This window comes from Theropithecus gelada, chromosome 15, assembly GCF_003255815.1.
Source record: "Theropithecus gelada isolate Dixy chromosome 15, Tgel_1.0, whole genome shotgun sequence".
Classification (NCBI taxonomy): domain Eukaryota; kingdom Metazoa; phylum Chordata; class Mammalia; order Primates; family Cercopithecidae; genus Theropithecus; species Theropithecus gelada.
The window spans coordinates 19,653,346-19,786,245 of NC_037683.1; the positions used below are offsets into that span (position 1 = coordinate 19,653,346).

The 132,900-nt window shown below is 38.7% G+C and overlaps 2 protein-coding genes and 2 pseudogenes across 4 annotated transcripts; 2 read left to right on the forward strand and 2 right to left on the reverse strand.

Annotated features, from left to right (window-relative positions):
* Positions 1–555: 555 nt before the first annotated feature.
* RAB14 (RAB14, member RAS oncogene family) lies at positions 556–23,896 on the forward strand. 2 transcript variants are annotated; one of them, XM_025358959.1, is made up of 8 exons: positions 556–1,011; positions 9,285–9,343; positions 10,446–10,499; positions 11,954–12,131; positions 15,708–15,774; positions 19,461–19,548; positions 20,206–20,236; positions 21,617–23,896. In XM_025358959.1, the coding sequence occupies exons 2-8, from the start codon at positions 9,292–9,294 to the stop codon at positions 21,792–21,794; spliced, it is 648 nt and encodes a 215-aa protein (XP_025214744.1). In that variant the 5' UTR covers positions 556–1,011; positions 9,285–9,291; the 3' UTR covers positions 21,795–23,896. The 2 variants fall into 2 exon arrangements, with proteins under 2 accessions (XP_025214744.1, XP_025214745.1); XM_025358960.1 differs by having other exon boundaries at positions 722–1,011; positions 15,711–15,774.
* A 1,639-nt stretch (positions 23,897–25,535) lies between these two features.
* Positions 25,536–121,561, reverse strand: CNTRL (centriolin). Its single transcript, XM_025358788.1, has 44 exons — positions 121,458–121,561; positions 116,015–116,187; positions 108,617–108,864; positions 106,877–107,007; positions 104,566–104,696; positions 103,024–103,165; positions 101,002–101,188; positions 95,950–96,143; positions 91,326–91,445; positions 90,194–90,416; positions 88,080–88,189; positions 85,043–85,237; positions 79,600–79,753; positions 77,361–77,581; positions 67,233–67,409; positions 64,218–64,352; positions 62,132–62,277; positions 61,337–61,544; positions 60,656–60,835; positions 58,833–59,012; positions 57,952–58,068; positions 57,529–57,670; positions 56,654–56,802; positions 54,067–54,256; positions 52,459–52,772; positions 50,248–50,456; positions 48,031–48,223; positions 45,069–45,199; positions 44,789–44,929; positions 44,560–44,686; positions 43,652–43,816; positions 42,434–42,593; positions 40,783–40,898; positions 40,483–40,700; positions 37,739–37,896; positions 36,669–36,742; positions 35,124–35,312; positions 34,483–34,708; positions 33,000–33,205; positions 31,267–31,407; positions 29,325–29,591; positions 29,098–29,160; positions 27,615–27,821; positions 25,536–25,984 (listed from the first exon to the last, which is right to left on the reverse strand). The coding sequence occupies exons 3-44, from the start codon at positions 108,831–108,833 to the stop codon at positions 25,961–25,963; spliced, it is 6,978 nt and encodes a 2,325-aa protein (XP_025214573.1). The 5' UTR covers positions 108,834–108,864; positions 116,015–116,187; positions 121,458–121,561; the 3' UTR covers positions 25,536–25,960.
* On the forward strand, positions 26,297–26,459 carry LOC112608825 (annotated as a pseudogene).
* On the reverse strand, positions 98,499–99,321 carry LOC112607646 (annotated as a pseudogene). Its single transcript, XR_003115892.1, has one exon. The product of XR_003115892.1 is annotated as an actin-related protein 2/3 complex subunit 3 pseudogene (transcript).
* Positions 121,562–132,900: the final 11,339 nt, after the last annotated feature.

Sequence of the window (132,900 nt, forward strand, 5' to 3'; positions counted from 1 at the left end):
AACGTGACCCTGCACCCGAAAAGCACGAAACCTTTTGGGGCAGTGATAACGGCAGATCAAGTTGGAAGATGGCAGATGGTAGACAAATTGTGAAAAATATCACATTTCTTTCTCCCTGTCAAAGGCACCCCCAAAGTGAAGTCAAAATAGAGATGAAATGCAGGGTCACTTCCTAACTGCATGATCTTGGACAAGCGAGTTGACCAACCCAAGCCTCAGTTTCGCCATGGATACAATGGGGATGCCTGCTTCCGAGGTTTGTTTGACAGGGACCTAGCCTGGCTTGTTCACCGCTATATACCTTGCATATAGCAGTATATATAGTAAACGCCCCCATAAATACACGTTGAATGAATACAGTAAATGCATGCTTAGCACGGTGGCCAGTATACGGTAAGCGTCCAATAAGTGGTAAATGTTGGTTTTAAAAATAGTTTAAAAGTCTCCAAGAGCGACAGCCCTAGTTCGCCAAGACGCAGGCGCGCCCCACCAGATTCCACGCAGACCTGCGCAGTAGCTCCCCCAAGAGACGAGGACACGCGACTGCGCTTGCGCATACGCGCTTTCCACCTTCCCTCCGGGCGTGAGCGCCCGCGGGGCGGGCCTCAGCGGCGGCGCGACGAGTCCAGAGGTGAGGGCTGAGGAAGGGGCGTGGCTAACGGGTTGGCCTCGGCCACCCTCTTCCGGGCTCCGCCAGCTGCGCGCGCATCTTCTCCCCCTTCTTTTGTGGTCCGGCCCATTGCGAGGGTGACAGGAAACCCTGTGCAGGGAGCGCCGCCATCTTGGACCAGCCCGAGGAAGATCCTGAGGGAGCCACAGAAGCAGTCACCGCTGCCACCGCTACTGCCGCTACTGCCGCCGGCGCGTCTGCACCTCTCGGCCTGCCCGCGTACTTGCCGGGGCCTCGGCCGACCGCCCCCGCCCCCTCTCCCGCTGCGTCCGCACTCCTGTTCCTCGTCCTGACGCCCCCCTCCCGCCCGGAAAGCTGCCCAGCCACCAGCAACCCCCCAGGTAACCCGGGCCTTCCGCAGTGTCCGGCCGGCTGATGCCTCCTCGCGCCGGGCTTTTCAGAGGGGCGGGTGTGGCGACGGCGGAGACGGGGCTGCAGGCGGGCGGCGTCCCAGGGGCCAGGCCCCGTCAGGCCGCGGCGATCCCGGGGGTCGGCGGTGAGCGCCGCGGCGCCGGCCTGACAGGACTCCCGGGCGGGGGCGGAGGTGTCCCCTGCGTGGCTCCTGCCTGAGCCTCCTGTCCACCCCACCCCGCGGGGCGCTCCGAGGCGTGCAGGGAAGGGTGTGTTCCGGCCTCGCCTTCCGCGCGTTCTCGGCTCGGCTGGGCAGGACCGCATCTCTCGCAGGCCCCCCTCTCGCCGCTGTTCTCCGCGGCCGCAGCCCGCCCCCGCAGGGTGTACCCACGCGTGCCGCGCCGCCCTGCAGCCCGCGAGCCCAGACGTGGCGGTCCCGTCCCGTAGGCCGCGTCTGGCTCTGAGTACAAAGGCAGCTCTTCGCAGCCTCTTCGGCATCTCGGGGCAACTCCGGTGCCCTTGTCGATGTGGGGAGTCCGGCCCTGCAGCCGGGCCAGGGACGGGGTCTGTGCGCCTGTGCTTGCGATGTCCTGGTTTTGGTGCGTTCCTATGAGACGCGTGGACAGCCTCTATGGCCCTGAAGCTACAGAGCATCTAGAAACAATGAAGAGAAAGTTGTGGCATTTCTAGAATCTAAGAGAAGACGACAGAACTGGAGTGTTTTAAGCGTTTTAACTGTGGGCCAGGTACATTCTTAGGTGTCTTTGTACGTGTTTATCTTGTCCCGCGTAGCCCTCGGAGGTAAGTTGTCTCCACTTTATAAGTGAGGAAACTGAGGCCTACAGTTGTGATGTGTGTCTGGCTGATGATGGTATATTACAAACTGGCTTCGGCTCACACTGTGGCTGGTGGTTTTTGTACTACACTCAAAAATTAGGCTACGGTTACAGGCATGACCATTTATAATGTAGTTACAACTTAATTCCTTTTTCACTGTGTTCGCATTGGATGACAGCTGATTACCCCTTTATGACCTAAAGTCCATAAAGTCAGCCACTACACTGGCAAATCTTCATGCTCACAAACCCCAAAGGAGAGATGCCAGGATTTCAATTTCGTGTATGAAGAAACGGGTTCCGAGAGGACAGGTGCCTTCCTGGTGACCCCACAGCAAGTGTCAGAGCCCAGATTTGAACTCTTGCAAAGTTTACTGCTCATTTCGTTACTATCCCAACTGCCTTTAAAAAATTCGTATATTTTTCTAAGGTAAATATTGTAGAGGAACCAGCTGTCTTTTATTTAGATTTGATTGTTGAGGATAAATTTGACCTTGCAGTAATCCAGCTCCCACCTCTTTATTCCCCACAAGCCTTTCCAAATTTTTTCTTGCAAGTTCTGTTTAGGCAGTTTTACTTGATCATGCCTAGAGGTATGTCGTGGTTAAGAGTTTTGGAGTCATACTGTCAAGGGTTCCCCCTCCATTACTGCCACTTCCTAGTTAAGTGATCTTAAGCAAGTTACTTAACCTTTCGGACTCAGTGTCCTTATCTATAAAGGGGATAATTGAACCTGCATCTTAGAGTTGTTGCTAGGATTAAATGGGGTTTAAAGAAAGCCCTTAGCACGTTGCTTGGCATATAGTAAATCAGTGCCTGTAACAGTGCTAGGCACATAGTGGGTGTTTAATCTTTTGAATGAATGAGAGAGGAGCATAGCTTTGGAGAGCTACATGTAGAGTTAAACCTGGACCTTAATTCTAGCTCTCCATTTAGTAGTACTATGACCACGGGTAGATCACTTTGGTTTCCTTATTTGTAAAATGAGTTTTTAGGATTAGAGTTTGTTTATAAAGTAGCTGGCATGTGTTAGGCCCTCGATAAATGGCAGTTATTGTAAAGACGTAAAACCTTAGATTATAATAGCTATTTAAAAATTCCTTGAAATTAAAGCTACATTTGAAAAACTTGTTGCTTTTTTGTATTACAGTTAAACTTTATCATTGTTGCATACTTCAACTTTGCAACAGAATTTGGAGTGTTCATTTTTATCAATGTCAAATATCTTTGCATAGTCACAGTAAGATACTGTGCTAGTGGAGGAAACTTGATTAAGGTAAATAAAATGTTAAAACTCGGGCTATTGAGAGATGTTTCATGTTTTTTTAAAAAAGGCTTGAAACATTTTTATGTGGTTAAAAATGCCAGGCATGGCTAAAGACAGCAGTTTACAAATAGAAGCATTAGAGGTACTGTACTTTTAAGAAGCTTCATCTAGACATTTTAAATATATACAAAATAAAGTAGCATACTGAGCATTCATATACCTATCAGCCAGTGTCAACAGTGATCAGTCTTGCTTCATCTATATACACTTGCCTCCTTCCTGCCAAATTATTTTGAAGCAAATCTCAGGCACAGTATCATTAGTAAAATTTTCACTATTAATCCTTTTAACTTTAGCAATAAGTGCAGGGGTTTTTTTTTGGCTTTTTGGGTGTTAAGTGCTTTCTTTCTGTGAACAGAGGTCCAGTATTAGAATACTTTATTTTCTGTATATAGAAGATCATCAAAGTTACTTCTCTTGCCACATTAAGCAATCCAGCTTTTTAAAATCATTATTTATATAAAAGTGACATTAAGTATATTGTCAAAAGTTAGATTTTTTTTTTTTTAAGTGGGTGGGCTGTTTGTACTACTGTTGAGGAAACTGACCACTCGTTTTTATTAGATTAGATTATTAGATTAACTACAGAAGTTTTATCCACCTGACTGACAAATCAGGTAGTAGTAGTCCATTTTAGTGGGCCTTTAGAGCAAGTCAGAATGCTTCTGTGCTTGAGTTCCACGAAGGCAGAGACAGTGTTGTCTTTTTTGATCATTGCTATCTTGCCAAACCCTGGCACAGTGCTTTGTGCTTAGTAGATACTTAACAGATACGTTCATGTTGGAATCACAGAAGCAGTCCATCTCAGCTCTGGTATTTTTAACAAAACATCATGCATGTTAAACAAACAAATAAACAAAACTTATCAATGGAAATAAGGATAAGAATTAAATCACCTGGAATATTTAGTGGGTTGCTTTTCCCTTGTTATGTCTTGGATCAACTATGTAAAAATTATACAGTAACATCGTCGGTTCTAAGGAGTAGAATAGCTATATAACAGGTTTTAAAATCAGAGCAAACAGTAAGTAGTTCAGCTATTTAAAAAAAAAAAAACAAAAATATGCCCTCTACTATTGAGTGTTGGTTTTTTTTGTTTTGAGGCCAATCGTATTATTGGCTTCATAAGTTCCCCTTATTATCAGTAAATGTGGAAATAATGTTGGGAATGTTATGAGTGGGATTTTTGTTTGTTTTTGTTTGGGTATTCTTTAACCTGTATTAAAATTACATAGAAAGTGCTTTTCACGTATTTATTGGTAGAGAAAATTTTATTTTTAATTCATTGTAATAAGTCAGTGCAGGGATCTATAAAGAAAAGTTAATACTTTCTCTCTTCCCTTTTTCTCCTGTCCGTGTATTTTTCACAATTTGATTTGTATTTCATAGTATGTGAATATAGGGTTGAGTGTGTGTGTGTGTGTTTGAAAGTGGGGTATACTATCGCATAAAACTCTGCAACGTGTTTTTTCACTTAGCAAAATCATGGAGGTATTTCCAGGTTAATGTATATCGATCAAAATGGTTTCTAAACTAGATGGATATTATTTTGTAGTACAGATGTACTTTATTCAGTCATTTCCTTGCTGATAGATTATTTCCAGTTTTTTGCTGTAAAAATGGTACATTAAATGCGCTAATACCTGTAGCCTTATGGACTGAAGCTTTTGTATATGTAGGATACTTCTAAGTGGATATCTGAGCCAAAGGATGATTTGGATTATTGTTAAGATTTTTAAGTATACTGATTACTTTCCAAAATGTTGGCACATTTCCACAAGCAGTATGTTTGGTAGTGTATACCTTCACATCTGTACCTACACGTTTCAAAACTAGTCGTTTATATGTCTGTGTAATCTTAGAAAGGTGTTGATTCAGTAAATAGAAACCATGCATTCTATTTTTGTCACAACAATAATTAGTGTTTAATATGTGTTCAGTAACCATTTAGATCTAAATGTACTGACATGAAAATGTGTCTGATTTTGTTGAGTGAAAAAAATATGCAGAATTTTACAAGATGGCATACCCCATTTTAAAATACATTTTTCACCTTAACAGTGGTGAAAATGGTGGTAAAAAATGGTATGTTTTCACATGGTGAAATGATATGTTTCCACAATGGCGAAAACTGGTAGTTGCATGTTCAGGAGATGAGGTTGAGAAATCCTTTATTAAAACAATATTAAGCATATTAATATCTTTAAGGAGTCAGTTGAATACATGGCACAATTGTTAAGTGTTTACTGTGCATTTAGTAAATATTTCTCTTGGCAGCAAGGGTAGTTTATAGCTAAATTTTACATGCATTAATATCCTTCCTCTTTCTCTGATTTTTATTTTATCAGTCTACCTGTACATGCCTGAAATAAGCTAATAATAACTTAGGGAAAATCATGGTCTTTGGAATCAGGCCTGGGTTCAATTTCTAGGTCTACCATTTACAAACTTTGTAACACTGGCCAAATGAGTGAATTTTTCCAAACCTCAGTTTCTTTAATTTTTTGCATAAACATAATGATAATGACTCTGCAGAGTTGTGAGAATTAAGTAAGAATTATATAAGACAGTATAGGAAAAAGTAGTGTAGATCATTACATGGTTTACTATCAAGTGTTCTCAAGAAACTTTTTGTAAGTAGATGAATTATAGTATTATAGATTAGTATTACTAGTATTACCATTCATTTATATCTATAAATTCTGACTGCAGTGCATCTTCTGAATGTAATTCATGTATCTTATTCAGAATATTAAATTATAATTACGCGAGTGAATACTGCAGAGCAACATGGTACATCTCATAACCATGTGGAGGAGGCACGACGGTGGAGAGGGCAGGATGGTGTGGTGGTTAAGAGGGGATCTTTGCAGTCAAAACAGTCGTAGGTTCAGTACAGACTTGGCTGTGTGACCTGGACGTGTTACCTGCAGAGTCTGTTTCCTCATCTGTAAAATGAGGATAATAATTAACTATGTTATAGAATAGTAGTAAGGATTAAATGAAATTGTATGTAAAATATTTGGCACATTGCCTGTCATATGTCAAGTACCCGATAAGTAGTAACTAACAATTGTATTTGTTATTAGTTTGGAAATTGTTGATTATGTATTAAATGCCTGTTGTGTAAATATGTAGTACTTTTTTCCTTTAAAGGCAATACAGATCTTTTATTTACATATGAACTTGATTCAAATACTTTTTGTAAAATGTGGAATAAAGTGAATTTTAATTGTCCCGGTAGTTGTATACAAGTTATAGAATATTACCGAGATTTTAAAAAAAATTTATGGGGATTGTAATGTTAAGTGGGCTCATGTTTTCAGAGTTTGAACTAGATCAGCCTTTCATGTCCTTTTTTTTAGACTTAAGAGTTCTCTAAGTAAAGCAAAAGCACTGTTAAATAATAGAGGAAGAACTTTTTTCCCGTCCAAAGTTAGGTAAAAATGTATTCCTCACCTTAACAATGGTATGTTTCATGTTCAAGAAATGAGACTGAGAAATCTTTTGTTAAAGCAACATTAAGCGTATTTAGTATTTGAATATAATTCTACTGCAAATACTTTTGACTGAAGTGTATTAATATCAGTCAACAATGGAAATATATGTAAACCTAGACAGTATCTTCTTAGAATAAGAAAGGGAAGACCTGTTGTGAGTGTTGATGGCTACAGTGTTAGATGTTTTCTGCCTTTGTTTACTGAAATTAGTAAGTTTGAGTAGTTTTAATTCTGCTTTTATGGTTTTTATTTGTAATTTTTAAAGAAACAAGCAAGAAAAATGTGTGGTGAGGTGAGACAGAGCCCTGGTATTCAATCTGAAATAGTGATCATTTCTTTTATTTGGAAATAGTTTCCACTATATGAATGTTTGTAATTTTAAGATACATTTTCAAAATTAGTTATCTCACATTTAATGAAAGTGTGATAATTAGCAAGTATACAAATTAGTACAACTAAAATTGGGTCATAATTTTATGATTAGTCTTTAAAGCATTTGAAGTAGAAATTTGGGATTGTTAGAAGTCATAGCTTTAACATAAAATAGAAGGAGCAAAGTATGTACAGCTACAACCTTCAGTTCGAAGAGGGAAAGAAATTAGGAAAAATCAAGGAGAAGAGCACAGGAGAGACAATAATTTAAAGGTGACTAAGTGATTACTTTTACCCAGGTTTGAATGGGGAAAGAATTTAGAAGAATTAAAAATTGATTAGAAAGAAAGAGTCTGGGAAGAATTCAGGTTAAGAAGTTAATAATCTTTAAATATTTTTAATGTAAGAGATTATTTTTTCCCCTTATGTTTGGCATCTAGTTCAGAGATCAGGTAAATAATCCAGGCCAATTTTAGTCCCAGGACCAAGTTCATTCTTAAAAGTTTTGAGTCCCTAGTGCCTGGAAAAGGGAATAAAGTTGTTGTGATGTTCAGAATCAGAGTTAATCTAACTAGAAAAACTCTCTCTGCTGAAAGAACTGGTTATGGGAGTTTTCTGTGATGCAGGAGACTGATTATAAATGTGTTAGAACATGCCAAACTGGAATGGGTAGCAGGGCTTCTACTTTCACTAAATGTAATACAGATAGCTAAGTGAGAAGACTGTAGTGTGTGGAAGTGATTAATACTTTACTGTAATTAACAACTTACTCTTTCCTTATAATAATACACTTGTTTTAAATATATATTCTTTCTACAGGTTAAATGTTATTAATTACATAGAACTTTTGCTTGCAATATGGTATATAGTAAGGTGATAATTTCAGTAAATAAAATTTTCCAGTCATATTAAATGTCTGGCTTGTGTAATGTGACATTGACAGAAACACTAAAAGCCAGGCTTAAAAATACTGTAAGTCAGACTTTTTTAAATGGGGTGAAATCTTAATTTGTATAAGTAATTTTTGTCTTAAGCTGAAAGCTGGTTTGAGAATAAACTTTATTGAAAGTTATTCCCAATTTTATAATTCACCCCCTTGTTTCTCTCTAGGACCTAGCACAATGTCTTACACATTCAGAGCATTCATTTAAATAAATTGGAAAGTTTTTTGTTTTCTTTTCAAGTAGGAGAGAAATTAGAATTCTTTAGGTTAAGTCTATTTGAGGGCAAGAAATGGGCTGTGATCTTTTGAAATATCTTCTAATACACAAGCTTTCAAATTTCGCAACCTTAAGTACAATTTTATGACATTATTTCTCTCAGTCCCTAGAATAGTAGATGGGAAGCACTTACTATGTTGTTAATCTGGCCGGGTGCAGTGGCTCATGCCTGTACTCCTAGCACTTTGGGAGACTGAGATGGGAGGATCGCTTAAGGCCAGGAGTTCAAGACCCAAGACCAGCCTGGTCAACATAGTGAGATGCTGTGTCTTCAAAAAGTGTGTGTGTGTGTGTGTGTGTGTGTGTGTGTGAGAGAGAGAGAGAGAGAGAGAGATAATCTGCAAGTCCTATATTAGGTTGAGCCATATGAAAATGCCAATAAAATTGACTTGAAAAATCTAGGAAGAACAGTTTCATGTGATTCAGTCTAGTTCCAACATTGATTTGGAAATCATACCATTGCTCTTTGGATGCTCTGCTGTTGATTTAAAGTAGAGTAAAAAGTTGTTTTGTGTTTATAAATTAAGTGGTTCCTTTGTATACCATTCTGTTTAAAATCAGAGTTCTGAACAAGTAGATCATTAGTAACTTACTTGATCAGTTAACAGGGAAGGGGACTTTAAAGGGAGCGGAGGCTATTTATAGTAATGTTTAACTTAAATTTATAAAGATTTTTTTTGTTTGAAAGTTTTCAGAGTAATACTTCTTACTGGATATTTTCTTCTTTTTTTAATTATACTTTAAGTTCTAGTGGATATTTTCTTAAATGAAATATTGGTATAACTGGTTTCTCATATTTCTGTGGATAACACATGAGAATGTGTAAGCATCATTCATCCAAGAGAATTTGTGTATTTGATCAATTTGTGAAATGCAGTTTTATTCTGACTTACTGTAACTGACGTTTGTATTCAGTGTCCTTTTCTACCTTTAAAGGATAGCAGTGATCTGTTTGAATTACTCGTATATGCTTTCCTTCTGAAGTAACAGAGATTTCTTTGTTTTTAGTGCCACCATGGCAACTGCACCATACAACTACTCTTACATCTTTAAATATATTATTATTGGTAAGTTTATTTAACTTACACTCTTGTTCCCAAAAGGTTAACTTACAAAATATTTATATGCTAATACTTAAACAATACCGCTTCAGGAGTGACTGATTTTCTTACTGTAAAACTAAAGCTCCTTTTATGAGATTCATTTTTTGCATTAGCAGTGCAGCTTTTGCATTGTGGCCCTGGATATTTCTGTGGTACAGTGCTGGTGGGTACCTTGTGAAGTGATGTTCGTTGTTCTTGAGGGCTGCTTGAAAGCTTGTTGATGCTAGGAAGTATCAGTGTTTCAAGGAGTGCAGAAACATTCCTAAAATACTGTGAAAGCGCTCAGATCCCCCTGGGTTTCCATTATAAGGAAAAAGTGATAGAGAATATTGTTTTAATTGTGTAATATACATAAAAAGTATTTTTCTTAAGTTTCAAGAAGGTTTTGCTCAAATTAAGTCTTAATGCTATTTATCCAAACATAAAACTACATTTGAAAGTACAAGTTTTTCAATGAATTGTTCACATTAGAACAGTTTGCTTTCATGTTGAACTTAATGTGTCCTTTTTAATGTTTCCTTCATCAAGGGTTAACATTGCTATAGTACAGTAAGAGATGACATCTTTTCTCCTGGGGTTTTCATGTAATGCAAATTCTTTTCTTTCATAGAATAATACAAGAAGTATAAGACAGGGACCTAGTGAATCAAGCTTCCAGAACTCAGTTTGTTATTTCTGCTTGTTACATGCTACCCCATTTGTCACTTTTTGAAATCTTTTGCTTCTATGCATGAGTTAAAGGAAACAACAACAATAACAACAAAAACCATAAAATTTTGAAACAGCTCAAAGTAAAAAAATTCCATTAAAAAATAAACACTTCCCAGCTGGTGGCTATTTATTAACAGTAATAATTTACAGCCAAATTCTGTCAGTGCTAAAGATTGGGAATAATATTCCATTTGTGTCTCACAGTGAAAACTTTCGAATCATTGTAAAGTAGGAAAATAAAAATTTGTGAAGTGTCCCAGAAACTTATGATATGTTATATGGTAAGGAATGTAGCAGTCATTGCATAAAATTGAGAAATGTAATTGCCACCTGAAACTTCTTTTTTTTAAAACAGGGGACATGGGAGTAGGAAAATCTTGCTTGCTCCATCAATTTACAGAAAAAAAATGTAAGTTTAATACATGAGGTAAACATTAATAGTTTTCTTTATTGTCATGTTTCTACTTTTTAAAAAGTGTCATTTTCAGTGTACTTCATGCATTTAAATATAACCTTTCACTATATTTGTACTTTTTTTAAAATGGGTACAGATAAAATGAAATATACCAGCATATTTTAGTGTTGATTTTTATACACATTATATATATATAATCTGATTTGCTTGTTTTGATTTCTTGATGTTAAAATAATTTTTAAAAATACATACAATAATGTCAAACTTAATCTTTTTATTCTCTGACTTTCTGTTAAGGAATTGATTATCTTATGAGGAGAAATTTGCTGCTTGTATCATTTGTTAAATAACAGATTTGGAATACTTAAAATGGAATTCTTTCTACGCTTTTTTGGGTGATAGAAGGGACCAATTTGTTGTAACTGATATGCTAAATATAGTTGAAAGTGTTTCTGTATAGTTGAAATTATTTCTTTGACATTTTTGTGCTGCTTACTACAGAAGTTTGATGTAACATTTTATGAAGTGCCCAGCAGTCTATGTCCTTATACTGGAGAATGGTGGGTTTAGGTTTTAAGTGGCCTCATTATAAGGAAAGGACTAATAAATTTGTTCATTGGCTTAGACATATATAACTTGTCATTGTATAAGAAGAAGTATATATTAGCCAGGTGTGGTGGCTCATGCCTGTAATCCCAGTAGTGCTTTGGGAGACTTACGTGGGAGGCTTGCTTGAGCTCAGAAGTTCGAGGTTACAGTGAGCTATGCTTGTGCTACTGTACTCCAACATGAGTGACAGAGCAAGACCCTATCTCTAAAATATATGTGCATATATATATATATATAAAACACACATGCTGATTTTCTTTGAGACACTGATATTTTCTGGGATAAGAATCTGTTTGACTAACAACTCCTAGGGTCCCAAGACCATTGATTGATCTGTTATAGATAATGATTGTAAGAAGGCTAAATGGTATAATGTTGATACTGTGAAGAATTAATTAAAATCCTTATTTTTACTTAACAGATTATTTTAGTCGAGGGGTCAGCAAACTGGCCAGTGGGGCAAATCCAGTCACTGCCTGTTTTTGTGAATAAAATTTATTGGAATACAACCATGCCTGTTTTACCTATTGTCTCTGGCTGCTTTTTTGCCTCGGTGGCAGAGTTGAGTAGTTTATGATAAAGACCTTTTGACCTGCAAAACTTAAAATATTTTCTGCTTGGTCCTTTCTAGAAGTTTGCTGATCCCGATTCTAGTACAGTCACATTTCCCTGACTTCTTACTTCTGGGTATTTGTAAATTTTTTTTCCAGTGGTAGCTTTAGTCTATTTATAGCCTGTAAGTATTAGTAAGCCATTTGTTTATTTAGTGGATTTTCCCCCCTAGGCTTAATTTGAAGTTTTCTGAAAATTGGGCTATTACTTTTTTTCCTCCTTAACAGTTATGGCTGATTGTCCTCACACAATTGGTGTTGAATTTGGTACAAGAATAATCGAAGTTAGTGGCCAAAAAATAAAACTGCAGATTTGGGATACGGCAGGACAGGAGCGATTTAGGGCTGTTACACGGAGCTACTACAGAGGAGCTGCAGGAGCTCTTATGGTCTATGATATCACTAGGTAAGAGATAATTTTTTCAACCTTCATACGGGGAAAATAAATCTTCTTTGGGCATTTAAAAAAAAATTGACTTAGGCATTTTTAAAAATTTGTAATTTTATGACTGTAATTGAACTTACTTGTTTTTTATGGTTTCTTAAGTTGCCATGTAAAATTTGATATAACACATTGATATTTTCTGAAAGTTTTTATGACTAAAGAAAAATTTAGGGAGATATCGGGTGAAGCTAATAGAAGAATACAGTTTTGAAAAGCAACTTCAGTTGAATGATTTGAGGAGAAATAATATTTTATATAAAATGTTGTTTTAAGTAGAAAGCAAACATCTCACTCTTGGGACTTACTCTATTTAGTCTCTAGTGTTAAAGTTTACACCTCTCAAAATAAGGCCAAGCAAAGAGTTTTGCTAATCCAGCATGGGGGATTATAAAAAATTTTATGCTTGCATCTGAAGGTGTTTATTCATTTACTTTTTTTCTCTTAAAATGGATAGAAATGACTTCAAATACTACATGCAGTAGGTTTAAATTTATTTCAACATGACTGTTTCTGGAATTCCAAAGCACGTGATGTAAAGTGATAAAACTACTGTACGTAAAGGTTTGACTTTGGAGAACATGGAAAACTGTACCACTTGATTAGACCCTGCACTGTTTGTCTACTGTAAGTTAGAAAATGAACTGGATCACCTTTCATGTTGATGTAAAGCGCCAGTCAATAGCAATGTGACTCTGTTTCTTGAGGGTAAAGATGGGTGAGTGGGACCAAGTGATAAGTAGATTTTAAAGCATATTTCCTTTTGGAAAATGCTTTATACGGTTTCCTCTTGATGTGTCATAATGCTCATTAGCATGTTAAGACTCCGGAAAGTTCTGCAGTAAGAAATTCTTTGCTGTATGACTTTATTTAATTTGGTGTTTCTTAAGCTTATTTTATTGAGGAGCACACTTTGGGAAATGCTGCCTTAGAATAAAGATATTGACTAGTTATAATTATAACTAGTTATAATTATAGTGCCTAAAGTTTCAGTAAATTCTAGAAATTGGGTGGCCTCAGAGCAAAACAGAGGGAAACAAGCCTTAATGCTTTTCATTATAGCCAGGCAATCAGTGATATGATCAAGAGTATTATGGGAAGGCTATTAATAAACCTGGCCGCCTACACAGAACTGTCTAATTTTATGAGGAGTGCGTTTCTGAAGACTTCACATAATTAAACACTCAATAAAATTTAAATATGGTGATGTGTGCTAAGAATATTGTTTTTGCTTTTAAGCATATCTTTTAAGCATAGTTAATACTTTTGGTAAAATCTGTGTCTATTCAAGTCATCAAAAAAAGTACTTCAACTGGGAACAACCAGAATATGCATCAACTGATGAATGGATAAACACTATGTGGTATATCCATACAATGAAATGTTACTCAGCTATGAGGAAGAAGGAAGGACTGATACATGCCACAACATAGATGAAACTTGAAAACATCATGCTAAGTGGAAGAAACCAGACACTAAGAGATACATATTGTATGATTTCATTTGTGAAATATCCAGAATTTATATTCTGGTAAATTTATAGAGAAAGAAAGTGGATTGCCAGAGGATGGGGAATGAGTGACTTCTAAGTGGGTTCAGAGTTTCTCTTTGGGGTGATGAAAATGTTCTAGAATTAGATAGTGGTGATCAGTGCGCAACTTTGTAACTACCCTTAAAACAACTAAATTACGTACTTTAAAAGGATAAGCTTTATGATATGTTCATTATATTGTAATAAAAACTGTTACTGGAAAAGAGTACCCCAGGCTTTAGTCAGGTGCTAAAGTGATACTTTATAGTGACTTCGATGTTGCAGTCATGACACCAATTTTTTTCTATTATTCTTTGACATTTCACAAACATAAAAGTTCCTTTTTATTTTTGTCATTAACTCTTGTTGTTACAGGGTGCTTTTCTAAATTGACAGCGTAGCTTATTGTGACAGTTGTTTTGCCATAACATTTTGACATATCTATCATTTTAGCACTGTTTTAGCACTAGTACCACCAATTAATATTTGAATAATATTTATTTATGGATTTAAAATTATAATGATAGTGAATTTTAAATTAATAACAATTACCAGAATCCTTGGCAGAAGTTATGGTACATGTAAGTAATATGGTTTATATGATCTTGGTACTAAGCTTTTCTGTGTACCTCACTCTGCCTGCCAGCTTTGAAATTTTAAAATTCATCAAAATCAGTAGAAATGTTCGGACTTGTTTTAAGGTTTATGCATGAAGTAGTAAAACGTACCTGTTGTGTAAAGTCAAGGTATGCCAATAATACAAATATCAAACACAGATAAGGCTTGTGCTTTTTAAAAATGACATTTTATCATTGTTTACTTAGAAAATTCTAAAACATTGGGGGGAAAGGAGCTATTTTGATATATATGACTTTTTTGTCATCTAAGTGATGATTCATGAGTAATATGATTAGCACAATAAAAATCTGAGTAAGGAGTTCTTCTCAGTTCTCATTGGGAAAGAACTATATACTTTGAATAACAAATTATCTGTGAAAACTGGCAGCTAGAGATCATGGAATATATTCACAGGACTAAACTAGAAACACTTGAAGGACGTGTGGTATTTGTAAAAGAGTTCTAGGCCTGGTGTTGACACCAGTTAAGTCTTTATGGGCTTCCGTTTCCTCACATGTTAAACGAGTAAGATAGACTTATATTCTGTGAGTCTATAAATCAGAAACATTTTTAATCTCAAAAATTTTATTATCTTTGACCCCTTTGGTAGGTTCTACTGTGTATAATATTACAAATATTTGGGTTTGTTTACCATCTTAGAGCTTACTTGGCTAGTGCAAATGAACCTATGAGTTTTTAAACTCTTGCTTGGAGAAAGTAGAAAAATAGGACAGTTAAAGAATTCCAGAATGATTTAGCTACCTGGTAAGAGTACAAAGTTAGGATGAACTTTTTCACTGATATCTGGGGACCTGAATTCTTGTCAATGTATAAATGTCTTCAAAGTCAATTTTATGCTGTTATGGTTAGCTTGCTCTTTAAATTATTAAGGAAAGGTGAATTGTATGCCAGCTTATAATAGTGTGACTTGGTTTTTAATGAAACTAAAATTTAAAGACAAGCAAAAGTGTCTTCCATTAAATGTGTCATGGTTAGGCATTTTGATACAACTTTGTCTCTGCTTTGTGATTGAAAATCTGTATGATTTCAAAGTAATTTGAGTTTTGACTCCACATTGGCATTTCCATCAGTTTACTGTGTTGTTCCTTGCTTGCTTATTGGTCTGTTTACAGTCTGCATTTAGGAGTAAATAATTGACTCCTGACCTGTAATTATCAAAGTTGTTGGATATTGAGTTATTTATTTAAAAATAATACGTTTGGCTAGATTTTTGAAAAGTATGCAGTTGTATTTCACAACTACTGTTCTGAATAACTGGTCAAAGCAAAATTATTTTAGGATATATTGATTAAAGTATGTATTTTAAGTATTTGTTGAATTTTTTTCTATAATTATGTGGCAGTCACAAATTTAAACTTTTATTTTTGCAGAAGAAGTACATATAACCACTTAAGCAGCTGGTTGACAGATGCAAGGAATCTCACCAATCCAAATACTGTAAGTTAAATGGCATCTTATTACACAGAAAATGTAAGAACTAAGCTAACCCAAAAAGGGAAGCCATTTACTGGTGAGATTTTTGTCTTCAATTAGTCGAAGAAAATGTAACAGTTATTTTTCAGTTCTAATTAAACCTGGTTTTGCATTTTATTATACCTAGGTTTTTTGTTCATGTTTGTCGTTACAATTATGAATGTAGTGGTGATCTCATGTGAAGACTGAAATCTGAAATTATGATGTTAAAAGGGATCTGCATTAATTTCATAAAACTTCAGCATTGGAGGAAACTGGGCAAAATGTAGAAGAGATCTTTCTTTACGACTTCTTACAACTGCATGTGAATCTGCGTTACCTCAATAAAAATTTCAACTAGAGGAGGAGAATTAAGAATGAAAATTTCAGTCAAAAATAAAAAGGATTCTATATATGTTAAGACATTAGCTTCTTAACCAGACTGAGATTATATTTATTGAGATTTTAAAGGTCAGTCACCATGCTAGACTCTACAAAGATAAACATGGATCCTTGGTCCCGAAGAGCTTATAGTCTAGCAGGGAGAGAACTAGCAGGTATGCAGATAACTGTGCTGCAAAGTAGATTGAAGCATGAATTAGAAATAGAGGGACTAGCACAGTTCTGGGGAGCCTAGGATGATCAGTGCTGTCTGGAGAGAAAGCAGCTTTACAGAGGAATGGTGTTTGAGGGGTGAGTAAAGTTTCAGTAGATATTGTTGAGGGTATGCCAGGAACAATGTGAGGAAAGATGCACTGAGCTGTGACTGAGTTTCTCAGGAACAAGGCTCGTGTCTCTCTTGGCTTTCCCCAACACTTGGTAGAGGCCTGCTTCAAGAACTATGTCATCAGTGGTAAGATTAGCATTTATCAGGAAACGGTGGTTTAATCATACTGAGAGTCAGTTAACATTGTTCGCCTATCATGCTAGGGACTGTGCCTGAAACTTTCATTTCCATTATCACACTAAACCCAAGGTTTACATACACACCTATAGAAGGGTGTTCATAGCAGCTTTATTTGCAGTAGCCCAAAACTGGAAACCTAGGTGTTTCCCAACCTGGTCATTGACAGGTGAATGGTTAAACAGTTCAGAACATCTCTATAGTGGAATACTACTAAGCTGTACATAGGAATGAATTCTTTATATATGCAGCAATTGAGCTGGGTCTCAAGGGCATCATGCCCAGTAAAAAAGCCAGTCTCAGAAGTTTATATACTGTATAATTTCATTTAGAAAACATTCTCAAAATGACAACATTGTAGAGATGGAGAATAGATTAGTGATTGCCAGGGGTTAGCAAAGGGAGTGGAGGGTGGTAGTGATGTGACGACATAGAGGGCAGCACAGAAGCAGTTTCTTTGTAGTGATGGAACAGTTCTGTATCCTGATAGTGATGATGGAGATCTGTACCTGAGATAAAATTACATAGAACTACCCGTGCACGAGTGCACATGTGCCTGAGAATCTGTAAAAACTGAAATCTGAATAAGGGCTGGGGATTGTACCAATGTCAGTTTCCTGGTTTTGAGAGTGTATTATAGTTACATAACATCCTACTATTAGGGAAGTTTGGTGAAGTGTACACAGGACCTCACTGTTATTTTTTGTAAGCCTCTGTGAGTCTATAGCTATTTCAAGTAAAATATTAAAAACAAAACTCATTGTAGAAGGCCCATGGAGGAGTATAATAAAATTAACCTTCCCGTCCTGTGTCCTTCCTGCCTCATTTATGTGCTTTGAAATAGAACCAGATCAGGAGAAAAAAAATGTCTTAAGTTTTTCTTAAGTGCTCCATTTTCTATAAAATTGCCCTTGATTTCTGTGTAGAAGTTGTGTTCTCTACCATTTTGTTGTGGGCATGTTTTGTATCTCTGTAATTAGCATGCCACTTTACGTCTTCCCTTTCAGGGAGATAAGAAGCCTTATTTGGAGATTCAGAGAGAATCAGGAGCGGGGCAGTATTTCTTGTTTTGAGTACCTGTCTTATAATGAGTACCCTGTGCTCGTCATTGTGGCTTTACTGGACTTGATTTTTTTATAAATTGATTTCCTTTTTAAGTATCATTATTTTATTCTTTTAAAAGACTAATGGATAGTGTATGACAGTTTCCTCCCCATCACAGTGGGCACTTTGTCCACACTATTTAAAGAATGCTCACTTTTGTTGTACACTTAACTGTCCTTGCATAAGGTTTACATTCAGATCAAAATGATGATTTGGTTTATGGACACACATTTTTGAAAGTGGAAGAGCCAGGAGCTGTAATTTCACATGAAAAAAAATTAATGGCTGAAGTGCCTTTTAGTTGAAACCATCCATTCCTAAAGTGTTCATATCTAGATTACCATATCTGTTTGGAAGGGGGAAGAAGGGAGGGATTTTACCAACTGGTGTCAAATAAGCTCATAAATGTACAAAGACAGTTTATCCATAACCTGCCCTCGCCACCCCAGATAAAGGCCAAAGCCCTTTGCTATTCCCCAAGGGTACGTATTTTCTTCTTACAACTTTGCAGAGCTGCCTTTAACTTTGGCCTAACTTCATATGAGTGGTTCCAAGGTGGATATAGGTAGGTGGGTGCTATTTTTGCCTTGGATTTGAACTTACTGCATATGTGCCCCAAACCCCTACTCCCAGCTTCCCCTTGTGTATACACATAGACGTCTCTTATCAGTTACTGTTAACTATAAACTCAGTCCTATCTAGGGATAATATGGGGTAGGATAGTATTTGTCTCAAGATCACAGTTTGGGTTTCTACCTGAGATCTAATGTCCTCCTACCACTGACTCACTGAGTGACCTTCAGCAAGTCCTTTTGCCTTGAGCTTTAATTTCCTTACTGGTAGCCTAAAGGATTGTACCTAGTGGCTTTCAAACTTTTTGAGGATCTCAGAACTGTTCGAAAATCTGATGGAAGCCATGAACCTGCTCCTTTAGGACATGCCCACAATTACAGTATTTACGTATTTCAGGGTATTTGCAGATCCCCTGGAGCTTGTCCATGAACCCTTAGTAATCTTACTAGATATATCATAATCTTTGGACTAGATCAGGTGTACCTAGTGGCTTTCAAACTTTTTGAGGATCTCAGAACTGTTTGAAAATCTGATGGAAGCCATGAACCTGCTCCTCTAGGACATGCCCACAATTACAGTATTTACAGTATTTCAGGGTATTTGCAGATCCCCTGGAGCTTGTCCATGAACCCTTAGTAATCTTACTCAGATATATCATAATCTTTGAACTAGACCAGGTGTCACCAAAGTATGTATGGCCTACGGGCCACATTCAGCCCACAGCCTGTTTCTGACTGGCTTGTGAACTAAAGATGGTTTTTAGATTTTTAAAGGGTTGTTAAAAACAACAACAAAAAAATAACCCAGCAAAGAACATGTAACAGAGACCATATGAGGCCCATAAACCTGAAGAATATACTATTTATTCTTTACAGAAAGTTTGTCAACCTCTGGCCTAGATCATTGCTAAGGTCCTTTGTAGTAATGACTTCATGAATCTGTAGCTCTGTCTAGTGGATAATTGCTAGTACTTGGTTTTCTTTTTAGGCCCAGTTATTTTTTCTATCAAGATTTTTGGATTTCAGAATTTACATGGTTGGTTTAAATTACTGCTTTTGTTATAAGTGTCTTTCTTTTGATCACAAATTAGGTAATAATTCTCATAGGAAATAAAGCGGATTTGGAGGCACAGAGAGATGTTACATATGAAGAAGCCAAACAGTTTGCTGAAGAAAACGGTGGGTTTCTTTAAGACTTAATGGTCACAATTGGGAGAATTATTAAGGAAAGGTGGGATTTTGATACTGCAGATTGACAGTTTTTTGTTGTTTTTCAATGCAGACTCAGAAATCTCAAGAATGAGGAAGTAACAAAATGTGTTTCTATTTCTGTGAGATTTATGTTGCAGCAGTACAGTTATTTAGTGACAAATATAAAGATGCTCTCCACCTCAGACTTACATACTTTTTCATAAAATACTATGGGAGGAGTACTAAAAACTGATGGGAAACTTTTTCAGATGTTACTAAAGAAATGCACTTGTGGGTCAAGCACGGTGGCTCTCCTGTAATCCCAGCACTTTGGGAGGCCAAGGCAGGTGGATCATGAGGTCAGGAGATTGAGACCATGCTGGCTAACACAGTGAAACTCCGTCTCTGCTAAAAATACAAAAAAAATTAGCCGGGTGTGGTGGCGGGCACCTGTAGTCCCAGCTACTTGGGAGGCTGAGGCAGGAGAATGGGGTGAACCCAGGAGGTGGAGCTTGCAGTGAGCTGATATCGCGCCACTGCACTCCAGCATGGGCGACAGAGCAAGACTCCGTCTCAAGAAAAAAAGGAAATGCACTTGTGAGTTAGTTTGAAGTGTCCTAATTATAGTCTGAATTTTATTTTTAGGCTTATTGTTCCTCGAAGCGAGTGCAAAAACGTAAGTATGACCAAAATATAGATATTTCAATTATATTCAAGTTTCTCAAAGTAGAATCGTATATATGAAAAGTATATAATGTATATACACATATAAAGTAATATATATAAATGTGTAATGCTTACTGCAGGAAGAACAGCAAACATCTCTCTGCTTTTTTACATTTCAAAATAATATGAATTTTTGTTACCTAAAAGATTGTACTTTGATTATGCCTGTTGGTAACCCAGGTTAATAAAATGGAACTTTGTTTACATTTCAGAAGTGTTTGACTTTTCACAAATGACAGTGTTTGACTTTTCACAAGTGAGGTTGAGTTTGGCATCTCAGACAAAAGCTTGGTCAATTTAATTTTCTGAGCACGTTAAAAAGCATGATTTAAGGGGTAGTGTCTACTTAAGGGGTAGTGTCTACTCAGAAGAGTAGTGAACATTTTCTAATTGTTCTTCCATGTCTGCTTTGAACTGTGTGGCACTCCCATCATTATTCTTCATTTATTAGGTCAAAAATTTCTTGTGGTGAGAGGCTAACCTGTTTTTGTTTAGTCTCAGCTGTGCTGTTAGTCCAAAGAAAACTGAATGGAGGTGTTAACGTGGCTAAGCATGATTATGTCACTATCACCCGATTAAAAACAGCTCAGTTCATGCTTGGCTGAGCAGACCATATTATTCTTGGAATTCTGATTTCAGCATGTTTGGAGAGATTTCATTTCTGTTTGGAGTATCCTCTCTGTTATCACAGAAATGACATATCTCAGTCGTCATGGTGTGTATTAACATACAGTATTTTAATGATTGCATATAACACATGTAGTTATCCAAATACGATTTGTAGAAAGGGCTTTCGGTACATGTATGTATGTATGCTTTCCACAGAAAATAGTTTTCCGGCCGGGCGTGGTGGCTAACACCTGTAATCCCAGCACTTTGGGAAGCCAAGGCAGGCAGATCATGAGGTCAGGCAATCGAGACCATCCTGGCCAACATGGTGAAACCCTGTCTCTACTAAAAATACAAAAATTAGCAGGGCGTGGTGGTGCGCTCCTGTAGTCCCAGCTACTTGGGAGGCTGAAGCAGGAGAATCACTTGAACCCGGCAGGCAGAGGTTGCAGTGAGCTGAAATCACACCACTGCACTCCAGTCTGGTGACACAGACTCTGTCTCAAAAAAAAAAAAAAAGAAAAAGAAAAAAAAGAAAAGGAAAAGAAAATAGTTTTCCATGTTCTCTTAGCTCAGTGTTCTGGTAATCTCTTACTAGATGACAATGGTTAAGTTGAAGACATCATGGCAGTTAACTAAAGATTAACAAAAGGTCAGTATATAATGTCTTGTCTTTTGTAGAAACTGTGGTTCTCCAATAAAGTTATCAATTGCCTCTTAGGGGAGAGAATGTAGAAGATGCCTTCCTTGAGGCTGCCAAGAAAATATATCAGAACATTCAGGATGGAAGCTTGGATCTGAATGCTGCTGAGTCTGGTGTACAACACAAACCTTCAGCCCCGCAGGGAGGCCGGCTAACCAGTGAACCCCAACCCCAGAGAGAAGGCTGTGGCTGCTAGTGACCTCTTTGCCGTGGCCCCTCATTTGACCTTTCACCTCTGTCTGTTGAAAGCAGTACTTTTTACTGCCTCATTGTCTTCTGTACATCTTACTGGGTTTAATTAAAAAAAAAGAAAAAACAAAAATCTGTTGTAAAAACAGTTTAACACAATACTAAACTGCTAAACAACTAGATGTAATCAGGTTATCAAAGGCAAGTAGAGTAATAAATCTCTCCTGCATGGTAAATCTAGACTTTTTTTCCCCCTTGTCCTCGTGATAAGTATGTCACCAATATATGATTTAAACTGAGCACTGATGCTGGACTTCATGATTTTTACCCTCCCTCTTTGGCAAGGCTTTGTCTCACTGTACGGTTTAATTTGATGATATCTTAAGCCTTTCTACCCATCCTTAACTGTTCAAGTATGTCTGTTGTAACCAATAAGTTTATTGCTGTGAAATGACTTCTGATGGTAGAGAAGGGGTTCTATAACTGCTTTTGTTTTGTTTTGGATAAATTTCCTGTTGTGTGGGTGGCATTTTTCTTGACGAGGTTTGCTTTTCTCCTGGCCTCGCACAGGGAAAATATCCATTTATCTTATCTCTCGTGCTTAATTAATAGCTTTATCTTTTTTTATACCATTTTATCCTTTTCTCTTTAACAGAAAGTAAATATGTATAAAATTTGAAGGAATCGAACTAACAATACATTCTGTGTATATTATTTTAATGAAGAAAATAAATTGATTACTGGCATTGGAACAGTATAAAATACCAGTTTGTACAGTATGACCTATATGTGACCATGTTACTCCCTTCCATTTCACACAAAGAAATAGACACACTGCAGTTCACAAGTAGTACTGGCTCCACCCCTTGGTGCTGGCAGTGTTTGGGGACATTATGCTGGAAAAAGCTCCTAGCATCAGAGGATTAACACTAGCAGATTCTGTTCCATCTTTGCACTGTTGCTTACCTGCTGATTTTCTTAACTGTTCTTGTGCAATCGACAATGTGCTAACCTGCTTTTCTCTTTTTGTAAACGTTTTTGCATTACAGGCTGCATTCTTGCCTTACTGTATAGGAAAAGAAAAAAGGCTGGGTTTATTATTGCACATTTTAAGCTTTTATACCTTTATCTTCTTGGAATGGTCAGATTCTGAACTGGACAGTCAGAACCACAGGTCTGCTGTTAAGGGATTTTAAATTGTGCATTTTTAACACTACAGTGAAATAAGATATCCCCGTGTTCATAGTATGAGGGGCTGTTTTATGTCATGTTGGCATAAATTGTTTCATAAAAGGGAAAGTGTTTCTAAAGGTGTTTCAGTGCTTGTGCTGATACAAAGTAAGTTATTACTTTGCACTAGGTGGTTTGGCCACTGAATTAATACTGTATAGCAAGAGAAACAATCTTATTTCTTTGTACAACAAACATGTTTAAGTTCTTCATTTCTGTTGATTTTTCTTACTGTGTTTATGATTCAGTGGCTGGGAATTGAGAGTTTATTTGAAGTAGAATAGGTAACACCTCAGCGCACCATAGAAAATGCACTCAGCTCAACTGCTGTGTTTAAAATACACATTTTAAATCCCTCTTTACAGACACTAACATAAAAGTACATCTTTTTGGGTTGTAAACATGTGGTAGTACCAGAGTATTGTATAGTCAATGTTAAATAAAAGCCAAAACTGGAATGTGCAGAAAATAGGCTTTGGTTAATTTGTGGATTCATTTTTATTTTTGTCTTTAACTTTTTAAAAAATAGGATTTCTGGAGTAGATTGGTATGTTCTGTTAAAGACTTACAGTGATCCATTTTGCTTACACTGTTGCATCACAAGGGATTCACCCAGGGACCATGACCTGCTGGTGTGTGTGTATATTTACAAAAACAAAACAAACAAACCACCCATTGGGATATAAGGTGGCAATCACAAACGAAAGACTGCGGCTTGTTGAGGTGCAATACCCTGACTCCCAAAGTTAGTTACAGTGGGTTTTATTGTTTTTGTGACCGAAGGATTTATTCAGACTGCTGTACTCTTCATTTGATGTAACAAAATGCTATTAATCTAAATATTTGTAAATAAAGTACCTGTATCTAGATTAAATTAAAGTTGGTTGCATTATTTTCTGAACTATAATAGGGTTTATTTTCTTCAGGTGAACAATTTGATGTGTCATCAGTTTTTATTGCAGCACTGTCTGTATTCGTTGTATAAAGAGAGGTCTACATATGTAGCATATAAAACCACATCACTAAGTAATAGAGCCACAGTTTTATTCTTGTGTTTGCATCACCCTTGAAATGTTTTCAGTCAACCATTTTCAGTGTAAGATCAGCACATTTGCTGGCTGATGCTGTTCTCCTTTGACTGTACTAGGAGCCAGATTCTATCATACCCATGTGTAATCCCCTGTAATAAACTTGGGTGCTCACAAATAGAGCAGACTGTCATATTTTAACATGTGTGTGCCAGACACTGGGCAGTACACTTTGGAAAGAATGTGAAATCCTTTTAATTTTTAATCCATAGCTTACTGCTTGTGCAGTCACCTGCTTCTCGAGGTTACTCATTGCCCTTGGACCTGTGAGGAGGTCCTCAGATTAGTAATTGGTGCTTAGTACTATTTACACTTAAATAGATGTTTCAGTACAATGTTCAAGTCTTTTATGGATAATAAAGTGATGGAGTAATTTTTTTTTTTTTTTTGGTTGGTGGTGTACACGTAATAGGTAGTACAATTTCTTTGGAAAGATGTCTTTTGAAGCCAGATGTTAATGTTCATACATTACCTTCCTTCTCAAATTCCGTAAGACAATAGTTTTGGGGAACTTTTTTGCCCATGTGTCTGCTGTTTTAAGTGTGATTTTAAAAACATGAGTGGTTCAGTTCATTCCCTTAAACAGAAGAAAAGACCAAATAATTACCTTCCATTCCTCTTCATGTGGAAGTACAGGGTTCATGTGGCATTTTAGAGAAAAGAAAATTTATCCTCATTCAACACAGGCCCAGAAAATTGTGTCCCAGAAGGATGTCAATAATTGTGACTAGGCCAGGCCTTTTAGCATTTTGCTAAGACTTGAAACAAAAAATGTAAATACAAAAGAAATCAAGTTTTGTTTTGAAAGTAGATGCCTTCTAGAACTTACTGTGTATTAATAAATTGTCACTTTCATTATCTTTATTGTAACTCCATTGATGCCGTATCTTAACAGTCCACTTCTAGCCAAATAACTGTTTTGGAATAAAAACCTTGGTGGTGAGGGATTACTGCACTGTGCTGTTCTGTATTATAGTAACATGGTAATATGCCTGTTGTGACTCAAAAGCTGTCTAGTGATCTAGAAAACAGTTCCCGAGAATATTTTAAAACTTACTACATATTTCCCCCTTGGGAATAATTATGCCAGACTGTGAGAGCAGTTGCTATTCTAGTTTTTAAAGAAATATATACATCATGGAGTTGAGCTGTTAATTTGAATTTATCACTGGGTCATACTCTCCAAGGTACAAAATTTTTCTGATTCTCCACCAAAGAATATGTTGGCTGAGGAAAGGCATCTGAAGCATAATAGTTTTACAATTGATGTATTTCCAAATGATGAAATCTTCATTGATAAGTATAACGTACTTCAGCCTCCAGGTAAAAGAAAACCACCTGAAAGCTTACTTACTTGGAATTAAGGTAAAAACTTGACAGCTTTTCCACAGAATTACCTGTGAAGTGTAACGTCAGCGGACAGACCCAAGTTGATTGTTATCTTTTATTTTTATATGAAAAATAGATTTCAAGCAAAATTCAAAAATAACTCTATAAATAAAGAGGGCCTTAAGTACATTCTTTTTGTTAATAAGATTTACCAGTTTGTAGGTTCAGATATGCAGTTAAAATCACTGGTTTTTATAAAAAAAAAAAAAGTTACGAAGATACAAACAAAAAGGCTTAGCCGCATGGTTTAAATTCCCATATGCAACTATTCCCATATGTACTATGTACAAGTTATTTATAAAAACATTGGCATTAATGGTATAGGCAAAATAAACTACATTGAAGTTTCAGAATCTTAGTTCACTGGATCTTGATTTAAAAAAAAAAACAACTGACATTCCAATGATAAAGTCAGTGAGGTAGTGGAGGTGCTTTCCTTGAATATATTTACACAAGACAGTATTCCTCATCGGGCTGAGGCATTCTTTTCCTACAATAAGACAAAAGGAAGGATAAATCAAATTTTTGAAACAGTAAAAACAGTCTTAACTAAGTGATGGCATGATGGCTTATAGGTAAATTACATATTTTGAGTACCTCTGTAAAAATGTCTTAAGATGAACCAGTGTACAAAATTCTGAGAGAAAAAGTTATTCTTAAAACTGCTAAAATTCAAGATCCTCCAATTAAAAGTTCTAGTTAAAAAAAAAAAATCTGTAACATCTACCCAGTGAGGAGGGATGGCATCAGTGCCAGTAACTGTCTAGTGGTTCTGATGGACCTTGTAGAACTTGTTGGAAGGAGCTCTCAGCCTTTTGGCTAAGATCAAGTGTAGTATCTATTCTTACCAGAAAAGAAGGGAAATAAAGTGTTAGGCTCAGAAGCCAGCCCCCTAACTTTTAACTAGTTCAGGCTTTTATCCCACATAGGCCTGGATTACAACCCCAGACTTCTAAATAATTCTACCAATCTCACCTCTACCCATTGTGCGTTGGTTGCCTTTAAAGCACCTAAATAAATCTGGCTGCCACCTTGAGCTGGTAATTGAACCTGGCTCTTAAGCCCTTGTGTACTCTTCTCCCACGACTCTGGGCTGTCTTATCCCTAAAGCTTCCCTATTCAATGCCCAGTGCCTCTCACACTCCTCGAACCCTGCCCTGAGGCCCATGATGATTTTGGCCTTTACCTGACTGGGTCCCACCACAGACGGTGTTAAGATAATCATATTCAGATGGCCCTGCTGCTATTAATTAGCTGTGTGACCAAGGTGAGTCACTTGCCCACCTTGGGCATATTAAAGAGGCAACAGTTCTTGAAAGCTCCTTGTGGCTCCACCATTAAAATATACTGCTCTGTGGTAAAGAGAGATTAGCCTGTAAGTCCTACTGTTGTCCTTTGCTATGTCCTCGACCAAATCATTTATCATTTTGTACAGATTACTTACCTATATAAAGGGATAATTCCTACCTCCAAGGATGTAAAAATTAGATAATGTATATAAAGTTTTTTATGTGCACACAATAGGCACTCAAAAATGGAAGCTGTTACCGATCTCTGGCAGTTACGTGTGCTACTACTTACCAGTTCCATGAGCATATTTCATGTTCCTCTTAAATGCTTATTAACCTTATCTAAGCTCACACAGAAAACCTTTGTGAAATTCAGGGTTTTTATAGACCCTAGGTTAAGAGGTCTGAATTCCAACTTCTTAAATGTAAGTTACAAAATGCAGGGAGACATACTAAACTAGGACTCATACTGGCCTCATAGGTCTAAGCTCTTTATATTGACAGAGTAGGAAATAAAGAAATCCAGAAGTGGAGGACATGAATAGAATTAACTCTATCCCTGCCAGGTCATCTAATCTGCAGTTGTAGTCTGTTTCCTAAGCCATCAGCTTATCCACCTCTACCAAGTCTTTGCTAAAACAAGTGTGGTGTTGTGTGCCTGTAGTCCCAGCTACATGGGAGGCTGAGGTGGGAGGATCGCTTGAGCCTGGGAGGTCAAGGCTGCAGTGGGCTGTGACAGTACCAAGCAAGACCTTGTCTCAAAAAAACAAACAACAACAAAAAAAACAACCCCAGGCTATTGTTTTGTTTTTAAAAAGAGCTGCTGTTTACCTGATTTTGTCCAAGTTGAGAGTCCTCTGTGAGGGAAGACTCTAGCTGAGACAGACTGGGTGACGATGCTGAATCTGCAGAGGTGCTAGTGACCAGTTCCCCTAAAGCATCTACTTGTCTTCTCAAACTGTGTAAAGTGCCCTCTGTCTGCCGCTTTCCTTTAATTAATACTTCTGCTTGCTTGGACATACAGTGTCGGAGTTGGGCCTGAAAAGTGTTACAAGACTTAGGGTTTGACACAGAAGAAATGCACCAGAACTACAGCTCAGCTTCCTCACATACACTTGACAGGCAAATCTGGCTAACAGGAATGGTTGTCGAAAATGTTCATCTTTAAAAAGAATCGTAGGAGATGCCAGGTAGATACTTAGTGAGCATAAACCTTTACTTTTCTGTGTTGTCATTAACTGGGCCTTTCACTTGGCCCATTTTTTCCATGCTAGCAGTGCTTAGGATTTCTGTATCCCTTGCTTCTCCATTAAATTATTGCCTCATCTCTTTTTTCCTTCTCTGTTATGACTGAGATCAGTTAGTTTATACTTGACACCTGGAGTGTCTCCTGATTATGTATTTTTTTTTCCTAAGCCTTAGTTTCTTGTCTGTAAACTCACTAGGTATTTAATCCTCAACTTCATACTACTTTTTGGCTTTTGCCCCTGCTATAATCAAATTCTCTCAAAGTCTATAGCAGCGCTGTCCAACAGAACTTTCTGCAATGGTGGGAATGTTCTACCTCTGGCTATCAATATAGAAGCCACTAGACACATGAGGCTATTAAGCACTTGAAATGTGGCGAATGAATAACTTAATTTTTAACTTAATTACAATTTATTAAAATTTAAATAACCACACATGGCTGGAGACTATTGTTGGACATCACAGGGCTCCACTCAATACTATAGCACTGCACTCTCTCATCCCATGCTTTCTACATAGCCATTCCCCCCAAATAAATGTAACCTCCCATCTATACTTTTAACTCTCACATCTTTAGGTCAACACTGATCAGTAATCCTAGACTCCTATTTTTGGCTGCCTACAGACAGACATCCTTCCCTGGATATCTCACAAGGCCTTCAAAGTCAACATGTTCGGAGCCAAACAATTCCTTAACTGACATTCAGCCTACTTTTCCAGTATCCCAAATCTTTCCTGCCACCGCTGGCCTGTGATAACCTTATAGTTCATCACTGTGTTTCTACTTCCTGTCCCAAATACTTAGATTCTATCAGTTCTAGCTGAGGTAACGCAGCATTACATAGGTTAAAGAACACTAGAGTCGACACAAGTCATTGCTTTGAACACTGACTGCCATTTACTGTGTGACACCAACTCCTCAGAGCTTCAGACATGCCATCCCTGACACTGCCGGCAGTGCTGCAACAGCATGGATGTGAAAGCATCAGGTAAATGTAACTTTCCCCTCCCCTCCCCAATGTGCCCAGTATCTCATACTGGTTTTTTGTTTGTTTTAAAGGGCAACCTTGAGTCGGTCTTCTCGGTGACGCAGTTTCTCCCGGAGTGCTTCTCCACGCCAGTGCTCATCCTTTCTCAGAGGGAAAATGGAGATATCAGATACCACTGCTGCTACAAGTGGAAGCCAACCAGCCTTTCCCTCCCCTACCCCAGCACCCCCACATCTGTGTTTTAGCTTGGCTGGGGGAGGCGGTCAATCCTATGAACCCAGAGAATAGCAGGATAAATCCTTACCATTATGTGAACTTGTGAAAAGTTCAGTTTTTCTTCAAAAGGTCCCTCATTTATGGTAAATGGAAAGTTCTCTTTCAAGCTTTCCAATTCTCCTTCTAGGTTTTCATTTCTTTCCAAAATAGCTTCTAGATCTGCTGGTAGTTCTGGAAGAAACTGATTGAGATTCTTCAGGCTGGTTCTGATTTCATCCTTCACCTCAGATTTAAGTGTCCTCATTGCGTCACTGATTTCCATTTGTCTTCTCTCCAAATCTTTTTGGTTTGCCATCTAAACAGTGAGTTGGTGTCAAATATCATTGTATAAAATTTCAGACTTACTTGGAATTGAGCTGAATGATGTGCCACGTATTTAAAGATCTATAAATATCAACTACTATAATTACTAGAACTGTAAAAACTGGTGATTTTTCAGATACTCAAGAATCTATAAGCTACTGAATAAATTATTTTATTGGCATTTTCACTGGAACAACTTTCATTTAGAAAAGGCACGTGCATAAAGTTCCTTGAAGACAATCTCTTTGGAGTCAGACAAAGCTAGTTACCAGTCTCATTTCCAGTATTACCAGTATGACTTAGGGCAAGTTGGCTAACATCTGATCCTCCATGACCTCATTTATACAAGGAGATAAATACCTTCTGCTCAGAAATGTGAAAACTAAGTGAGAATTTACATGAAGTACCTCAGTGGCACCCAACTGGCAACTAGAGTAAGCCACAAATGAGAAAAGGGCCATTTATTGAAATAAGTCATAAGTGATCTGGATTATAAATGCTAATGCTGGAATTTTATAAGTGAAGAATCTGGTAGCTTGAGCAATATACATTTTTTTTTTTTTTAAAGACAGGGTCTTGCTCTGTCACCTAGGCTGGAGTGCAGTGGCACAATCTTGGCTCACGGCAGTCTCAACCTCCCAGGCTCAAGCAATCCTCCCACCTCAGCCTCCTGAGTAGCTGGGACTACAGGTATATGCCACCACACCTAGCTACTTTTTGTATTTTTAGTAGAGACGAGGTCTTGGCATGTTGCCCAGGCTGGTCTTGAACTCCTGAGCTCAAGTGATTCACCCACCTTGGCCTCCTAAAGTGTTGGGATTCCAGGAATGCACCACCACACCCAGCCTAGAGGTTTCTTAAAGTGTTACCAATTGCATTTGATGCCTGAGACTACTCTATGTGGCTCTACCCCATATACAGCTTAGTGAAAATGAGATTTATACCTACTGCTAATTGCCTTACCAAATTTGCAAAGGCAAAATCACTAAGGGCTTGTGGTCTTTAAATAATTGTTTTTAGTTATTTTTTCTTGAATCAAATGGTAGGTATATGTGGGGCATCAGGGGATTGGAAGCACAGATGAAACTAGAATGGCCACGTGGGGTCATCCAAAGGACTAAGTATAGCAGGGCCAAATAAGTGGCTACAGCAGCCCCTGCTAGAGTTCAGGGATGGCCCAGATGCTCTAAAGGACACCAGAGACATCAAGGATTAGAGACTCTACCAGTCCAGGCATGAGCTGATTTAATACTCTCTGCCTGGCTACATTATGTGATATCAAAGGTTTCCCCCTGGACCATCTTTTCTTGCTCAAGGGGTAGGGGAGGTTTTGGCTCCTATAGACTTGTTTATGGCATAAAATCTAACATTTCAACGTAGTTCTTTGGGACATGAAATATGATGCTCAAGAATTACCTTTTTTCCTTGAAAAACTAACATTTTAAGAGCTTGTCAAATTTAAGAGAATTTTGAAAGCATATTTTTAACAAATAGTGGAGGTGCATTTCTAAATTTTAAGGCTAAAAAACCAGATTTGACTTAAAGAACATTCTTATAATCAGTTTTTCTATACTACTATAGAAGGGATATTAAAAACAATACAATCTGCCTGAGCCCAGTGAGTCCTCTCCCCCCAGGCTGGCCAGCTGGGCTTCCTGGGCACACACCTGTTTCTTGAGCTCCGTGTACTCATACTGCATCTGGTTGAGCTCCTTCATCAGGCGCCTGGCCCGCTCATGGTTGTCCTGGGCTACCAGTTCAATTGTTGCCATTTCCTTTTGCATGCAGCTGTTCTCCTGTTTTTGCTCCTAGCACAGGAGGAAGAAAATAACTCTGCGATCCAACAAGTGGAGGTGTGGTTTGCTGGCTTACACACTCACTAGCTCTACAACTTCATTCCCCATCTGGGCCTCAGCTTCTCTAGCTGTCAAATAGGGAAAATTCTATCTTCCTTTCATGGGCAGATCAAATACAGCTGGGAGTATATACACGTCAGAGTCTGTTAGCATCATCTTTGATAATAAGCTACTAACCCTTTCTGAGTCTTCATTAATTGTCTGTAAAATGAGAATAATAATAGCCATCATCACAGGGTTACTGGTAGGGTTAAATCTGAGACATCTATATTCCATCTGTATGATGATCTGGCCTATCACTAGTTAGAAGTGTATCCCCTTTGAGAGACACACATGGTTTAAAAGTTCCTTTCATAGAACAGGGCTCCACTAATCCCTCCAGAGGGTACTGGAAAAATCCACACCCTTGACAGTTCCATTGCTGCTCAGCTGCCTCCATCCACCATAAATTATTCTGACCTATCTGAGTGTCACTTCCCAAATTTATTTCAAGGATGAAAGCATGGTAGATTGAGCTTCCTGGTTTTAGGATAATGATTAAAGCTAATGTTGGCCAAAAAGGGCAGGATGAGAAAAATTTGTAAGCACTGACTACAGCAGTGTAATAAAACTGGCTGGGCATGGTGGCTCACGCCTGTAATCCCAGCACTTTGGGAGGCCAAGGCGTATGGATCATAAGGTCAGGAGTGCGAGACCAGCCTGGCCAACATGGTGAACCCCACTCTATTAAAAATACAAAAATTAGCCAGGCGTGGTGGCATGTGCCTATAATTCCAGATACTCAGGAGACAGGATAATTGCTTGAACCTGGGAGGTGGAAGTTGCAGTGAACTGAGATCATGCCACTGCACTCCAGACTGGGTGACAGAGCAAGACTCTGTCTTGAAAATAAAAATAAAAATAAACCGTCTATGGGCCAGGCGCAATAGCTCACTCCTATAATCCCAGCACCTTGGGAGGCTGAGGCAGGTGGATCACCTGAGGTCAGGAGTTCAGGACCAGCCTGGTCAACCTGGTGAAACCCCATCTCTACTAAAAATATAAAAATTAGTTGGGCGTGGTGGCGCACACCTGTAGTTCCAGCTACTCAGGAGGCTGAGGCATGAGAATCGCTTGAACCCGGGAGGCGGAGGCTGCAGTGAGCTGAGATCGTGCCACTGCACTCTAGCCTGGGAGACAGAGCAAGATGCCATCTAAAAAAAAAAAAACCGTCTAGAGAAGGCTTCTTCAACACCCCCTCCACCCGCCAGTGGAGGTGTAAACTGAGGCTCACTGGCAGAACGTGCTCTCTACTTTGTGCTGATAATGGCTGTTCACATGACAGTCTCCCCAGCCAGCCAGAGCTCCTTTGAGGCTGCACCCCGTCCCAGGTAAAACTTACCATCAGCTTCAAGGACAAATGATGCATAAATACACCAATAACAACAGTTGGGTTCAGGACTGTGTTGATAGGTAATTTATTTTCTCTATGTTGAAGTGGTGTTGCAGTTTAAAATTTTAAATGTATCATTTCCTCACAAACTGCCACGGCAGCAGGTACTCACAAGAAGGTTTTTCTCCAGCTGGCTCCGCTGGATCTTAAGTGCTTCCTTCAGGCTGGCCACTTGCTTCTCAGCTTTCTTTCTTTCTGTCAAGAACTGGTTCCGCAGGAGGCTGAAGTCTGCCCTCATAGAGTCTGCCTCTTTCTGGAGGGCCAACAGCTCACCTGACTTCTCCACCAATTGCTGCTCCCTTTCTGAAAGCTGCCGTTCTGAAATGAGCATTTGCAGTCGGTTTAGCTAAAGAGCCCAAGCCAACTGTGGGCAGAGCTCCCCTTCCCTTGTGGCAGATGCATAATGGTGATATGCGACCCATGCAGGTGCTTTCCTCCATTACAAAGTCTTACAAGCCTACCCTGACCCACACTTCAAAGGCCCAGAAAAAGACCCAGATAAGGGTGCCTTTTGAAGTAACTGGTTCCTGGAGAGACTGATCCCAGAGTGACAGACAGCTACTATCTTCTCTTTCAACTCTTTGAGACCAGTGAGAGGAAACCCAGCACCAATCCTGAATTGTGTGGAACAGATGAAATGTTTTTTATAAACACTGATTTTCATAAAGGGAGACACACCAGTACAACATCCTTCTACAGGAGGCAGTGCAGTGGAAAGTGCACACGATTTGGAGCTGCCTCCTACACTGGCATGAGCCCCATTTTATAATGAGGAATACATTTCCTGATGTTCAGTTAGAATCATGTATGCAAACGCTTGGTACATAGTGAGTACTCGACAGAGAATGCTTACAAAATAAAAGTGACATTTAAAGGATATTTTTCTTATCACCCAGATTTTACTTTTCAACAACTCTGGCATGATCAGAACTGGACATATTTTTTTAAAGTTTCATTTTAATAATGAAATGATTGGGTCTGCGTATATCAAGAGTTCCCAGGGAAAAAGGAATAATAACCCTTTTAGATCCCCAAGCCCACAACATTTTCCAAGCATTATTAAACCCTGGAGCCTAAGAAAGAGAAAAACCATTTACTGATGTGAGAACAATCATTTACCCTGGATTCCCATGTCAACTTCATTTATATATGGTTCAAGAGAGAACAAACTGACTTAAAAGCAAACACCTGTATTCCGGTACCATTCACTAGGCCAAATCTGGACAGAAGAACTGTTAATATGATTTTTTTTGACACTTGAGATGAAGGAGATCATTATTCCCAAAGCTCAAAGGTAATATCCTTTAAGAGTATCTTTTGGCAGTTATTCACTTGAATGTTCCACTTTCTTGAGATGGCATTCTCAAAGGAGACGATATAAGCAAGGAAGGACTTTCTGGTCAGTCTCAGGATCACATCTCTTCTCTGAACCTGCTTCCTCATCTTTCACAGGGCTGTCATACCTCCTGCTTTAACTTCTCCTGCTTCCTCTCCTGGCTCTGGCTGGGGTCTGGATATCTTTAAATACTTTTGCAAGACAACCAGCAGAGCCAACCCATACCCCATCTCCCAGTGAGAAGTTCCAGAATACATACTAGTTTGGGAGAGCGTCTTCTCCAGGCTCTCACCCCACCTCTCCTCTTCCTGCAGAATCCTAACACGCTCTTCAGCCGCCAGCACCTTTGAGAGCACTTGGTCCAGTTTGCTTTTCTGGTCTGTTAATTCCTTTTCCAGCTGGTGCTGTTGCTCCTTCAGTGTCACTTTGCTGGTTTCTAATTTGCTTTCTTCACTTTCTCTCTCTTTCTGGAGTCTCTGAAATATCTTAATAAAGAGTAATCTTGATTAGTTATAAAACAACAAATAGTGTCCCAGAGAACCTGCATGGACATGAGACAGATTCCAAGTTCAAAAGAAAGTAGAAGACAGCCCACAGGGACAACTCCATTACAGAGGTGATCAAGAGGGCTTGGGAAGCTGTCTGGCCAGCATGTGAGGAGGGGATTAAAGCAGCAAATGGCACGTGGCCATTAAGTATCTTTACAGGACCAATATTCTATGATCATTAAAGGTCTCTAAGTCACATAGTTGGTGTAAACGCCACCCATGGCTACATAGGGCGGTTAAGCGACACACAGTCCCATGGGGGATATTTCTCAGCAGCTTTCTGCCAGGGGAAAAATAGGCTCACATAAGCCACAAAATGCTTCTTTTATATAAAGTCATAAATGTGTAGTACCATTTCTTGTTGGACTAGTTTGAGCTTGTTTTCTTCAATCTCACTCTGAAGCACTTGAAGTTGTTGTTGTTTTGTCTCCTCTTCTTTCTGACAGTCTTCAAACCTATTTGCCCATTCACTGATGTCCTTTTGGAGTCGGGTCTGCTCACTAAGCAATACATCCTGATGCTTGGTGGTGTGAAGCAGGTCCTTTAGGTGAAAGAGCAAGTGGAAACTACTAATAAAGCCATCTTTACTAGAGGTGGCCAGGTGCCAATCCAGTATCTACTAAGTCTGACAGAATGAGAGGCATAAAAGTTTATTTCCTTTATTATCTTAATAAACTTATAGGTACAAGAGAATTTAGATGTCTAATCCAACTTTTATTTTATTTATTTATTTATTTATTTGACAGTCTTGCTCTGTTGCCAAGGCTGGAGTGCAGTGGCATGATCTTGGCTCACCGTGACCTCCGCCTCCCAGGTTCAAGCAATCTTCCCATCTCAGCCTCTTGAGTAGTTGGGACTACAGGCACATGCCACCATGCCCAGCTAACTTTTTGTCTTTTTAGTAGAAATGGGGTTTCACCATGTTGGCCAGGTTGATCTCGAACTCCTGGCCTCAAGTGATCCACCTGCCTTGGCCTCCCAAAGTGCTGGGATTACAGGCGTGAGCCACCATACCCAGCCTGTGTCTAATGTAACTGTTTTTTTTTTTTTTTCTGAGACAGAGCTTCGCTCTTGTTGCCCAGGCGGGAGTGCAATGATGCAATGCTGGCTCACGGCAACCTCCAGGTCTCAGGTTCCAGTGACTCTCCTGCCTCAGCCTCCCGAGTAGCTGGCATTACAGGCATGCGCCACCACGCCCAGCTAATTTTGTATTTTTAGTAGAGATGGGGTTTCTCCATGTTGGTCAGGCTAGTCTTGAACTCCCGACTTCAGGTGATCTGCCCGCCTCAGCCTCCCAAAGTGCTGGGATTACAGGTGCAAGCCACCGCACCTGGCATAACTCTTAATTTACATAATAGAAACTAAGGTCTAGAACTCGCCTGAAGTGCTCTGAATTACAGCACTAGTCTCACAGGACAACACTGAATTCCCTTTAAGAAAATCATTAGATGTATAAGGGTCAAAAATCTGCTATATTCAGTATCTGACAAGATAGAGGCCCAGATTTGACGGTTACTCTATGGCTCAAGGAGTAATCAAATCTAAGCCCAGCCTTTAAAGTCCTCATCTGTGCCATGGATTAGAGATGACCCATCTGGTCCCTGAAGCCCCAAGAAGGGCTGCTGAGAGACTGCTGCTGGGCTCTGGTCTAGCCACCACCCTACTTACTAGCTTTGAGTAAAACTTTGTTTGTATCAAGAGTTCTAAGGCTAAAATAAATTAGCAAACCACTGCTCTCCACCAAAACTTTTATTTATGTGACGGTTATGTTATATAAATGGCCCTAGAGTATCTGCTGTTGTGAAGAGGAACCAGCCTACTTGATTTCTTTGTTATTTAAACCAATTGTCTGCATACCCTCAGTATTCTACTAGAATATTACATTTGTTAACCTTACCTGTTTTGCTAGGTTCAAATGGTCTTGGACATTAGCTAGTTCCTCCTGCAGTGAGTTTACTGCTTCTTGTTTTTCTACAGAAATGACATTCTCATGAAATAAGAAATACATACATACATACAGATTCCCATTAGCATTCCCAAAAAGTAGAGAAGTTATTTTACGCTTACTTCTGTTACATGTATGACTATGCCATACTATCTCATTAAAGGCCAAAAGAGAGTTATATGCACAATCCACATTTGGGCTTGGAGGTCAGGTTTTTAAAGATTTTCATGTTCAAAATCTCACAACGAAAAAATTACAGATAATGTTAGGTGCATAGTTTCAAAACAGCTACCTTCTGCATTGCTGGTAGAAATAGAAACTTAAACTTTCAGGAAGGCAATTTGGGAATAAATTTTATATCTATACTGGCTTTGTCAATTACTAGCTGTGTGACCTCTAGCAAATCACTTCTCATTTAAGCAGTCACAAGAAAACTAAGCTTCGGTTTCCTTATTTACAAATGAGTAAAATAACTTTTATCTCATAAAAATGTTATGAGGATTAAATGAGAAAATATCAAGGACATAAAAAATGTTCAACAAGTATATTATTAGATAGAATTACTCAGCAATTTCTTTAAAAATTATCATATTTATAAACATTTGATAATTTTAAAATCTTCATTATTTACATCTTTGCTTTTCAAACTAGACACACACCCCTAGGAAAAATCTGGAAGGATATTCACCAAACTGTTACTAGGAATCTATGAGGAGTGAGGTAAACAGCAATTTTTATTTCTTTTTACTATGTTTTAAAATTGTTCTCTAAGGAAGATGAATTAGGTGTTTTTTTTTTTTTTAAACTGACTTTGAGATAAAATGCACATATTATGTCCTATTTAAAGTGTGTAATTCAAAGTCTTTTAGTATTTTTCGAGTTGTGCAACCATTACCACAATCTAATTTTAGAAAGAAACTCCATGCTCCTTAGCAGGAATTACTTCTGCCATAAGAAAAATCAAACAAAGAAACTAACAAAGGGCAAGGAAATCACACTTTCACTGTTCTGCTGCCTTATACCTTGGAGCTGCTGTTGTATTGCTGAAATGTCGTTATGCAGTGACAACTTGTCTCTGTTTAGTTGGTCTAGTTCCTGCTGTAGTTTTCTGACATTCAATTCCAACTTTTCTAAGTTTGATTGCTCCATTTTGCTATTTTCTTCTGCTGCTGCTAAAACCCTACCACAGAGAATAAGTAAGACTGTCAAATATAAAATATTCAAGCACACACAGGAGATGACTGAGAAACAGTGTTATCCTTTCACAACATACAGTTATGGAAAGTATAAAAGATTATAAATCTTCACGAAATTTAAGACAACTCATTTTCAAAATCTTATCAGCTTTCTAAGTGGAGACTTTTTTCAAATGACTCATTAAATTGAAGTTTTATAAAAATCGTAGATTAAAAACATGGATAACATTCAGAATTCCAAAAAACTGATAAAAATGGAGCTGTGACAATAAAAAAAGTAGAAAACGATTGTATGTACAGTAGGATCTGTTCATATAGCAGACATGCATGAGCATGTATTGTAGTATATAAAGGGAGTCATACTGTATGAACTTGCTTTTGGTCTGGCTTCTTTCACACAGCGTAGTTGCTTTGAGATTCATCCATGTTGTGTGTATCAATACTTCATTCCCTTCTTATTGCTGAGTAGTATTCTACAGTGTGGATATACCACAATTTGTTTCTATTTACCAGATGATAGACATTTGGGTCATTTCTAGTCTTTGGCTATTACAAATAAGGCTGTCATGAACATTAGTATATACACTGTGTAGAAATATGCTTTCATTTCTCTTGAATAAATATAATACCTAGGAGTGGAATGGCTAGATCTTCCGGTAGTGTATGTTTGATTTTTAAGTAACTGTTAAACTGTCTTCCAAAGTTAAACAGTTACTTAATACTATTTTACATGCCCCTCAATCATATATGAAAGTTCCGGCCAGATGCGGTGGCTCACGCCTGTAATCCCAGCACTTTGGGAGGCCGAGGCGGGCGGATCACGAGGTCAGGAGATCATCACCATCCTGGCTAACACAGTGAAACCCCATCTCTACTAAAAATACAAAAAATTAGCCGGGCGTGGTAACGGGTGCCTGTAGTCCCACCTACTCTGGAAGTGGAGGCAGGAGAATGGCGTGAACCCGGCAGGCGGAGCTTGCAGTGAGCCACTGCACTCCAGCCTGGGTGACAGAGACTCCCGTCTCAAGAAAAAAAAGAAAGTTCCTGGTTAATATTAACATTTGGTATGGCTGTTGTTCTAATAAGTGTGTAGTGATATCTCGCTGTGGTTTTAATTTGCATTTCCCTAATGATTAATGATCCTGCGTATCTTTTCATGTGCTTATTTGCCATCCATTTATCTTCTGTAATGAAATGTCTGTTCAAATCTTTTGCCCATTTAAATAATTGGGTTATTTTCTTATTGAGTTTTGAGAGTTCTTTATATATGTATTCTGAACACAAGTCCTTTATCAGATACATGGGTTGCAAATATTTTTTCCCAACCTGTGACGTATCTTTTCATTACCTTAACAGTGTCTTTTGAGGAGCAGATGTTTTAAATTTTGAAGTCTAATTGTATCAATTTATTATTTTATGGATCATGCTTTTGGTGTCATACCAAGAATTTGTGCCCACTCTAAGGTCACAAAAGTTTCCTACTATGTTTTATGTTTTCTTCTAGAAGTGTTATATTTAGGTTTTACATATATGATTATGGTCCTATATATAAACATAAAAATAAATATGTGTATATATACATATTTTTTGAGACAGGGTCTCACTCTGTCATCCTGGCTGGAGTGCAGTGGTATCATCATGGCTCACTGTAGCCTCGACTTCCCAGGCTCAAACAATTCTCCCACCTCAGCTTCCCAACCCGGCTATTTTTCTTTTTTTTTTTTTTTCTTTTTTGCAGACACAAGGTCTTTCTAATTGTGTAGGCTGGTCTCAAACTCCTGGGCTCAAGTGAACCTCCTGCCTCAGCCTCCCAAAATGCTGGGATTACTGGCATAAGCCACCGTGCCTGGCCTCATTTTAAATTAGTATTTATATATTATACAGAGTGAGGTATGAATTGAGGTTCTTTTTTTGGTTTTGCATATCCAATTGTTTCAGCAACATTTTTCTAAAAGACCATCTTTTCTCTTCTGAAAAAGATGCCTTTGTATCTTCATCAAAATCAGTTGTTTACATATATGTCAGTTTATTTCTAGACTTTCTATTCTATTCCATTGATCTATGTGTTCATCTTTATACTAATACCACAGTGTTTTGATTACTACAGGTTTATAAAAGTGTTGCAATCAGGTAGTGTTAGTCCTAAATTTTTGTTCTACTTTCTAAAAGTTGTTTTGGTGTCATACCTAAAAAACTGTATAAATTCTATTGTAGGTCTTAGAATAATTCAATTCTAGGTTCATATAATTTCAGAACCAGCTTGTCAATTTCCACAAGAAAAGGCTATTGAGATTTTAATTGTAACTGTTTTGAATCTAGAGATCAATTTGAAGAGAACTAAATCTTTATTTTACTTAAAAAAAGCACAATAGATTTTTTAAAAATGCTTTTGAGGAAAAAAAAAAAGCTAGAAGGAAATTCACCAAACAATGCAACTGGCAAAATGTATTATGATACCAAGTTTGTGGTGTATTTTATCCTTTTCTCTATTTTCCAAATTTTTTATAGCATGTTTATAATGTCTTGGCCTGAAGAAGTGATCCTGCAAGCTTATTTGTTCTTGCTCTCACCTTTTGGTTTGTGCCAACTTTTTTTCCCAAATGTCACATTTCTCTTGGAGATCTTCCTTTTCTTTGCTCAAACACTCAACACACGATTGTAAAGCTCGGGACTCAGCAGTCATTCGTTCTATTTCTCGTTTATTCCTCTCGAGGAGCTGCTTCTGCCACTCTATTTCCCCTTTCTGCTGCTGGGCTATCTGCTGCAAATTCTCTAACTCCAGTTTCTCCTAAATCAGATAAAAGAGGACTCAAACATCCTACATGAGAAAGACCTCAGTTTCTTAAGGGTACAATGGCTTTGTTCATTACCTCTAGCACTGCCACCTGAGTCTTCTCTAATTCAGATACCTTTTGGTCATGTTGTAGCTTCAAACCTTGTAGCTCATTGTTTTCAAGTTGCAACATGTCCAGAATATTCTTTAGTTCTAAAGGATAGAAACAAAGCATGGTCCATGATATTAAATGAACTTGGAAAACATTTACAAAATGAAACAGAAAACAATGCTATTGACTAATACAAGATAATTTTTAAAATTCTGTTGCGCTGAATTAATGGTGCTAATTTTATTCTTAATAAAAAATTCTCTAAAAGTATTGTTACATACTATTTAATTTGTTTAAAACATTTTAACAAGCCAGGTGCAGAAGCACGCGCCTGTAATCCCAGCCATTTGGCAGGCTGAGGTGTAAGGATTGCTTGAGCCCAGGAGTTTGAGACTAGCCTGGTTGACAGAGCAAGATCCCATCTCTATATAAATAAATAAACAGACAAACATTTTAACAAAAACATTTAATTAACAAAGATCTGGTTCCAAAGCATTTGCTTCTACATAAAAGAATCAACTAAAAGCATTTTATATAAAATTGATCAAAATAAGTTAAAAATACTTTGAAATACAGACTGAGATTTACATAACAATTTTTTGGCCTTTGAAATACAGATATTTAAATATTAACTTTTTTTCTGAATATAGAGATACTTGCTTATTGTAGAAAAGTTGGAAAATACAAAAAAAAGCGTAAGAGAAAAAAATAAAAACCCACCATCATTTCACCACCCCAAATCACTATTACAATAGCATTTTGATGTTCCAAGAATGCATGCGCACACACACACACTCTCTCACACATTTTAAAATAAACTGGGACTATATACTCCATATTCATTTTTTACCCACTTTTTTCATTCTTCTCATGGGCATGTTTGTATGTCATTAAATGTTAAAAATATGACTTTTAAATTGGTCATCTGTTTCCAATTTTGCGGGGGGTGTGGTGAAACAGGGTCTTCCTCTGTTTCCCAGGCTGGAGCATAGTGTCATAATCATAGCTCACTGCAGCCTTGACCTCCTAAACTCAAGGGATCCTCCCTGCTTGGCCTTCCGAATAGCTGAGACTACAGGTGCACATCAGTGTGTATTGCTAATTTTTGAGTATTTTTGTAGAGATGGGATCTCACTACATTGCCCAGGTAGTTTTGAATTCCTGGGCTCAAGCAATCCTCTTGCCTCAGCCTCCCAAAGAGCTGGGATTATAGGCATGAACCATCACACCCAGCCTGTTTCCAAATTTTGTCATTATAAATATTGCTGTGATGTACATACTTGCCCTTTCTGGAGGAGTAGAAATGGGCTGACTGGTTCAACAGGTGTGAATTTTAAGAGTCCTGAAACACTGGGAGATTGTTCCAGTTTATATCTCAATTGATAGACTGTGTGTGCTCTTCTTTCAGCACACTCTGATCAGCAATGAGCATGATTATTTTGCTTTTAAATAAAGTTTATCAATTAAAATGGCAGAAAATAACATCATATGCCTTTTATAACCTGCTTTCTTTGCTTATTAGTAGTAAGGTTAAACTTTACAGTTTGTTTGGCCATTTCTTATTTTTTTCTGTGACTTGTAATACACAGACATTCCCAACCTCAAACTTTGTATGATTGTTTTCCTTTAAACTTACCAGTTTTATGTTTAGCCATCTGCCTTAAAACAATCTGAAGATTTTCTTCCTCTTTTTCAATTTCCTGCTTTATAAGTGTAAGCTGAGTTTTTCTTTCACTAATCTGAACGTTCAGTTCTCCTTTCTGAAAACTCAGTTCTTCCAGAAGAGATTTTACTTCCTGTGTTTGAAAAAAAAAAAAGTTACCCCCTCCTGTGACTGTAAATGAAAATTACTTCAAAATAAGTTCTGTTATTTATTGTTTTATTTCATAGAAATTCTAATTTGGAAACAAGCTCATTTTTGCCTTTTATGTCAAGAACAGCATTATATTTTGCAGAAACCTATTTCTATATAATAGAAGAAAGTAACATATTCTCTTCATCTAAATATATTTGCAACATTACTATAAGCAAGGCAATGTGCTATAGAGAGAAAAGCCTGACTGAGACATGGCTCCTGCTCTGGAGGGGCTTAGTACCTTGATGAGTGGTAAGGCAGGGAACATAAACACGATCACAAAAGGCTAAGATGCCCTAGGAAACATGCAGACAGAGTGTTTCTAAACTCAAAAGAAGGAAACTCCTTCTTCCAAGAGAAAGAAAAAAGTCAGAGAAGTTTTCTTTTCTTTTTTTTTTTGAAATTGAGTCTCACTCTGTCACTAGGCCGGGGTGCAGTGGCACGATCTCAGCTCACTGCAACCACTGCCTCCCGAGTTCGAGTAATTCTCCTTTCTCAATCTCCCGAGTAGCTGGGATTACAGGTGCATGCCACCATGCCTGGCTAATTTTTATTTTTAGTAGAGATGGGGTTTCACCAAGTTGGCCAGGGTGGTCTCAATCTCTTAATCTCGTGATCCGCCCGCCTTGGCCTCCCAAAGTGCTGGGATTACAGGTGTGAGCCACTGCACCCGGCCAGAAGTTTTCTTAGAGGAGGTGGCATGAAGCTGCGCCATGAGAAACAGGTGTGATCAGGCTAGTGATAGGGGAGAAAGGGAATTCCTGGAGAAGAAATGGTATGAGAAATGTACAGGGGCAGGAGAACTTTGAGCATATCCAGAAAACAACATGGGGGACTACACATGACAGCCACTGCATGGATACATAACAAATTGATTTTACAGAGGAGGCAAGATTTCAGGAATTTATATTTTCATTTGGGAAGAAGCAATGAAAATACATCAAAGTAAACCTATAGCACTGTCCTAGGACTCTTCAGAAAACCTAATAAAAAACACACCTTAATGTGATTGCACTTCTCAGCTACTTCAGTCTCTCCCAGTCTCAGAGCTTTCTGGAGGTCAGCTTTTGCCTGCACCATGCTTCCTTGGAGTAGATGCAGCTCCTCCTTTTTATACCCTAACTGCCTGTCCAAGACAGCCATCTCCTGCTGCTGACTTGTCACCTGTATTAAAGAAAAGGGAAGAGTAAGTTTGACAAAGGCCATACAGCTCTCTGTGCTAACCTGGAGATAATTTAGTTGTGAGGTAAAATCAGGAGCTAATAGCCTAGCCCCCAGGAGTCAGAAAACCCAGGCAAGGAGTGCAAGAGTGAAATGCCTAATGAAAACCTTGAGCTCACATACTTAAAACCACTCAAATCACAGTGATCACAGTAAGAACAACAATATGACAATCATGATTATCCCTCAGGTTATGGTTTTCCAAGAACTTTTATTTTTATACCCTAATTCCATTTTGACATCCTTGGTGATGGAAGTTAGTCAGAGATTTTTAAAATGTATTCATTTTTAAAATTAAAAACTTGTTACAATTTTAAGGACAATACATATTTGTTTACAAAAAAAAGAAGACCACGCGGATATGCAAAAGGAAGAAAACAGAAAATACTCAAAATCCCCCCTTATCAGATGACCACTTTTGTACTTTGGTATTGACTAAAAATACAACCGCAAGTGTTCATAAAGGCATTTAACAGAAATGATATCATAGAGTATACCATGTTTTGAGACTCACTTTTTTTACTCAAAAATATTGTATTGAGTTGGGATTCAAATTTAGTTCAGACTTTATCATTAACAACTATAATACATAGCCTCATTTATTCTTTTCTACAGTTAAACATGTATTACTTTTATAATCATACAGTGCTGTGTCAGTTGTTTTTTCAAGGCGTCTATTGTCATACCTGGCTTTTCAGCTTTTCCAGCTCAGCTCTCTTGGCTTGAAGGAGCGTCTCAGATTCTTTAAGGACTTGCAGGTGGTGATCCTCACTGCGTTCTGCCATCTCAACGTCTTTTTGCAGTTTCTGAAGCCTACAAAGCACCAGCAACACTAGAGCAGATCCTAAGGGACTCGGAACCCCAGAGCTGTCTTCCAGCACAAACCCCTTGTAGCCCTACAGAGGACTGACTTACTCTTCTGTCAGTTTTTCCTTCTTCTTGCTTAAACATTGGAAGTCTGAGTCTTCTGCTGCTACAATTTTGTTTATTTCTTTCAAGATTTCTTCTTGCTTCATTTTGTGCTGCTCCAAATCCTTTGCATCAGCCTGGAGTAATCTAAAGCACATTGCTTTATTCCCCCCAGGTCCTGTAGACTTATCATGCATTATTTATCATAAACCAATTATTATCCCCTTAGAAGCAAACTTTTCATTCATCTCAATGTGTTCTTCAACGGTTTAGGGAATCCACCTACCTTAGCTCCTGATGAGCTTTGACAAGGTTAATGGCAGTTTCCTGAGCTCTCCTTTCTAATTCCTCAGCATCTGACTCAGTTTGCAATAAACTTCTCTTGGCATCAGTGAACTTTTCGACAGCATTTTTTGTCTAGAAAAGAAACTGTCATTAAAAGCCATTCAGTTACAATACTCACTCACAGCTACTGGCCATGTAAACCAGTACATCTCTTTTGGAAAACAAGATGATACAGAAAGACATAAAAATGTCCATTCACTATAACTCTAATTCTTGGTAAATAATTCAGAAGCAAAGAACTACTACAGAAAAATGCTCATTGTATAATAATATAAGACCTGACAAATAATAGGCTAAGTGATAATGCATTAACAAAGTGGAATACTGTGTAGCCTTTAAAATGATCAGATGACAATGTGGCAACACAGAAGACAATTAATACTATGTTGGCTGAGAAAAATAAAATGATAATAAGCACTGTGAGAGCAACTATGTAAAACTACACGTGTGAGTAAAGACAGAAAGACTATATAAAAGTAGTCACTTGAAAGTAATGGAACTAAAGACGCTTTTTATTTCAAAATAATGTGTAATACTATTATATCATTTAAAATATTAAAACTATCTACCCAACTAAGTGGTAATGAAGTGATTTTACCAAGATTCTCTCCACACAGAAATTCTTGCTGTACTCTATAGTCATTATCAAGTGAAGTAAAAATGCATTGATCTGGTGATAATGTAATTATGGCTGACAAACACAAACATTAAATACTTTGCAAATGTTTAAAATCTTCCTATATAAGAGTTGGTAAAAACACAATTTTTTTTTTTTTTTTTTGAGATGGAGTCTCACTCAGTCACCCAGGCTGGAGTGCAGTGGCGTGATCTCGGTTCACACCATTCTCCTGCCTCGGCCTCCCAAGTAGCTGGGACTACAGGCGCCCGCCGCCACGCTGGCTAATTTTTTGCATTTTTAGTAGAGACGGGGTTTCACCGTGTTAGCCAGGATGGTCTTGATCTCCTGACCTCGTGATCCGCCTGCCTCGGCCTCCCAAAGTGCTGGGATTACAGGTGTGAGCCACTGTGCCCGGCCCACAATTTTTTTTTTAATCAACTTGGTTTCTTTTTCTGCCCAACATAAGATGCTTAAAACAATGACATCAAAAGTTCCAAAAATAGAGTGTGGTTTGCACTTGGTTGAGCAGTGACTCACCTTCAGCCAAAAAAAAAAAAAAAAAAAAAAACTGAAGTCTGCCATTGTACTAAAGCCAGAGGAGTCCGTATGTTAAATTTGTCTATTAAATATCTGCATGCATGCAAAAGGGTTGGCAAGCTCCCAGAGAGCTACATATTTCACCATAGGTCTTTCCATTTCAGATAGCTTGTTTCTGTCAGTTTCATCAGCAAAGCACTGGACAAAACTCGCTAGGCATTCCAGAAAAGCCACCAAATAGTTTTTTGTCTCCTTCTATGTCAGGTTTTAACACGTCTGGCACACTCCTTACAAAACGCCACTACTTTCTTTCTCCTCCTCCTTACCAAGCTGCCTCCCTGAGTCATTTTGGGAGGATGAAGGTAAAAGAACTTATCAGCTTTGGTTCACTTACTACCTCTGCCTACTACCGCTGCCATCAATTTTCTTTTGATGATTTTATATATATATATACCTATATATATTAATATATAACCAAAATATACCAAAATATATAATCAAAATATACCAGTGATATTTTGAAGATACATCATCAAAATAATATATCTTATTATATATTATTATACCAGTGATATTTTTTTCCTCTAGTTCTGCTCACATCTATTTTCTCTCACAGTAATCCAACATATGAAAACAGAAGGAACAGCTCATCTGAAAAGAAAAGGACTTTTTCCATTTTTAATTACTCACAGAATTTCTTTAATAAACAATTTAGTTCCCAGGTAATAGATTGCTTTTAATTTAAATATATTCATGTTGAAATAGCAAAATAAAAATAATAGTTCCTGAGGTGTTTCATGTGGGTAAGGAACTCTTTTCATCCTGGAATTCTCATCCAATTAAAAGAGCCCTTGGCTATGTGACCCTGGGCCAGTAATGAGCCTCTCCGAGCTACCTCAGTAAACCAAGCTAACATCATCCTACAGGGCTGCCAGGAAAGTTAAACGAAACATTTACAAAATGGCCATGCGTAGCCACAGCAGTGGCTCAATAACAGGTAACTCCTTTTTCTCCCCAACTTCCCTCTGTATTGTAGTCTAAAGAATATTATCGGGCCAGGCGCAGTGGCTCACACCTGTAACCCCAGAACTTTGGGAAGCCAAGGCAGGATCACAAGGTCAGGAGTTCAAAACCAGCCTGGCCAACATGGTGAAACCCCGTCTCTACTCAGGAGGCTGAGGCAGGAGAATCGCTTGAACCAGGGAGGTAGAGGTTGCAGTGAGCTGAGATTGCACCACTCCACTCCAGCCTAGGTGAGACACCGTCTCAAAAAATAAAAGAATATTATCTCAGACCAAAAAATATTTTGTATCATTATCAACTTGAAGACCAAAGTAATACTTGTGAGGTCCATTGTAGTTTAATAAGAATATAAAGATTGACCTATTTTAAAAAACACAGCAGAATCCAAATAATTAGATATAAAAGACACACAGGATAAGGAGGTGGGGTGTGCTGGGAACTAAGTAACTTCAGGAATTTTAAATATGCTGTTTTATTTAATCCATGCTGAAAAGCCTACATATTCTTAGCCTGAATTTAAAGATAAGAAAAGCAAAGCCAGGGGACTTACATGACTTGTACAAATTCTCACATCTCCTTAACTAGCAGAGTCCAGCCTGGAACCTGGCTGTCTGACTTGGACAACTGTCCTCTTAGCACACACACTCTCTTTCTAATCCTTCATGCAGATAGTAAGCTGACTCACCCACACTGAGCTCACACCCCAAACCACAACAAGACATACCTTTTCTTTAGTGCACGAAAGTTCACTCTCAGCCTCTGCCAGAAGTCGGTCAGCTTCCCTGAGCTCTGAGCGACGTTTCAGAAGAGTCTTCTCAATGCACTCAATTTCATCTACAATATCTTCATGATGTTTGAGTGATTTTTCTATTTCTAGTTCAGTCATAAGACTCTCAACATTTCCATCAATGAAGTCCCTAAAAAATAATATACACACCCATTAAAAAATTGTAAATGTAGACAATATAGGTACTTGTAGCCTAACTACTAAAAAGATCTACAATGATTTTCTAATTTTATATGAGAATAGATAAGAAAGACTGCTACATTTGATTCTGTTCAAGGTCTATGTTTACCATTTTATTAAACATGGAATTCTTATTGGCAATAAATGCATAATATGTAAAATGCATGACATGGAATTGTTTGCCCTTTTAAATATAACAACAAAGATTATTATGTTGTCATCTCTTGACCAAGAAAATGTTGATACTTCTATTCTCTTGAGGTACAAAAATAAAGCAAACCACTACCACAATATTCATCCATTCCCTCAAAACTATCCTTCAAGGGCAGTTTATAGGCTGCCCTGAAGACTACCTGATTTTGTGATTTATTCCATTCGGCTAAAGTAAAACTCTGGTGACAACATCTGACATATCAAAAACCGTGACACACAATTCAATATCTTAAGGCTAACATGACAAAATTATTTAAAAATTAGATTATCTATCACTGCATGACAGAAAAATATGAAAATAAATTCAACATTTAACAGATTCTTTCTCTTTAAATGAAGGCATACATATGATTTTTACTTTCTTCTTGGAACATTTTTGTGTTATCCAAACTTCCTAGAATAGTATTTATTACACTTTTACAACTATGAAAAGAAGTGGTGATCCTACCACCCTATCACCTCCCTCCAAAATACCTCAGAATAAAAAAATTCCACTCCCCAATGTGTATACCCACAAAAATAACAGATACAACCATCTGCCTAACCTTCAAACGTCTAGCCCCTATCTTTTAGGTGTGGCCCTTGCTTTCACTTGCCAAGACTGTTAGTCACATGTCTGCTGCTAGATGGCAGCAACCACGTCTTTCTTACTTGTGTCCTCTGCAGGCCTCCCTACTACCCTGGGGTCTGGGCCAGTCTGGGTTAAATGACAAAAACTGGGGAACTGTCATAATTCATGGACTTCTGCAACAGATAGGCTTTTGCATAATTAACCCAATCAACAGACGCTGCATTCACTAAGTGATCCTATGACAGGTGATGGGACACAGAGATGGAGGTCCAGCTACTGCCTTCAAGGAGCTCCTGGGCTCCCCACAACATTGTGTGAACAGTGCTATGACCAAGGTTGCTAACCTTGAATTGTGGGCACCTGAGAAGAAATAGGCTTTTAATGAGGAAAAAAAAGAGAGGGGATCTCTGACCTTTATTTTGAAGACAGGTTGGAGTTAGGCAGGGGGGTCAGCAGGGAGAAGACAGTACAAGCAAAGGTGTAGAGGCAGGAGAAAACGTGGTGTTCAGGGAAAGCACAGGACAGTGAGCCAGACCCAACACTGTGATAAAAGAAAAAGACAGGTAGGTTTCAGATGGAGAAGGGCCGTGTATATCGTGATGGGACTGAGAATCACACGGGAAAGTGGAACAGTCAGATTTGCAGTGTGTCAAGATACAGTGTAGACCAAGAGAGAAGACATGGAAGGCCACTGTGGAAACTATTACAATTGCTAGGATGAGAGTAATTAAAAGCTAGAGAAGGGGAGATGACAGAAAGGGACCAGTTTGAGAGCTCTCTGGATGCAGTCAGCAGGATTTAGAGACCAACTGGAAACACAGGAGAGTAACGGAAGAGAAAGAGTTGAGAACCCCTGCCATATTTTTAGTTAGGGTAACTGGAGAGGGGAAATGGTTATACCACTCTTCAAGAGGGACTACAAGAAGAACTGATTTGTATTATTGGCCAAAAGAACTCAGAACTGTATTGCTCAATGTGGTTCTCAATATGTGGCTATTAAATTAATTGAAACTAAATTTTGTTCCTCAGCTCCATCAGCCACATTTCAAGTGCTCAACAGCCACACTGAGCTTGTGGTTACTGTTTTGGACGGAAAATCAAGAACATTCCAAGATTACAGAAAGTTCTATTCGACAGCATTAATGAACTAGTATCGCATTTGTCTGAATTATAAAAAATATATTAATTACTTTTGCTGTTGACGTTTCTGGACAGTTCTATGTAATTCTTCTACTTCACGCTCTAAGCTTTTCTTCTCTTGCAAAAGATCATCAATATTATGATGCAGTTCTTCCATTTCTTTCTCGGACTGCCGCTTGGATGCTCTCATCCACTGTTCTTCCTGCTGCTTTGATTTTAAATGCTGCATTATGTCTTCCAATCTAGAAACTTCATTCTCCTGAATGAAGAAGGGGAAAAATGCAGAGCTGAAACATCACAGGATGTTTCCTCTCTTTCCTGCCAAAAGCTGAAATTAACTGTGGTTAAAGTGGTATCAATGACCCAAAAAATGATGGTAGATTCTAAGGCTTTGGTATAAAAAGTTAAATGTCATGGATGAAATTGATGGACAAATAGAACCTTTAATTTTTCAAACAGTCCAACTATGATTGAGAAACATTTGCCAAGCCTCTTGTGGATAACCTCTGCCTCCAAAGAGTTCGGTGTCTAGCACAGAAGACTTTCTAGACAGAAGTCTCTCCCTCCTCTGGACAAATGGGAGAAACGTTTTCTGAGAAGCCTGCCCAGAGGAAGAGGTGTTTTGCCTGGGTTTTGAAGAATGAATGAAAGAGGAAAGACCTAGGCTGAAGAAGTAACATATGCAAACGTAGGGAAGTATAAAAGTGTACCTGAGAAACTATATAAACGGCTGGGTAAGCTTGGAGAGTAAAAGAACCAGTTTAAGAGATTATCAATAAATGCTGAATAGAAAGAAATTGTTACAAATTACAATGTGCAAGAAAAAACTTTAAGAGAATATGAGTGACTACTATAGTTAAACTTGTAAATGCACACAGACCCTCTAAAACTAGTCTGACTTATTACAATGGTACTGGTGGACTTGATATGTGTCCTAGTTTATCTTCCACTCAATCTGCCAAGAGAGTAAGGAAAAAACAAAGGCTCCAGGTGTTCTGAGTCTGAAGGAGGAGCTTAGATTGTATTTTATTTCTCTAGAACCAAAAAATCAGAAAGTAATCTAATGAGGCTGGGCGCAGTGGCTCATGCCTGTAATCCCAGCACTTTGGGAGGTCGAGGCAGGCGATGACTCAAGGTCAGGAGTTCGAGACCAGCCTGGCCAACATGGTGAAACCCCATCTCTGCTAAAAATATAAAAATTAGCCGGGCATGGTAGTGGGTGCCTCTAATCCCAGTTACTCGGGAGGCTGAGGCAGGAGAATCGCTTGAACCCAGGAGGCGGAAGTTGCAGTGAGCCAAGATTGTGCCGCTGCACTCCAGCCTGGGCAACAGAGAGAAAGTCTGTCTCAAAAAAAAAAAAAGAAAAAAGAAAAAGGAAGTAATCTAGTGATTAGGAAATAATTATTTCTTAGAATCTAGCCTAAGAATAAGAGATACAGTAAGAATTTAGGTCAGCTACAGTACCTACAAATATAGAAATGTTGTACAGTCATTAAAATACTGTTTAAAGACATTTATAAAACCATGGGCAAATGCTTATAACATTAAGTAGGAAAAACATATAATAATACAAAATATTATATACAATAAAATATAAACTATGAAAATAAATAATAAATCCCACCACCTAGAGATAATCCCCACCAAAATATAAACTATGAAAATAAAAAATAAATAAATCCTACTACCTAGAGATAATCCCCACCAAAACCTTATTGTATGCTGTCCATACCTGTGTGCATACACGTGCACGTACATGTATGTGTATACACTCATATTATACATATGTGTATGTGTACAAGTACAGGCACTAGTAAGTGAATATATACATACACATTAATATAACACCTGTCAATAGAAAAATATATAAGCTTTGTAAAAATGGTAAACTTCTGGACTGAAAACATTTATTAAATGGCTAACCCAGGTTTGTAGATTGGCCTGAGACCCTAACTCCTGTACATGGTATTTTTGTTTTTTTGGTTTTTATTTTTTGCTGTTACCGGGGCTGGCCTTGAATTCCTGGGCTCAAGCAAACCTCTTGTCTCAGTCTCCTGAGTAACTCAGACTATAGGCACACGCCATTGCTTTTAGAAGAGAAATTTTAGTAAGAGAATGCTTGCACAGTTCTAAATATCAGCCTTACAAACACACCTTTGCCATATAATCCAGTCATAAACAGGTCAACTCATTAAGTATATACCCTTATCAGTCACCCATGGAAGCAGTGTGGAAAGAGAGTTATATGTCTTTCCACTTACTAAGTTATGGTGTTCAGGGACGTTGCAATGCAGCACACCCATAGGGATGAAGGGGATTGAGAAGTTGCGGGGTGGAGGCCCATACACCATGGGGGCCCCAGCAGGAGGTGGGCCATAAATAACAGTGCCAGGGGTGAGAGGTCGGCTATTGTTTGGCAAGGGAGGAGGTGGTGCATACAGGGCCATGCCCTGGGGCACAGGAGAACCATCAGGAAGCACAGTATACATCATGTATCCAGGAGGAGGCACAAATGGGGGTTCTTCTTGGTCATCCAGCTCACTCTCTTCCTGACTATCTCCTCCACTGCATGCATCTTCAAAGAAACAAACAGAAGAGTTTATTAAACAAAAGAGTGTTTTACCCCCATGGTTTACCAGGTAAACAAATTTAGTAGAAAACAGCAGCATTTAAGCCAAGATACTGGAGATGTGAGAATAAAACTGAAAAAAAGGTCAAAACTACTTTTGAAAAGCAGCTCAAAACATGGATTCAAAGTATTTTCTATGGCTGACACTTGAGTTTTTCTTATGTTTATCTGTTGGTTTGTTTCTGCATTCATTAATTTATTCATTAATTTATTAAGTGACCATCTGGGTATCTAATTCATGCTACATACAAGATCTCACAGCACTCAGTGTTTACCACTGTCATGACATTTAACACTCTCCAATGTGATAGCTTACTAACTTATCTGCCCTAAAACCAGAAAATATGTTTGCTGATCACTGACAACAGAGAACCTAGAACACAGGCACACAATAAACACTCAATAAACACTTCCTGGCCACATGCGTGGCTCATGCCTGTAATCCCAGCACTTTGGGAGGCCGAGGCAGGTGGATCACTTGAGGTCAGGAGTTGGAGACCAGTTTGTCTAATATGGTGAAACCCCCATCTCTACTAAAAATACAAAAATTAGCCAGGCATGGTGGTGCACGCCTGTAATCCCAGCTACTCGGGAGGCTGAAGCAGGAGAGAGAATCACTTGAACCCGGGAGGCAGAGGTTGCAGTGAGCCAAGATGGTGCCACTGCACTCTAGCCCGGTGACAGAGCGCGACTCCATCTCAAAAAAAAAAAGTTTCTGAATGAACAAATTCTCAGAAGGTCATATTCACATTTTACAGATTAACAGTTTCAGAAGCTACATAATTAGCCAAAGACCACACAGCTAATAAGTGAAAAAGATTTAATCAGGTCTGACTCTTCCCCCAGAGCTTTGGAAGACAGATCCATAACACTTCATTTTAGGAAGGTGAGATTAATGCCATGAGGCACAGACACAAGACACCATGCTCCAGTACAGTCAAAGAGGCTGCTTAGTCAGCCTGGGTGAAGCAGGGTGGAAGAAAGCTCCATTTAGGAGCATTGTTTGAGGACCTAGGTCTTGCTGAAGGATAAGTAGGCAGCAGCATGGGAGGGGAAGGAGGAAGGACATTCCAGACAGGGTTTAAAACGACGACAAGAGGTCACTGGCCAAGACCAGATCACAGAAGACCTTATGGAGCTAGCTAAGGAGTCTGGACTGTGACTTAGGGATTTCAGGGAATCAATAAAAGGTTATTAAACGGGCAAGAGAAATGCAACTTTCCTATGTGATTTGACTTACCTCTATTTGGAAACAATTTATGTAACCCACTCCTGATGGGAGAATAAACCCAGTATCCTGAGGCAGGGGGAGGTCCACTGCCTTCCTTCCCATCCTGCTGCCCAGGGCATGGTTTTCTAACAGGAGTTGAGGCTGTGTACTTAAGGCCAACACCAGAGTCCTTGGTGGCCTGGGAACTATGGCTGGAAACCTAAAACAAATGACAGCAAAGCACACTATCTATTACAAACGGAAAGGCTGATTTTAAGAAATGTCAAAGTCTAGAGCAAAGTTGAGATGTAGCAAGGTTGAGAAAGAACTTGGTTTCTTTTCATTATCCTTATTTTTCACAGAAGTGAGGTGATTACACAGTCACATAAACTGCAGTTCCATACACAATTCAGTTTATTAACATCCCTCTGGACTTGATCGACATGGCAGTGTCAGGGAAGCCATGCAGAAAGGAGGGCTGTGTGGGTAATGGCTGGGGTCACATCAGACTGGTCTGTGAAAGTGAAGGGCTCAAAGTGTGGTGAAAGCAACCAAATTAATGTCTATTTATCCTTTCAAAAGCCATTTTAAAACACCCATCTCCTATCCTCTCTTTTGGTACAATTTTCTAGAAATCACAAGTCCTTGGCCATACCAAAATGGAAAAAGCATGTTATCTAGCAGTTTGACTGGGTTAATTTTATGCAGCAACTCCCCAAGAGACAGAAATGAAAGCAAGTTCTCCATAGTGATCAGACTCCCGGGTGTCAGCCTCTGTTCTCTCTGTAGTAATTTTTCCTAGTGGTTTTTTGTTTCGTTTTGTTTTTAACCTCATCCTTAATGGCCCAGCAACTGAGGCAAAGGAAACCCGTGAACTTCGAAGAAATCTGGGGACACCAGTCTTCTGTTGTCCTGGGAGCTTGGCATGGCTTTAAAGCTCTACTCTGCTACCCTCTTTCTCCTTCCCAGTCTGTAGGTACATCCTCTAAACCTTCACCCAGCTCAGGCTTATATGTTTTGCTCTAATTTATACTGCTTCCACCTCCAACTCTGGTTGTACCAAGGAGTTGGCTTCCTTTAGGATTGCTGGGAGAATCTAAGATTCTGCTCTTCAGGGGTCTGGTTAAGTCTACACAGCCCTGGGATCCTACTGTATCTGAGCTGCTTCTCCCTGACTATTGCTCATCGGCTGATTCTAGCAGGATGGCACTAGGCCCCCCTCTGCTTTGGATGAATATAGCCTACAGTCTTCTCCTCACTTCCCACATTCAGGCCCCAGTCTTCTTCTCACTTCCCACATTCAGGTCCCAGGCTCTGACCATTTCTCTTTAACATCTTTTAATCTCATCTCCTCTTTCCCAGATCCACTGATCTAGCTCTGGCTTCTACTCTTTACCTCAATCAGTTCAAAGAGCCCCACAGAAAGCTCACCCTACCACAAGTATAGTCTCTGTACTAGCCAGAATATTATTCCTAAACTACAGCTCTGATCATTTTAGTATACAACCCATTTCCCATGGCCTATATAATTAAGTATAAGAGATTCTAAGGCCCTTTTAAAAAAGCATGACCTCAGGCCGGGCACGGTGATGGCTCATGCCTGTAATCCCAGCACTTTGGGAGGCTGAGGTGGGCAAATCACCTGAGGTCAGGAGTTTGAGACCAGCCTGGCCAACATGGCAAAACCCTGTCTCTACTAAAAATGTAAAAATTAGCCAGGCATGGTGGCGCGTGCCTATAATCCCAGCTATTCAGGAGGCTAACACAGGAGAATTGCTTGAACCCAGGAGGCGGAGGCTGCAGGGAGCCGAGATCACACCACTGCACTCCAGCCTGGGGGACACAGCAAGACTCCACCTCAAAAAAAAAAAAAAAAAAAAAAAAAAGGCATGACCCCAATCTACTTTTCAGCCTCATCTGACACTGCTCCTATAAATCCTCTAGTCCCACAAAGCTACTTGTCTTTGCTAAGCCAATAACTCTCCTCTTCCACACAAGCTGTTTCCTCCCTCCTAAAAGTCCATCGCTCACTGCTTGTTAAGTGCTGACTCTACACCACTGCTTGAGAAGCATTCCTTCCTGAACTTCCCATCAGATGAATCCTTAACATCTCTCTGCAACTAGAGAATACAGGTCAGGTCTGTTGTCACCATTTTGCAATTATGCTGGCATGGCCAATGAGATCTTTGAGAGCAGGGGCTTTACCATTCAATGTGATGCCTCACCACTGCCTACCACTTGGCCTAGGCTTCAGTAAGCACTGAATGAATGTTTGTTAAAAGGACATGAAATCCAGGTGCCTTTTTTTCTGTAGGAGGTTCTGCACAATTCTATGCCCATTTCAGCAGGCTCTCTGGGCTCAAATCACCTTTTCCCCTTATAGTATCCTCATTCAAGGACCTTAACACATAGCACCTGAGTATGAACAGCCAACTGTCACCTTCCCCAAGAAAGCCCTATTTTCATCTCAAATATTAAAAACACTACAGAACCTCAATGCACGGCTTAGCATAGAAATGTCATTTTTGGTACCTGCTCATAAATTTGGGGAAGGGGACAATGTCACACTTTCTTCAAGAAAATTCAGTATACATTCCCAACACCACAGAATTCCTACTTTTGATGATGGTGGTGGTGGCATAAAGTACCAATAGCCTCGTCTTTTGAAAGGATCTGCCATGCTGCTGATGTAATCATTCTGATAAGAAACTTCACGTCGAAGTTCAGCAATTTCTTCTAAAACATTTTCAAAGCCTCCTTTGTTGTCTGTAAAGAAAAGTCATTCTCTGAAATTGATATGAAATCATTTACTTCCTTTCTTTTTCAAAATATAAAAGAGATTCCATGAGAGTCAATTAATTTTATCAGTTCCTCAAAGCTGACTTTCAGTCTGCCCTTTGGTAAATAAAAAAAAAAAAAAGCAAATAAACTGATTTGTAAACATTATTTCTTTTGAAATTACAAATACAAAGCTCTCTTTTTTTTTATTTTGAGATAGAGTCTTACTCTGTCATCCAGTCTGGAGTGCAGTGGCCCAATCTTGGCTCACTGCAACCTCCGCCTCCTAGGTTCAGGTGATTCTCCTGCCTCAGCTTCCTGAGTAGCTAGGTTTACAGGTGCCCACCTCCACGCCTGGCTAATATTTGTATTTTTTAGTAGAGACAGGGTTTCACCATGTTGGCCAGGATGGTCTCGAACTCCCGACCTCAAGCGATCCACCCGCTATGGCCTCCCAAAGTGCTAGGATTATAGGAGTGAGCCACTGCGCCCGGCCACAAATACGAAACTCCTGTCTTGGCACCCAAGTCCCCCAGTAACACACTTACAGAAAATACTTTTAAAATTATCTGATTTTACTTATTAAGCTAATTACCACAGCTCTCTAAATCAAGCATGGAATTGATTTGTAACAGTTAAAGGTAAAAAACAAACAAGATAATTTAATTTTACGACTACAAAACCACTGCCAAAAATCAAAGCCCAATCCTTTACCAGTTCCGGTGAGGTCTAGTACATTCTGCAGCCTTGCAATCTCTATCCTTTGTCGTTCCATTGTCTCTTTCAGTTTCTCAATTTCTAGGACCTGTGAGTTTGATCCAGTACCTACACCTGTTTTCTCCATCTCAAGTCGAAACTATTTTAAAAAAATCACACAAAGTTGCCAATGAATTCATTCTTTCCCAAACACATTTATCCTTTCAACTTGATTATGATTCTATATTTATTTACACTTTCCCAGTGAGGAAACTGCATTACTTGGAAACTGCACCAAGCCTGGCACACAGTAGAGGATAAAGTACTGATTAACTATTGACTGCACTTCAGAATTCTTTGAGACATCACCTACAGTAATTTTGTCTTTTAGGAACTGATAAGAATCTGATAAAGGGGAGGTCTCTGGGTACCAACACTGACCTGCTCCTCCTTCTGCCTGAGGAGATTCTGCAGGAGTTCGATCTCAGCTTCTGCTCGGGTCAGATCCCTGGCTGCTTGTGCTGCCTTTCTGCTGAACCTCTCTGCTTCCTGCAACTCCTACTGGGACAGAGATATGAGAAAGGCACCACTGCTATCACAGGTTGTTTTCTTCATTTCTTCCTCTTGGATTGATTCCTCTGCTTTCATCACATTGCCTACCAGGCTGTTCATAAAAATGGACACCCAAGCCCCACCTTCTCCTGTGTTGTTCCCATTGTTGGGCAGCCTGCCCAGCCCCCAACCCCAAGGTGCGACATCAGAAAGAACAAAGGCTAACTTTTTTACTTTTGTACTTTTACTACAGTCTTCCATGATTATGTCTCTCTGGGCTCTCATCATTAGATATTTTTGTCTCCTATGATCTGCTATCTTAATCTTATTAGCATTTGCATCCTATAAAGCATAGTAACAGCCATTAGCTCAGTAAGGAGTCATACTATGAAGTAACATTTTCACATAACTGCACAAGATGAAAAATTTGAGATTCAGAGGGATTATATGACAATCCTTCAAGAACCCTTGACCAGGCAGATATTGACAGCTACCTCCCTAAGCAGATCCTTACACGTAAAGGTAGGGATAGTATGTTTATTTGATGATTCCTTTCAGGGCTCAGTAGAATGCAGGATCCATGGTAGCACAAAATAAATTATTGGGGGTTGTTATGGGGGGAATATAATCTGTAGGTCTTAAGAAAAACAGACAACTTTACAGTGGTTTGTAAAATAACCAATGTTTATAACAAGATCAATAATACAAGTTGCCATGTTTTTTGACAGCAGCATCATTGATGGAAACCTGTTCTGTACATGTGAACTCACCTCTGCTCGCTCCTGGTTAATTTTCATAACAGTTCCATGAAGGGATTTCAGCTGGTCTTTGGCAATGGTGAGCTCAGCTGTGGCTAGCTTATCAGAGGTGGCCACAGCTTTCTTCAGTTTTTTCAGTTCTTTATCTAAACCAAAAAATTGCTCCTGAGATTTGGCATCTTCAAGTTTCTTCTAAAATAAAAGAAACATTAATTAAACAGATAAATTATTTGGCAGGAATGAATTCAGATGTAAGCTCCAGGAGGGTAGGGACTCTGTTCACTGCTGCCTAGAACAATACTTGATACACAGGAGGTACTCCACATATATCCACTGAATAAATAATAGATCTCAAAACTGTGAGAAACTTGAACTAGGTCTTCTTGGTCAAGAATCTTAGTGGTCATAACTTCTTCCATTTACTGGAAAAACATTTCCTGGTACTACCACCAAGGCATGGATGAACCTGCCTTTGAAATCAGGCCCTGGGCATAGGGTGTTAGTAAAGGAATTTGGCATTTTTGAGCAACTGAAAGGAGAAGCACAGTGAGAAAAGGAGAGATCTAAATAGAGGCAAATCACATAGGCCTCGTAGGCTTAAGAATTTTGGCCTTAATCCTAAGAACAAAGGAAGCTACTGGAGGGGAGACTGATTATAGCCACTTGACATTTTAGAAAGAGCATCTTGGCAGCTCTGGAGATCAGGGTCATGAGTAGAAGTGACAGATCGATCAGACAGCCACAGCAGTCATCCAGAAGAGATGATGACAGCACAAGTGTCTAGCATCAGAGAAGGAAAAAGGTCATATATTCCAGATATATTTTAGAGATGGATTCAACAGGACTTGGAAACTGATGGCTTCTCAGTGAAGGATAAAGCAAGTCATTCACTGAGGCTGGGAGAAAGCAGACGGCAGGTGAGAGGATGAGAAGGTGTGAAACAGTGAGGCATGGGAGAGGAAGATCACCACAGGAAAGGGCCATATTGTCCATTTGAGATTGGTAACTATAAGTTTTTAATGACACCACTATACTGGATGGGTGACTTTTTTCTCCAGGAACACCCAGTGTAAGTGCAGGCCCAAAGAAAGCAGAGAGCTTCAGTTTTGTCAGTGAAATAAAACAGTAGAAAAGGACAAGGGACTTAAGGATATTTGTAGAGAAAAAAAAAAAGTTATAGCTGGTAGACCACAAAATTTAAGTTGGACAAGTAAGAAAGTAAAGACAAGGGCTTAACAGATAGCAAAGGTCGGGGTGAGGCTATTGAACTGGAAGCTCAATAAGGTTGAGAAATTTTTAGTGTGTGGATGCCAGCAACATAAGTGGTTATGATTAGAGCAAGACACTTCAGTTTGTGATTTCAGAGATGGGTGCAATTTTTAAACTTGACAAAGTCCAGAATGTGACAATGGGAGTAGATGGTTGAGGTGGAATGGAGAAAAGCCATCAAAGAGAGGCAGGGGTATTAGAAAGGATGATGAGGAGTTTAAAAGTAACTTTCCATGGATGTGTCCAATTGGACAAGAGGCTTCAAAGGAGTCAAACTCCTCCCAATATCATTGTTAAGTACCACCTAATTAACTCGAAAGTCACTCCTTACATTCTCAATTCTCTTGTTTCCATCTACCATAACACCTGGTCTTAGGCTCTTGATTCAATGACATGCATCCAGGTCCCACCCAGGTCAGGTTCAGCACTGTGCCAGCAATGTAGCCAGAGGTGACTACAGATCGCACCCGTCTCAGCTGACCTAGCTGCCAGTGGGCAGAACACTGCCAGTGGGCAGAGCACTGCCAGCAGGCACTTATGTGTCTCATTTTCCAAGCCTTCCCTACCTTTTTCTCTAACTCTCGGAGTTGGGCCAGAATTCTCTCCTTCTCTTCATCAGCTTCCTGAAGTTGGAGATCTGTAAGGCCTTGGATTTCCTCCATACTTTTTAGATTTTCTTGCAAATAGTGAATTTCATTCTCCAGTTGCTGGATTCTCGCTTCATGTTGTCTCTTATCAAAATTAATCTGTGAAGAAATAAGATTTCAAGAATGATTTTTAGGCAAAATATGTTTTAAAAAAAATTAAAACTTTTTATGAATTATCACCCATTTTACTATAGGCTGTAACTTAATTATTTACTAACGAGTTGTCAGGAATGGTTTTATCTTGAACGATCTCTAGGAGTCATTTGAATGTTTGCCTCTTCATTAAAATCATCACATCAAAAAATACCAGATTCTGGCAACACACCATACTCTAGGAATGTGGCATTATTTACCTGCCTATTATAAAATAACTTGCCTTTGCTTCCAAATCAAGGAAAACACAATGTCACAAACAAGCCTGACTTTGACATAATAACCACATTCAGGGTTGAGTTTTAGTCACACCCAGCTTGACTTGTTATAAGTGAAAATAACAACAATTCTGTTGTATTTACATGACAAAGGAAGCATTGTAATTTGCTGGAAAACATTAATATTTGCCAAACACTTCCCTCCAGGTGCCTCTTGTCCTTTTCTTACTCTTGCTTCCAGGGCTCTCTCACAGGCCTGCCTGAACTCTTCTTGTCCAGTTGCCAGTTTCTCTTGCTGCAGAGCCATTTCTTCTTGGAGTTTTCTTTCTCTAACTTGTGCTTCATCTCTTTCCCACTGGGAGTGTGCAAGAATTTCATTGAATTGTTTCTGTAAATCAGCAAGACTTTTCCCTAAGACATCTGAAGGACTATGGATGCTAGCGAGGAGGAAAAATGGTATAAATGTGACATTTAATTTTTGATGCAAACATGCTATTAACATTACCTCGAGTAAAAAACTGTGTGGAGGGACTGGTGTCAATCTATAGCAATTTACTGACCATCTCCTAAGTGCAAATTATTGTTTTATCAAATGACTGCCGCCACTCTGAAACCATAGGCTCACATGAGGCTAACAATATTTGCTCCAAAAATAAATGTCCATTTCATATATTTGAAATAATTATGTTTTCTTTTGATGTTTCTTCTCTATTTAAAATGTATAATGTGGCTCTACTTCCTGACCATATATAATTAACTTTCAAGAAAAAAAAACTCTTAAATACCAAAAATTACCCTTAAATACCAAAAAAAAAAAAGATCCAAAATGTAAAAACTATCAGTGGCAGACAATTAAAATTAAATAATCTTCTGTCTCAGTCATGAAAACATTATACGGAGAACCTTACAAAAGAAATTTGCCATTAACAGAACTTAGACAGGTGAGTTTATCATTGAACCTCACACTCACAACTCCCAAGTTGTGAGGCCCACTCTAGTCTTGGAGGTCTTGCTTTTTCCTTACTTCATTTCCCCAGCTCCTAATTTCAGTTTTCTTCTTAGCTCATCCACACGAGCTGCCACTTCTTCTGGACGAACCAAACCATCAACCACATGGTTAAGATGATTCTGGAAATCTTTAAGTTGCTGTTTTAACAGATTATTGTCATCCTATGGAGGGGGATGAAATAGGGATTATCTATTACATGACAGCATATTTTCACTACTAACGAACTAACAAACATATCTAGACCACAGAACTAAATTCAGACAATGCCTCTTTCAAGTAAAAAGAAATTCCTAAAATTTCCCTAGGAGTAATCTACTTCAAACTCAGTGTAACAATGTTAACTGAAATAAAGAATTTAGAATGCAATTAATATGTTTTCAAGTGCCTGTTCCATCTGGAGTCCTCTTTATCTATAAAATTGCCCCAAGGCAGCCCTTTCTGTAGTACTATCTAATCCTGGCCACAGATCATCTGACTTGAGGCCAGTCAACACATCCACTAGCCAGAAAACAGGTTCTCATTCTCTCCATAATTTGAAACAAGATTCAGTACAGCAAGTCTATATAAATGTTGGACTTGAAAATACGTCAGCTCAGGGCTGGGGTCTATGCTGGGCCACAAACAATGCTCGGAGAGATTGAAAAAGAGAAATGAGAAAGCCCCTATATCAACATCAAAGGTGGAGCAGCTCTAGTTCCTAGCAAGCTATCTCCTTTCTTGAGCTCCTGTGAGTAGGTTTTGGTTCATTGCAACTAAATGATTTCTGACAAAGAATTGTAGAGTGGGTTTAACTTGTACTCAGGAGGTTAGCTGACCAAGTAACCAAAGAATCTAGTTCTAACTTAGTCCCACAACACGTGTAAGCATTCTAGAAAGCTGACTTCACTTTCTACTTTGGAGAAGTCCCCTGAAGAATATATATTAGTCCTTTTCTGTAAGAGATGTACACTTAAGTATTTGCAGGTGAAAGAAAGATGTATAAAATTTTTCTTTAAAATATTCCAGCAACAAAAGAGGTGGACAAAATGAAACAATGAATGTTGACAACTGTTTAGGTTGGGCAATGGATAAATAAAGGGTCATAAGTATTCTGTTTTTGTGTTATATGAAAATTTCTATACTAAAAATGGAAAATGATAACTCAAGGAAGACCCAACACACACACACACCTCACATAGTAATGAAAAACATGTGTATCTTTTATATTTGCTTCAGAAGTGGAACTGAGAGCAGTAAAAATTAAATTCTAGGTTATTAGATTTCTTTAAACTTCAAGGAACAAACATTTGAAGTGTTAGAAGAAGAACTTTTGCGTGAGCTTAGTCTTATTTCTCTCAAATTCCCCTACATGGTTTTTTTTGGAACCCTTCCTCCAAGCCACATAAACTCTGCCCTTTTATTTCTGGTGATAACAGCTACCATCTCAGCTAGCCAAGAGGCCCCCAGCCTCACAGATTTGGAGACCTGAGTGATGATTCAGGTACTTGTTTGTTCGGACATCTGTCTTCTTTGAGAGTTTAATTATCAGAAAAATCCTATCCACCTGTTTTTCCTGCAGTTTGTTCAGCAGATTACTGTGAGAACAGCTATACATATGTTGACATACATTCCCACAAATAAAAAATGATTACATTTTTAATAGCATCCTTTCCGAGAATAGGATTGTGAAAACTGTTTACACATAAGAAATCCCACTGCAACCCACTCTAGTTAAATTCCTGGATAATTACAAAGATATTTCAGCGGAAGAGGAATGCACCAATCTGATCATTTTAGTTCGGTCTGGTGACAAATCTACTTTTAGAAGAAATGCAAGATACTGCTTTTGCCCATGAGTTTACACAGTATATTGTTTACTACTGACACTGCCTCTATCTCTTTGCACCATCATAAAAACAAAAGGAGATTCACAAATAACAATTTTAAAACAATGGTCACAAGAGAATAGGGGCTATGGTGCTGCTCCACCCAGAATTCCCTTTTGTCTAGTAATTCAAGTTGCTTACTACATGTTAGAGCAGGTTGCTAAGTGCCTGACTAAAGATATCGTCATCTTTGGGTGTTCTGTGTAAGAATGTATTCTAAAACAACAAATCTCTACCTGCAGGTGTTTAAGTTTTGCATGGAGCTCACTGTTCTCTTGCTCCTTTTCTTCTGAGAACTGAGCTTTTCCAAGGGCATTCTTGAGGGCTTGCCTTTCCTTCTCAAGTTCTGCTTGAAGGGCTGATTGTTCTAACTGTCACCATACGAAGCAATGACATGAAAGTATAAAACAGCAATAATTTATTATTTTAAAAGGCACAAATAAATTTACATATACACACAATCCCTGGCTAGCTATAGTTTTACAACTCAATTTTATGTTTGTACTCCCAAATTTAAAAACCAAAGATAATTTTTTCACACAATCCTTAAACTATTATTAACACTTAAGAAGGAGTAAGCATCGGAATCAGGTCAGCCCAAATACAACAAATCAGAATCTTCAGGTGTGGGCCGAAGCACCTACCTTTAAAAGTTGTGCAAGTGATCCAACAATTATTGCTCTTCTTTCCCTTAGACTAGTATTTCTCAAACTGTGGTCCTCAAAAAACCTGTATCAACACTAGGTATGCCTGTTAAAAATGCAGACACCTAACTTCTATCTCAGAAAAGAGATTCTGGATCAGAATCTCTAGGGTGGGTGGGGCCAAGGAATCTGTACTTATCGAGCATCACAAGGGAGTTCATGTAACCAAAGTTTACCAATCAGAGACCTGCAGATCTTCAGATCAGAGACAGAAGACCTGTTATGCTTCATATTCTTAGTGTGGTTTGAAGACCAATCCTGGCAGTCTTGGTGCTGAGGAAGGGGGAATGTCCCTTTCCATACCAAGTGAATCAGTGAAAAGGCCAGGCTCTTAAAATAATTTTGTCAAGACTTCTGAGAAGAAAATAAAAGACAATCAAAGTACAAAGGACAATGTATTTCAAGCTAGTACAGTCTGGCTTGAAGAGGAGAATTTATTAAGGAAAATGCCACCTAGAAATTTTATTTTATTTATTATTATTTTAAAATATTTACTGTTATTTTAATTGTTTTCCTAAAACCTCCTAATTTCTGAGACTCTAATCTTGTCAATTATACTTCTACAAAACTCAGCACTCTTGAGAAATACAATCCTGACAACTGTCTAGTGATGATCTGATATCTCATAAGTAAAGGAATATACATAATTACTATAATAAACCAGATATATTTCTAGTTCATTTTCTAATTATATGAATTATTTTTTACATGCATTCCTGAGATTCAAAATATCTTATTTATTTCATTTTTATCAAATAAGCACGTATTGACACTTCTCATATGCCAGGCACTAAAAAAACAGAAACAAACAGATACAATCTGGGCATTCACTGAGCTCTGAGTCTAGCTGGGGTAAAACAAACAGATCATCTAGGATCATCTAAACAGATGATCATCATATGCATGATAAATACCTTTACTGTGCACAGGTTATAGGAAAACCAAACTGGAGTCCTGAACCCAGATTTTCAGCAGGCAGAAAGGAAAGGTTGAAGTGGCTTCCTGAAAGAAGATGCAGCTCATCTGGCTAATAAATTGTATTTTTAATCTGATAAAGAATATATTACAACTGGCCTCTGCCTGCCCCTCTGCCTTTACCTCTCGTTCTCTTTCCTCACTCCTCTCCCTGCTCCTGGCATCCTGGAGGCATACTTTCAGCACTTTAAATGTACTTACTATATGCTCTCTCTCCTCACCTCTCTGCCTAGAATACACATACCTTACCTTTACCCCTTTCACCCTGTCCCCTCTGCATGGCCAAATCCTACTCATCCATCAGTCATCAGCTGAAACATCATTTCTGTAGGGTGATCTTCCCTGACTACTTCCTCCTTGGCCAAAGAATCCTGTCTCTTTCTTTCTTCCACACCTGTTTCACCTGCTGGACTAAAGTTTACCAATCAGAGATCTGTCAGCTCCACAGGATGGTGACCATGTCTGTGCTTTCCCTAGAGAATCCACAGCACCTGGCCCTCAATGGCCAATCAATAAATATTTATTGGATATGTTTTCTGTAACTTGCAAGTACAATTTAAACTAGTGGATCTTTCAGCCAACCCTGAAAGGAGACAGCAAACTACAACTTACCATCAACCTAAAAGAGGTCTCGGCCAAGCGCGGTGGCCCATGCCTGTAATCCCAGCACTTTGGGAGGCTGAGGTGGGCGGATCACCTGAGGTGGGGAGTTTGTAGACCAGCCTGACCAACATGGTGAAACCCCATCTCTACTAACATACAAAAAATTAGCCAGGCATGGTGGCACACACTGTAGTCCCAGCTACGCAGGAGGCTGAGGCAGGAGAATCGCTTGAACCCAGGAGGCGGAGGTTGCAGAGAGTTGACATCACATCACTGCACTCCAGCCTAGCAACAGAGCAAGATTCCGTCTCAAAAAAAAAAAAAAAAAAAAAGGGCCGGGCGCGGTGGCTCAAGCCTGTAATCCCAGCACTTTGGGAGGCCGAGGCGGGTGGATCACGAGGTCAGGAGATCGAGACCATCCTGGCTAACATGGTGAAACCCCGTCTCTACTAAAAATACAAAAAACTAGCCGGGCGTGGTGGCGGGCACCTGTAGTCCCAGCTACTCGGAGGCTGAGGCAGGAGAATGGCGTGAACCCGGGAGGTGGAGCTTGCAGTGAGCCGAGATCGTGCCACTGCACTCCAGCCTGGGCGACAGAGCGAGACTCCGTCTCAAAAAAAAAAAAAAAAGTCTCTTAAACCTGTTCTAAGAAGGAAAAACAAACTAGCATTTATTGAGTATCGATGTCAGGTGCTTTCATGTCATTTCTCTCATTTATCTTCCCCATAAGCCATTTTACAGAGGAGGAAAAGGCTGGGAGGCTCAGAGCTATGAACTGATTTGCCCATGTTCACACAGGGGTAGTTATTAGCACTCGGAATGTCTGACTCCAAAATTCTGCCTTTCTCATCACTCCATATACATGGTATGAAAAAACGCTTAACTTTAAATTAAGACATAAATAAAAGAAGGATGATATCTTCAGGCACAGGGTACTTAGTTTCTAGTTGGCTTTATGCTCCTACTTACCTGGGTTAGTCTTGTTACTTTTTCCAGCTCTTCCTTGAGCTGGCTGGCTTCAGTATCTCTTAGGTTTAGCCGAGCCTCTAGCTCAGCTTCATAGGCACTGAGATCTCCCTGGGTCTGCTGCAAAGATGCATTCACCTCATGCTGCTCCTGGAGGGCACTTTCTAGCTCTGCAAGCTCCTAGAAAGATACAGTGGGTTTAACTATGGAACCCTCACTATGCTGCTTAAGCATCTGCAAGGCATTATAAGTAACTTGAGCACTGTAAACCAAACGCTGGCCAGCTACTGCTGCCTGCCACAAAGTTTTCAGTAGCAATATCATGAAGCCTCAGACTGTGCATATCCTGGTTGGAAAACAAAGCCCTGGCTAAATGTAATCAGGAAAGTCAGTAAGCTACCAACATACTGTTTTTCAAAGGGACCAGTTCTGTGATACTTACGAGTCTAAAAACATAAGGAGGGAGAAAGGAAGGGAAAAAAAGTGTAGGATAAGATTTAATGCCTATTTTTCATCTGATGTTGGACAAAATGTTTTCGTATTCATTATTCATTGTATCTTCACAATCACTGTATAAGGCAACTTGCAGTTTTACAGATGAGGAACTGTAGAATGAATATCTAAGTAAATTGCATAGGGCTATGTAGCTAGAAAAAGGATAGTCAGGATATAAATGTAGATCTCTGACTCCAAAGCCCATACTCTTTCTATTAAACCATAGCATGTTCATTTATCAGAAGAACAAAGTGGGACTGGCACTCTCTAATATTAAGGACGATAAGAGTACCTTAAATGAGTGCTAACAAGAATATAAGTACATATTTATTAGCATACCATGGTTCTGATTCATTTTAGTCCATTTGTATTTTGTGATTAAACATTACCTCTTTCATCTATTTACTTGGGATCAAACTATTATAGTTTAAAGAGGAGGATAGTATGATGAGAACTTCTAAAAAGAGCTGTCCAAAAACCACTTGGCAACTCAATTATTTGGGCTGCTTGTTTGAAATGTAGATACTATATATAACCAACCAAAGATTATTATCCAGAATATGTAAAGAATTCCTACAAATCTTTAAGAAAAGGCAAAGACAATTCAACAAAAAACAGGTAAAGAATATGAATAGGGAATTCACTGAAGAGGAAACCTGAACAGCAAATGAAAGGTTATCAGCCTCTCCAAATGAAAGGTGATCAGCCTCTCCAGTAATCAGGGGAAAACGCAGTTAACTTAAGATACTATTTTACATAGAACATAGAGATACAAGTTAAACAAACCATGAGGAAACAATCAGTCAAACCCAGAATGTGGTTCAATCTAGGGAATACCAGCTTGGATTTTACACACACACCTGCGCACGCACACACACACACACACACACACACACACATATATATTCTTGGGACAACAAAGAAAATCTGAATACGGTTCAGATATTAGAGGACATTAGGGCCAGGCACGGTGGCTCATGCCTGTAATCCCAGCACTTTGGGAGGCCAAAGCAGGTGGAGCTCGAAGTCAGGAGATTGAGACCATACTGGCCAACATGGTGAAACCCATCTCTACTAAAATACAAAAAAAAAAAAAATTAGCCAGGCTAATTTGGTGGCACGCACCTGTAGTCCCAGCTACTTAGGAGGCTGAGGCAGGGGAATCGCTTGAACCCAGGAGGTGAAGGTTGCAGTGAGCCAAGATCGCACCACTGCACTCCAGCCTGGTGACAGAGCAAGACTCCGTCTCAAAAAAAAAAAAAAAAAAAAAAAAAGACATTAGAGGACATTAGGGAATTACCGTCAATTTCCTTAGGTGTAATAATGATATTGTAGTGATGAGGGAAAATGCTCTTAAAAAGATGTGTGTTGAAGGGATGATGTTATGATATCTGCAACTTTCTAATGAGCAAAGGAAAAAAGTATGTGTCTGTGAGAAAGAGAAAATACATCAAAATATTTATTGAATCCAAGAGGGTTCACAGATGTTCACCAAACTATTCTTTCAACTTTCTTATAACTGTAAACATCTTCACAATAGAAAAATGGAAAGAAGGCCTTTAAAGCTCAGCAGACTGGCAAACATGAAGTCTGATAAAATACTGAATTTCCTAAATTTGATAATTATTCTGTGTTAATGTTAGAAAATGTCCTTGTTCTTAGGAAATATAAACTGAAATATTTAGGAGCAAAGGAGCATGATGTCTACAACTGATTTTCAAATGGTTCAGGAAAAAAAATCTGTATAAAAATGTGTATCAAATTGAATCCCGTTCCAAGATGGCCAAAAAGGAACAGCTTGGTCTGCAGCTCCCAGCATGATCAACGCAGACAACAGGTGATTTCTGCATTTCCAAGTGAGGTAACTGGTTCATCTCACTGGGACTAGTTGGGCAGTGGGTGCAGCCCACGGAGGGCAACCCGAAGCAGGGCGGGGCATCGCCTCTCCCAGGAAGTGCAAGGGGTCGGGGGATTTCCCTTTCCTAGCCAAGGGAAGCTGTACCTTCACAGAAGATGGTACCTGGAAAAACAGGACACTCCCACCCAAATACTGTGCTTTTCTAATGGTCTTAGCAAATAAAACACCAGGAGATCATATCCTACACCTGGCTTGGTGGGTCCCACGCCCACAGAGCCTTGCTCACTGCTAGTGCAGCACTCTGAGATCCACTGCAAGGCAGCAGCCTGGCAGGGAGAGGGGCGTCCACCATTGCTGAGGCTTGAGTAGGTAAACAAAGCAGCCAGGAAGCTCGAACTGGGTGGAATCCACCACAGCTCAGCAAGGCCTCTCTGCCTCCACACGTAGACTCCACTTCTAGGGGCAGGGCATAGCTGAACAAAAGGCAGCAGAAACTTCTGCAGACTCAAACGTCCCTGTCGGACAGCTCTGAAGAGAGGAGTGGTTCTCCCAGCACAGTGTTTGAGCTCAGAGAACGGACAGACTGCCTCAAGTGGGTCCCTGACCCCCATGTAGCCTAACTGGGAGATACCTCCCAGTAGGGGCCAACTGACACCTCATACAGGTGGGTGCCCCTCTGGGAAGAAGCTTTCAGAGGAAGGATCAGGCAGCAATATTTGCTCTTCTGCAGCCTCTGCTGGTGATACCCAGGCAAACAGGGTCTGGAGTGGACCTCCAGCAAACTCCAACAGACCTGCAGCTGAGGGACCTGACTGTTAGAAGGAAAATTAACAAACAGAAAGGGACAGTATCAACATTAACAAAAAGGACATCCACACGAAAACCCCATCCGGAGGTCACCAACATCAAAGACGAAAGGTAGATAAAACCACAAAGATGGGGAGAAACCAGAGCAGAAAAGCTGAAAATTCTAAAAACCAGAGCACCTCTTCTCCTCCAAAAGATCGCAGCTCTTCACCAGCAACAGAACAAAGCCGGATGGAGAATGACTTTGATGAGCTGACAGAAATAGGCTTTAGAAGGTCGATAATAACAAACTTCTCCAAGCTAAAGGAGGATGTTTGAACCCATCGCAAGGAAGCTAAAAACCTTGAAAAAAGATTACATGAATAGCTAACTAGAATAAACCGTGTAGAGAAGACCTTAAATGATCTGATGGAGCTGAAAAACCATGGCATGAGAACTATGTGATGCATGTACAAGCTTCAATAGCCAATTTGATCAAGTGGAAGAAAGGGTATCAGTGATTGAAGATCGAATTAATGAAATAAAGCAAGAAGAGAAGTTTAGAGAAAAAAGAGTAAAAAGAAATGAACAAAGCCTCCAAGAAACATGGGACTATGTGAAAAGACCAAATCTACGTTTGAATGGTGTACCTGAAAGTGATGGGGAGAATGGAACCAAGTTGGAAAACACTTTGCAGGATATTATCCAGGAGAACTTCCCCAACCTAGCAAGGCAGGCCAACATTCAAATTCAGGAAATACAGAGAACACTACAAAGCTACTCCTTGAGAAGAGCAACCCCAAGACATATAATTGTCAGATTCTCCAAGGCTGAAATGAAGGAAAAAAAGTTAAGGGCAGTCAGAGAGAAAGGTTGGGTTACCCACAAAGGGAAGCCCATCAGACTAACAGCAGATCTCTTGGCAGAAACTCTACAAGCCAGAAGGGAGTGGGGGCCAATATTCAACATTCTTAAAAGAAAATAATTTTCAACCCAGAATTTCATATCCAGCCAAACTAAGCTTCATGACTGAAGGAGAAATAAAATCCTTTACAGACAAGCAAATGCTGAGAGATTTTGTCACCATCAGGCCTGCCTTACAAGAGCTCCTGAAGGAAGCACTACACATGGAAAGGAACAACCAGTACCAGCCACTGCAAAAGCATGCCAAACTGTAAAGACCATCGATGCTAGGAAGAAACTGCATCAACCAACAGACAAAATAACCAGCTAGCATCATAACGACAGGATCAAATCCACACATAACAATATTAACCTTAAATGTAAATGGGCTAAATGCTTCCAATTAAAAGACACAGACTGGCAAATTGGATAAAGAGTCAAGACCCATCCGTGTGCTTTATTCAGGAGACCCATCTCACGTGCAGAGACACACAGGCTCAAAATAAAGGGATAGAGGAAGATCTACCAAGCAAACGGAAGGCAAAAAAAGCAGGGGCTGCAATTCTAGTCTCAGATAAAACAGACTTTAAACCAACAAAGATCAAAAGAGACAAAGAAGGCCACTACATAATGGTAAAGGGATCAATTCAATAAGAAGAGCTAACTATCCTAAATATATATGCACACAATACAGGATAACTCAGATTCATAAAGCAAGTCCTTAGAGACCTACAAAGAGACTTAGACTCCCACACAATAATAATGGGAGATTTTAACACCCCACTGTCAATATTAGATCAACAAGACAGAAAGTTAACAAGGATATCCAGGACTTGAACTCAGCTCTGCATCAAGTGGACCTAACAGACATCTACAGAATTCTCCACCCCAAATTAACAGAATATACATTCTTCTCAGCACCACATCGCACTTATTCCAAAATTGACCACATAGTTGGAAGTAAAGTACTCCTCAGCAAATGGAAAAGAATAGAAATCACAACAAACTGTCTCTCAGACCACAGTGCAATTAAATTATAACTCAGGATTAAGAAACTCACTCAAAACCACACAACTACATGGAAACTGAACAACCTGCTCCTGAATGACTACTGGGTACATAACGAAATGAAGGCAGAAATAAAGATGTTCTTTGAAACCAATGAAAACAGACACAACGTACCGGAATCTCTGGGATACATTTAAAGCAGTGTGTAAAGGGAAATGCATAGCACTAAATGCCCACAAGAGAAAGCAGGAAAGATCTAAAACTGACACTCTAACATCACAATTAAAAGAACTAGAGACGAAAGAGCAAACACATTCAAAAGCTAGCAGAAGGCAAGAAACAACTAAGATCAGAGCTGAACTGAAGGAGATAGAGACACAAAAAACCCTTCAAAAAAAATCAATGAATCCAGGAGCTGGTTTTTTGAAAAGATCAACAAAATAGATAGACTACTAGCAAGACTACTAAAGAAGAAAAGAGGGAAGAATCAAATAGACACAATAAAAAATGATAAAGAGGGTATCACCACCAATCCCACAGAGATACAAACTACCATCAGAGAATCCTATAAACACCTCCATGCAAATAAACTAGAAAATCTAGAAGAAATGGATAAATTCCTGGACACATACGCTCTCCCAAGACTAAACCAGGAAGAAGCTGAATCTCTGAATAGACCAATAACAGGCTCTGAAATTGAGGTGATAATTAATAGCCTACCAACCAAAAAATGTCCAGGACCAGACAGAGTCACAGCTGAATTCTACCAGAGGTACAAAGAGGAGCTGGTACCATTCCTTCTGAAACTATTCCAATGAATATGGAATCCTCCCTAACTCATTTTATGAGTCCAGCATCATCCTGATACCAAAGCCTGGCAGAGACACAACAAAAAAAGAGAATTTTAGACCAATATCCCTGATGAACACTGATGTGAAAATCCTCAATAAAATACTGGCAACCTGAATCCAGCAGCACATTAAAAAGCTTATCCACCACGATCAAGTTGGCTTCATCCCTGGGATGCAAGGCTGGTTCAACATACAGAAATCAATAAACGTAATTCATCACATAACCAGAACCAATGACAAAAACCACATGATTATCTCAATAGATGCAGAAAAGGCCTTCAACAAACTTCAACAGCCCTTCATGCTGAAAACTCTCAGTAAAGTAGGTATTGACGGAATGTATCTCAAAATAATAAAAGTTATTTATGACAAACCCACAGCCAGTATCATACCGAATGGGCAAAAACTGGAAGCATTCCCTTTGAAAACTGGCACAAGACAGGGATGCCCTCTCTCACTACTCCTATTCAACATAGTGTTGGAAGTTCTGGCCACGGCAAGGGAAAGAAATTCTCTTTCTCTTCCTAATTAGGAAGAGAAGAAGTCAATTAGGAAGAGAATTAGGAAGAGAAGAAGTCAAATTGTCTCATTTGCAGATGACATGATTGTATATTTAGAAAACCCCATCGTCTCAGCCCAAAATCTCCTTAAGCTGATAAGCAACTTCAGCAAAGTCTCAAGATACAAAATCAATGTGCAAAAATCACAAGCATTCCTATACACCAACAACAGACAAACAGAGAGCCAAATCATGAATGAACTCCCATTCACAATTGCTACAAAGAGAATAAAATACATAGGAATCCAACTTACAAGGGATGTGAAGGACCTCTTCAAGAACTACAAACCACTGTTTGACGAAATAAAAGAGGACACAAACAAATGGAAGAACATTCCATGCTCATGGATAGGAAGAATCAATATCGTGAAAATGGCCATACTGCCCAAGGTAATTTATAGATTCAATGCCATTCCCATCAAGCTACCAATGACTTTCTTCACAGAATTGGAAAAAAACTACTTTAAAGTTCATATGGAACCAAAAAAGAGACCACATTGCCAAGACAATCCTAAGCAAAAAGGACAAAGCTGGAGGTATCACGCTACCTGACTTCAAACTATACTACAAGGCTACAGTAACCAAAACAGCGTGGTATGGTACCAAAACAGATATATAGACCAATGGAACAGAACAGAAGCCTCAGAAATAAATAACACCACACATCTATAGCCATCTGATTTTTGACAAACCTGACAAAAACAAGAAATGGGGAAAGGGTTCCCTATTTAATAAATCGTGCTGGGAAAACTGGCTAGCCATAAGTAGAAAGCTGAAACTGGATCTCTTCCTTACATTTTATACAAAAATTAATTCAAGATGGATTTAAGACTTAAATGTTAGACCTAAAACCATAAAAACCCTAGAAGAAAACCTAGGCAATACCATTAAGGACACAGGCATGAGCAAGGACTTCATGACTAAAACACCAAAAGCAATGGCAACAAAAGCCAAAATTGATAAATGGGATCTAATTAAACTAAAGAGCTTCTGCACAGCAAAAGAAACTACCATCAGAGTGAATAGGCAACCTACAGAATGGGAGAAAATTTTTGCAATCTACCCATCCAACAAAGGGCTAATATCTAGAATCTACAAAGAACTTAAACAAATTTACAAGAAACAAACAAACCCATCAAAAAGTGGGCAAAGGATATGAAGAGACACTTCTCAAAAGAACACATTTATGCAGCCAACAGACACATGAAAAAATGCTCATCATCACTGATCATCAGAGAAATGCAAATCAAAACCACAATGAGATACCATTTCACACCAGTGAGAATAGTGATCATTAAAAAGTCAGGAAACAACATGCTGGGGAGGATGTGGAGAAATAGGAACACTTTTACACTGTTGGTGGGAGTGTAAACTAGTTCAACCATTGTGGAAGACAGTGTGGCGTTTCCCCAGGGAATCTAGAACTAGAAATACCATTTGACCCAGCAATCCCATTACTGCGTATATACCCAAAGGATTATAAATCATGCTACTATAAAGACACATGCACACATATGTTTATTGCGGCACTATTCACAATAGCAAAAACTTGGAACCAACCTAAATGTCCATCAATGATAGACTGGATTAAGAAAATGTGGCACATATACACCATGGAATACTATGCAGTCATGAAAAAGGATGAGTTCACGTCCTTTGCAGGGACATGGATGCAGCTAGAAACCATCATTCTTAGTAAACTATCACAAGGACAGAAAACCAAACACCACCTGTTCTCACTCATAGGTGGGAACTGAGCAATGAAAACACTTGGACACAGGGCAGGGAACATCAAATCTTGGGGCCTATCATGGGGTGGGGGAGTGGGGGGGAGGGATAGCATTGGGAGAAATACCTAATGTAAATGACGAGTTAATTGGTGCAGGAAACCAATGTGAAACATGTGTATACCTATGTAACAAATCTGCATGTACTCTAAAACTTAAAGTATAATAATAACAAAAAAGTATATAAAATCATGTAAAAATTACATGAGGAGATAAAGCAAATGTGTTAAAATAGTAATTGGTGACTCTGAGTGAAAGGCAAATGTGAGTTATTTGTATTCCTCTTGCAACTTTCCTGCAAGTTTGAAGTTATTTCAAAATAAAAGCTTTAAAAAAAAGTTGGACAACACTACAGGGTTGGCAAGAATGTGGCAGAATGGTAGCCCTCACATTGCTGGTGGGAGTAGAAGCTGATAAACTCACTATGAAAAGTAATTTGACAACATCTACTGAACTTAATTAAGGATGAACATATTCTCTGACCCACAGTTCTGCTTCTGAGCATAGTCCCCCGTGTTCAAGATGTGTGCAAGAATGTTATGCTCAGCATTGTTTGCAATAGCATAAGACTAGAAATCACCTAAATGTCCCCCAAAAAGAGAACGAATAAATAATAAATTTGTGGTATGTCCATAAAGCAGGATGGTACATATATCAGTAAAAATGAACAAAGTAGAACTGCACCTATCAGTGTGCATAATTCTGGAAAACATAGGCCAGGCACCATGCCTCACACCTGTAATCCCAGCACTTTGGGAGGCCAAGGTGGGCAGATCACCTGAGGTTGGGAGTTTGAGACCAGCCTGATCAACATGGAGAAACCCCGTCTCTACTAAAAATACAAAATAAGCCGGGCATGGTGGTGAATGCCTGTAATCTCAGCTACTCGAGAGGCTGAGGCAGGAGAATCACTTGAACCCAGGAGGCAGAGGTTGCAGTAAGCCGAGATCTCGCCATTGCACTCCAGCCTGGGCAACAAGAGTGAAACTTCGTCTCAAAAACAAAAACAAAAAAGACATAAACATGAAGAAAGAAAGTGGCCAAATATGTACATTATGATACATTTTGTGTAAGTCTTAAAATCATGGAAAATACTATATATTGCTTACGGATGTTTACGTATATGATAAAAGAATAGAGATGCAGGGAAATAATAACCATATTCAGAACTTTGTTACTTCTGGAAAGGAGTAGACAGAGGATTTCAAATATATCTATAATGTTTTATTTCTTAAGCTGAGTTGTGAGTACATGATGTTAAATATTATTTGTGATTTTTAAAATATGCCTGAGATATTTCATAATATTAAAATATATTAATTCAATTTCTGGAGCCAGCTCTACTGAGCAAGAAGTTTGGAAATCTCTGGTTCTCACATATGATAACATTTTCCAAACAACTAAAATAGCGCAAGGGAAATCTCCAAATGAATGGGCAACAAATCAGGTTCATAAGGGTATAATTTAAAACAATATGTCTGTCTTGTTAGCTATAAAATAATGTTAAAATTATCTAGTAACCACAAGAATAAGAAAAAACATTCTGTGCTCAATTTTGCAGCACAAATAAAATATGAACATTTAATACAGTATTTGTAATAGCTACCATTTCATATTCTTTAGAGTTATTTGGCAACAATACCTTTCAGGGATAGAAATGCAGCCTAAATAATCTTCCTTTTCTGAGCAAAGAAAAAATAATTCCAAATGTATCACAGCTAAACAAGAAAAAAAAAAAGCCCAACTTTTAAAAGAAAAAAATCACCATATAGCCACTAATACTTTTTCCCACTTAAAAATGTACTGTTAACTCCTCCAACTAACTTAATTTGGACATTATCTACTTATGAAGCTAAGGAAAATAGGCAGGAAAAAAAATCATACCTTCCTCATATTTTCTGCATCCATGGCAACTATTTCCAGTTGGTCTCTCTCCTGCTCGACTTCTGTCAATCTCTGCAACAACGTCTCTTTCTCATCCTGCAGCTTTCTGCACTCATTCTGGGCCTGAGTTGCCTGGCCTTTAATGGTCCCCAGGTATTCTTGCAACCCACTGATGACACCTTCTAAATCCTTCTTCAGGGCTTCGTTTGCTGCTATCTGGCCTAAGCAAGATGCAAAAAGGGTAATAATATATCTTTTTAAAGTACTGTAGCATTGTCTCATCAGCATTTTGTTATTAGCCAAGAGTGAAATTCTAAGCTTTCAATTATTTCCTATCATTTTTCTTTTTCAAAACATAATGTTAATTTTTCTTCCTATTATAGATAGTATAGGACTATTAAGCAGGTATAAAATAAAAATAGTATATTTAGGGGCTATGCTTGTAAAATACCTGATTCATGCTGTAAAAAGTTTAATTTCACCCAGGTGCAGTGGTTCAAGCCTGCAATCCCAGCACTCTGGGAGGCCAAGGCGGGAGGATCATGAGGTCAGGAGATTGAGACCATCCTGGCTAACACAGTGAAACCCCATCTCTATTAAAAATACAAAAAAATTTAGCCGGGCATGGTGGCACGTGCCTGTAGTCCCTGCTACTCACAAGGCTGAGACAGGAGAATCACTTGAACCCAGGAGGCAGAGGCTGCAGTGAGCCGAGATCAGGCCACTGCACTCCAGCCTGGGTGACAGAGTGAGGCTCCATCTCAAAAAAAAAAAAAAAGTTTAATTTCCAAATAAAATAAAAAATATGTAGCAAAACTGTGAGTTCGTGCTGCTAAATACATATAACATAATCACTCAGTATATTATCATATTAATAGATAATTCTGAAAAAGTCCCAGAGAATGCCCCCATTAGCTTAGCTAGGGCCATAAATTTATCTTTGAACCAATCACCGTGGCCAGAATGACCAGAGTGAGGGTGTCTTGAATGGCCAGTTCTTAATTATGGCACTCTCTCTGGGCTTTGATAGGGGAAGATGTTCAGTACCCATGTCCAAGTAATGTAATATTATATAATGGTTCTTGTTCACCATCTTTGCACTACCATTCTGTTGTGTCTTTTGGGTGTTTCCAGGCTCACAAAGATCTAGGAGATAATTTAGAACTTTAAAATTAAGTCAGAAAGAGCCTTGGGCAAGTCTGAGAAAGACCTAGGTAAGTGGAAACCAATAATAAAGATGAATCCAAGACTGGCAACATAAACGTGTAACCTAAAGACTTAAAACACACACACACTCCCCATGTACAGTACTGGATACACACTATGTGCCAGGAACTTTATGAACACTCTCTCTCTCTTCTTCTTTTTTTTTTTTCCTCAAAGTTTCACTCTGTCACCCAGGCTGGAGTGCAGTGGCACAATCACGGCTCACTGTAGCCTCAACCTCCCTGAGCTCAGGTGATCCTCCACCCTCAGCCTCCCAAGCAGATGGGGCCACAGGCATCTGTACTACTACATCTGGCTTTTTTTTTTTTTTTTTTTTTTTTTTGTAGAGTTGGGGTTTCGCCATGTTGCCCATGCTGGTCTTGAACTCCTGGGCTCAAGTGATCTGCCCACCTCAGCCTCCCAAAGTGCTAGGATTACGGGCATAAGCCACCACTCCTGGCCTATGAATACTATCTAATTTAATTCTCCCAACAACTAATAATTGAGATAAAAATAACTTGTCCAAGGTGACACAGCTGATAGTAGCAAAACAAGGAGTAGGATCTTTTTACACTGAGCCCTATGTGTAAAAACCACTATGGCCTATTGTCTTCCTTTTCCACTATTATGGATATGTCACATTTTAAATCTGCATTGCAAAAGTAGATCCTAAAACTCTTTCTTCTTACAACCAGACACTGAATTCCCTGATGCCAATGGGTGCTTTGCTCCTGAATGGATTTTATGCCATAGACAATCACATGCCAGAGCTTATCATGATCATGTATTGACTTCTGGCCTACTGACTGGAATGACCTGACTCACTAGGCATCAATGCCACAAAACAAAACAAAAACAAAACTCTTAAAATTGCATTAAATACTTTTGGGTATCCTGTAAATATTTCCCTATCAAATACTAGTACTAATAGGTGAACTGTATTTAGCTACTATCTGGATTAATGCTTGTCTTTATAATGTTCCTTTCACTAGTAATAGAACTGATTTACCCTAAATCACACTGAAATTCTTACCTTCAGTAAGTTGTTGTTCAAGGTCCTTAATCTCTTCCGTTTCCTTAGCAATTCTAGAAAGTATCTCATCCAAACGACTTTCAAGTTGTTTGTACTGCTTGTTCATAATGTCAAGCTGTTGTTCTTTACCCCTCTTCTGAGCCTTCATATGGGACTGAATTAAAAAACAAAAAAAAACAAAACAAAACTCCAAGTTCCTTAAACTCCTTTAAAAAGAATAATCCTTAACAACATTTTTAAACGAAGAATAGAAAATAAATATAATAATTTGCACTATTTTGTGTCAGGCCCTATATTGTTTTCACATGGGTAGTTTTCATTTAAACTTCAAGATAAGTTGATATGGAAATCATTTCTACTTTACAGGTGAGAAAACTGAGGATCAAAAAAGTGGTTTTTCCAAGGGCACAGCTAGGTAGGTCAGTGTTATTTGCATTGCATTAAATTGTGTGTCTCTCTTTTTTTTCTTTCTTTTTTTTTTTGAGATGGAGTCTCACTCCGTCGCCCAGGCTGGAGCGCAGAGGCACAATCTCAGCTCACTGCAACCTCCGCCTCCCGGGTTCAAGCAATTCTCCTGCCTCGGCCTCCCAAGAAGCTGGGACTACAGGTGGGGGCCACCACACTCGGGTTTTTGTTTGTTTGTTTTTGTTTTTTGTTGCTTTTTTTTAGTAGAGACGGGGGTTTCACCATGTTGGCCAGGCTGATCTCGAACTCCTGACCTCAAGTGATCTGTCGGCCTTGGCCTCCCAAATCGCTGAGATAACAGGCATGAGCCACCGTGCCCAGCCTAAAATGTGTCTTTTAAAAAAGGTTTCCAAAGTTAGTTAGTTATGGCATATATCTATAAAAAGACTTAAAAACTACATCCCAAAATGTTAACAAGAATTATACCTGGGTGGAAGGATTACATGGGGATTTATTTCCTTTTGTAGTGAGTATTTTTATATTTAAAAAACTTTTATAGTAGATAAGTAATGCCTTTTTAATAAAAAAAATTAAGTGTACTTTTTAAAAAACGTTTCTTAGAAGAAAATAGAGGCATGAAATAAAATACCTGAAATTCAAATTTACTTTCAATCTCTTATACAAAGAAACATTTGGCTTTTCAATAAACTGAGAGTTGACAGGGACCTCAAAGACCACTTAGCCCGGTGAGTCTCAAAATGGAGGGTCCTAAGGAGGTATACCTGTCTACCACTAGACTTCCCCATGGTGGAAAACAGAGCTTTCACATACCCACACACCCTCTCGCAACCTGAAGTCATGGCATTAGGGAACTGCTGTTAACTGAAAAGAGTGTATTGTATTTCTCAGGTGTGCTAGGGAAAGCAAATCAAGAGCCAATAATCTAGTCTAACCCTTGCTTTTAAACATGAGAAAACTGAATTTCGGATCCATCAAATGACTTGCACGTGAGGCAACTGTTCATATGAAGGCAAAATAATTCCCCAGAGAACCTTTGCCCTCCCACTCACACCTTCATGACTCTTAAGTTGGTACCCACAGGATGGGAGGAATACAACAATAAATGAAGACAACGTTATTGAAAGAGGGAACTGTATCAGAAAAATGAACACCAATGATCTCAAGTCTAAGACCCATGTGATGATAAAATAATATTTCTCAATTTTATGTATTTGCTTACCCCAAATACAAGAAAAAACATCTTTTCATTTCTGATGAACAAAAGAATGGCAGCTTAATTGGAAGGTTTTAAATTTACTACCGGTAAAGCTTTATGGTATTTTGCAAACTCTTTTCCCTACACTCCCAAAATACCCATTTGAAATCTTTCTGAAAAGTTAACTACATATAACAGCTTACATTGTAAGTAAATTTCGGATTTTTATGGCTCAAGAAATAATTTCTTAAAAGACTACACTCATATCAATAAATCTTTAAAATTCACCATTAAAAATTCCAGCGAAACCTTTATACGCAGGATAAAAATCTGATTCAATATGCTAATGGTGTACATTAAATACAGGGGAACAAAAGTAGATTCTGCGATTTACATCACCGAGAAGCTCACAAAAGAGTTATTGTAAAAACAGGAACTTACATCTCTGACTCCTCCTCCTTTTAAGTCCTTTGTACACAGAGAGAAAAAATGATCATACCTTAAAATTTATCCTGTTAAAACTGAGCCGTTGAGAACAGAGAAACTGTGGGCGGAACACTTTCTAATGCTGTCTTCAAATTCATGTGCACTTCCCTCTCTGACAGCCACATTTTCGCAAGCGCCTCCGAGCCTCTGTAACTTCGCAGAGGCTCAAACCACATTCTTGGCCAAAAGTGAGCGGCGGCCCCGCCCATCCAATCACCAGCAGCCTCTGCGGGCAGGCCCCACCCTCCGCGAGTTAAATCATAACACAGGAAGCTCCCGGGGGCCAATCACGCCCAAACTTTGCAACAGATCACTACAGCTCGTTCCCTCTAGCGAACAGTTAACTTTTGCTTCCAATGGGGCATTTACCAATCAGAGAAACACAATACAAATCTTCATTATGTTTGCTCCAGTGATAATTTGTGCTTGTATGAATAATTTCATAACTACAATAGTCTGTGAATTTGAAACCTCGTTAAATGCTTATATTTGCTGAAAACCTGCCTAGGCTTAGTTCTGAGCTAATTTAAAAATAATCTATTTAGACCTTTAATCGCTTTGTGAGGAGAGGGTCATTGTGGTAGCATAAGCAAGGGCTCCACCTCTTTCTAAAACAATGACTTGGGGGCAAATCACTTAATATTTCTATATCACATTTTCATCCTCTTCAAAATGAAAGAAAAATGGCTAGATGTGAATAAAGTTCCTCACCAGAACATGTAAAATACAGCACAATGTACGACACATTGTGGGCACTTAATATGTTTGTTTTCTATGATTTCTCATCAAAGTTAAGCTTTTACTTTTAAATTCTATTGGCTATTCAGAAAGATAGTTCATCTAATTACATAAAAATTAATTACATAAAAGTCTACCTATATCTATAGAAAAATATGCAGGCATCCCACTCTTGATTATTTCTCTTCTGCTTAAAGGCTCACATTTTGTAGCCTAAAATAGGATGCCAAACACTAGCCAATATGAAACTTTGTGAATCAGAAAAAGATGTTCCCTCTGGATAAACTTAAAAGAGATGTCCTCTGATGCTGGGACTACGGCTGCAAACTTAAGAACTATTAGCAGTTTTAATAAAATTAAAAAGGAAATTCAAATCTGGTTTGTATGTTTCATCCCCACTGCACAGGTTGATTTTAGCTAACTTTAAAACTTGGATACCATTCCCATGTCTCATTTACCGCCTTTCTATATATAATTCTCTACAGAAATCCAGTGGGAACTGAACTCTCTGTCCGCCAGAAATATAACAGTCATTTGTTGAAAGCAAACACATAATCCAGCTACTAATTAGACTCATAGATCACAAAACTGGAAGGGGAAGCAAAGGAGTTTTGGGTAGGATTTATAAGCTGCTTCCTTCCTCCCTTCCATGATGCAAGCATTCATAAACACAGGGCTGGTTGGTCCCTGGGAATACAGATACCCGTAGGATACAGTTCATGTCTTCAGGGGCCTTACATGGGTGAGATTGAACAAATACATTCAATAAAGTAAGATATTATTGACCACATTATACATTACTTAAAATACCCCATTTTCCCTTAAAATTATTTAAAATAATCAAGACTACCTTTGGTTTCAATGTTAATACTTTGGTTTCAATTTTTAGGCTTTTGTTAGAAAAGACCTTATATCTGTCATAAGGTTATCCTTTATCGAAATTAGCTGGCCCACAAAAAATATATATGATATTGTACTAAAATGCTTAAAGGAATAGTTAAATAACTTGTCAAGTACTAAAGCAATTACAATATCCTCACTATGTTAAATTCTATGATTTCTATTAATCCAGAGATCTTAGAGTTCTTTTAAAAAAAAAAAAAAAACCCCTATTATTCAAGGTATACCAGGAAAATACATAGAAGATATTTTTCCTTGTATTTTAGGAGTATTAGCTAAAATATAAGCAATTAGTACAAAGAGTAGAGACAGAGACAAGGGCTTGGCCATATCCAGCCACCTGACCATATCTAGTCATATCTCAGGAAGAAACATTCCAGAGAAATGTTTCCTTTTTTAAGGACAAAACAAAACAATATGAAAAAACAAATACCTTCAGTGGAATATTTGCATAAAGGATTAAATAGAAGAGGTAGAAAAAGGACTCGGAACCCCCTTCAGCTTCTTCTGCTCTTAAGAAAGATGAAGGGCTGGACGTGGTGGCTCACGCCTGTAATCCCAGCACTTTGGGAGGCCAAGGCAGGCGGATCAGAAGGTCAGGAGTTCAAGACCAGCCTGACCAACATGGAGAAACCCTCTCTCTACTAAAAATACAAAAATTAGCTGGGCGTGGTGGCGCACGCCTATAATTCCAGCACTCTGGGAGGCTGAAGTGGGTGGAGCACGAGGTCAGGAGATCGAGACCATCCTGGCCAACATGGTGAAACCTTGTCTCTACTAAAAATACAAAAATTAGCCAGGCATGGTGGTTGGTGCCTGTAGTCCCAGCTACTCGGGAGGCTAAGGCAGAAGAATCACTTGAACCTGGGAGGCGGAAGTTGCAGTGAGCCAAGATTGTGCCATTGCACTCCAGCCCGACAACAGAGCAAAAAAAAAAAAAGAAGAAGAAAAAAAAAAAAAAAGAAAGAAAGATGAAAAAAAGGAAAGGAGGGAGAGAGCAAATCTCTCTTGCTCTGCAATGCAATGAAATTCAACCACTTAAAAATAAATAATTATGCCATGTGGCCATCATTTACTGAAAGCCACCTTCTCTTCAAGCCCTAGGTTGTTTTGTTTTAAACATACACATTCCATATATATGTGTGTGTGTATATATACACATATATTTATATATAACACACATACATATACACATACATACATTATATATACACACATATATGTACAGTTTTCCTTCGGTATCCATGGGGGATTGGTCCCAGGATTCCCTGCAGATACCAAGATCCACTGATGCTCAAGTTCCCTTCTATAAAATGGCATAATATTTGTATTTAACCTATGGACATCCTCTTATATATTAAAATCATCTCTAGATTACTTATAATACCTAATACAGTATAAATGCTATGTGACTAGTTGTTATACTGTCTTGTTTACAGAATAATGACAAGGGAAAAAAAGTCTGCACATGTTCAGTACAGATAAAACCATCCTTTTTTTCCTAATATATGTGATCTGCAGTTGGTTAAATCCACAGATGCAGAACCCATGGATATGGAGGGCTGACTGTATATGTATATCACTTAAATTTGTACATGAAACTAAAACAGACTTTCAGAAAGGACTCTGGACTCTGATGCTAACAATGATGAGACATGTAATATGTAGGGAGAACAAAAAATTTCTTAATTTACTCACATGTTTTGGGTCTTTGGAATCCAGGCTATCTATGGCTATTTGCAGGTCCTTAATCTCCTTCTGCTTTTCGGCAATTTCCTGCTTTTGCTTTTCCATCTGCAGTTCTAGATCCAGAGCTTCCTGGCGTAATTTATTTACAAGTTGTAGTCTACCACTCAACTGCTTGTAAAGAAGGGCCTTCCCTGCTTCTGAAATCTAATCTCCCCAAACCCCAATATATAATTAACAGAGAAGAACAACATTGATTTATTAAGACAATGTCTTTAATTTCTATGTTCTATCAGTTTTTTAAAAATAAAAGTAAAATGTGGGAGTTATCTAAGCACTCCATGCATATTTTATACTTTTATGCTTATTATATGTAGAAAATCATACTTTAAAAAGTTTATGAAAACTATTAATAGCAAGCACACATAAGTTGTCATTCTATAATAGTATAGGCAACTTGTAAATTATTAATAATAAACATAGTATTAATAATAGCTGGCTTCATATAGCACTTACTGTGGGCCATGCACTGTTCTAAACTCTTTATATCCTTTAATCTAATCCTCAAAACATAAAAGGTAAAAAGTATAATTATCCCAATTTTATAGATAAGGAAACTGAATCATGGAAAATTTAAATATCTCGCCCAAGGTCATACTAGGAGTTTCTGGAAGCAAGACTTTGTGTGACTCTAGACAATTTCACTGACTACTACACTACAGTTTCCTAATTAGTTTTAATGTGAAGACAATCAACCAATAAATTGAATACTGATATAGAAGTAATAATTAATACTCTATCTCTTATTTCTAACAGTTTTTAGCATAGATTTAAACAAATGTAAAAATTTCTCAAGAGTCTGTATAGAAGTGTAAAAAAGATGAAGATAAAAGACTGAAAAGAAATAAAATAATGATGATTACTACGTAATTTCCCATAACTGCAATACCTTTATAATCAGGAAAAAATTTTAGAATTCCATATTCACTGGACAATCATCTCACACTCAATAATTTCAAAATACAGCAAACTCTCATTAAATTGACATTTTTATTTCACTTAATTAGAACCCAGCTGAAGCTTACCTTTGTTAGCATGTCAAGTAAGTGAACAGTATAAACAAAAACTTAGGTTATTAACTTTCTTATTAACTATTTATTAACTATTATTAACTATTAATATTAACTCACTTAAATAACTCTATTTTCTAAGCATATTTTGGAAGTATCCATTTCTTTTACAATTATGTACATTATTTACATCTATCTATGTAAAGCTTTGGCCAGTGCTATTATAAAATATTCTTTTTAAATTATTAAAACCATCTTGATAGCTCCCTCTACCTCATTTCCTACTTTCAACCCATCATTAAGTCCTGTCAGTTCTACTGTCCAATGTTTCCTGGAATCAGTTGGCTTTGTCTCCACATCCACCAGCACCTTCCTGGTTGGTGCTAGTATCATCTCTTGCCTGTACTGAACAACAGCCTCCTGAGAGATACAGATGCACACAACCCCATTCCTTCCATCTCACTCAGTCCATTTCACTCTTCATGAAGTAAGGCAAAGTGACAAATAGGATCAGCCACTCAACTGTCTAAAGCCCTTCAAAGATTTCCTATTGCCTGCAAAATAAAATTCAAACTTCTTAAAATGGCTTATGAACAATTTGGGAGGCCGAGACAGGCAGATCACTTGAGCCTAGGAGTTCAAGACCAGCCTGGGCAACATGGTGAGACCCCACCTCTACAAAAAAAAATACAAAAAATTAGCCAGGAGTGGTGGCACATGCCTGTAGTCCCAGCTATTCCAGAGGCTAAGGTGGGAGAACCACCTGAGCCCAGGAAGTCAAGGCCCTGTCTCAAAAATAAAAATAAAAATAAAATTGCCTATGAAGCCTGGCATGATCTTTAACCTCATGACTCTTTAACTTCATCTTCCTCTACACTCTCCCTTATTCTGCAGAGAAATTTTTTAGTCTGAAGGCCTTTGTACACACTGTCACCTCTCCATGGAATACTTTCTGCCAGCTCTGCCTCACTGGCTCCTTCTCATCCTTTGTATATTAGCCTGTCACCTCCTCAGAGAGGCCTTTGTGAATCCCCACAATCTAAAGTGTATCTCTTTTAACATCTCCCCTAGTTTTCTATTTTTTTCTTACAACACTGATGCTGTTTAACTTTTTTCCTTTTTTTAAAATAAATATTTTTTTCCTTTTTGTTTATTTATTGTCTTATTTCCCCCACAAGTCTGTCCATGAGAGGGATACATGTCTATTTTGTTCATTACTCAGCGCCCAGCCCAGTGACTGACATATAGTAAGGTATAAACTTGAGTCAATTTCTAGTTAGTATAAAATCTGAAAGTAACAATACAGTGTATCTTTTAAAAGAATCTACAATTTGGACTTCACATTGTTGTTCTACCTACTGTGATATGAATGTAGTTACCATCATAATTTTTAAATACTGATTTTTAAAAGTAATAAATAACTAAAACCTTTCTACCCACTTAAAAACTAAAATGTCACGCTACTTCCTTTTTTTGAATTTTCCCCTATGCAATTACATCATGGATTTGAGCTGCTTACTTGCTTACTTTACAACACACTTTGGTAATTTTTGAGAATATGTTACTTCAATCTTTTTGTATACTACATATCTCTTTTTTTTTTTTTGGCTTGTGTTTGATGACAATGTTCATGTAATAGCAGAGATATCTCCTGGTTCTTAATCTAAGTCCCAGGATCTTAAAGGTGGAGAGTGCTTAATTAAATTAGAAGAGATACATCAGGAAGCAACTTCTCAAGACTACACCTTTTTACATAAAATTAAGTAATTTATTTATTAATAAATTGCTAATTAGATGTCATCATAAATGGAAGAAAATTACAACTGGCAAATTCTAGAACCATATTTGACTGTGGAATTTATTATCCCATAATTAATTAGGCAGCTAACTGCTTTTTAAATTGTTTTATATGGTTATGAAGGGAAAAACACGTTTCATTTTTCATTTCCTCTTAGCATTGTTGCTTTGCTTTTACATACTTTTTTTAGTTGTACAGCTTCTTCCAGTTGTTTAAATTCTTCAGTAGCTCTCAAAATTTGTTGTTCTGCCTTTTCTATTTCGTCATGCAGTTCTGATAGTCGAGTTTGTGCTGCAAATTTAAAAACCATGCTCACATAATATGAAACAAGAAAAATATTGAATTCTGAAATTTCTACCAGATATTCCTTCTTTGTAATATCCTTCTCCCCTCTCTATTAAACTGTCATTATACATCACAAAAAAAATTTTAAACTAATTACTTATGATTGGCTTTTGTTTATTAATTAATCTCTAAAATAAACTGTTTCATGATATGGTATAGAACTCGAATTGTTTTGTTTCATTCTGTTTTGAGATGGAGTCTCGCTCTGTTGCCCAGGCTGGAGTGCAGTGGCATGATCTCTGCTCACTGCAAGCTCCGCCTCCCGGGGTTCATGCCATTCTCCCGCCTCAGCCTCCTGAGTAGCTGGGACTACAGGTGCCTGCCACCATGCCCGGTAAATTTTTTTTTTTTTTTTTTTTTGCATTTTTAGTAGAGACGGGGTTTCACCGTGTTAGCCAGGATGGTCTCGATCTCCTGACCTCATGATCCGCCCGCCTCAGCCTCCCAAAGTGCTGAGATTACAGGCGTGAGCCACTGCGCCCGGCCGGTATAGAACTACAATCGATCCTTTTATTTGTAAAATTCTTAACATGAAAGGGGCTATTCCCAACACCAGTGAACCCTTTTTACTAGAGAATAAGACTTTTATTGGGAAATATGCGCTTTACATGTCACTAAGTTATAATTAGGTTCAGGGTATTAAAAATAACCCATAAAACCTTGTGTTAGAGGGAAATGCTTTACGATGGAATTCAATATCAAGAAATTCACTACTGAGCTCTCTCTCCCAGCTGTAGATGATCTCAAATCAATTATTTTCCACCTCAAATTTAAGATTTCTCTCTCCCTCTCCCCTATAAAACTGAGTCAGCCCCTTTAAAGCTAGTCTGCACAAAAATCTGATTTATTTTTGCTTTCCCCCAGAGACTTGCATATAGTATAGGTAGACATAAATAACTCAGTTTCTTCTCTTCCTTCACCAAGTCAACTTCTATTTGCCTTCCATGTCTTCCATTTAGCTATCACTCAAGGAAAGATAAGCTGCTGGTCTGATTGAGAGCACCACAGTGGGCCATAATGCTAGGGGGATGCACAAATCCCGGTAAGGGTTCTCTTTCTTCCATATCCACGCAGCTGAGTGGGTAAGTAGATTCAAAGTCTGTCATTGGCAGGGTCTCTAAAGTGCCCCCGTCTTGACTTCTTCCTTTACGTGACTTGCCAGAAGGTATTAAGTAAGATCCCTTGAATTAGATTGTGGGGCGTGGGGCATGTCAGGAAAAGTCAGAGGCTACCCTTAGACCCAGGCCTGAGGAGAATGCTCTGTTCCAGCTTATACAAAGCATTGCTTTAGGTTTTTGCTACGTGCATAGTAATCAATCAAGTGGTTCTTTACTTGCTTCAGTTATTACTAATTGTGACTTTGAATATATAGTTCCAGTGCTTATTTGAAAGAGGGGATTTACTCATTCTTGAATCCCCTGGACATGTTGCCACCAAATTACTGCCAAAAACTCTATTAACCATAACAGGAATCATTACAAAATAAATGCTCGATATATCTGCTTGATAATCACTACTTTTGTTTTAGACTTTTCATGGAAACAACACCATCAACATGTTCAATTAAAGGAGTTACAGGGCTGGGCGCGGTGGCTCATGCCTGTAATCCCAGCACTTTGGGAGGCCAAGGCGGGTAGATCACAAGGTCAGGAGATTGAGACCATCCTAGTTAACACAGTGAAACCCTGTCTCTACTAAAAAAATACAAAAAAATTAGCTGGGCGTGGTGGCAGGTGCCTATAGTCCAAGCTACTCAGGAGGCTGAGAATGGCGTAAACCCGGTAGGAGGAGCTTGCAGTGAGCTGAAATTGCACCACTGCACAGCACTCCAGCCTGTGCGACAGAGCGAGACTTCATCTCAAAAAAAAAAAAAGTTATAAAACAAAATTGGCCTACATATTCAATGTTTTTATATTTTTTAGAAGAATTTTAAAAATAACTTTTTTTAACCTGCACTTATTTTTTTTTCTTTGTCTTCCAGTTGCCTGTCCAGCGGTGCGTGGCCTCTCAAGTTCACGTGATTATTTCTAAGTTGTTCATCTGGCTCCATCTTCTTGATCTGTATTGCCTGAGCATTATCAATAATATAACTCTCTGTGGCAAACATATTTCTCTTGTATCTGGATTTGCCAATGTAAGGGCTTTCATCTGGGGCTTTATCAATTTCAGCATACTAAAAGCAAAATAATAGACTTATGGTTTAATAAGTGACCTCCAAGCAGTCAAACGACATTATTCATTTTATTAGTGGCAAACATATCACAGAATTGCTCAAGTTATATAAATCCTACATGCCTAGAAGCTGAAAGATATATGTTATTCTTTTATCTTCTTCTTAATATACCAAAAAGGAAATTAGAACTAAAAATGGTCTCAAAAGAATTCTTCCTCCTACCACTGAAGAGTGAAAGTTTGGACTGATTGATTAAAGAAACTGCCTACAGTTATGTGACTTTTAGCACTGCTTGATCTCTCAAATTGGAAATATGGGTGTTTTATTTTGGTTTCTTGGCTCATATAAGTAAAATCTCAGTCTTTTTTTTTTTTTCAGATACATGATATGCAGCCATCAGTACAATACATTTTAATAACTGAAGTTTTAAAAATGAAATATATGATATTGGTTAGAATCACTGGGTCTTAGAAGTTTGGCATTTCCTCACTTGCAGTGACATTATGGCATTTGTACCAGTCATGACTGACTAATATTGAGCCCAGTGATTACTGAACACACCATGTAAGGAGATGACTATTCCATGGTACTGAAGCACTTATCCCAGACGTCTGGATTTAAGGGAACTGATCAACCCATACACCTGGGAAAGATAGCTGAGAGTTAGACGACTGCTTTTGGTAATGGATATGGCTATGAGCAAAGATTTTTTACCTCTTTAGGATACTGTTCTAACTCCCTGAGCCAAATAATTCATAGATTCAACCAAAATACAGTTTACTCCTCTCATAACAAGAAAGTGGAATGATATCTGATGAAATCCCTTACATGTCCTCACCACCTGCCCTCCCCCATTCCATCCCATGTGGGCTTTTAACTTTGGGTTACTAAAAAATTAAAATAACTCACCTCTGATGGATAATAATTTAGTGGCTCAAATTTAGCATCAATTTTATAAAAGGCCAATTCCTGTTCCAGCTCATATTGCTTCTGACATGCTCGTGTTAGTTCTATGGTCTTCTGTTTTAGCTATTGGCCAAATTTGATATGAGACAACATACAGGATCAGTAAGTTAGTATAAAGATGTGACGATATGGTTAAGTTCTCATCATAAGTAATAATTATATAGGTTTAAAAACTCCACAGTAAGCTGCACAACACTCAGAACATTTTATCTTACTTCTAAATTATAAAAAATGAAACACAAAATTATCATTCCATAAGAGATCAAGTAAAAGACCTTTGAAGTTTATAAGCTGATTCAGGATATAATGAATAATGATTTTTAAAATCTCTTACGTTTGTTAAACATGAAAATATTTTTGTATCAATTATTTTTGTGTAACTGGACTAATAAATACCTACTTCCTGATTTTCCAATAATTAGCACTAAAGAAATTAATTTCTTTAACTGACTTTCCAACTTTAACAATAGTTTCAAATTATAAGGGAAAATGATAACTGACACTAACTGCAGAGAAATAAAGAGGAATCAGAAAGATGAAAATAAGAGCTTGGTTTGAATTGTCATACTGTTGTTGCTGTAGTATTTGTGGCTAATGGCATCGCAGTTTTAAGTGTTCAGAACATTATTCTTTGTAATAAAGAATAAGGGATGTAATAAAGAATAAGGGATCCAAATATATAATATTCAATTTTAATAAAGTAATTCTACTATAACTTTTTATTCTTAGAAATTTTTGGAGCTTGCAGAAGACAAATGATCCAATCTAATTCTCTGAATTTATAAATACAGAAATTAAGTTTCAGATTGGTGAACTGACTTGTCAAAAGTTACATATTAGATTAGTGTCAGAAACTAAATATTTTATTAACTAACTACTAGTACTAGCTCCTTTCTACTAAACCAAACTTTGAGTTTTTTCACAGATCCACTAAGTGATTTTTGTCTTTTTTTGGCCAGTGTCTGATGGTAGATATCAAAGAAAAAACATGCAGAAAAATTTCATTAATATAAAAATGAAAGCTGAAGAGAATAAAACATAAACAAACACAAACATTTTACATGGCCCAAGAAATCAAAGTCGTGCATGATTTAGCTCACAGTCACCTCCTGATTATCCATCAAAATGGAACTAACAGCCTAGATAACGGGTAACATTTGGCCAAATACTCAATGTGTGCCAGACATTGTGCTAAGCATTTTACATGTGTTATTGCACTGAATCTTTACAACCACCCAATAAGATGATAAAAGCTGCACAGCAAAGTTAAATAACTTGCCCAGTTTCACAGCTGGTAGTGGAAGAGGCAGAATTCAATTCCAAGTCTCCTGATTTCAAATCCAACACTGCCTATTGCTCCACGCTGCCTTCAATGTACTGCTGCAGGGTGTCCAGCACATTACCCACATTGATATTTTCACTGAATGCTCATAACTCTCCAAGTCTCAAGAAAGCAACTCACAATCAACACTGTCAACTAATCTTGGGTTCTCTCCTCAAAACTCATTGGCAATAGTGGCAAACAAAAGGCAAATGTGACTGGAATCATAGAGAATACAACTGGTTTCTGCAGGCAAATAATAATAAATAGGCTGTGCATTTCAAAGTCTTTTGTGTCTTTTGTGCATTTTGTGTCTTTTAAAAGCCCTAGGCTTAGCATATAGTAAGCACTCAATAAATGTCTGTTGAATAAATGCATGAATAAAAGCAAAATAGAAGTCAAATGAACTGGAAAGTAGGCTAGTCGCAGTATTAGCTGTGGATAATCAAGAGTTGACTGCAGGTAACATATTTACCAATCAGAAAAATAATTCTTTCCCCCACATTCAAGTTTGCTCTCCTATATAAACATCCATTTAAAAAAAAATTCATACACACACAACCACATTTCCCAAGAAGACAAGCCAGTTTCAAAACTTAAAATGTAAGCAAGCATATTAATGCAAGTTATCATGCAAACCCTGAAAAACATAGTATGCAGTTCAGGCCTGGAAGAACTACCTTTAAGGAAGAATAAAGAATCAGCAGAAAAGGGCCTGCAAGAAACCAAGACAAGGGCTAAAGAAGCAAATAGATACTGTCACCTGGAGAATTAAACTGTAATAATACAAGTTTCTCTTTACTGAAAACTTACCATAGGAAGACACTGGCTTTTAGTATTGGCATTGTTCTTACATGGACATATTTTATTGCCATTCTGAGTTACAGATTTACTACCTTCCGTTACTTAGCTTGATTCATTTCAAATTGTTTTCACACTCATTGCCTTATTAAATCCTCACAATTCTGTGAGGCTAGCAGGACAGGTAAATAACCCTCATTTTAAATATAACTCAACTGAAGCACAGGAATTAAATAATTTGCAAAAAGACAAAGAGTAAATTTGGTTAATATTTATTGGTGGCAGGACAGGACTACTACGGTTTAAATGGCCACCAGAAGACTTATTTCAATGCTACTTTTCTTTTAGACATTAATCGGCCTAATGCATAAGCAATTACTTTTTTAAACTGGAAAACTTCACATAATTGCAGATGATATTATCATTAGATATTCTGCAAAAGATAATAAAAATGTTTTCAAATGTAAGCTCTTAGAGTAAGACCCAGAATTATTTTAGGCATCTAATAGTCCTTGGGACTAACAGAATAGGCAGAACCAATATGAACTGGTAATTTAAAGAAGAAATACAAAATAGCCAATAAATATATATGCAATACTCAATGCTCCAACAACTATAAAAATTCAAAATTAAAACAAGATTCCATTTTTTTCTACCATATGTACAAATTCAAAATAATAATATCCACTTGGAAATTGGATACTTTCTTCCCTGCTGTGGAAATGTAAGTTGGTTAGAAGTTTTTGAAGTGTGCATTAACATTTATCAAAATTTTAAATGCAAATTACATGGTAATTCCACTTCTAGTGGTTTATGCTAAAGAAATACTAGTATGAGTGCATAAGGTATATATAGACACACACACACACAGATTTTCTCTGTAGTACTGTCTCTAATAGCAAAAAATGTGAAAGCAACCTAAATATCCATCAGTAGGAATAGGCTAACTAAATTATGAAGAATACGTTTAATGGAACACAACACAGACTTTAAAAAGAGTGAGAAAGCTTTATATATGCAGGTACATATATTTTTTAACTTGGAGAGCTGTCCATGTATGCTGTTTTGTGAAAGTTAAGATGCTGAATAATAATATACAGTCGACTTTCCATATCTGTGAGTTCTGCATCTGTGTATTCAACCAACCACAAATTAAAAATATTTTTTAAAAGGATAGTTGCATCTGTATTGAACATGCATAGATATTTTTTCTTATTATTTCCTAAACAATATATTTATATAGCATTTACAATGTCTTAGGTATTATAAATAATCTAGCAATGATTTTAAAGTATACTAGAGGATGTATGAAGGTTACTTGCAAATACTACACCATTTTACATAAAGGACTTGAGCATCCGTGGATTCTGGTATCCATGGGGGTGTCCTGGAACCAATCCCCCACAGATACAGAGGAATGACTGTATACAGTAACATTCCTTTTTTTTAATTACAAAAATATTCAAAGGTATAATATGCATAATTATGTATACATTATGTAATTACATGTATACTGTATAAGAAGCATGGAAAACAAAATATTAATATCTGGGGAATGGGGTAGGGAAGAGTGGACTTTCATTTCTGCTAAATACAGTTATGTTGTCTAAATTTGTTACAATGAACATACATTAATTTTGTATATAAATGTGTTTTTACTTTATTTTTATTTTTGTAGAGACAGGGTCTCATTATGTTGCCCAGGCTGATGTTGAATTCCTGACTTCAAGTGATCCTCCCGCCTCAGCCTCCCAAAGTGTTGGGATTAAAGGCATGAGACTGGCATAAACATGTTTTTAAATGGTTAATGATAAAAATAACAATGACATAGAGAAGAGCACAGTCTGACTTCTAACAAAAATAGGTATAGAAAAAAAAGCAAAAACTTCTGACAGTTTACAAAACATTTATTCACAGCACAAACATATCAATAACATTATAAATAAGCAAAAGAGAAAACTAGGCAACTACAGTTCATAGTTTTGGGATAGTGGAAAGTCTTAAGGTCTGACATTTTGCCAAGGTTTTCAATGGGCTGACTAACGTGCACCAGGGAATCAGCATAAAGATATTATAAAGTTATTTTATCTTAGTAATAAAAGATGGATTCCATGTCCAAAAAGACTTATAACTCACGAAAATCTGGATAATTTTGCCAGATTGCCTTCTAAATGTTTTTGCCAATGAACAGCCTCACCTACAATGTTGTGTTTAAAAATTACAAATGTCTAGGAGTACATAATGCAGCCCAAGATCCCATCAGTCTTTTGGGAAGCCATATCATCCAGTACACCGTCAACTGCAATTCATAAGCCTTTCACACATATTTCTGTTAAACCACGTCTTCCCCATTATATGGTCAGGAAGTTGTATTTTTAGACCCAAGGGCAAAGAATTATCTGTCTTAAGAGAATACAGCCAAAGCAATGTAACATATGAACTTACCAATTCATTTTTTGTGTTTAAGTCACTCTTGAGTTCCTCACAGCTCTGTTTCTGTAACATGGCCTCCTCTTTCAATGATTTGTTCAATTTATCTTGATTTTTAATTTCCTCAAGAAACTTTGTTTGTTTGCTCTTAAGCTCTTCAGTTTCTATCATCTTTTTTTCTAGGTCTCTTTCCAGTCTTTCCACTTCTTCTGTCAATGAAAATTTAATAGCTTATTTATCATTATATTTCCTATTTTTAAAAAGATAAGAATATTTCTCAAAACAATAGCAAAAAAAGGCTAAAAATATCATAAACACAATTCTACTTTTAAAATTAGCCACCACGGTTTTGGAAAAAAGGCTATCCTGATCTTGAAATTGATTTATATTAAGAGGCAAGAAGACATCATTTTGATGACATTTTTAAAAGATTAATACTTTACTTCCAAGTATTTAATCCAATTAGTGTGCTGATAAATGAGTTTTTTTCTAGGTGACCTTTGAAAAACATGCAATATTTGATCTGACATTAGTAATTACATTTAAAAGGATGCTGCAAACATATTTGCAAAATTTTGTATTATCTTAAAATTATTCAATGGCTTTCTGTTACTCTTAGGATAAGATCCAACAGGCTTGCAAAAAGGTGATAAAGCTCTTCATAATTTAGACTCAACCTCCCTCTTCTGCCTCATCTTCAAGCATACTCTACTGCAGCTTTCTTAAAGTGATCCCATTTCTTCAGATTTTTGATGCCTCTTCTCACCTATAGGCTTTTATTCACACACTTTCCCTAGAACTGTCTTCCTCTACCTCCTACTGAGCTATTTTGCATCCTCCAGGTCTTAAGTTTTAAAAAAAATATATTGAGAAGCCTGCCCAGGCCCTATCCTGTCGCCAGGTTAGATGATTCTGAAGTATGCTCCCACGCTACCCTGAAATTCTGCTTGGCCCTTGTCACACAGGGAGTTGTAAAATGTGATCAAATAGCTTAGCTGTCTGCCTTCCCCCACTAAAGTGTCACAAAAGCAGAAATTACATCTATCTGGCTCACCTAGACTAGATCCTAAGAGCCTAGCACATTAAAGTCTCCTAATTAATATCTGAAGGCATGAAGAAACCATAAGTAGTCTAACCATTTCCCCCAAAAGTTATCTAGATGACTTTCCTTTGCATTATTAATATTTTTAATGATTCCAAAACATAAACTTCAGAATAACAAATGTTGAGTTAGGGAGATTCCAAACTAATAAAAACTTGCCACATTTGTCCAGTATTGGATCAAATCATATGAAATTGCCAGGTTTGCAGATCAAAACAGACTAACACTAATTTCAAATGAACATACAGGCTCATTTCCCAACACTCTAAATTGGCTATTTCATACCTTCCTCTTTTTTTTTTTTTTTTTTGAGACAGAGTCTTGCTCTGTTGCCCAGGCTGGAGTGCAGTGGCATGAACTCTGCTCACTACAAGCTCTGCCTCCTGGGTTCACGCCATTCTCCTGCCTCAGCCTCCTGAGTAGCTGGGACTACAGGCGCCTGCCACACGCTCGGCTAATTTTTTGTACTTTTAGTAGAGATGGGGTTTCACCATGTTAGCCAGGATGGTCTCGATCTCCTGACCTCGTGATCCACCCGCCTTGGCCTCCCAAATTGCTGGGATTACAGGCGTCAGCCACCGCGCCCAGCTCATACCTTCCTCTTTCTTCTCAAACTTCCCATGCACCTTCTTCTATTTTCTCTCTCACCTGATGATCTCACATTTAATTAAGAAAATGACCCCATCAATAAGAACTCCCTATTTTCCCACCACCACAGCAACAAAACTACCCACACCTGCACATATCTTCGCTCCTTTCTGAAGGAGAAAGTGTCACTCCTACCAAAGGGATGATTTTTTCCTTTTTTTCTCTAATCTCATTCTTTTGTCTTCTCAAGAACCAAAAGAATTGAGCCATGTCTTGTTTCTCCACTCTGCTTTCAGCTTTTTTTTTTTTTTTTTAGACAGAGTCTCGCTCTGTCGTCCAGGCTGAAGTGCAGTGGCACGACATCAGCTCACAGCAGCCTCTGTCTGCCAGGCTCAAGTGATTCTCCTCTCTCAGCCTCCCAAGTAGCTGAGATTACAGGTGCCCGTCACCACATCCAGCTAATTTTTGTATTTTTAATAGAGACGGGGTTTTGCTATGTTAGCCAGGCTGGTCTCGAACTCCTGACCTCAAGTGATCCACCTGCCTTGGCTTTCCAAAGTGCTGGGATTACAGGTGTAAATCGGTACACCTGGCCTCCACTCCGCTTTTGAATATTCTGTTCATTTGGTTTTTTGTTTTCTGGCTTTGAGGTTTACTGCATTTGTTGTTTCTGCCCATTTCCTGGTCTGGAAGCCACTGGTGAATTTTTTATTTTTTATTTTTGATCTTTTAAAAAAATTATTTATTAAGTACTAGAAGAGACATTGTGGGAGAAAATTTCAAATCTCCAGCCAAATGTCTCCCTCCTATTCATTCTCCAATCCATTATAATCTAGCATCTGTTCCCACCATTTCTTTTTTTTTTTTTTTAACATGGAATGTTAGAAATTTCTTTATTATGACTTATTCTTATTAAGCGCCAGCTTAATGCTGCAGAAAACTTCAAATCACCCTTGATAACCCACTTTCTTGTCTCCCACCCAAATTACTGATCAAGAGTTTTTCAAGTAAAGACATGCTCTTCTCTCTTCTGTATAAAACTTTACGAAATAAAGGCAAAAGATTGTGTACATCTCACTGGAAAATGCTGCCCAGGGCTCTGGAGACGGTGGCTGCCCGGGTTCCCTTCACTGTCCAGGTCCTGAAAGACTCTTGTTCATGAACTGTCTCTTCACAAAGCAAATCCACCACTTGCTAGGTTTATCATTCCGAGGGTCAAAAACTTTCTCACAAAGTCTCAGTCCAGTCTCTTGCCTTAGCTGTTGTAAATAGGCTCTCATCACTTCATCTTCCTGTTTGTTTGCAGGTTTGGCATAAATTGCGTTAAGTGGAAAACCAGGCTCTCCAGGAATGGGAAAATTAGTGATTCCCAATGTATACATTTATTTCTCACCTTGGCTTTTGGAATTGCACTTTTGGAGTTTCTTCAGACATTCAGAAATATAGAGAGTTATATATACCAAGGTCCTATCAGCTTCATTCTTAATTTCATAGTTTTTGAAGAAGACATTGGCCTTGAAGTAATAGATGGCTTCATCCACAATATCTGTATCTTTTGTCTCTCTGGGTGCAGGTCCTTTGAATTGACTTCTGATAGGTAACAGTGCCATGTTTCCGATGAGTTTGGTGTCAGGATCCATGAGAGAAGAGTGGTAAGCCGGCATCTTGGCAGCACCCGGATTCCAACCCAGAGGAGCAGAATCTCTGTTCCCACCATTTCTTAACTACTCCTGTCAAGATCATTATCATCTGTTGCCAATCTAAAGCACTTCTCTGCTTATCTCACTTAATATCTCAGCAACATTCAACAGAGTTGACCACTTCCTCTCTTGAAAGCTTCTCTGGGCTATTTCCCACTATTTCCTGGTTTTCTTCTACCTTGCTGGCCTCTCTTTCTCAGCTTCCTTAGCAACTACTTTTCTTCTTTCTCCCAGCCACTGCCTGAGTAAGCTGATTTCCATGGAATTTAACGTCATTTTTATGCTGATGTGACTCAGCATAAAATTTGTATGGCTAGTCCAGATCTCTTTAAACTCCAGACTCACATTTCTGACTCTTTATTTGACACCTCCACTTAGCTGTCTCACAGACATTTCAAATTGAATATGTCCTAAACAAACCTCTGAATTCTCCATTTTTATAAATGATATCTCCATCTAGCTACTTACTTGAACCAAAAGCCTGGGGATTATCCAATCCATTAGAAAACGCTGCTACTTCTACCTTCAAAACTGATCCATCTATCTTTCATTTCCACATCCAACATGTTAAGTACAGGCCATCAACGTTTCTAACCTGAATCACTCCTATCCAAGTGTTAACCAGGGCTGACTCTGCTTAGCTTTCAAGATCTTGTGACTGCATTCAGATGGTATGGCATAGACTCCAGCCTAGATTACTACACTAGCCTCCTAATAGGTCCCTTCATCTCCATTTTCCCTTCTCCAAATCATTCTACTATGTATCAAAAATGATGTCCTATCCCTGCTTAAAAATTGTCAGTGACAGCTGGGCACGGTGGCTTATGCCTGTAATCCCAGCACTTTGGCAGGCCGAAGTGGGTGGATCACCTGAGGTTGGGAGTTCGAGACCAGCCTGACCCTGTCAGAGAAACCAGAGAAACCCCATCTCTACTAAAAATTAAAAATTAGCCTGGCGTGGTGGTGTGTGCCTGTAATCCCAGCTACTTGGGAGGCTGAGGCAGGAGAAACGTTTGAACTTGGGAGGTGGAGGTTGCAGTGAGCTGAGATTGCACCATTGCACTCCAGCCTGGGCAACAAGAATGAAACTGTGTCTCAAAAAAAAAAATTGTCAATGGCTTTCCACTGCAGCTGAAATAAAATACAAATTCCAAGGCCCTGTGCCGCCTCACACCTACCTATATCTACACACTTTTTATTGAGCTGTCCTCCAGTCTATCTGATTTTCTTTCACTTCCTTAAACTCACAGGGTCTTTTGAACTAAAGAACAAGCTGCTCCCTCCCCTTAATGCCATTCTTCACGCGGCTAACCCTCTCTTCTCTTTGCTTTCAGGTTAAATGTCACTCCCTCAGAAAGCCATTCCTCTATGCCACAAAGAGGGCTCCCCTCTGTTACTTTATGTGATTTATTTGCTTTTTGTCTGTCTTCTCTGCCAAAACATAAGCTGCATGGATGTCAGCACCATATGTCTTGCTCCCCATTGTATTCTTAGTGCCAAATACAATGCCTGGTTCACAGTATACATTCAGTAAATATTTGTTGAATCGATTTATGCTGCCATTTCCTGTGTACATTTTAATAGCATTATAAAGTTCATAATACATATTTCTAGATAACTTCTGAAACTAAATTCCTCCCTCACCGAAATTTATTATTTTTTTAAGTTTAATCTTACCTAAACTGAATCTCTCAAAAGCCTCCTGTCTATCCTGAGTGGTTACTGGCTGACCTTCCAAACTTTCCAGTGAACGGAGGTGGAAAATGGTAAACTGGAGGTAATGAGGAAGGGTCACAACTGGATTTTCAACTAGGATCAGAGAAATCAAATCTTGAAGCGGTTTCAACTTGCTTATATCTTGGAGCTGAAATGATATAACATTAGTATTGGTATAATGTAATTTAAAAATCATAGCATACCTAAAGGAAGTTACAAATCAACTAAATTTAACATGGCAAGGAATCTACTCATGAAACCAATTACCCAAAAGTAGTGGTAATACTTTTGGGTATTTCCAGTATGGAAAGGGAGTATATGAGTATTTATGGTATATTTGGGCAGTATTAGGCATTTTTCCATACACTGTTTCATTTATGACTCCTCACAACAACCTATCATGTAAGTATCATCTTAATTTTACAGATGAAGAAACTCAGGATCAAAGAAGTTAGGTGACTTGCCCAGAGTTCAAAGCCTGTAAGTGAATGAAACAGGATTTGAATTCAAGTTTGTGTAACTCTCAACTTTGTCTTTTCATTATACTGATTCAACAAATCAAAAAAATGAATGGTTATAAAAAATATTTTGGCAAATCTTCAGATAACTGTGCTATAATTGATAGTTTATTCAGATAGTTTATTCTCAACCTAAAAATGTTGAGAAACAGTGCTCCAAATAGCTAGTACAAATAAATCTTCTCTCCCAAGTGAATGTGCAGCACTCTTCATAATGCCAATGTCAAATATCAACGGGGTGAGGACAGCATACAAAATTAGAAATAAATATTTATTGATTTTCCTATTGCATAGCTGACACTAAGTTGACACTATCTAAGGATCAACTACTTCAGGAATATTTATGGCAAATTTTAGATCTATGGCTACCTCTTCCCATCATCCCATAGCGTCAACAGCTCCAAGGTGATGCTGTACAACGTGGGTTTGGGCTTGGGCTCTGACGCTCCTGGACTGTCACAGGATAAAATCAGAAAGCATAGGTATTGTTAACAACACGGCATTAAATGAATATTGCTTCTTCTTATTGGCCTCCACTGGTGAAGGCTTAAAGAATATAGCTTTAGACTTATTTAGTGTTTTAAAGTTTTTTTTAAAGCATTTTTCACATCTATCATTTCATCCGAGCCCCCATAATACCCCTGTAAAGGAGGCAGTATAGGGATTATTTTCCCCAAACAGTGAGTTTTAGAGGGATTAAAGAATTCTCCAAGGTCATGGAAGGCAATTCTATAGAGACTCATCTTTGAAGTCACATTTTTCATTTTCTATTCTACAACTGATGTTCTTTAAATTATAGCACAGTTTTCCCAATTTTAATACAAATTTAAATAAATTAACATTTTTACTAAGCAAATGCTTATTAAATACCTAGCTGTGAATAAATACCATAAGAAAATCATAAACTATACTCCAGAGAAAAATATACAACATTATCTAAATATGTAAATCATGATAACAAAGTTGCTCTATATTGAAAAGCTAGTGATCAACCTCTTGTAACACCTAACATCATAATCAAAATAAACTGGTAAATTTGAAATTAAAAGTTAATACTGTCAAAAAAAAAAAAAAAAAAACCCAGAACTTTCTTCCAGGCATTCAGTGATCTGGATTCTGGCACAAAATGTGACTCTGGATAAGGGACTTAACCTGTCCTAGACCTACTTGTTACTACCTAACTCATAGCAATAGAAAAATAATCCCTGTACCGCTTTCTTAACAAGAGTGTTATGAGGCTCACATGAAATGATAAATGTAAAAATGCTAAGAGATCAACTCTTGGTTACTATGGAACCCATGCAAAATGAGGACTGCTTGTATTTAATGAATCTAGAAAATCATGGGCTATGTCTGAATCTAGTGTTTAGACAAATGACTAAAACTTTAAAAGAAGAAATCCCATTTTTAAAAAACTTTTATTTTTCAACAAGTCTACACATTCCTGCTATTTTGAATAACTTACCGATGATATCTTGTTGCCTTTCAAATTGAGGACTCGCAAAGATTTTAACTTCTTCCCTAACCATACTGGAATATGCTCAATTTCATTTCCTGCAAGGTTAAGCTTTTGCAGATTACACATATTTTCTATGCCTTCAATTTTGCTGGAAAGCAAAGGATAAAATAAAATTTAGTAAGTATAATTATAGAGTCTCTCATTGTATTTTTAGAATAAACAGCCTTAGCTCCATGTGAGATTATTTTTCATAATGATAATTTATCAACTCTTTTCATAAATGAGAACAAAGAAAAGTGGCTAAAGCCAAATTTACCAGAACAGCTAAACTGCCAACCTTTTATTACTATGCCAGGAATCCTATCCATCTTATTATTAGACTTTGCAACTCCATAACATAGAAAAGAAAAATTTGTCCATGGCAATCTTACCAACTACTGCGAACAATACTAGCAAACAGCCAGCAGAGAGCTGGGAAACTCAATAGCACCCTGTGCTATCTGCTACATTCCTGTCCAAAAGATGTTCTTAATTATTGCCTTAAGTCATCATAAAAAGATTAGCTATGCCAGCAGGATATGGGAGCCCATAGATGATACTGTACTTATGAATATAAGTAATTTAATCAGAACTTTTAAATAAAGCATTTATCACACATATTGATGAATTCTGACTGATGAAGCTTTTTCCCAAGTCACTTCTAGTTTATTTGTCAATTTAATTCCTTGGTCAATTTTCTATACTGCACAAATACTTCAGAGCTTCTATCTACACTAGGTAAATATTTCTAAGCTTCTCTACTTTCACTTTTATTTTGCTGAAAATATTTTCATCAGAATCAACTTTTTATACAACTTTTATAATAAGGGTTTGGTTCATTAATCATTTTTTTTCACTTCAGTTTTGTCATATCAGAACTTCTGCCATTGCTATTCATTTTCTTGGCCATTCTATTTACCAAGTCTAACTTGGGGGAAAGCATACAGATATTAATAATTTCAAGATTTGATTATTGTATCATTTTGTCTATAACAAGTTTTCTATATGCAGTTTTAGCCACTGTCAGTTTTAGTATATTTATTTCTCACAGTAATATTTATTATGAATTGGAAACAATTGAGAGCCTATTTCTTGTAGCAATGAGCAAAGAACATCAGAATCAAAACAGATTAGAACATCTTGGGGGTCAAAACGGCAAGGTTAAAACATTCTGCTTCATGTCAACATTCTTAACGCAATAAGGTAATAAAATCACAGACAATATCTGAGAAAACTCCCTGTCATAAACTAAATTAAGATATAATTTGGTGCTCAAAAATATATCTCTTTGATAATGCTAGATGTTATTCTGTACTTCAGTAATGCCAAAACATAAAGACAGTTACCTACCATATGTGAAGAGATAGACATTCATTTGATCAATGAATAAAGATAAAAAATCTTCTGTTTCTGTGTCAAAGGATTCTTTCAGTAATGTGGATAACATTAATCTACCTCTCTAACAAAGCTACCTACAATGCTACCTAAAGATTTTGTTATATAACTCACCTGATTTTGTTATAGGATAAGTTGAGTTCACGTAATTTTAACAGCTTGTCCAACTTTTCAATCTTCCCTATTAGATTATAGCTGAGATTCAGTACTTCAAGTTTAATACATTTTTCCAAATTCTCGATATACTAATTGGAAACAAATGAATAAATACTTTACACAACAGATGCCTTGACATACAGTATAATATTTACATATGTGCATCAGGGACTGTTTGATCAGTCATCAGAAAATAATATACCCTTACTGTTCTCCTGGACAATCCCTTGATGCAGCTCTCCTTGACTAGGAGTAATAACTCTACTCAAGCTACCAAACTCTCCTTGCCCTTCAGTAGACAACGACATTGTCTACATACTAAGAAGCTCAAGACTATCCAACAAGATTTCCCTCACTATCGTTCCCTCTACCTCAGTTTTGCTATACCTCTCCCTCTCATTCCCCTCTTTTCTTCCAGAAGGTAGTGCTATGGTTGTAGTTTATTTTCTGAAGATCTTGTTTGCTATAAAATCTATATAATATGTAGCTATTTAAGCATATATAAATGTTTGCTATAAATTCTATAAAATATGTGTGTATGTATATATATATGCAAACAAGGTCTTCAGAAAATAAACAGTGCTAACAAGGAAATAAAGACATCTTGTGACAGAGTGCAAGGCACCAACATGGCAGATTTTGCCAGTTTTGTTCACTACTCTAGCATTACTGCCTGGTGCTAAATACTTGTTGACTATAAGAATGAGAGTGCAACTGAGGACAGGGTGGCTAATTGTGATTGGGTGGTAACAGAAGGCATCGGCCTGGAGGACAGAATGAGACCCTGTCTCAAAAAAAAGAGAAGACCTCACTAAGTTGAGACCTTAATAACAAGAAGCCAGCTGTATGAACGTCTAGGTTGCCCAGGCTGGAGTATAATGGTGCGATCTTAGCTCACTGCAACCTCCACCTCCCGGGTTCAAGTGATTCTCCTGTCTCAGCCTTCTGGGTAGCTGGGATTACAGGCACCTGCCACTACGCCTGGCTAATTTTTGGTATTTTTAGTAGAGATGGGGTTTCACCACGTTGCCCAGGCTGGTCTCAAACTCCTGACCTCAGGTGATCTGCCCACCTCAGCCTCCAAAAGTGCCGGGATTACAGGCGTGAGCCACTGTGCCCAGCTGCTGCTTTTATTTTAACTTTTTAAAATACATCTTTCATTAAATACAACTTTTAAGTCTTTATGCATGTTAAATCTGTCAATACTTTTCCTTTGTGGTACTAGGGTTAGTATTTGCTTAGGGGGAACTTCACCACTCTAAGATTTTTAAAATATTCTCATATACTCTCTCTAATACTTTTAGAGCATTTCTGCTAGTTGGTTTTTGTTTTGCTTTGTTTTCATTTAGTTCTTCACCCTTCTGGAATTACTTTTTGTGAATAATATGTGGTAGAAATCTAAGGTTTTTTTCTTCCAATTAAAGGAATTAAGTTGTCTATTATAATGTGTTCATGTTGTATAGTTTATGAATAAAGCTGTAAACACTCTAGAGCAGAAATTAGCAAACATTTTCTGTAAAAGGCTGATATGGTTTGGCTGTGTCCCCACCCAAATCTCATCTTGAATTCCCATGTGTTGTGGGAGGGACCCAGTGGGAGGTAATTGAATCATAGGGGCAGGTCCCGTGCTGTTCTTGTGAGAGTAAGTCTGATGAGATCTGATGGTTATTATAAGGGGGAGTTTTCCTTCACAAGCTCTCTTTTTGCCTTCTGCCATCTATGTAAGATGTGACTTGCTCCTTTTTGTCTTCCACCATGTTTGTGAGGCTTCCCCAGCCACGTGGAACTGTAAGTCCAATTAAACCGCTTTCTTTTGTAAATTGCCCAGTCTTGGGTATGTCTTTATCAGCAGCATGAAAACGAACTAATACAAAGGCCAAATAGTAAATGTTTTTGGCTTTGTAGGCCATATAGTCTGTGGCAACTACTAAGCTCTGCTACTGTAGTGCAAAAACAACCATAGACAATATGTAAACAAGTAAGTGTGACTGTGTTCCAGCAAAACTTTACTTACAAAAATAGCAGGCCTGATCTAGCCTGTAAGCTGTACTTTGCCAACCCCTTCTCTACAGAGTCAATATTGTAGAGAATATTGAGTAATAGAAACCTATTAATTTGGAGATGTCATATACTTCTGATTTAGAATATTCACTGGAAACAATAAAAGGTCTGCCACAAATTAGGCAACATTAGGATAATTTTTTTTTCGCAGTTTTAAAGCACAGAAAAGTTAAAAACAGTATCTATGCTCAGAAATTATTGGTCCTACCTTAAATTTCTTGCCACCATCTTTAGAAAGAGAAAGGTTCAGAGACTTTATCAAGGCCAAATTGTCCTGTTTAGTAAGTTTTTTAATGAGGGCCTCTGTAATATATCGAACTCCTGCATGTGAATCAGCTCCTGAAATTACAGAAACAGATCATCAGCAGTAGAGGAAAGACATGAATATCAGAAAGAACAAATCGTTTTGATGTTATATAACAAAAACAAAAATTAAGCCATGCATATACCAAGAAAAGCTGGCTATTTCTAATCATAATGTTTTAATAATGTTTTACTTCATAGCATTTCATAACTATAATGAGGATGATAATGGTTATACACACTATAAATATTTGCTGTGTGCCAAACTTTGGGCTAAATGGTTTACATTTTTAAAATTTAATTTATGCAACAAACCTTTGAGATAGAAATTACTAATATCATCACTTATTTAAAAAACATCATTTGCTCAAGATCCTACAGCTAATTAAGGCACAAATCCAGAACTTGAACCCAGTCAGAGGAATATAAAACTTGCACTTTTAACTATATGAAGGTTTTTTTAGCAATATTTTCATGTTAGTTTTTAAAAATAAACTGGTAACAGTTGTTTGTTTTTTAGAAAATTCCAATCTAAAGTTCAGAAACACTGAAATTCTTAAATATCTTTTCCTTTTTTTTTATGGTGAGAAACTCTAAATTTGTTGCTCTCTTAAATAGAGAAAATCACAACATATTGTACAGAGCTAGAGTAGTCACTTGAGGGATGGCAAATCTGGTCTTATAACGTTCCTGGATATTGTTGTCAAAGACTGTTAATGCCATATTACATTTTACAAAAGTAGCCCTAAAAACAAAATCATCTCTTGGTTCTCGCCTTATGAGTCAGAAAAAATTAATCCTGTGTTGAGATCCAGGCTGTGAGTCAAAGATTCCCTAAGATTATTTATAAGTTAGTATTAAATTTATTTTGGTTCAAAATAAAATGATTTTTAAATTTAACTTGGCTTGTTCTGGGAAAGAAAATTAATATTTGATTAATATTCTAAATTTGATAATATTCTAAAATATCAATCGTATTAGAAATAACAATATGCCAACTAGCAGTAAAGATATAGCATAAACCCAATGTTGTTAATGCTTACTAATAAAACATGATTAGAGTTTAATGGCTATTATTTCACGACTTACCAAAGAATAACTTACTTTTGAAGTCAAATGCTCTACCACTAAGCTATACCCCCATCAATGCACTTTTGAGAACAGATTCCTAGACTAACAGAATGCTTTTAAGAAAAAAACAAAACACTGGTGGAACATACATGCATGCCCCATATGTGGAAATCAGTCCATTCACAGATAAGCAGTTTGCTAATGAGAAGACTGGCATAGGCCAAGTATGGATAACATTTTTTTACTGAATTAAGGCACTCCACTCTGAAGTGAAAAGATCTTCCCTCCCTTAACCAAAGAGGATGGCAAGTTTTGGTATGAGTTTTAAGACACTCTCCTACCACAAGAAACAAAGCTTCCTCTTTCTGGAAACTCCCTCTTTGAATCCACTGACATCTTTACCCTCACCCAGAAACCTCAATCCTCCCACTCTCCTTACACAGTTTCTGTTAATAGAAACAACAGATCAAATTAGTACCAGAATGTTACAGTTGGACCAAAAATGCAAGCCGAAAATTTTCCATCTCTACTTAAAGTATGTGGTCAGACCAATTCTTAGATTAAAAAGTGATACCTTTATGGTCTTGGTAGTCCAAAAGCATATTGTTTTCATCTGCAATCTCAACTTGCTCACACCACTGTCCTCCAGAATGAAAAGGTAGAGTCTCTGATCCAATCAAAGGTGAAAGTGACCTAGATCTCAGATTGGACATAGATGATGGGATAGGAGAGTGAGATGACGATGGCATCTTTGCTTTGCAGAATATTTTTTGTTGAGAACCTTTCTTCATTGCAAAAATAAAGCCAGGTGTTCATCAAAACCTGTAAGAGTTTTCAGTATATTCAACAAGATTAATTTTTAAGAGCTATCAAAACTATTATTTCTAGAAACTTCAGGTCTATAAAGTTATAAACTCAGAGGCTGTAGATACTAGGACCCATACTACTCCAAGCTGATGGAGCAGACACTATATCAAGCATCACTGATGACCTTGCCAGAGAGAAAAGAGATCTCCAGAGGGTCTAGAATTGACACATGCTCCAGCTGGAAGTGTTGTCATTCCTGTTGCTTATTGAACCAAACTAGTCCCAAGGCCCCTTTTACCCACACAAGGGGACCCTAGAATGCAGGAAGCTGGAATATTTGGCAACCAGCAGTATTTAATACTGATAAGCACTCTCTCCTTCCTCAAAGTTTCTTCCTTTGGTTTCTGGGACACCTCACTCTCCTGGTATCCTCGTGACTCCCTGGCCACTCCATGGACTCCTTTGCTGGCTTTTGTTCCTCCTTGCAGTGTAATTTAAACATCAGAACTCCTCAATGGTCCCTTCTAGTTTCTCTCTAATCTTATCTTGGACAAATTAATGCACACTCATGGTTCCCAATGCCATGTGTTTACTCTTATTTATCTATTTTTATTTTTTATTTTTTATTTTGTTGAGACGGAATCTTGCTCTTGTCGCCCAGGCTGGAGTGCAATGATGTGATCTTGGCTCACTGCAACCTCTGCCTCCCGGGTCCAAGCTATTCTTCTGCCTTGACCTCCTGAGTAGCTGGAATTCCTGGTGCCTGCCACCATGACCAGCTAATTTTTGTACTTTTAGTAGAGACAGGGTTTCGCCATGTTGGCCAAGCTGATCTCGAACTCCTGACCTCAGCTGATCTGCCTGCCTCAGCCTCCCAAATTGCTGGGATTACATATGGGCATGAGCCACCACACCCAGCCGATATTTATATCCTCAATCCAATCTTTCTCTGAGCTCCAGACTCCTATTTCCAATTGCTTACGTGATATCTCATTGGCATCCTAAACTCAGTTCAGCTTGAATTTATTATTTACCCTATTCCTCCTCTCACCCTCCTGTTCCTCTTCCAGTGTTCCCTAAACAGTGAACACTGCTCGCTGGAATAAGCCAAAAACCTGGGAGTCATTCTTGACACCTCCCTCTTCCCTTGTCCCATACTCAGCCAATCGCTAAATCTTGTTAATTCTTACTCCCAAATACCTCTCAAATTAAGTCTGCTTCTTTCCATTTTCACTCTCACGCACTCTAATCCAAGCCCTCATCAAACTACTATAACAGCTTCTAACTGATTTGGCTGCAAGCTCTCTTGCCTTACTCTTCCATCATTACATTGCAGTCAGATAGCCAGAGTGATGTCATTTTGCTTAACATTTGTCTCCATTCTGAACTGTATGCTCCACGAGAGCTTGTGTGTTTTGTTTACAGTGTCTCCCCAGTCTAGTATAGTGCCTGGTACCTAGCAGGAACTCAATATATATTTGCTGAATAAATGAACGAATAGAGTTATCTTCCAGTCATCCCTCTCCATCATCCACCAATATTGATTCTATCTCTAAAATAGTTTGAAATTCGTCTCTATCCATCTTTGCAGCTACTGCCCTAGATCCAACTTTTATCCTCTCTTGCTTTGACTATTAGATACTCTCTGAACCAGCTTCCTTCCAATTCTCCTTTGCTTTACCCTCAATCCATCCTCTACCTTTGATCCACTTATATAATAAAAACAAAAGAAATGTAATGGTTCCCAGTGCCTATGAGTCTAAATATTTTGGCACCATGCACCACAAACAGGACTCATCACAGTCTGACCCCAACTTTCTGGCCTCCCCATCACATGCCATTGCTCTAGTCATCTTTTTGTCATTACCTGAACACATCATGAGTTTTTGCTTATGAAATTCCCTTTCCTTAAAGGGAATTCTTTATAGGGAATTAAACATCCTCTTCTTTCTCTCAACCAATTAAAATGTTACTTTATTTGTGAAGACTTTCCAGAAATCTACTTTCTTCAGATAGAATGAATCCTCGCTGTTTATTACACTGAATATACCTACTGTATATCTTTTGCTTGCCCAGAATGTAACATCAACAAGTGGAGGAATAATCTCTGAATTCCCAGCAGCTCCATGGTATAAGTCATGAATACATCTAACACCTTATAACTAGAAATCACCCGGTTTAAAAACCATACTTTCAACAGTGTACTCTTTCATGCATGTGCTCTTTCTCTGTATGCATATTTTTTATTGGAATGTATCATACATAAAGTACATAAATCATAAGTGTATATAGCTTCATGAATTTCTATACAGTGAACACAAGCTATGTAATCGACATCCAGGTAAAGAAACAGAATATTTCCAGAATCCCAGAAGTCCTCTCATGCCCCCTTCCAGTCACTAACTCCCACACATGGGTAATCACTATCCTGACTTCCAACACCAGAGATTTTTGAACTATTTTTGAACTTTAGAGAAATGAAACCATAAAATATCTTTTAAATCTGCCTTTTTGTTAAATATTGTTTCTGTAATTCATTCATATTTGTCTTATGCTATATGAAAAACATCTGATCACTTCAAATTTCAGTGTCTACTATTCTTATCTACAAAATCAATTTTATTGAAGTATAAGTCTTCCAGAAGGAACTAAAGCATTTGTTAATGAAAGAGACCTTGGTCAAATTCCTTTAAATGTTTTCACATATATATGAAAGAAAGGTAAAGTTCACGACCATTAAGGCTCAGAATGGTTTAGCACTATGACTTGATTAGTCCTTAAAAATGACATCCTCATCCGGGTGTGGTGGCTCATGCCTATAATCCCAGCACTTTGAGAGGCCGAGGCGGGCAGATCACGAGGTCAGAAGATCGGGACCATCCTGGCTAACATGGTGAAACCCCGTCTCTACTAAAAATACAAAACATTAGCCAGGCATGGTGGCAGGCGCCTGTAGTCCCAGCTACTTAGGAGGCTGAGGCAGGAGAATGGCATGAACCCGGAAGGCGGAGCTTGCAGTGAGCTGAGATCGTGCCACTGCACTCCAGCCTGGGCAACAGAGCGAGACTCCGACTCACAAAAAAAAAAAAAAAAAAAAAAATGACATCCTCTTCTGTTCTAGGCATACAGTGTGCTGTGCCTACAGTGTGCTGTACGCTGTAGAACACAGCCTAGCAAATGGTAAATAATTAACATTTATTGAATGAATTAGTCATAAAGAACATAAAATGTAAAATGTACTATTTAGTATCTCAACAAAAAGATGCCTGCATGAGCAATACTAGTCCTCAATATCAATCGTCCTAAATTTGCAAGGTTAGTGTATGTAAAAAAGATTTTCATGATACACAGTTGTTCTTATTAAGTAAGTTTAGTCTAAAAACAGTACAAAAATTATAAACTTGACAAACTTTTGGACAAAAAAAATCTTATAAGATGTATAGATCTTGAGCAAGGCTATATTAATAATGATGCTATCTTTGCTTAGTACCTTAATTTCCCCTATAGTCACTGCTGAAAATGTGAAAATGGAAATTATTTTTTAGAAAAAAATTTAATGAAATAAGATATTAGCTTAAAGTAGTTTTTAATCCAAGAATTGAGTAGCTCAAGTGTTAATGCTATATAAATTGGTGTTAGAAAGGGATAGTGGAATGATGTGTAAACATCTTCATATACGTGATATTGTAAAATATCACACATATGATATCATGCATCACATAACAATGTTTTGGTCAACAATGGACCACATACATGACAGTAGTCCCATAAGATTATAATAAAGCTGAAAAATTCCTATAACTTAGTAATATCATAGATGTCATAATGTCATAGTGCTACACATTACTCACATGTTTGTAGCGATGCTGATATAAACAAACCTACTATGCTACAAGGTGTACACAAGTCTGGCACATACAATTATGTAGAGTACATAGTACTTGGTAATAAATGTCCGTATTACTGGCTTATGTATTTACTACACCATACTTTTTATTGTTAGAGTGTACTCATTCTATTTATTTAAAAAAAAAAAAAGTTAACTATAAAACAGACTCAGGCAGGTAGGTCCTTCAGGAGGTATTCCAGAACATAATATTGTTATCATAAGAGATGATAGCTCCATGCATGTTATTGCCCCTGAAGACCCTGAAGATCAGTGGAACAAGATATGAAAGGCAGTCACACTGATTATCCTGACCCTTACAGGCCTAGGCTAATGTGTGTGTTTGTGTCTCAGTTTTTAAAAAACCATTTAAAAACTAAGAGTTTTTAAAATAGAAAAAAGCTTATGGAATAAGGTTATAAAGAAATTAATTTTGTACAACCGTACAATGTGTTTATGTTTTAAGCTAAGTTTTATTACAAAAGAGTCAAAACGTTTTTAAAAAGTTTAAAGTTTATAAAGTAAAAACATTACAGCAAGCTAAGGCTAATTTACTATTGAAGAGAGAAAAAACGTTTAATAAATTTAGTGTAGCCTAAGTGTACAGTGTTTATAATAAAGTCTACAATAGTGTACAGTAATGTCCTGCATCTTCACATTCACTCACCAACTAACTGGGAAAGAAACTTCCAGTCCTGTAAGCTCCAATCATGTGGTAAGGGCTCTATACAGGTATACTTTTTTACATTTTATACCATATTTTTATTGTACCTTTTCTTTTTTTTTTTTTTTTCTGAGAGGGAGTCTCCCTCTGTCACCCAGGCTGGTATGCAGTGGCATGATCTCGGCTCACTGAAACCTCTGCCTCCCGGGTTCAAGCGATTCTCCCACCTCAGCCTCCTGAGTAGCTGGGACTACAGGCGCATGCCACTACACCTGGCTAATTTTGGTATTTTTAGTAGAGACAGGGTTTCACCATATTAGCCAGGCTGGTCTCGAACTCCTGACCTTGTGATCCACGTGTCTTGGCCTCCCAAAGTGCTGAGATTACAAGTGTGAGCCACCCACCCAGTCCCTTTTCTATGTTTAGATGCACAAATATTTACCATTGTGCTACAACTGCCTGAAGTATTCAGTACAGTAACATGCGGTACGGGTCTGTAGCCTAGCAGCAAGAGGCTATCCCTATACCATCTTGGTTTGTGTAAGTACATTCTATGATGTTTGCACAATGATGAAATTGTCTAACAACGCATTTTACAGAGCAAATTCTGTCATTAAGGGACACATGACTGTATGTTAAATTAAACTAAATTTTGCCTGCAAGTGCCTCTGTACTTTAAGTCTCTACATAATGAACTGCAACATAACTTAAAAGGTAAACTAACTGAAAGCCTAACTTAGTATGTTTTTGTAACAAATAGCTGACTCTCAGCTAATCACAGCAGCTGAGCTTCAGTCAATCACAGGCAGTCAAGTGATTGTACCATGTTCAAATAAGGTAAACACAGAGCTGTAACCAATCAAGCTGTTTCTGTACCTCACTTCCCTTTTCTATCCATAAATGCTGCCTGCCTACATTGCAGAACAGACCTCTCTGAATTTCTTCTGGTTCTGAGGGCTGCCCAATTTGTGAACTATTCTTTGTTCAATTAAACTGTTAAATTTAATTTGTTGATAATTTCTCTTTTAACCTGTATATTTGATGCTCCTCCTGTTTCCTATCACATAGCTCTTAAAACCTTTGGGATCTCCACAGTGATAAGAGTGTCTTTCGTATACTGATAACATGACTGGTGACACCTGGATAGCTTTGGGATGGGGGCCAGTCACCAGAAAGACTAAGGCATGTTTAGAAGGTTGGGACTTTGAGCCCAACCCCACAATCTTTAAGGAGGGGAGAGCAGCTAAAATTTGAAAACCAGTAGCCAATGATATGAGCAATCATGCCTACATAAGTAAGCCTCCATAAAACCCCAAAAGGACAGGGTCCAGAGAACTTCCAGATAGCTGAACATGTGGAGGTGTCTGGAGGAAGGCACGCTGGCAAGAGCATGAAACTTCATACCCCTTTCCACATACCTTGCCCTATGTAACTCTTTCTCTGGCTGTTTGTATATTTTGTAATATCCTTTATAATAAATGGGAAAATGTAAGTTCTGTGAGCCACTCCAGCAAATTAATTGAACCCAAGGAGGGGGCAGTGGGAGTCCCAATTTATAGCTCAGTAGTCAGAAGTATAGGTGGCAATCTACTACTTGTAATGGGCATCTGAAGTTAGTGGCACTCTTGTGGGACTGAGTCCTTAACCTGTGGGATCTGATGCTATCTCCAGGCAAACAGTGTCAGAATTGAACTGAGTAAGAGGACACTCAGTTGGTGTCCACTGAAGAAGTTCTGATGTATGGGGCAACAACCCTTACACGCCTGGTGTCAGAAGTATTGTACTGTGTGGTACGGCAGTAGGAAAAACATTCTGAGTTTTTCATATCTCTATTAAAAGATAATATACCTTCACAAGCATATGGGTATACATAAGCTGTGATTATACAGAAACTTCCCGCAAACTCCCAGCTTTCTGTGTAACAGCTGGCCATAAAGAAATTAAGACCCTCATTCCACAGGGGTCCTACCCAATACCCAGGAGGAAGGAATGCTGCACAGAGAGGTCAAGAGAAATCTGGAGAGGCAGGCCTTGCTGAATTTCCTCACTCAGTCTGTTAGCGTTAGATCATACCCATTTTGTCCAATCCTATTTCTATACAGCTGTCCATACTTCATTGATCCTAAACATAAAAATGGATAATTTTTTCTGCATTTTTGGGTCTTCATTCTGAAGGTTCCTATGACACACAAAGCTTTGATCGAATAAATTTGCTATGCTTTTCTCTTGTTAACCTGTCTTTGTTACCGGAGTGTTGGCCATGACCTTTATGATGGGACAGAAAGGTATCACTCCCTTTCCTCCCCTACAGAACTTATATACAGTATATAAAGGAGAGATTACACTAATATAATCTATTAATATATTCAATTTTTGGAATTCCTCTTTGGATTCTGCTTTCAAATTAATTTGTAAGTCTCACAAGAAAATCGGGCCCATCACTTCAGGTACATTTTGTTTTTATTTTCCCAGTTTGATCGCTAACCTTACTCAGTAAACTTGACTCCATTTAAAGTTTGTCTACTTCCAAAAATTTAATGAAAAGATGATGATTGAAGTTAATTCTAAAGAATATCATACTAGTGGCTAACATTTACTGAGGGCTTACCATGTACCAAATATTGTGATATTTCGTCAGGCACAGTGTGTATACTTGCAGTCCCAGTTGCTCCAGAGGATGAGGCAGGAGGATTGCTTGATCCCAGGAGCTCCAGGCTACAATGTGCTATGATCAACCTTGTGACTGGCCACTGCACCCCAGCCTGGGCAGCATAGGGAGTCTCTGTCTCTAAAAAACAAACAGACAAACATATGTTGTGATAAGCTCTTTATGTGTATCATCACATTGAAAGAATTGAATATAACAACTCTATAAGTGTTATTTCCCATTTTACAGATGAAGATCTTAAATAATTTGTCCAAAGTTCCTTAACTAATTGGTTTGGCTAAAACTTGAAACCTGATCTAATTCAAAACCCATGTTTTTAACAACCATATCATATAGCTATCTGAGTTTCCTGGAGTCTAGATTATGTTTGCTTTGTTCTCTATGGCCTAGCATGATGCCATAGGCGGCAGGTGCCTGTAATCCCAGCTACTTGGGAGGCTGAGGCACAAAAATCACTTGAACTGGGGAGGTGGAGGTTGCAGTGAGCCAAGATCGTGTCACTGCACTCCAGCCTGGGCCACAGAGTGAGACTCTGTCTCAAAAAAACAAAACAAAAAAAATCCTGAAGGTAACCCAGAAAATTTTATACAAAGAAAGGATCTCTGATACCATGATCTGGTCTCTCAAGGTGAATAGTCTGAAGGGAATAAAAACCTGTCACACTTTTTGCTTTTAAAAAGTTAATTATTATTTCACATACATTACAATATAGCCAAATGTCCCATGCCAATAGCCTCATTCACTACAGGTTAAGCACTCCAAATCTGAAAATCTGAAATATTTAAATATAAATATAAAAAATATAAGTATAATGCAAATATTCCAAAATCTGAAAAAATCCAAAATCCAAGACACTTTTGGTAGCAAGCATTTTGGATAAAAGATAATCAATCTGTACTTTATTTTAATTTTTTTGGAGACAGGGTTTCACTATGTTGTCCAGGCTGATCTCGAACTCCTGATCTCAAGCAATCCTCCCACCTCTGCCTCCCAAAGTGTTAGGATTACAGACGTGAGCTACCACACCTGGCCTTCAACCTGTTCTTTAAACTGTGAACTTAAATGTATCTGTACTTTTTGCTTCATTTTCTCATATTAAACTATATATATGGATCAGAAAAACTCCCCCAAGTCACATTAACTGCTATTTATGCCATTTCCACAAGGCTTTTGGTCCAAATTTCAAGCGTGGTAAACAATTTCTGTGCCTTATAACACAATTTTGCCATGGAAAAAAGTCTTTTAGTAATTTTAATATTATGAAATACATACTTAGTCTTAAGTCTCTTTTGCTGTCATAAGTGTCTTTTTGTATGCTAATGAGTTGACCGATGGCTAGCCACCTCTAGGCAGCTTCAGGATCATGGCTGGTCACTAGAAAGAGGGAGGGGAGAGGGGCTAAAGGTTGAGTTGATCACCAATGGCCAGTGATGTAATCAATCAGGCCTACATAATGAAGCCTCCGTAAAAATTTAAAAGACTGGGTTTGGGGAGCATCCAGATAGCTGGACACGGAGGGGGTCCTGGAGGGGAATCCACCCAGAGAGGGCGTGGAAGCTCTACGCACCTTTCCACCTGCCTTACACTATGCATCTTTTCATCTATATCCTTTGTAATACCTTTTATAACAAACCAGTATATGTAAGTAAGTGCTTCCTGAGTTCTGTGAACTGCTCTAGCAAATTAATCAAACCCAAGGAAGGAGTTGTGGGAACTCTCATTTATAGCTGGTCAGTCAGAAGCACAGGTAAAACTGAGGCCTACCGTTGGCATCAAAACTTGGGGGCAGTCTTGTGAGCCAGCCTTCAACCTGAGGGATGTGACACTGTCTCCAGGTAGACAGTGTCAGAATTGAACTGAACTAGAGGACAGCCCTGTGGTGCCCACCACTGCAGAACTGACTGCTTGCTTAATGTGTGGGGGAAAATCCTACAGGATCATGTTGTGAGCGTATAATGGGAGAAATTGAGTTTGTTTAATCTGTAGTCTCAGTAATACTATTTTTTTCTTTTTTTGAGACAGAGTCTCACTCGGTTGCCCAGGCTGGAGTGCAGTGGTGTGATCTCGGATCACTGTAACCTCTGCCTCCCAGGTTCAAGTGATTCTCCCACCTCAACCTACCGAGTAAATGGGATTACAGGTGTATGGCACCATGCCTGGCTAATGTTTTTATTTTTAGTAGAGATGAGGTTTCACCATGTTGGCCAGGCTGGTCTCAAACTCCCGACCTCAGATGATCCACCCACCTCGGCCTCCAAAAGTGCTGGGATTACAGCCACCACACCCAGTCCTCAGTAATACTATTGATGTTGCTAAACTGCACTGGCATTCTCCTTCTAAATAAGAATACTCTAAAATTTGAGAAAAGCTAAGAGGCATGTGCTTAGGTAAAATCTTATTCCTAATTAAATGGATTAATAGACGACATTTATTATAGTATATATAGTATGTAGTTGGGGGTTTTTTCCCCCTTAGGCAAGGTCTTTCTCTGTCGACTGGGCTGGAGTATAGGGACATGCTCACGGCTCACAGCAACCTTGCCCTCCTGAGCTCAAGTGATCCTCCTACCTCAGCCTCCTGAGTAGCTGGGACTATAGCAGCATACGACCATGTTCAGCTAATTTTTTATTTTTTGTAGAGATAGGGTCTCACTATAGTTCCCAGGTTGGTCTTGAACTCCTGGGCTCAATTGATCTTCCCGCCTCAGCCTCTCAAAGTGCTGGGATTACAGGTGTGAGCCACTGTGCCCAGCCTGTAGTTTTTACATCCTAATGACCAAGACCCCTTAGGTCTCACCAGACTATCATGAGGTCTTTTATTACCTCTCCTGATTAGTAAAAGTCAGGCTTACTCATTCATAGACTTAAACCCTTGCTTGCCACAACTTCTGTAAAGTTTTAACATTGAAACAAGATATATGTAATCGGTCTCAGAGAATAGCTAACTCAGTGAAGTGGGCTTATGGGTTTACAGTGTTTGAGAATGGCTGGCATTATTTCATAGGCTACTGCCTGGAGGTTAAAATGCTGAATTATAATTTTAAGGGAGAGATGAGGATGTAGTTTGATCCTAGGATGTTGTCTGCAATCACATGAACAAAGACCAAGCAAGCAATGGAAAAAATGAAGACGGCTGAGAGGTAGGCTAGGGCGAGTGAAGGAGCAGGATAAAGAGAAAAAAAAAAAGCAAATAAAGTTCAGAGCTACAGTTGTATTTTAAAGGTTGTCTGCAGAGCAAGAGAAAGCCATTGGAATGACATGATAATCAGAATCTACGTCCAGGCAACAAAACATTACCCGTCCTGCCACCTATAAACCCAGATACTTGCTCTGATCTAACAAGTCAGTCCATCACAGCTTAGTAGAGACTGCAAACTCCACCTCCATCCAGCCTTTCCTAACTTTCCTAACTTCCCATCTTCTCTGATCTCCAAATAAGGCAGACTTCCTTCTGTCTCTCTACAGACTCCCTAATATGCAAATACCCATCCCCATTTCTTAACCCCCATATCCCTCTCCTTAGGCCTTTAATTGGATTTCAGTACTTTCCCTCCAAGTCTACTTTATCCCATACCCTCTGACCTACTGAAATACTTTCCTTCCTTAACCTTCTCCTCCTTTCAAATATCCTGATTCCTATTCCTCTGCAAAGTCTCCAATCATTTTTCTTTCCAAAGCCAATTCCCGCATTCTGTGCTGTCCACCTCTGCCTCCCACTCTTCTTTATCCCATTCTGACTGCCAATTTGCCCACAAATTCTATCCCAGTTCCCCAACACAGTAATAGTCTCCCTCACTTCTCTATGGTTCTTTCCTGTGCCCAGACTCAGCCTTTCTCTATCCATCCAGACTTCCCAAGCTGCTCATCTCTCTTCATCCCAGAAAATACCCTGACATCCTAATGCATTCCAATATGCTGACCTCCAATTACTCCCCTCCCTAAACAAAATACTCAAACCTCCACCCATTCCTCTTTATCGCAACCCAACTGCCTGCCTATTTGCCCTTCCGTCCTAATACTCTGGCCCCCGTGTCCTTTTCCACCTATTAAAAGCCTGAATCCCCCTCTCCCATCTCTCTTCTGCTCAGATAAAAAGCCTGAATCCCCTTCTCCCATCTCTCTTCTGCTCAGATACCCTAAAACTCAAGCTTCCCATCTCTTTCCATTAATTATTCAATTTTATTGAGCAACTTTTATGTAGGAAGAACCATGCTAGGATCTAAGCTCAAGATGTATAAGATTTTGTCTCCCAATTACCCATGATCTCTGCACCAAGCAGTCTCCTTCATAGCATTTTAAAACAGTTATTTGTGAAACTACTTGATTGTTGCCTGTTTCTCCTTCTAGACTATAAGCTACAAGAGAGCAGAGGTCTCGTCTGTTGTTCTATAGACAATAAATATTTGTTGACTGAAGGACTGTACTAAACACTCTAGACAATACCAAATTTAAATCCTCAAAGATTTAGCTGTATAGGATCAGAATTACTAACCTCATTTACAAGTGGCAATGTATCTGAACAATTAAAAGCCTGGATTCTGGAACGAAACAGCCTGAGTTCACATTCTGACTTTCCACTTACTGTGTGACTTTAGGCAAATTACTTAACCTCTCTGGTCCTCAGTGCTATCACTTTTTAAGTGGGAATGATAACCTCATACAAGTTATTTTAAATTCTAAATGAGGTTAATACGTGCAAAGTGCTTAAAACTGGATCTGACAAATAGTGAACACCCAAACGTGATTCGCAATTATTTGGACAATGAGGAAACATGATCAGGAAGGCTCAGACACATGCCAAGGTTCACAGACGCGGTTAAGTTACACAAGGTGGCAGAATTGAGGTTTGAGCCCAAGTTTGCCTGGCTTCAAAATTCACTAGTCCCTTAACGAATATAACGGAAGTGTTTGCTCTTCCCCTCCTTTTAGCATTTCGTCCCCACATCCTGTCATCCTTCTCCACGCACTGTAGTCCGTCCGATACCGTGACAACCCGTCAGGACGCCCAAACTGTCCTTTCTCCCGTTCACTCCCCACAGACAGCTGGCACATCCCAGCTCTCCCCTCAGCTCAGGTAGCAGGACGCACAACCTTCTGGGCGCCGCACCCTAACTTCCACACCTCCCCACGCTCTGGTTCTTCATCCCCAGTCGCCCCCGCCGTCCTCACCTCTTCCCATCCAAACCTCCCTCTTTCATCCACCGCCCCACGCCCGTTCCGGGCCCTCCCCTCTTTCCCGTCCAATCCCAATTCCCAGACATGCGCCCCCGCCCGGAATCCATCCCAAGCCGGCCCACCCCACGCCCGGTTCCGGCCTTCCCGCCTTTGCCTCCGGCTCCCACCGCTCGGGTTGGACGCCGGGGAACGGGCTCGACCAGGTCTGACGCTCACTGCCTAGGAGCCAAGCCGAGCAGTCCCGCAGGCTGAGGCGGAGCGGAAGACGCTGGGGCTCTTTCCTCAGGCGCGCAGCGGCGCGACGGCCATTTTGTTGTGTTGTGCCGGTTGCCGAGGGGCCCCGCGCGCGTGGGCGGGGCCTGTCTCCGCCACGCCCCTCTCCTTCTCCGGGGCTTTTGGGAGGGACGCGGAGGCGTTTCCCGCCGCCTTCGCTGCCAGCGCGCTAGGGTGCTGGGGAGGCTTGGGCGCTGGGGAGTCTTGGGCGCGAGGCTTCCGGCCGCGCGGGGCCGGCGGGATTTGCTGCCTTCGCCTTCGGATTGCGTTGCAGGTGAAGTTACGGGTGCAGAGTCAGGGAAAGCCGAGGTTTCTTGCGGCAGTCGGCCGCAGTGCAGTGGCCTTCGCTGAGACAAAGCTGCAGCCGCCACCCTCTGAAACACGGACACGATTCTCTGGGCCTGGGTCCGAGGACGGCCTGAACGCCGACCGGCGCAGCGCATCTCCGGCCTCCCCCACTTCTGACGCCTTTTTCTTACCATTTTCTCGCAATCATTCCTTCCTGTCTTCATTTCTTTTCTTTACTACACAGTTTATAGTCCACCTGTATAACACTATTTTAGAAACTCCCTCTCTCTCTGTGCCTCAGTTTCCTTACCTATGAAACGGGGTCCTTTTACCTATTAACACTTCCTACAGTTTTCCTGATAACTATAAAAGTGAATCCAGGCCGGGCGCGGTGGCTCATGCCTGTAATCCCAGCACTTTGGGAGACCAAGGTGGGAGGATCACTTGGGGTCAGGAATTCAAGACCAGCCTGGCTAACAAGATGAAACTCCGTCTCTACTAAAAATACAAAAATTACCCGGGCGTGGTGGCGCACGCTTGTCATCCCAGCTACTTGAGAGGCTGAGGCAGGAGGATTGCTTGAACCTGGGAGGCGGAGGTTGCAGTGATCCAAGATCGCACCACTGCACTCCAGCATGGGCGACAGAGCTAGACTCCATCTCAAAAATAAAAAATAAAAATAAAAAAGAAGCCCAGTTTTCCTGATAATTATAAAAGTGAATCTCTGTGGAAGAACTTAGAACAGTGAGGGACCCATAGTACGTTCTCAATGTGTCTTAGGTATTTCATTATTAGACAAAGGTTACCCAGAAGCGATATTTCTTTCTACGCCCGAAAGAAGAGTTTAGGCAAGGGGTAGGGAGGTGGGGAAGAATTTGCTTGGCAAAGGAAACAACTTGTGCAAACCGCAGAAGCGGGAGAAAAGAGCTTGGCAGTGTGCTGGATGTTAAGTAATTCAGTGTAGCTGGAACAAAACATGAGTATGGAAACATGAAGTAGTTCAGTATGGCTCGTGCGAAAATCGGGTGGAGAAGCTAAATCTGGAAAAGCAACCTTATTATAAGCAGTATTAGGCACTTCATTTTTCCTTAAGGCAGAGATAGCTTCACCTCTATAGGAAATTCAGGAGACGTCCAAGAAGGAATAAACTGCAATAAACATGGGGATGCAGACGTGTCTTTGATATACTGATTTCCTTTTCCTTTTACTTAAATGTGATTCCCACTGACATTTAAGTGAATGGTGCTGTCCTCTCCCCAACTAGTTATACAACACAGAAGGAAGCCCTTGGAGTTAAAACCCAGAATTTTTGAAAAGCTCCATTTAAAATTAAAAGGAGATTACATTCATTTTTTTCTTTCTTTTTTTTCTTTTTTGAGACAGAGTCTGGCTCAGTCACCCAGACTGCAGTGGCAGAATCTCGGCTCAATGCGACCTCCACCTCCCGGGTTCAAGCGATTCTCCTGCCTCAGCCTCCCGAGTAGTTGGGATTACAGGCACACACCACCACGGCCAGCTAATTTTTGTATTTTATTACAGACGGGGTTTCACCATGTTGGTCAGGCTGGTCTCGATCTCCTGACCTCACGTGATCCGCCCGCCTCGGCCTCCCAAAGTGCTGGGATTACAGGGGTGAGCCACCGCGCCCTGCTGAGATGACATTCATTTTTAATCGAAGTTCAGGGGATATTTATTAGTTCGGAATGTGTACATTGCCGAGTTTCAGTTCTATTTGGCATATGTTTTGACACCCATCGTTTCTATTTCTTGTATCCAAGACTTAGATTTATTGCGTAACCTCATTGCTGTGTCCCTCAAAGTGTGTAATGGTATTCACGTGGGATCCATTATCAAGCCGTGGTGTGCTGGTGTAGTTCATTATCAATCATATTAGTATCAATTAGTAGCCATCAGATATACACAAAAAGTCCAGAGGGTGGCGCAAAACACTTTTCTCTTGGGTAATCTCCCAATTAGCCGCGGATGGGCACTCTTCGGTCCCATGTTGTCGGGTTTTCCTCCTCATACAGACCTCTGCTGGTGTCTAGCATCGTCTCTAAAGAAGCTAGAGACTTCAAAGGAGAGACCTTTCTCCGAATAATTTGAATATTAACTGTCTCTCTTAGCATGCTAAAAGAACTTCCTTCTCTAAAGCAGAAGTGAGAATACAAAAGTAGTGCAGACAACTCTTGCATTCCACACTATTTTTTCTTTATCTGATAATAGGAAGAATGTACTCTGAATTGCATTTACAATACAAATATTAGCCACGTCAGGGTGACCTAGCTTTTACTCAGTTCTTTTTTTTTTTTTTTTTTTTTTTGAGACGCAGTCTCGCTCTGTCGCCCAGGCTGGAGTGCAGTGGCCGGATATCAGCTCACTGCAAGCTCCGCCTCCCGGGTTTACGCCATTCTCCTGCCTCAGCCTCCCCAGTAGCTGGGACTACAGGCGCCCGCCAACACGCCCGGCTAGTTTTTTGTATTTTTAGTAGAGACGGGGTTTCACCGTGTCAGCCAGGATGGTCTCGATCTCCTGACCTCGTGATCCGCCCGTCTCGGCCTCCCAAGTTCTTTTTTCCCGAATGATAGCAAAGCTATTCTGTTTAAACTTCCCCCAGCTTTTTGCAACCCAGTTTAGTCATTTTGCGAATTTGTCTTAGAGAAGAATCAGACTAGTTTGTCAGGCAGGGATGGCAGCTTTCTTTATTGCCATTTCTTTTTCTTTTTTTTTTTTTTTTTTTTTTGAGACGGAGTCTCGCTCTGTCGCCCAGGCTGGAGCAGTGGCGCGATCTCGGCTCACTGCAAGCTCCGCCTCCCGGGTTCACGCCATTCTCCTGCCTCAGCCTCCTGAATAGCTGGGACTACAGGCGCCCGCCACCGCGCCCGGCTAATTTTTTTTGTATTTTTAGTAGAGACGGGGTTTCACCGTGGTTTCGATCTCCTGACCTTGTGATCCGCCCGCCTCGGCCTCCCAAAGTGCTGGGATTACAGGCGTGAGCCACCGCGCCCGGCCCATTATTGCCATTTCTTTCTGTGACTGGCCAGTGTGATTTTGTTGTTTTGTTTTTTGAGACAAGGTTTCACTCTGTCGCCCAGGTTTCAGTGCAGTGACACAATCATAACTCACTGTAGCCTTGACTCTCGGGCTCAAGCGATCCTCCTCCCTCAGCCTCCCAAATAGCTCAGACTATAGGTGTGCACCACCACACCTAGCTCATTTTTAAACTTTTTGTAAAGATGGGGTCTTGCTGTGTTTCCTAAGCTGGTCTTAAACTCCTGGGCTCAAGCAGTCCTCCCACCTCAACCTCCCAAAGTGCTGGAATTACAGGCATGAGCCAGCATGCCTAGCCTGATTTTTTTTAAATTTTTATTTATTTATTTTTGTTGGTGTTTTTTGTTTTTTGTTTTTGTTTTTGTTTTTTGAGACAGAGTCTCACTCTGTTGCCCAGGCTGGAGTGCAGTGGCACGATCATGGCTCACTGCAACCTCCACCTCCAGGGTTCAGACAATTTTTGTGCCTTAGCCTCCCTGGTAGCTGTGATTACAGGTGTGTGACACCACACCCAGCTATTTTTTTTTTTTTTTTTTTTTTTTGTATTTTTAGTAGAGACAGTGTTTCACTATGTTGGTCAGGCTGGTCTTGAACTACTGGCCTCAAGTGATCAGCCTGCCTTGTCCCCCCAAAGTGCTAGGATTATAGGTGTGAGCCACCATACCCAACCTTAATTTTTATTTGTAAATGACATATATTAACTGTACATATTTATGGGATACATAGTGATGTTTTAATACATATAAATGTATAGTGGTTGAAGTAATTAGCATATCCATCATCCCATTTATCATATATTTATGTTAGGAGCATTTCATACCCTCCTTCTAGCTATTGGAAGCTATATATTATTGTTAAATATCTTCATCCTATAGTAGTATAGAACACTAGAACTTATTGCTCCCATCTAGCTATAATTTTGTATCCTTTAAGATATCTTTCTTTCCTTCCCTTCCCCCTGCTACCCTTCCTAACCTTTAGTATCCTCTGTTCTACTGTTTACTTCTATGAGGTCAACATTTTTTAGCTTAGACATATGACTGAGAACATGTAGCATTTAACTTACTGTTTCTGGCTTATTCACGTAATATACTGTCCTCCATTTCCATCCATGTTGCTGTGAATTATGGTATTTCATTCTTTTTTATGGCTAAATAGTATTCCATTGTGTGTGCGAATATAGATATGAATACGCACACACATATGTATACACATACAGAATATAGATATATCACATTTTCTTTTCTTTTTTTTTTTTTTTTTTTTTTTGAGACAGAGTTTCGCTCTTGTTGCCCAGGCTGGAGTGCAATGGCATGATCTCAGCTCACCACAACCTCTGCCTCCTGGGTTCAAGCGATTTTCCTGCCTCAGCCTCCTGAATAGCTGGGACCACAGGTGCCCACCACCGTGCCAGGCTAATTTTGTATTTTTAGTAGAGACGGGGTTTCTCCATGTTGGTCAGGCTGGTCTTGAACTCCTGACCTCAGATGATCTGCCTGCCTTGACCTCCCAAAATGCTAGGGTTACAGGTGTGAGCCACTACATCTGGCCCACATTTTCTTTATCCATTCATCTGTTGGACACCTAGGTTGATTCCATGTCTTGGCCATTATGAATAGTGCTGCAATAAACATGGGGATGCAGATGTGTCTTTGATATACTGATTTCCTTTGGATAAACGCCCAGTAGCAGAATTGCTGGATCATATGGTAGTTCTATTTGTAGTTTTTTGAGGAACTTCCATACTGTTCTCCATTGTGGGTATATTAGTTTACATTCCACCAACAGTGTACAAATCCCTTTTTCTGGCCAGGCACGGTGGCTCACACCTGTAATCCCAGCACTTTGGGAGGCTGAGGTGGGAGGATCTCTTCAGCTCAGGAGTTCAATACTAGTCTGGGGAAGATAGTGAGACCTCATCTCTGCTAAAAATCAAAACCATTAGCTGGATGTGATGGCACTTGTCTATATCCCAGCTACTTGGGAGGCTGAGTGGGAGGATGGCTTGAGCCTGGGAGATTGAGGCTGCAGTGAGCTATCATCATGCCACTGCACTGCCGCCTGGGCAACAGAGAGAGAGAGAGAGAAAAAAAAAAGAAGAGTTCCTTTTTCTCTACATCCTCCCCAGCATTTGTTTTTTGTTGTCTTGATAATAGCCATCCTAACTGGGGTGAGATTATACCTCATAGTGGTTTTGATTTGCAGATTTGCATTTCCCTGATTGATGATGGTGAGCATTTTTCATATATTTGTTGGTCATTTGTATGGCTTCTTTTTGAGAAGTGTCTATTCAGATTATTTGCCCATTTTTATAGTTTTGTTGTTGAGATGTTTGAGTTCCTTGTGTATTCCAGCTATTAAGTCCCTGCCATATGAATAGTTTGCAAATATTTTCTCCCTTTCTCTGGGTTGTTTCTTCACTCTGTTGATTGCTTCCTTTGTTGTGCAGAAGCTTTTTAGTTTGATATAATCCCATTATTTTATATAAACAAATCCCATTTGTTTATTTTTCCTTTTGTTGCCTGTGTTTTTGAGGTCTTACTCATAAAATCTTTTCCTAGACCAGTGTCCTGAACCATTTCCCCTATGTATTCTTCTAGTAGGTTTATAGTTTCTGTCTTACAGTTAGGTCTTTGATCCATTTTGATTTTATATATAAACTCACATATAAGGTTTTTATATAGGGGGACATGTGGGGATCTAGTTTCATTCTTCTGTATATGGATATCCAGTTTTCCCAGGACCATTTGTTGAAGAGACTATTCTTTCCCCAGGGAGTGTTATTGGCATCTTTGTCAAGAAACCAGTTGTGGCTGGGCACAGTGGCTCATGCCTGTAATCCCAGTACTTTGGGAGGCCAAGGCAGGCTGATCACGAGATCAGGAGATGGAGACCATCCTGGCTAACACTGTGAAACCCTGTCTCTACTAAAAATACAAAACATTAGCCAGGCGTGGTGGCGGGCACCTGTAGTCCCAGCTACTCAGGAGGCTGAGGCAGGAGAATGGCGTGAACCCCGGAGGCAGAGCTTGCAGTGAGCCAAGATGGAGCACCTCTGCATTCCACCCTGGTGACAGAGTGAGACATCTAAAAAAAAAAAAGAAAAAGAAAAAGAAAAACCAGTTGGCTGTAGATCCATGGATTAATTTCTGAGTCCTCTATGCTGTTTCATTCATCTATCTATCTGTTTTTATAACAGTATCATGCTATTTTGGTTACTACAGCTTTGTAGTATATTTTGAAGACTGTTAGCGTGATGCCTCTAGCTTTGTTCTTTTTGTTCAGGATTGCTTTGGCCATTAGGGTTCCTTTGTGGTTCCATAAAAATTTGGAGTTTTTTTTTCCTATTTCTGTGAAGAATATCATTGGTATTTTGATAGAGATCGCATTGAATCTGTAGATTGTTTTGGGTAGCGTGGTCATTTTAATAATATTGATTCTTCTGATCCATGAAAAGTGAGATGTCTTTCCTTTGTTTGTGTCCTCTTCAATTTCTGTCGTCAGTGTTTTGTAGTTTTCCTTGTAGCAGTCTTTTACATCCAGGCTTAAAGTTATTCCTAGGTGTTTTTTTAATAGCTATTGTAAAGGAGATTGCCTTCTTGATTTCTTTTTAGCTCATTTGTTGTTTGTGTATAGAAACACTGATTTTTGTATGTTGGTTTTGTACTCTGCAACTTTACTGAATTCATTTACTAGTTTCTAATAGATTTTTTGTGGAATCTTTGGGGTTTTCTACATATAGAACTGTCATCTGCAAATAGAAATAATTTTACCTCTTCCTTTCTGATTTTTGATGTCTTTTATTTCTTTTTCTTATCTAATTGCACTTGCTAGTTCTTCCAATCTATGTTGATTAGAAGTAGTAAGTTTGGGATCCTTGCATTGTACCAGATCTTAGTGGAAAAGCTTTGAGGTTTTTTTCCACTGATGATAATGTGAGCTGCAGGTTTCTCATAAACGGCCTTTTTAATGTTGTATTAGTCCATTTTCACACTGCTATAAAGAACTACCTGAGACTGAGTAATTTATAAAGAAGAGAGGTTTAATTGACTCAGTTTCACATGCCTGGGGAGGCCTCAGGAAACTTACAATTATGGCGGAAGGCAAACAGGAAGCAAGGCACGTTTTTTGAAGCAGCAGGAGGAGAGGGGAAGTGCCACACTATTAAACCATCAGCTCTCATGAGAACTTACTATCGTAAGAATGACATGAGGGAAACTGCCCCCATGATCCAACCACCTCCCACCAGGTACCTTCCCTGACACGTGGGGATTACAGTTTGACATGAGATTTGGGTAGGGACACAGTGCCAAACCATATCGTATGTTTTGTATGTAAGGAATTTTCTTTTTTTTCCTTTTTTTCCAGACGGAGTCTCATTCTATCACCAAGCTAGAATGCAGTGGCGCGATCTCGGCTCACTGCAACCTCCACCTCCTGGGTTCAAGCGATTCTCCTGCCTCAGCCTCCTGAGTAGCTGGGACTATGGGTGCGTGCCACCACACCCAGTTATTTTTTATTTTTTTATTTTTGGTATTTTTAATAGAGATGGGATTTCATCATGTTCGCCAGGATCATCTCAATCTCTTAACCTCGTGATCCGCCCACCTTGGCCCCCCAAAGTGCTGGGATTACAGGCATGAGCCACCGTGCCCTGCCCTTTTTTTTTTTTCTTAAGATGGGGTTTTACTCTGTCACCCAGGCTGAAATGCAATGGTGCAATCATGGCTCACTGCAACCCTGGCCTCCTGAGCTCAAGCAATTCTCCTGCCTCAACCTCCTGAATAGCTGGGACTACAGGTATGTGCTACCATGCCTGGCTAATTTAAAAATAATTTTTTTTGAGATGGGGTCTCGCAGCATTGCCCAGACTGGTCTCAAACTTTCGGCCTCAAGTAATCCTTCCACCTCGGCCTCTCAAAGAATTGAGATTGCAGGCATGAGCCATCATGCCCAGCCAGGAATTTTTATTTTATGCCCAAACTGTTGAGACTGTTTATTTAAAAAGGATGTTGAACTTTGCCAAATGCTTTCTCTGTGTCAAATGAGATGATCATGTGGTTTTTGTCTTTTTTTTTTTTCTTTTTTTTTTGAGATAGAGTCTTGTTCTGTCACCCAAGGCTGGAGTGCAGTGACACAATGTGGGCTCATTGTAACCTCCGCCTCCCGGGTTTAAGTGATTCTCCTGCCTCAGCCTCCTGAGTAGTTGGGATTACAGGCACGCGCCACCACGCCCAGCCAATTTTTTTTGGATTTTTAGTAAAGATGGGATTTCACCACGTTGACCAGGCTGATCTCAAACTCCTGACCTCAGGTGATCCGCCCACCTCAGCCTCCCATAGTGCTGGGATTACAGGCATGATCCACCACGACTGGCCCAACTATGTTCTTAAGTGCATGAAGGCTATGACTGTTGCTATGACTTTTTAGTAAATTATAATTATTCTCCACATTAAATATTTCTCTTTGCCCACTTAAAGTTGTGAGTTCTGTTTACTTAAATTTATTAGTTCTCTACTACCTTAAATTTTGTCAGTACTTGCCTGGAATATAGTTTTCTTTTTTTTTAATTTTCATTCTTTCTATATCATTTGGTGGTGGTGTATATCTTTTTTTTTTTTTTTTTTTTTTGAGTTGGAGTCTCACTCTGTCGCCCAGGCTGGAATGCAGTGGCATGATCTCGGCTCACTGCAACCTCTGCCTTCTGGGTTCAAGCGATTTTTCTGCCTCAGCCTCCCGAGTAGCTGGGACTACAGACGCACACCACCACTCCCGGCTAATTTTTGTATTTTAGTAGAGATGGGGTTTCACCATGTCAGCCAGGCTGGTCTCGAACTTCTGACCTCAGTTGATCCACCTGCCTTAGCCTCCCAAATCCTCAGCGGGGATTACAGGCATGAGCCACTGTGCCCAGACTATTTTATATTTTTTATTCCATATTTGTACTTTGAATTAAGTTTAACTCTATATGTTTAAGATTTAATTTAATTGACATTCAGTTTTAGAAGTTAAACTTAGAAGATCTGGTATTTTACCAATGCTTTTGAATTTAAATTTTAATAATTTAATTGATAGAAATACAAAATTAAAGTTGATAAATTATTTGAGGAATTTATGAAAGAATACAAAAATTGCTAACATTTGAAAAATTATAAAATGACATTCAAAATATCTGATTCTATCACATATGGAAATCTGCAGCAATAATTGCATCACAGATGAAATACTGAAATCTTGGGCCCTAATAAGAACAATCAGGAAATGTATTTTTGTTAACAGTTTCAATCTGAAAGTTAAAAAAACACTCAAAGAAATAAACTAGGAAGCAACAGAAGCTAGTTTATGGTTTTCTGGAGCTATAACAAGTATTGTTTAAAACTTACAACAACCCCGTTAGGTGGACAGAGTAGACAGTATCTCCTATTTTACAAATGAAAAAAGTGAAGTTCACTTAAGTTTGAAAAACATGAAATCTCAAATACATATAATCATACTCAACTATATATTACAGAGAAAAGAATTGGAAATGAGAAATAGAGTAGGAAAAGGAAAAAAGTAGAATAATTTTTAAAAACAAAAAAATAAAGGAAAAGACCAACAAGAACAAAGTAAATAAATAAAATTTAAAAGAACAGAAAAAGAAGAGATGGGGGCCATAGGTCAATGCTGGTGAGATTCATGAGAAGCAGTGATATAATTCTTCTTACAAAGAAATAGCTCAAGATTCATTAATGTGATAATATCTCCCAATTTTCCCCAGAATAACCACTAGTTTTAAAAGTTAACTAGATTTTGGAAGGCATTTTTGCATCCTTCTCTTTTTATAATTTTCACTGGAATAAATCACTAACTTTTTATCCTGTTAAATGGGGACCATCATATCTTATTTCATAGGGTTAAAGGGTTACCTTCATGGAAAAGCATTCCAGTCCTATGGCCTTTCTGAATATTGCTGCAAACAATTTTTCAAAAACATTTTGCACATTGCCACTAGAGCAGAAAAATAGAAGCATTTCTAAATTAATGTTCAAATCTAACCTACAGGTCAAATTTTCCAGGTTGCTCTATTCTATTATTTAATTTTAATTTTTTTAATTCCAGTTTTAACAAAAAACTTTTTTTTTTTTTTTTTGAGACGGAGTCTGGCTCTGTCGCCCAGGCTGGAGTGCAGTGGCGCGATCTCGGCTCACTGCAAGCTCCGCCTCCCGGGCTTACGCCATTCTCCTGCCTCAGCCTCCCGAGTAGCTGGGACCACAGGCGCCCGCCACCTCGCCCGGCTAGTTTTTTGTATTTTTTAGTAGAGACGGGGTTTCACCGTGTTCGCCAGGATGGTCTCGATCTCCTGACCTCGTGATCCGCCCGTCTCGGCCTCCCAAAGTGCTGGGATTACAGGCTTGAGCCACCGCGCCCGGCCTGACATTCTTTGATTACTCTGCCAATGCCTTGCCTTGTGTTATGAGAAGAGATTCCATGTGAAGTGTTAAGAGATTTGTCTTTGGAGTCAGATATGAATTTACTCCTGGCTTAGCTACTCCAAGGCTGGCTTCATGAGCATGCAACCTATGCAGTCACCCCAAACCCCACATGCAGAAGTGCCCCACACTTGGTTTAATGCTCTGTTGTTGTTGTCCCGCATTTATTAATAATTTTATCTTTGAGCTTGTTTTTTATAAATGAGGTCTGACAGCACGATATTTATGTCCACAATTCCTTGCCACCTCATTTACACAGAGCATTCACAATACCCTGTGAACACAGAATTCTAGTGGGCTCACAATATCTGTGGCTGAGCAAGCCGGGGCACTGACAGCCTGAAGAGACCACATTCTCCGTTGGAAGAGTAACTTGTTTTGAGAGCAGAAAGACGGCGAAGGCATGAAGAAAGAAAGAAAGAAAGAAAGAAAGAAAGAAAGAAAGAAAGAAAGAAAGAAAGAAAGAAAGAAAGAAAGAGAGAGAGAGAGAGAGAGAGAGAGAGAGAGAGAGAGAGAGAGAGAGAGAAGGAAGGAAGGAAGGAAGGAAGGAAGGAAGGAAGGAAGGAAGGAAGGAA

Excerpts from the sequence above, each read along its gene's own strand:
- RAB14 (XM_025358959.1), top strand. The coding sequence starts at position 9,292 with ATGGCAACTGCACCATACAACTACTCTTACATCTTTAAATATATTATT. Across the intron at positions 10,500-11,953 it reads TCAATTTACAGAAAAAAAAT|TTATGGCTGATTGTCCTCAC; the intron begins GTAAGTTTAATA and ends CCTCCTTAACAG. Across the intron at positions 15,775-19,460 it reads ATCTCACCAATCCAAATACT|GTAATAATTCTCATAGGAAA; the intron begins GTAAGTTAAATG and ends ATCACAAATTAG.
- CNTRL (XM_025358788.1), bottom strand. The coding sequence starts at position 108,833 with ATGAAGAAAGGTTCTCAACAAAAAATATTCTGCAAAGCAAAGATGCCA. Across the intron at positions 43,817-44,559 it reads TGGAAAAGCTGAAAAGCCAG|GTGACAAGTCAGCAGCAGGA; the intron begins GTATGACAATAG and ends TCTTTAATACAG. Across the intron at positions 27,822-29,097 it reads ACCGAGAAGACCGACTCAAG|GCCCAACTCCGACACTGTAT; the intron begins GTTGCCCTTTAA and ends AACACTTTTCAG.